Source organism: Tamandua tetradactyla, chromosome 1, assembly GCF_023851605.1.
Source record: "Tamandua tetradactyla isolate mTamTet1 chromosome 1, mTamTet1.pri, whole genome shotgun sequence".
In the NCBI taxonomy this organism is placed as follows: domain Eukaryota; kingdom Metazoa; phylum Chordata; class Mammalia; order Pilosa; family Myrmecophagidae; genus Tamandua; species Tamandua tetradactyla.
The window spans coordinates 55,172,707-55,316,885 of NC_135327.1; the positions used below are offsets into that span (position 1 = coordinate 55,172,707).

Consider the following 144,179-nt stretch of genomic DNA (forward strand, 5'->3'; position numbering starts at 1 on the left):
ACCAAGTCTTGGGCATGGGAAAGCAATCAGACAACTCACCATGGAGTGGCTTGAAATTTAAAAAAAAAAAAAAAAAAAAAAAAAAAAAGGGCGGTTCCTTTCTAACTAATGCACCAACACAAACCAGAATGATTTTATTTATACTTCTTCTTACTTCCATTCCAAGCCACAGAGAACAGATGTTTCTTTTAATAGAGTTGAGTTTTTGACAAGGCACTTGTAGTTTCTCTCAGTTTGGAAATATTGTTCTCACTGAATATTCAGCTTCCTGTTTGTCTACGATGGTAAGTGTTTAAACCAGAAGAGGAAGGAAGGAAGCGAGTTTCTAAAAAATGCTACAGTACTTCCCTCATATTGTCCCAGACAGAGACCCAGCTTTATGCCTTGGTAGGTTTGACTATTGTTTACTTGCCATACTTTTTGAAGTTTGGTCTTTAAAGAATCACTTATCTGGTATACATTTTGTAAAAGACACATGTCTGAGACAAACATCCTACTTAGCTTTGACCTGTGCCCTCACATTAACATCTTAATGTGAATCAAAGCGTTAATATTAGGGAGTTAAAAACAGTTCTATGAAAGCAGAGAAGGCTTCCCCAAAGGAAGGAGGCTTGAGCAGGCATTTGAAGGATAAGTAGGAGCTAGCTAAGCAAAGGAGGTATGGGGCAGGATAAGGCAGTGTCCTACATAGACGAAACAGCTTGTGCAAAGGCCCAGTGGCATAAGAAGGGCAAACTCATTAAAGGTGCAGAAAGAAGGCCAGTGTGACGAGAAAACAACTAGCAAGGCAGAGACAAATATAAGATGAGGTGGGCAAGGACCAGACCACAGGACAGGAGTTCATCTTTACATTGAGAGCATTGGGAAGCCATTGACACATTCAATTTAAGGTGAGGGGGAAAAAAGGAGGGGAGGAGACGTGGACAGATTTGCAACTGAAAAGATGATTGTGGGTGCAGGGTGGAGAGTGGGTTAGAGGGGCTGGCTAGGTGGATACAGGGAAGCCGATTAAGCTCCATTAAGGGGTCCCCATGAAAGAAGATCATGATTTAGATTTGAACGGTGGTGGAAATGGAGCAGAGTAGATACACTGAAAAGCTATTTAAGAGGTAAAAACAACAGGACTTGATGATGCACTGGACATGGAAGGCATGAGAGAGAAGGCTCAGGATGAGGGCTGGTTGTCCCAGACCCTGAGATAGTGAGTACCAGCAGATGAACAGCTTGTGGAGAGAATATCCCAAATTCTATTTTGTCACACGGTATTGAGTTTGAGGTCACTTTGGGACATCTAAGTGGAGACAATGAGTAGACAGATTTATAATCTAGACCTCAGAGGAGGGATTTGGGCTGGGGTTTTAAATGAGAGTTTTATGGTATATAAGTGAGGCTATGGACCTGGATGAGTCAGTTGAAGGGAGAAGCGAATGAGAAGAGAAGAGTGAGAAGAGGCCTGGGCCTGAAGCATGAGGATCTTCACTATTTAAAGGGAGGAGGGGAAATCCTACAAGGATGACAGAGAAGCAGTGGTTGGGGTGTACAAGGGAAAACAGGAAAATGGAGAGTGCTGGAAACCGAGGGAAGAAGGTGTGATAGCATTTCTCGAATAAGAACACTGTCAACAGAGGTGAGTGGTGCTGGGGGTCGCATAAGGTGAGGACAGAAACATTCAACTTGCATACATGACACTGAAGATCCTGGTGGTGCCGTTTTGGAAAGTTTTTGTGAAGCGATGGGTGCAGAAACTCAAATGAGTGCCTGTGTGAAGGGAAGGCTTGAAGAAATAATGACAATGTGTATAGACGGTTCCTGAACACTGTAGATTGTAGTGGATGCTGTGGTGCAATAAACAAATACACTCCTAAGGCCCTCATTTCTACCCCTAGCTGCCAAGAGTGTTTGCTGCTTTGAATTTCTCTTCCCTAAGGATGCATCCCTCTGCCAGTAGAAGCCTACATCCAATGACTGGTCTGTGCAGGCAACACAAAAATTGAGACAATACCTTACAATTGGCAACAGCTCTGAAGGCCCATTCCAACTTCAGATCTCCCCTTGGGGCTCTGTTTCAAATGCATCATAACTGAATGTATCCCTCTACATCCTTCATTCACTCTTTACAGGCCAAGAGCACACCCCTAAAATATACTGCACACATATTTCTTATCTCACAATCTGACAGAGATATGAGTCAATAAATGAAAGGAGAAGGCTGGACAGCTAACTGGAGGGTGATGGCAATGAAAAGAATTGTGCTTCCTTCCTTTCCTTTCCTTTCTTTTTGGATGGATGCTTAAGGGAAAGAAGACAGCAGAGAAGCGATAGTTGACATGTGAGGTGGCACAGATGTCTGGAGAGGATGGTATCCAGGCCACGTGTGGGTGTGTGAAGGCTGGGCTTGAATAAGAGGATGGAGAGGACATGTATTCCAGGAGCAGAAAAGGTCAATTAGGAAGGGAACTGCTTTAAGCAGCTTTGATTGCAAGACGATAAAAGAGTTCCCACGTAAAGACCTCTACTTCTTTAGGAAGTAGAAAGAGAAGTTCTTAGCTGGGAGTAACACAAGTGGGTGTGGTAGGGGTGGAGAGTATTGAGGAAAGTGAAGGTTTCCAATAGCCTTTGGGATAAGTAGGTCCGATAGGTAGTTTCTAAAGATAATATCCTGATAAACCGTGCCTCCTGGTATTCACACCCTGGCATAGTGTCTTCCCCTTGAATCTGGGCCAGCTCTGTGACTCATTTTGATCAAAAGAATATGGCAGAAGTGATGTTGCATGATTCTGTGGCTAGGGGACCTAAGAAAACTTGTAGGTTCTTCCTGGATTCTTTGGAATTCTCACTCTGGGAAGCCAGTTGCCATGCAAGATCTCTGATTCTCCTTTGACCACCATGCCGTGAGAAAACCCAAACTAGCTTTAAGGAAAGGTGCTTTGAAAAGAGAGAGATGCCCAGCCAGCCCGAAATTCCAGCTGTCTGTCCTTTAAAGAACACTTTAAAGAGGGATTAATATGTCTTTTCCATGTACTATTTATTAATAGCTTTCAATCCCCTTGTTATTGAGAACGTGGCATCACAAAATTAAATTAGATTTTTATGCATTAAGCACAATGCAGATAAGAATAACTGGACGGTAAGAATTCTTATTAAAGTACAATGAATTTTAAAGTTGTGATCTAGACTTCCAAATTTTAAAACTTCATGCAAAGCTACAGTTGTCAAAACAGTATAGCATTGGCACAAGGACAGACTTGTAGATTGATGGTATTAAATTAAGAACTCAGAAATAGATGTTCACTTCTATGGCCAATTGATCTTTTTTTTTTATTAGTTAAAAAAAATTAACAACAAACAAAAATATTAACATATCATTCCATTCTACACATATAATCAGTAATTCTTAATATCATCACATAGTTGCATATTCATCATTTCTTAGAACATTTGCATCGATTTAGAAAAAGAAATAAAAAGACAACATAAAAAGAAATAAAAAGATAACAGAGAAAAAAGGATTATATATACCATACCCCTTACCCCTCACTTTCATTTATCACTAGCATTTCAAACTAAATTTATTTTAACATTTGTTTCCCCTATTATTTATTTTTATTCCATATGTTCTACTCATCTGTTGATATGGTAGATAAAAGGAGCATCAGACACAAGGTTTTCACAATCACAGAGTCACATTGTGAAAGCTATATCATTGTTCAATCATCATCAAGAAACATGGCTACTGGAACACAGCTCTACATTTTCAGGCAGTTCCCTCCAGCCTCTCCCTTACATCTTGAATAACAAGGTGATATCTACTTAATGTGTAAGAATAACCTCCAGGATAACCTCTCGACTCTGTTTGGAATCTCTTAGCCATTGACACTTAGTCTCATTTCACTCTTCCCCCTTTTGGTCGAGAAGGTTCTCTCAATCCCTTGATGTTAATTCTCAGCTCATTCTAGGGTTTTTCTCAATCCCTTGATGCTGAGTCTCAGCTCATTCCAGGATCTCTGTCCCATGTTGCCAGGAAGGTCCACACCCCTGGGAGTCATGTCCCATGCAGAGAGGGGGAGGGTGGTGAGACTGCTCGTGTTGGCTGGAGAGAGAGGCCACATTTGAGCAACAAAAGAGGCTCTCTTGGGGGTGACTCTTAGGCCTAAATTTTAAGTAGACTTGACCTATCCTTTGTGGGGTTAAGTTTCATATGAATAACCCCCAAGACTGGGAGCTCACCTATAGCTTTGGTTGTCCACACTGCTTGTGAGAATATCAAGAATTCAACTTGGGGAAGTTGAATTTCTCCCCGTTCTCACCATTCCCTGAAGGGGGCTTTGCAAATACTTTTCCACTCTCTTATCAAATCACTCTGGGATTCATCGGGGCATCACTCTGGACAAATTAACAAAATCTCATGTCCTTCCTGAGACTCCAAGTACTTATGGCATTCAGTCAAACTATCTACATAAATTATATTAGGAAATGCACTAGTGAAAATATAAATTTTTAAAAAATAAACATTTTTTGCTTTAGTCTCACACATAAGGTGCCATTTTAAAATATTAATTACCATCTATTTTCAGCACCCTGCAATAATGACATTCCTTTGTTCTTCCTCACGCAAAAACATTTTTAAAATTTGTACATTGTACATTTCACTATTATTATACACTCTAGACATTCCTAGATTATACCATCTCACTCTTTAACATCTATCTTTCTTTCTGATTTCATTTATGTCCCCAGCCCTCCTCCCTCTATCATTCTCACATGCAGCTTCATTCAGTGTTTTAACATAATTATATTACAGTTAGGTAGTATTGTGCTGTCCATTTCTGAGTTTTTATATCCAGTCCTGTTGCACAGTCTGTATCCCTTCAGCTCCAATTACCCAATATCTTACCCTATTTCTATCTCCTGATGGACTCTATTATCAATGAAATATTCCAAGTTTATTCACTAATGTCAGTTCACATCAGTGGGACCATACAGTATTTGTCCTTTAGTTTTTGGCTAGTCTCACTCAGCATAATGTTCTCTAGGTCCATCCATGTTGTCACATACTTCATAAGTTTATTCTGTCTTAAAGCTTCTTAATATTCCATCGTATGTATATACCAGTTTGTTTAGCCATTCGTCTGTTGATGGACATTTTGGCTGTTTCCGTCTCTTTGCAATTGTAAATAATGCTGCTATAAACATTGGTGTGCAAGTGTCCGTTTGTGTCTTTGACCTTATGTCCTCTGAGTAGATACCTAGCAGTGGTATTACTGGGTCATATGGCAATTCTATATTCAGCTTTTTGAGGAACCGCCAAACTGCCTTCCACAGCGGTTGCACCATTTGACATTCCCACCAACAGTGAATAAGTGTGCCTCTTTCTCCACATCCTGTCCAGCACTTGTCATTTGGCCAATTGATCTTTGACAGGGTGCCAAGTGTACTCAATTGGGAAAAAAATGTCTCTTCAAAAATGATGTTGGGAAAACTGAATATCCATACATAAAATAATGAGGGGTGACCCCTATCTCACATCATATACAAAAGTTATCTCAAAATCGATCAAAGATCTAAATATAAGAACCAAAACTATAAAACTCCTGGAAGAAAACACAGGTGAACTTCTTCAAGGCCTTGTATTAGGCAGTGGGTTTTTTGGACTTTACACCAAAAGCATAAGCAACAACAAAAAAATACATAATTGGAACTTCATCAAAATTAAAAACTTTTGTGCATCAGAGGACTTCATGAAAGTAAAAAGACAACCTACAGAATGGGAGGAAATATTTGGAGACTACATATCTGATAAGGGCTTAAAATCCAGAATATATAAAGAAGACCTAAAGCTCAACAATAAAAAGACAAACAGCCGAATTAGAAAATGGCCAAAAGAATTGAATAGACATTTCTCCAATGAGGATATTCAAATGGCTAAAAAGCCATTTGAAAAGATGCCAAACATCATTAGCTTTTAGAAAAATGCAAATCAACTACAATGAGATCCCATTTCACACCCACTAGAATGGCTACTATTTAAAAACAACAGCAACAGAAAATTGCAAGTGCTGGAGAGAATTTGGAAAAATAGGAACACTCGTTCATTATTGATGGAGATATAAAATGGTGCAACCACTATGGAGAACAATTTGGCAGTTCCTCAGAAAGCTAAGTATAGAATTTCCATATGACCTGCAATCCCACTTCTCAGTATATATCCCAAAGAATTGAAAGCAGAGACTCGAGCAGATATTTGCACACCAATGTTCACAGCAGCATTATGCACGATTGCCCAAAGATGGCAGCAACCCAAATGCCCATCAACACACGCATGAATAAACCGAATGTGGTCTATGCATACAATGGAATATTATTCAGCTGTGAAAAGGAATGAAGTTCTAATACACGTGACAACATGGATAAACCTTGAAGACATCATGTTGAGTGAAATAAGCCAATGCAAAAGGAATATTGTCTGACCTCACTGATATGACAAATTAGTATTATCACGTTCACAAAATCAGAGACTAAAATACAATTTTGCCAGGGCCAGAGTAGGGGTAAGGAATGGGGAATTAATTCTTAATTGGTACAGAATTTCTATCTGGAGTGATGGAAGAACTTTGGTTATGTATAGTGGTGATAGCAGCACAACATTACGAATATAATTAACATCTCTGAATTATATATGAATGCAGTTAAAAGGGAAAAGTTAGGTGATATGTAAGTTACGTAAATAACAATTTTTTTTTTAAAAACAACAACCATAGAACTGAACAACACAAACAGTGAACCCTAATGGAAACTATGGAGTTAGTTAATAGTGAAATTACAATAATATTCTCTCACCAATTATAACAAGTGACCACAGGAATACAAAGTGTGACTGATAGGGACAGGCATATGAAAGCTGCGATCTGGTTGTTCATAAATGCTTTCAAACTCTATTTGTTCAATTGATAACAGAAAAAATTTAATACATCACACTGCAATTGTTGAAATTCTAAACTACAATTGTACAGTGTATATTTAAATACAAATCATTATCCTTTTAGCAATTGAAGCTGGAGAAGGGAATACATTTCCCCCAAAGATTAAGTTGTATGGGATCTACACACTGAAAAGAAAGATTTGCATAGGTGAAAATGGACATAGTATAACTTAGGTCAGTCTAACACCTACCTGACCTGGAATATTGTGCAAAATTTATCTCTGTATTTGCATCCAGCTTTTATAAACCCACTTTTTCACCACATCTCTGACAGGCTGTAAATATTTTTTCTGCTTACTAGCTATAGAAATAGCATAAGAGGTTAATTTATCCAAGGTCACCACAAATGACACATGGAAACATGTAAGTGAAATCAAAATCAAGGATGTTGAATATCGTCTTTACATTTAATATTTACCTTCTATGCAAATATTTTCTGTACTTGGGGTTTGTTGTCATGAGTCATTGTATAAAAAGGACTGTGCAATTGCAGGGTGTGGTTTGTTAACTACTTTACATCGGTGCACAATTTAAATCTAGGTTTGCAACAGCAAGTAATCTACAGTAACTAATGTTCTTGTATAAAAGATGCCCCTATGATTTTAGATACACGTGTAATTTTCAAGAACTTGTATTGGCATCACCTTGAAGTAGGGCTAGTGTCCCACGCAGAGCATCTGCTAATATATTATGCAACCCAAGAACATCAGGTGACAAATCATAGACGCCAAAGACTACAAAATGACATATTTCTTGAGCATCACCCCACACTTCACTGTGGCTAGACTGTGGCAAGTCTCACTACTCAAAACGATTAGAGAACCGGCAGCATCACATCCCATATCCCATGGGAGTTGCAGAATCTTAGGACCCACCCAGACCTGCTGAATCAGAAGCTTCACTCTAACGAGGTCCCCAGGGGATTCGTGTGCATATTAAAGTTTGAGAAGTGCTGATCTAGGCTTTATATAATAGGGCATCCCATAATTATATTTGATTTCTGAAAAATATCCAAATGACTCATGACACTTCTCTCTCTCTATATATATATATAATACACACACACACACATATATATACATACACACAAATATATACAAGTTATTGATTTTCTGAACCATCTCTGAGTAGGTTGCATTCATCATATCCCTTATTCCTTAATACTTACGTGTGTATTTCCCAAGAACAAGGATATTTTCCTAGTCACAGTACAGTTATCAAATACAGGACATTTAACATTGATAACTATACTATTATCTAATCTACAGTTCATATTCCAATTTCATCACTCATCTCAATAATATCCTTCAGAGCAATTTTTTTTCTGGCACGTGATCCAAGCAAGGAGCACACATTGTACTTTAATTGTTACTTCTCTTTAGTCTCCTATAACTTCTGACATTTCCTCTGCTTACCCTTGTCTTTCAAAGACGAAGAAAAATGGAGTGACATTTCTGAAATGTATAGGACGGTCATTTTGTACTGTTTCAGTTTGGATTATGTTTTCTTAAGATTGGATTCAGGTTATGCATTCTTGGCTGGGACATGCCACGTGCCACTGCACGCTTCTACCTTTGCTGTCAGCAACAACTGGTGAGTTCAGAAAGCTCATGCAAAAAATGTTATGAGAGGTTCAAGCCTAATTAAGTATAAAATTTTCAGTCCCAGCACTTCTTGGCCTGTAAGCTAAAATATGTTCGCACAAAAAGCTCTGTGCAATAGTGAAAATAGTTTGCACTTCAGGTGTCAATGTGGATTTGGAAGGTTGAAAACCGTGTGGGGCTGTTAAGGCAAAGCTTCTTGGGAAGTGCCTTGGGGAAGAGAGTATGGGGATCCCTCCAGAAGGATGGGTCCTGGTGTAAGCTAATGTTCTTTGGCTTACAAGTGATAAAGAGTAATAGCTCTCCCATTGGTTGATCTCCATGTTAAAGCTAAGAAGCACCATGCTGTGCTGCCATCTCTACCAATGCTGGGAACCTAATTAACGACACTGAATTATATATTTGAATGTGGCTAAAAGGGGAAATTTTATGTTGTATGTATGTTACTAGAAAAACATTTTTTTAAATATTATTATTGGCAAATCTCCACACATGTACAGTCCACACAAGGTGCAATCAGTGGCTCACAATATCATCACATAGTTGTGTATTCATCACCATGATCATTGAAAAAAAATGCCTAACAACAAAAAAGCACAGGACTGCACAACACAAACAATGAACCCTACTGTAAACCACAGACTGTACATAACGATATAGTTCTAATAATTTTCTTTCATCAGTTATAGCAGACATATCACACTAATGCATGGTGTTAATAATAGGGGAATATATGGAAACTCTGTATTTTCTGCAGGATTTTTCTATACACTTACAACTACTCTTTTAAAAAATAATAAAATTAAATTTAAAAAGTGAAGAAGCCCTGACCTGGGTTGGGGGCGTAGCTCAGAAAGCTGGAGAAATAGCTGAAAACCAAGCCTTGGGAATTGCAAGAACCAGGGCAGTTCAGACGACTCAGCTATAGCAGTTGAGGCTCCAGGAGCTCTAGGCGCACACAGCCTTCCTGTTCGATAAAGCTTGCTTTTAGGAGGACTCAGCACCAGCACTCCCCAGCCCTGGGTGAATCGCCTGCACACTGTTCTCCTAAAGGCGTTTGGTTTCCTGTGCCTTCCTTCTGTCCTCTGGCCACTGCCTCCTTTGGGGGACAGATCAGCAGGACTGCGGTTGATGCTTCCAGAAGCAACCCTCAAATAGTGAGAGATGAAAGGTGGTGAGTAAATACCTGAGTTGTCTCTTATGATGTATTTACATTTAGAGTTTAATTTTTCCAATATTAGTATAGCTACTCTTGCTTCCTTTTGGTTACAACTTGCGTGGAACATCTTTTTCCATCCTTTCACATTCAATCTATTTGTATCCTTGTGTCTAAGACAAGTCTCTTATAAGCAGTATATAGGATTATATTTCTTAATCCATTCTCCCAATCTGTATTTTTTAATTGGTAAATTTAGTCCATTAACATTCAAAGTTATTACTGAAAAGGCGTTTCTTGAATCTACCATCTTAGCTTTTTAATTTTATTTGCCAGCTCTATATATTCTTTTCCCTCTTTCCCTTTTTTATCTTTTAAGTTACCCCTCCTGGTACTCTTCAATTGTCCTCCAGACCTCCCTCTCCTGTCTTTTTTTTTTTTCAACTGGCAGAACTCCCTTTAGTATTTCTTGTAGGGTTGGTCTCTTGTTGACAAATTCTTTCAGGATTTGTTTGTCTGTGAAAATTTTAATCTCTCACTCAGTTTTGAAGGACAATTTGGCTGGGTACAGAATTCTTGGCTGGAAGTCTTTCTCTTTCCGGATCTTAAATATATCATACCACTGCCTTCTCGCCTTCATGGTGCCAATTGAATAGTTTGAACTCAGTCTTATATAGGTTCCCTTGTATGTGGTAGATTGTTTTTCTCTTGCTGCTTTCAGGATTTTCTGCTTCTCTGCAACATTTTTTTTTTTAACAGTTTTTTTTTTTTTTTTTTTTTTTTTACATGGGCAGGCACTGGGAATCGAACCCGAGTCCTCAGGCATGGCAGGCAAGCATTCTTACCTGCTGAGCCACCGTGGCCCGCCCTCTCTTCAACATTTGACAGACTGATTAGTATGTGTCTTGGGGAAGGCCTATTTGGATTTATTCTACTTGGAGTTCATTGAGTTTCTTTGACTTGTATATTTATGTCCTTTATAAAGATTGGGAAGTTTTCCCGCATTATATCCTCAACTACTCTTCCTAGCCCTTTACTCCCTCTTCTCCTTCTGGTATGCTAATGATTCTTATACTTGTACACTTTGTTTTGTCCATCATTTCCCTGACATCCAATTCAAATTTTTCCATCTTTTCTGCCATTTGTTGTTTTGAGTGTTCAGAATCAGTTATCCTTCCTCATGCTTGCTTAATCTTTCTTCTGACACTTCACATCTGCTGTTGTGTGTCTCTAGTATGTTTTTTATTTGATCTACAGAATCTTTAATCTCTGTGTTATCTGCTATTCTTCTATTTATTCTTTCAAATTTCTCTTTATGCTCTTCTAGTGTCTTCTTGCTCTCCTTTATGTCATTAGCCATCCCACTTATTTTATTTAGCAGGGTATATGAACATCCTTGATTAGTTGTTCCAATGTCTGTATCTCCTCTGGTGTTTCAATTTGGTCGTTAGGCTGGGCTGTATCTGTCTGCATTGTGATATGCTAAGTGATCTTCTGTTGTTTTCGCTGCATGTAAATCTCTTGATTGATTTACTTTGGGATTTGATATCCTTCAGTAGTCTAAAGTCTTGTGTTTGCAGGATGGATGTACAGTAGGATGCAGGGCACAGGGCAGGGGCACAACAGTGCGGTGATGTGTTGCAGGGTAGGTATAGGCACAGGTTGGGGATGCTACACTGGTGCCTGTGAACGTGGGCTCCCCGCGGTGGGGAGGATGTGCCTGTGCAGGTGCATGGGTCTGTGGGTTGGGGGGAGAGTGGCCCTGTGTGTGCTTGGTCTAGGGCAGGGCCCTTTGTGCGCATGTACAGAGCTATGGCAGCAGGTAGGTGTTATGCCTGCATGGGCTGGGGGCAGATGTGACCTAGCTGTGTAGGTTCGTGCTTTCCCAGAGCTGTGGGGTGTGACTGGGGGTCCTGTGCATGCACGGGTCTAGGAGTGCCATGAACTGATGTACCTGTGCGCAGAGCTGGAGTGGGGGGTGAGGCTGTGCGACACTATGGGCTGGGGGGTTGGGGAGCGGGTGTAGCTTGGGTGTGGAGGTTAGTGCCCACAGCCTTTATGCGCTAACAATGGCCTACAGGGAGCAGTGAGGGGGAAGTAGTGCTCGGGACGGGTGCAGGAGAGGTGGGTTAGGCTGCACTTGGGGTGGGAATTGGGGGTGGGTACGCATGAGGAGATGGCCAGGCAGGGGCCACTTGGAGTGCAGGGAGTGGGGGCGGGTGATGGGTTCGGTGCGTGGGGTGTGGGGTGAGTCTCGGGTGGCGGGGCTGCACTGGTGAGGGTGGTGCGTTCAAGGAACATGGCTTGGCTTCCGTCCTGGTCCCCATCTCCCCGTGCTTGCACTCCTGTGGGCTCTGTGCTTCCGCATTAGGCTCTGGTTCTCTGCTTCTCAGTTCCTCAGCTTTTGCAACCAGAGCCACCCTATGTGGTGCAGAAGACTCTCCTGGGTCATCTACAGTTTGGAATCACCATCTCTGTCGCCCTCCTGTCCCTTCTCTAACTTTTCCTTGGAACAGGGCTGAAGTCAATCTTTCCTATTCTGCCATCCTCCTGGAACTCTCTGCTTCCCTCTGTACACCTGTTCTGCTGGTCACTTCCTCTTCTTACTGACTTCCTCTTTGGACTCATTTTGGACTTGGACTGACCCAAATAGCTAGCTTTTTGGGTCAACCAAACTGATGTTGCCGAGAGAAGCTGATTGCCTTCTTCCTGGTCAGGTATCTGATGCTGAGCCCACTAGAACCCAGCCCTGCTTTGTTTCCCAGCCTGGGTAACTACAAGTAGGGCAATTTGACCCATGTGACTAATACACAAGGAAAGCGGTCACGTTGGTACCCACTGGAAAATGTGACCAGTGGCTTGGGGATCTAAGGGGAGAAGCAGGACCCTTACCTCCTGTCCCCCGTTGGGTTGAAGCTGGAGTTTCTGAATGAGCCCCAACAAAAAGTTTCCCCATTTCTTCATCCATAATAAGGGAGAGCCTAAATGTTAGCATGGAGGATAAGGAAGCTTTCCAACAGTAATATAGAAACCACTGAAATAAGGCTGACAACTACTGCCTTATTTTTGATAAAAATATCTTAATTTCTGTATGTCAGGCATTCCTACAAGATATAGGTCCGCCGAAGAAGAAACACTGTTTGATTAATGAAATACCTATACCAAGTCACAAATATGCCACACAAAACGGGCTATTCATAAAATATTAATCTGAACCCTTTGTGGCAGCAACAGGAAGCACAGAGATTAACAAAAAGAAAAAGAAAAGCCTGCATCAACAACCAAAGATGTTGTGTATGCTGTATTTTGTTTCCCTAATCAGAATGAAATGCTGAAATGGGAAAAATCTTTCTCTGGGGCTTTTCTGGCCATTCTTGGAATTCCTTAACATTGCAGCTTGGAAAATAGACTTTATGATTTACAGAGCCAAGTTATGATTCATTCTGCATAAATAAATAAATAAAACCTGTACTTGAGATGGATCGCTGTCTATATCTTTCAATCTAGAAGAAACAGTCAGGTGGTAAATGTTTAATAACCAGATTTATGTGGGGGGGGAGGCCCTAATTTGTAGTGTTTGCCAGTCTCCAATTTCTGTGGGGGTAGATATTCCCACCATGGATGGTTTCAAGTCACCAACCTGAGGACCTGAACTTGAACTTGGAATTAGGAGGCGATGTTCATAACCAAGTGCAAGCTTTTCCATTCTGAGTGCTGCAGGAGAGACGTGAGACCTGAGTCCAGCAAATTCACAGCTGGGCGCAGAGAGTGTGTGAGTTTTTCCCAAGTTCAATTTGTTGGCAGGTGCTCCCTGAACTCTACTTTCATAGTTGTACCTGACGACGGCAAGGGACGTTAAAAATAACATATTGAAAGTTTTCTCTAGGCCAACTGTTTATTTAAGAAGTTCCTCACAGTTGGCATCCTTTTTTAATCCTTACACTTGATGAAGCAGATACTATCTCAATTTTAAGGCCATAAACCCGAGGGCCTAACAATTGGCGGTTTGTATAGTCAGGCCGCTGAACTGAGCCAGGGGAGTTATTTAACCTCTGCAGCCTTTGTTTCTTTTTCTGTAAAATGGGTTAATGATAGTATGTCAAGATAATTGTGAGGATTCAATAAGATAATGCATATAGAACTTATAGCCCATTTCCTGGCAAGCCATTATTGTTTATTTCAAATGCAATAGATGCTCATTGTAGAACATTAGAAAATACACAATATGCAAAAAAAGAAGAAAATATAAAATTCTTCTAATTGCTAACAATTTTTGTTCAGAGCTTTGGGTTCTGGCTTGATACTACTTATGAAGGGCAGTCCCAGCTTCCGAAATGAAGCATTTGAACAATAATTGAAATGCAGTTCTCCTTTGAGTATAATGGAAGGTTAGGTGGTATATTGATGCATGCAAATCAATTACAAAAAACAAATTAGAGCAGGAGTATTATAGAGCTGGTCATTGTCTCTCTTATGTGCTGTGATGTGGCTAAGACTCCAAGTATTTTATCACTGTGGATAGGATGTCCATGGGACACATGGTGTCTTTAAACATTTCCCTCCTGAGTGCTGAGCCCAGCAAATTCACGGCTGGACAAGGACAGCGTATGAGTTTCTTCCAAGTTCAGTCTGTGGGCAGGTGCTTCCTGAAGCAGTTTATCAGAAATAACTGGGTACCTCTCCTCTGGGTGGGTGCAGCGGGAAAGAGGCTGGGTGCTCAACACGCCCACAGCGTTTTGCATGCCAAATACATGCCATTTTGTGTAGATGGCCGTTCCCTAGCTGATTTGTCTGGGGATGTTGAAAACAAGAAGTGATACTTCTTTTTTGTTTCAAAAAATTTCCCATGCCACTGTTTTCTTTTGTTTCCTTTGTTACTGTAATTCAGTACTGAGAAGATGAGCTTGTGGTTTAGCTTGCTTAAATGTAAAAAATTCATTCTTTCTTGTGATTCAAACATTAGCACATTCACATAGAATATTTGAAAAATTGAGAAGACAAAAAAGCAACAACTTTACTACTTTCATGTGCATTACATCAGTCTTTTAAAAAATTTTATAACACATACCTCTATAAATACACACATATATCAATATATATTTTAAAAAATAAAATGGGATTGTACCATACACTCTGTGATTTTTAAAAAAATTTATCAATGGACTGCTGCCATATTTCCAAGTGCATTCATAAAGAATGATGGCATTCCATCAGTGGCCGCAGAGTACTTCTTGTGTAAATAAATGAGCATCAATTGGGTAAACAGTACCTATGGAAGGGTGTTTATGTGACTCCTAATTTTTAATTTTGTTAAAAATTTTTGGCAATTTCAACCTATGCTCCATGAATAATCTAGCTGTGTCTTTATATTTTTATGTGATTTAATGCTTTATGTGCATTAGCATATCTATAAATATACAGCCTCCTAAGTACAGCTTCTCAGTTGAAAGCTACACACAGTTAAATTTTTCATTGCTATGATCCTATTTTTCTCTAAAAAAGTTGTTCAATGAACACCCTCAGCAGTAGTGTGTCAGAGAGCCCATTTCTTCACATCCTTCCAGAACTAGATGTCACAAATCTTTTTCTTATCATTTAGTAATGTTCTGTGGTTTTCTAATTGTTGAGGAATCTTGAGACTAGAAACTCAGGAAGCAGACAACCACAGAATGGTGGAGTGATTGCTCTGCTGGTTGGCAGGAGAGTCTCTGGACCTGGGGTCAAAGGGGATCATTTTTGAGTCTGGACAAGAAAAACTCACATTTCCCTCAGATCTCAAGAACCAAAGGACAACCCTCAGCATAAGCCCACAGTAGTGTTAGGGTGGCACAGCAAGATGGCAGACCCCATCAGCATGGGACAGAGTGCCCTCTTTCATACTGGAAACAGGATGGGGGGGAGGAAGCTCTAACCGTACTTTATTGCTCAACCCTGTGCCAAATTTAAATAATCATCTGAGATTAATGATTTGCTATTCTGAAATCCCTTCAAGTTCCACTAAAGATTAAATGATCTTTCAACTGCTGAGTCTAATTACAAAAAAAGAGATAGGCTTTGGAAGTCAATCCTTTATTTCCTCAGGCAGTAGAATTTCTCAAATACTTTCCCTGAACGTTGTTCTAGATACAGAGACTTATAGAAATAAGAGTCATGCCTTTAAGAAATTTACAATCTAATGGGGGTTAGGGTGGGGTTTGAAAACCAGAAATCAATCCATTCAATCCAGTTGAACCCAGCTGTCCTTGAAATTTGCCCAAACAAATTTTTGTGATACCCACAAAGGAGGAACTAAGGAGAAGGGATGAGGATGTGTGTAAGAAAATGCTTTCGAGATGAGTTGCACATAATTTGGATTGCTTTTTTTAAAAAAACTTTTTTTATTGTATAATGTAACATATATACGAAGCAAAGAAAGAAAAAAGTTACAGTTTTCAAAGCACTCTTCAACAAGTAGTTACAGGGTGGATTCCAGAGTTTGTCATGGGCTACCATACCATCCTCTCAGATTTTTCTTTCTAGCTGCTCCATAACACTGGAGGATAGAAGGAATAAATATTTCTTTTTATCATAACAATTGATTTTTTTTCTTTTTTGTGAAAAATAACATATATACAAAAAAGCAAATAATTTCTAAGCACAGCACAACAATTAGTTGTAGAACAGATTTCAGAGTTTGGTATGGGTTACAATTACACAATTTTAGGTTTTTACTTCTAGCTACTCTAAGGTACTGGGGACTAAAAGAAATACCAATTTAATGATTCAGCAATCATATTCGTTTGTTAAACCCTACCTTCTCTGCATAACTCCACCATCACCTTTGATCTTTCTATCCCGCTCTTTAGGGGTATTTGAGCTATGGCCATTTTAACTTTTTTATGTTGGAAGGGGCTGTCAATACTATGGGGTAGGTAGATGGAACTAGCTGATGTTCTGGAGAGGCTGGGCCCTCTAGGTTTTACGACTTATCTGGTCTAGGGACCCATCTGGAGGTTGCAAGTTTTTGGAAAGTTACTGTTTCGGTTTGCTAGCTGCTGGAATGTGATATACCAAAAACAGAATGGCTTTTAAAAAGGGGAATTTAATAAGTTGCTAGTTTACAGTTCTAAGGCCAAGAAAATGTCCCAATTAAAACAGTCTATAGAAATATCCAATCTAAGGCATCCAGGGAAAGATACCTTGGTTCAAGAAGGCTGATGACGTTCAGGGTTTCTCTCTCAAGTGGAAGCACACATGGTGAAGTCTTCTAGCTTTCTCTTCTGGCTTCTTGTTTCATGAAGCTGCCTGGGAGACGTTCATCTCCAAAAGTCACTGGCTGGTGGACTCTCTGCTTCATAGTTCTGAGGCATTCTGAAGATTTCTCCAAAATAATTCTTCTTTTATAGGATTCCAGCAAACTAATCAAGACCCACTCAGAATGGGTAGAGACATGTCTCCATCTAATTAAGTTTAACCCACAGTTTTTTGAGCCACATCTTCCTGGAGATAACCTAATCAAGTTTCCAATCTATAGCACTGAATAGGGATGAGAAGAAATGTTCCTCCTCAAAGATTGATCAGGATTAAAACATGGCTTTTCTAGGGTACATAATCCTTTCAAACTGGCACAGTTACCTTAGTGCATGGAACCTTTGTAGAATCTTATATATTGCCGTAGGTGTTCTTTAGGACCAGCGGAATGGTTTTGGTTGGGGTTTGGCAAGTTATAGCTATAGGCCACAAAAGTAGAGAATTATTTGAACCAAGCAAAGGGAGAGTATTCTGAAAATACATATTCATGATATAGTTCACAACATGAACTTGGCATGTGTCAACATACACCAAGAGGACTTAAAAAGACCGGCAAAGAGCAGCAAGCTTTACAGAATCTCTGGCTGAGCCTGGTGTACTGCTGAATCAGCACTAATTTGAAGACAGAGAAATATCTGGGTATTACAAGATTCTTAGGTCTTTGAATTCCTTAAAATTTCCCAGATGAATTTTGATACTTGTACAAAAGGAATTTTGGCTATTTGCCTTATATGATGTTGTTTTGGCCACAGTTTTACAATTTGAATCATGAATTGGCAACTTGGCAATGGTTTTTCTCCGGAATGCAATCTGGGGCCTAAAGAAGTAATCACTGATTATAATGATGAGCTTCATCAGACTGTGACGTCATTTTCTTATAGAAGCATTCTGTCATAAACTCCTTACTGGAGCTTGCCTCCCCAAACGCAGTAAAATGAATGTCTATAAAACCAACTATTCATTGAATTTATTAATGGTCCTTTCCATATAGTTGGCTTGTTGATAAAATAATTTGGGACACAGTTTCCATTTCTGGTGGATTTTCGTTGATTATACTAACTATAATTTAGTTCTCTGACCATGAATCATAGGTATAATGTTTGTATTCCATAAATGAAGATCACTTAGCCTGACTTCAAAGTGCTTAGTAGTTAAATCTGGGGGAGGGGAAAATGGCCTTAGAATTCTGACTGCTGTCACTTTCATAAGTCCTTGGGGTTTTTGTCCTTTACCTTCAGAAAATATTTTAACTATTTAAAAAACAGAATTTTATTATTTTTATATATAGTCTCGTTGATTGTATGGCAATGTTGATGAATCCCAAGTGGTTTGGATGATCAGTACCTTTTAGGTCGGGATTTGCATTTGTAGGAAAACATAGTAAGGCCAGAGCCATAGCACTCACAGATTTTCATGAAAAGAGGAAAAGGTTCCCTTTAACCCACAGGACTAGACAATCAAGAGTTAGTTGGTTGTCCTGGAATACAAACTCAGAGTCCTACCTGGGCTAGGCAAGAAGCATGAAATGGACGACAAGGACAGCTGAGTAATAGGGGGTTGGCGGGGGCTGCGCCATTCTAGGAGTGCATTGAAAATTAGACTCAAAGAAAAAGATAATGGTGTGGCCATAGGTCCACACCGTGGGTCAGATAAGTCACCTTACAAATATCACTGTTGACCATTAGAGCAGTACTTCCTCAGAGCAAAGTGCTGTGGGTGGCTGGTGAACACAACCCCGGAATCGAAAGCAGCTGAACCCCTGCTTTCTAATGGATCCACATGGTATTGCTTTATTAATAGTACACGAAATATTGGCCTCTAAAATTGACATACTCCCTTAGAATTTTCTTCTGAAATTTTCAGTGCTCTCTAGGATACGGAGATCAATATGCTCTGTCCTGCCAGGCCTGATTATAGAGAGGTAAAAGAGAAATATAACGAATAAGAGCAACAAGTTCTCACCTCACATTGGGTAAGTGGTCCAACAAAACTCTCATTTTCATTTTAAAGTAAAATAACTCCTGAGCCAGCAAGTTGGGAGTAGAACGGATTGCAGAATCATCTTCTATAATCTCTCCATCTAAACCATTCCCATAACAAATGCACCGCCATTGCCAGGAACCCTGCCTTCCTGACTCTGATGCCAGTTCACCTCGTTAGGCTGCCAGCTTGGAGTTTTGCAACTGTACTTTTTAGGCTGGATGTACAGCAGACATGAGGCTACAGTTCCTTTTGTTCAGAGTAAGGATCTGGTCTGAAAACAGTTGCTCATTCTGTTGATAATCATCAATATTTTTACTAAAACGATAGCCAATCAAATTGTTGAACAAGTTGAGCAGTAAAGGGAATTCCCTTGGGGAATCCACTTCAATGCAGAAAGCACAAAACTGAGAAGCATTTGACATTTGGAAAGATAAAATAATAATAATAATATTAATGGAACAGGTTGGAAATAAAATGGCTCTGTCCAGTATTTTCTGATACAGGTTTTGCTTTTTTAATCTTAAAAGCTTTTGACTCCTAAAAAGGCCAGAGGATATACAGCTTCTAGAGTTGTAATTATGCTTTACATGGTAATTTTTCTTTAGAGATTGCTTTTTGATATCCTGATTCACCAGATACGAGCCATTTATAAACAGTTGCTTACTACTCAGGAATGTTTCTGTAGAACGCTATACTAACTAAACATAAACACTTGAACTAATACTTATTGCGGTCAGTCATCTACAAATGATTTATTTATAAATGAAAAAGGTTTTGGCCAAAATTTAATGGATTTGTACAAGTTTCTGTTTTAGATAATGAAAATATTCTGATTATTGATAGCGGTGAAGGTTATATAACATTGTCAATGTATTTAATGTCACAGAATTGTAAACTTAAAAATGGTTAAAATGATTTTTATGTTATGTATATTTTAACGTAACAAAAAATAAAAAATTTAAATATCTAAAATAAATTTAATGGGAGATTTTTCCAATCAGTTGTGAAAACATGGTGTTTTCCCCCTTAGTTTTTGTGGGGTAGGAGACTCTTAGTAATTGACAAATCTTTCTAGCTCATTCTTCCATTAAACAAAAATTTTTTGAAGCTTTTTTATTAGATTGATTTGAATCACAGGTAAGGAAATCTAGATTTCCCTAGATTTATATACATATTTACATAGATTTATATACATATTTAATATATGTATAAATGTATATACATATAAATTCCCTAAATTTATATCTAGAGAAATCTAGATTTCCTTGGATTTATATACATATCCCTAGGATACCCTAGATTTATATACATATAATTTTACAATTGGTTTACTTCCTCAATTCTGTTGAGTTAGGCAGGGTAGGTATTACCTGATTTCATCCATTCTAACTTTTAACCTCTCTGAAATTACTGCTAGCCAGGAGGCAGCAGCCCTGATTTAGCTGTCATCCCCAAGGCACATTTCAACATGGTTGTTTTTTTTGGTGCCTCACGAGAGGCTGCAAACCCCGGAAGTTTTCTGGCTGTTATTTCTAGATCTTTGTGGCATCTTCTCCAGCATAAAAAAAAAAAAAAAAAAAGAAAAGATGGCACCAAAACTTGATCAACAGAAAATAGTGTGTTGGAGAAAATCCCAGGGATAATATTTCAGCACTCTTTTTAAACAAAATGCTGCATCACTGATGTCATTGGACCATATTGTTTGAAGAAACCAGGACATGGCAAAGTCATTCAAGGCTGGGCTCTATATGCAAAGAAGTTTTAGGATTAACTAAATAATTTATCTTCCCTTTGATATGTGCAAAAGAGTGATACTTGATAAAATTTAAATCTAAATAAGTCTAAAAGTACACCCTCGACCAATAATACTAAAAATTCTAAATTGTAAGGAAGTATCATGTTTTGAAGGGCAGCTTTTTATTTTTTATTCTTAGTATTGTCTTACAGTCAACTTCTTAAATTTGATGAAATTGGTAGTTCCATACTAGATTTGATGAAATTAGTAGTTCTTTCTTAGATTTGATGAAATCTGTAGCTCCTTCTTAGATCTGATGAAGTCGGTAGTTCCTGGAGGTTCAAAGAAGGCTGGGAGAGGAGCCAGCATTAGCGAGCAGTAGGCACTGAGCTAAGGGCTGGGACCCTTCTCAAAGTTCATGTGAAACACCCTATGGTATTAAATTCCAATTTCACTGATGAAGAAACAGGTCAAGGCAGCATTTTGATGCTATATTGCATTTAAGAGCTTGGAGAACTATACACAAAAAGCTGTGTTCAATTTGAAATTGGCTTAAAGACTCACATCTGAGGCACTGTAGAAACCCAGGTCTCAGGCTCCCCCTCCATATTGAGAGGAAGTTATTGCATACAGCGGCCCATGGACCTGGACAGAAGTTAGAGGTCAAGAGACCTCCTCAAAGAGGAAAACAATGTACAGATGGTATCATAAACCACTTATTTTGTAAAACATTTAAATTCCTCTTCCCTGATATGTTGATAACAAATCTCCAAACCCCTGTGTCATGAGACCCTATTGAAATTCTGTTCTCATACCCTATGGAATGTCCTTGTCCTAAACCCTTAGAAGCTGTCCCTTGCACCCACCCTCATCCCCTTGCAGAACGCTAACTTCCATTTCCTGAACAGCCACCACCAAGGAGAATTTTCTCCTGTTCATAAATCCTAATACAAAATTCATGTCTAACTCCATGCCTGATGTGTTCTTTGGTCTTGGGACTGTGCCAACCCATGCTCTTCAAGAGCAAACTGCTTTGGAAATAAATCATTCCTTTGGTTTCCTCTATACATGGTTAATCTTTTCATGAAAAAATAACCAAATGCTAAGACTAAATTATAACAATTTTGCAGGAGCCATATATTATCACCTACATGAAAAAATACAAGTAGTGCAGACTGTTATATGGAAAATTATCGATGGACCCATGCAAAGAAAAGGCAAGGCACGGGTAGTACCTGTGAGAAGAGAAACCACTCACGCCAATACACAAAACTGATAGGGTTTTGAGTCTGATAAAGTTTCTGACAGTAGAGTAATCATGAAATATCTGGGAATACCCACATTTTCATGTATCGTTCATGAAACAAGTACAGTTGATCAATCTGTTAAAAGAAATAAAATAGATTTTCTATGGCTAAGAGAGTTTAAATGGAGTTAGTGATACAAGACAAAGGCAGCGGATTCAATGCCCTACGTGCTCAAATTACCAGTTCCTAAGATACCAGGGTTTCAGAGAGAAAGTTTATTGCTAGGTGTGAAGCTAATAAGAGCAGATGGCCCAGTGACCTAAAAATCCATCTCCTGGAGTCTAGAGAGTTCAAGGTTGTTACGGACTCTAACAAGAGGAGATGAAGTCATTATAATTTCAATTGTGGGTGTAAGCATCATCTCAATAGCAGGTATAGGCAGAAACAACTTAGAAATGTAAAGGAATGGAAACAGTTAATGTTAGTGTGCTGGTTTGAGACTGTTGTGTACCCCAGAAAAGCCATGTTCTTTGGATCCTAATCCAGGATATTAGGTTGGGGAGACCTATTATTTGGGTGGGATCTTTTTCATTAAGTTGTTTCCATGGAGATGTGACCCACACAATTGTGGGTGGGACCTTTTGATTAGGTAGTTCTATGGAGATGTGTCTTCTGTCCATTCAGTCCACTTACTGGAATTCTTTAAGAGTGAACCATTTCAGAAAAGGCTCGATACAGACAGAGACATTTGGAGATGCGGAAAGAAAATGCCCTCAGGGAAACTGTTTGAAAATCAGAAGCCAAAGGAGTAGGCCACACCAGTCACATGTCTTCCCAGCTGACAGAGGTGTCCTGGATGCCATCGACCTTTCTTGAGTCAAAGTATCTTTCTCTGGATGCCTTAGTTTGGACATTTGTATGGCCTTAGAACTGTAAACTTGTAACTTAATAAAACCCCTTTATAAAAGCCAACCCATTTCAGGTATATTGAATTTTGATAGCATTAGCAAACTAAAACAGGTAGGTTTGAGCTGATTCAAGTTCCTCTGTTAGCATTAGTGGGTTTGCCCTTTCAAGTTACCTTTGAAAAGAAAAAAGAAAGGATAAAGGGAGTACCAGCTTTTACAATCAGAAAGGCACAAGATAAACGCTTTTTTTACAATCATTATTAGAGATCAGGGCACCTGAATTATAGTTCAGAGATTTCAGGTATTTCCCTCTCTCTAATATACCAGAAAGAAAAAAGGAATATTTAAATAATGATTCAGTAGTCATAGTCATTCCTTAAATCTTAACTTCTCAGTTATGTCAGGTCATTCTGGAGGTTACTCTTAGGCAGGTCTCACCCAGATATCACAAACTACCAAAGCATGAAAAGTCTCAAGCAACAATGTTCCTGAAAAGTTTAAAGATATCCAGACATCACAACCCGCAAAATAAAGAACTCAGTTAATTGTCTAACCTGAAGGACAATTAGAGTACCCCAAATATCCACTAACCTCAAACAACTTCTCCAATCTTTTCCTTTAAAAACCCTTGCCTGGAAATGCCAAGATGGTACATGATTTGTGTTGTTACTTGAATCTGTGCTCCGTAAATTGCAATTTTAAGACCCCAAATAAATACCTTTATTGCTTCACAGTTTAATTTTTATTTCTTCGTTGTCAGGTCTTTTTCCAAGTCAGAATATTTCTGGGAGAAGAATCAGTACAAAACAAAGCTAACAATTGTTAAAACTGCCATGAAAAAATGTGCTATTAACTAAAAATTCTTGGAAGAATCAATTCTATGATAAAATATAGATTTCCAAAATTACACTTGGTAAAATGATAGGCACAGAAGGAAATTCACAATGATTCTCTGGCTTGTTTTAAATCTTCTAGAAATTCCTCAGTTTCTGGCCTATTGATGGGACCTTTTGAATATGTATAATTCTTCCGTCATTTCAATAGGATTCCAGGAAGGAATGCAGATTAGGTCCATCAATTTGGACTATGAACATGAGGCAAATAATAGCTTGACTAAGTGGTAATTACAGGAAAATAAAGATTATAAACATTTAAAGGAAGCAAACTATCATGGGAGAAATTTGTCATTCAAGTATGACTAACAACAAAGACATGAAATCAACTCCAAGCTATAAGAAAATGAAAAACAGCAAACTTTAACAGACAACAGCGTTAAGCAGGAAATCTTAATTCTTTAAGAAATTTGCGATTAAAATGAGCACCATTTAAAAAAGAGAGAAATATTGCATTCTTTGCATAGCACTTAAAATTATTTACTAAGTGAATGGATGACATTGTCATCCATTTTTTCTAACAAAAGATTCCTGAAACAAAATCAGGCCTGCTAATTTTCCCTCATTTTCAAACGGGAAAAACTAAAAACTGCAACCCAGAATAGCAACTCCCAGCCTCCGCATAAAGTGAGGAATACCTTAGAATCAATTCCAAGCGCAAACATCAAATGTCACGAACAACCTGACTGCTAAGTCTGGAAGCTCTGTCTAGAGTTCATCCATTCCAGCTAACCTGCAGCTTATTGTGAGTCCTTCAACTTACCCTCAAAAGCTGTATCTTCAAATATTCTGTATCTCACTTGACTTAAACGAAGCCTTTCCGATAACATGAGAGGTTAACCAGAAAAATTCGGACACTGGGAAGGTTAATAATTTAAGTCAGGTAAATGTTGGTTCATTTTTCTGGAGCCATCAAAACAGTGAATAAATTTTGGGGGGTGGCGGTGCAAAGGGCCAACTTTTTAGAAAAGAAAGGACTTCATCTTCTGCAGGAAAAGGTCCTTTCGTTTTAAAGCAGGTCCTTCTAACTTCAATTTGAATATAAATCACCTGGGGATCTCGTTAAAAGCAGATTTGATTCAGCGGGTCTGGGAGGGAACAGATGCCGCATTTCTATCTAGTTTCCAGGGAAAGCTGCCGAGGGGCAGACTGTCCGTTCTTTGAGTAGCAAAGGCAAAACCTCTCGGCCAACCTCGGTCACCTCATTCTCATTTCAACTTTAACGATTTGATCTAAGTGTGGCCGTCGGTTTTGCAACAAAAGGTTCCTGAAAAAAACATCAGGCCTGATAATATCCCTCATTTCCAAACGTGAAAAACTAAAAACTGCAACCCAGAATACCAACTTCCAGCCTCCGCATTAAGTCCCTAAGGCGGCCTTGGGGACCCGGGTGCGTTTGGAGGACCCCAAGCTGGGGCTCCTCGGTGCCGGAGCCGGCTGCGACCGCGGGTTGGCCCAGCCGGAGACCTGGGGGATGCCCGGGATGCCCCGGGGCGCGTCAGCCGCGGACCGGAGCCCTTTCCAGGAACGCGCGGCCCGCCTCCCGCGCGCGGCCGCCGATTGGCCGGGGCGGCGCCGGGCGTGACGTCAGACCCCCCTCCCTGTCCGCCCCGCCCCGCCGGGCGGCCTGGCGGTTTGGTCTGGAGCAGCTGAAACCGGTTTGAGCGGAGTCGCTTCCTGCCGCTGGGCGCCGCGGCGGGCCGCCTGGGGGAGCGCTGGCGAGGCGCGGGCAGCGGGAGTCGGGCACCTCGGCCCGCGGCCCTCGCTGTGGGGCGCGGCGGCGGCGGCGGCGGCGCGGACCCGCGGACCCGGCAGGTGAGGCGGGCGGCCGCGGCGGCCGCTCACGTGGCGGGCGGAGCTGTCAAGGCGGCGCGGGCCGGGCCGCGGCGGGCGGGCGGGCGGCTTCCTGGGCTGGCGCGGGCGCTGCAGCCGGGGACCAGCGGCCTTGACGTTCTCTCCGGTAAATCGTTGGGTTACAGGTATTCGACTTTCATTGTTCACCGCGGCGATTCCGCGGGGCCGCCTGGAGCTTGGCCCCCCTCTGCGGTACGCGAGGTATTTTAGACACCAAAGCGCATAGGAAATTGGATCCGCACGAATATTCTTAGTGTTAGTGGCAAGTTAAGAAACAAAGAAACACCGAAAATGCAGTTCTCGGTCCCTCTCCCCAGCCAGCCCTCACCCTCCACCTCTGTCTAGGTCTGACCCTGAGTAATGCAGTATTTTGACAACTGCTTGTTTCCTGCAATTGCTTCGCCACGCAGTCTGCTGCATGCCGGTGTAAGTCAGTCATTCTGAGAACACTAGGTGCCGTAGCTCCCGGGAAGAGGTTCCGGGAATACAATCTCGATTGTGCCCTCCGTACAGTTCCCAGACAGCTGCCCCTTCTCTCCAAAGCCCCACACGTTTTTCAGAGCGCTTCTCTTATTCCTACTTTGAAGACCCCAGGTGGAAGCTTCAGTTAGCTGCCACCTCAGCCCTCTCCCCAGCCGCGGGGATTCCTTCACCTTTAGCAGCTGTTTCCGTCCTTTGTAGCCACAAACGGGAGACCTGACCCGAACCTAGCGGGATGTTTGGACCGGATGATGATCTATTAAGCTCTTTTCTCTCTCCCTCGCCTTCCCCGTGTCTCCGCGGCTCCTACCCAGCACTCTTCCCCTGCGTGTTTTTTCTCCATCTTGCTGCAGCATTGCCGACAGCTGTGACTTACCTAAGACTAAATAGAAGTTACTGGTCTTTTTTCCCAACTCATCACCTTTTTTTGTACAGATAACAAAATAAAGCCAACAGAGGTAAAATTGCACGGGGCCAAATCGATTCTTGACTTGAGAACTAATGGGAGAACCAGTGTGCTCGACTAAATTTAAATCTGCAAATGTGACCTAGCAGTGTTGAGCCTGGAGACATAATTACTTCCAAGGAAATCTCACTGTAGCAGAAATCAGTAAAATTTTCTATGTACAAAACATAGGTTGATGAGTCAAATATTGGTGTATAACTTAAATAGGAGAAAAACTGATCCCCATGAAAATAATAAAATTAAATGGCAAACATTTGGAAGCAATTTAACTGCATCGTTTAGAAAGTTAATCAAGAAATTAAGTTGGCCAGATGAACTCTGCTCCAGAAGACCTTTGTTAATAAAAATTCATTAATGCCTGCATACATTTGATAAAATATTTGTTCTAAGTATTTTGGGGTTAGAAGGGTGGATGAACAGGACAAACAGAAAATTAACTCGGGAAAACATAGGCATTTCATATATTCCTCTGTTATAGTTATGATGATCAGAGTTGCTGGAGTCTAGGAAAGAGTGAAGAGAATTGGAAACAGCTTTTTTCCTTTGAAAAAAAAAATTGAAGGAAAATGGTGAGAGATGTTTTCTTAGGCCTGAAAAACACCCTTTAACTAAAAATATCTATGACTTCAATTGAACTCCTCATTAAATGTTCCTGTACTTTGGTTTGCTTAAATTTCCACTTTCTTCCCCAAGCTGGTAAACTAGTCACATTATGTGTTAGGAAAGTTTCTTTAACAAAAAGAATAGTATAAAAATTATTTTGCCAGGTAGTGTAAACTTGGAAATACTTTCAAAATGTAAATTAAAGTGTCATATTTTTGCTAATTGCTTGAATCTTTAAAAATAGTGTTAAACTGATACTCAGAAATCTCAGAGAAGAATCACAAAATGGGAGTTATATTAAAATAACAACAGTAAAACCTATCTCAAGAAGTGTCAGGAGGGTTGGTTAAATTAACTATATTGGCAGATCACGTGCATAAACGACTAGCATTTTTCATGCTTTTATGTTTATCTAGAGGGCCATCTCCCTCTGTGTTGGTATGTTTTGCTAGTTTGGAAGAGGAGGAGGTATGGGAGGGAGTGTAGATTTTGTGTTACAAACCAACAGGATTTTGCTTTGTCAGTACTGTTTTGGTGGTAGCTGGGTGCCAAAATTGTATGCTTCCATCCTGCACCAGAATTTTGGCTACTGTCCATGATCGAGTAAACTGCTGGGGAAGCAGCTCCCCAGCCTTTTATTTGGTATGGTATTCATTTGGGGGTCGGGGGTGAAAATCAAACTAGATTTCTTAACTTTTGGCAATTCAATTGTAAGATAACACTTTTTTTAGCTTTTGTTTTTAGAGAGAGGTTTTGGATGTTTTTTGTGCTTGTGTATATATAGGTTTGTATAGTAAGTTTACTGCAGATGTTTACAGCCAGGTTACTGAAGCCACTATTATAAACAGCTTTAAGGGAAAAAGGCTCAATTTTTTAATAACCAGTTGATTTCCTTTTTATTAAAGTTAAATTCAGGTAAGTTTCTCATTTGTCTAGCGGAAATCTAGAGATGATCTTATACCCATTTTTTTGTTTGATACATCACAGTAATTGTTTGATTTTCCTAAAAATTGGTTAGTTATTTAAAATTGACCATTCAATATTTGAGTACTTACTATGTGCTTATGTAGATGAGACTGTCCTTCGTTGAGGACTCTGGCAGTTAACTCTAAGTGAAAATACAAGCTGTATGTGGAGGCAGTGTTTGTTTATTTAGTGGATTTGCTGGATGGTGGTGCTTTTGCTGTTTCTTAAAATTAAATCGATAACTTCAAAACCAAGCTTTCTTACTAGCCTTAAATTTCTTATTATAGATCTTTTAAATTAAATGTAAGATTGCAATGTTCTATGAACCATTTTAAGGAAAAGAATCATATTCTTAGGATTATACTCAAATTCATTACCAGATACCATGTTAAAAGATATTCAGGGCGGGCCGCGGTGGCTCAGCGGGCAAGAGTGCTTGCCTGCCATGCCGGAGGACCCCGGTTCGATTCCCGGCCCCAGCCCATGTAAAAAAAACAAACAAACAAACAAAATATAATAAAATAAGAAAATGTTTAAAGATGTTTCCCTTTAAAAAAAAAAAAAAAAAAAAAAAAAAGATATTCAGAGAACTGCACATTAGTGAGATGCGCACCAAATATCTAGAGCTGTTTTTAAATCTAGGTCATTCATGGAGAGTGTTAGAACTGAATGTATGTACTTTTAATAGATCCTGTTTACTCTTAGACACAGAAAGTAGATTAAGAAATCTTAGAAATTATTTTGATCAAGGACAGGTTTCTCTCCAGTGCAGTCTTGGATTTTTCTAACTAAAGTGTTTGAGTTGCAAAATGGGGAATTCTTTATCCAAGTAACATGAAACAACATTGACTGGTAGTTTTGTTTAATATGTGTATTCAACTTTTACATCTTCTAATTGATGTAAATTTGATAACACATAATTTATAGCTAACACTGGGCTCCAGCTCCATGCCTGGCACTGTGCCAAGTTCATGTCTCTTCACTCTCACAGTAGCCTGCTGTGAGTTAGGTGCTATAGATCAGTTTCTCAACCTCAGCACTGCTGGCTTTTGGGACCTGATAATTATTTGTTGTGGGGTGTTGTCTTGTGTGTTGTAGGATATTTAGCAGCATCCTGTCTCTTACCCACTAGCCACTGGGTGTTGGTTCCCCACCCTACCCCTTCCAGTTGTGACAACCAAAAATGTCTCCAGACCTTAACAAATATCCCCTGGGTGGCAAAATCACCCCCAGTTGAGAACCACTGGTACAGAGCCATCTACATTGACTCACAAGTGTGGCTAACTATGGGTGTTCATTAAATGACCTTTGCAGAGTTCTGCATGTGTTCCGGTGGAGTTTGAGAGAGCAAAGGGAAACTCGAAGAATGAATAGCTATGAAAGTTAAGGATTTTTTATAAAGTAATGTATAAATGTAAATAAACAATTAAAACTGGGTTAAGTGTTTGCATGTGACTAAAGACATGATTGTAGTTCTCTTAGGAACACTGGTGACTTGGGGTGGGAAAGTTTTTTGAGGGATGTTTGAAGAAGTATGTAGAATATGATGTTTCTTGGTTTGGAGTACTCTCACTATTCAAGTTATATAAACACCTTGAGAATTGGCATTGAATTTATTTTATCCATTTTCCTGCCTTTAGGTACTTATTCTGTTTGTTTGTTTTTTCTCTTTTGGGTACTTAAATTAGATGTAAATAAGTTAGTTTGATAAAGAAATGAAAATACAGCTAGAGAAAAAAATGGGGGTAAAGGATCTCAAGGGCTTAGGGGTTTAGATCAAAGTGATTGCAAGCCAGGGATGTGACGAAGAATATTCTCAGTGACATAAAATATATTTTGGGAAAGAGATATAGAAGCTAAAATACAGCTTCCTAGGAGACTTATGATTTTGGATGAGTTGATAACTTTAGCAAGAATCAATAATCAATTAGAATTTAAGATCAATTAGATGAAGTCAGTCAACAAGTTTGGTAATAGATTGTAGAGTTGAAAACTGGAAAAGAGTGAGTCTTCTGGGAGGAGAGATTTTTTACACTATGTTTCAAACTTGTAGCAGAATGTAATTGGTTTTTTCAGTGAGTAGTACTTAGGTTTTTTAGTTATTTCAACTAGTACCTTGTTATTAAAATAGAAATACTCTTGAGTCAATTTTTTTTTTTTTTAATATCTGTAGTTACAAGTTTTTCTCCTTCAGCATAACAGAACTTGGTCAGAAAAGAGGATGCAGAACAGCTAGCTACTTATCAGAAGAAAAAGTATGTGACAAGAGAATCTTGCCAAATAAAAAGTTGGACATATTTTGCAGTTTTTTGGTCCATATATACAGAATAGGTTTGTAATTTCAAGCCCTAAAACTTGTTAGGTACTTTCCAAGTAATTCTGTTCGTTTATATATAAAGATTTTGAAATCAGTCTTGTTCACACTTGAGATTCTGTTTGTTTGCTTTGTTTTCTTTCTTTAAAAAATATTTTTATTGAACATCTTTGTACCCATAGAGTCCATACATGGTGTACAATCAGTGGCTTATAGTATCATTATATAGTTGCATATTCATCACCATGATCATTTTTAGCATATTTGCATCACTCCAAAAAAAGGAATAAAAAGAAAGAATAAAAAATTCATACCTCTTACCCCTCCTTTGTATTGATCACTAGTGTTTCCATCTACCCAATTTATTTTACCCCTTAAACCCCTATTATTTATTTATTTTTTGTCCACATTTTTTTTTACTACTCTGTCCACACCCTGGATAAAAGGAGCATTGGACACAAAGTTTTCACAATCACACAGTAACACTGTAACTGTAAAAGTTATAATTTTATCTTTATACAATCGTCTTCAAGAATCAAGGCTATGGCAACATGGGACAGAGATCCTAGAGTGAGCTGAGACTCAGCATCAAGGAATTGGGAAAAACCCTAGAATGAGCTGAGACTTAGCATCAGGGGATTGAGAAAACCTTCTTAACCAAAAGGGGGAAGAGTGAAATGAGACAGAGTGTCAATGGCTGAGAATTTCCAAACAGAGTCCAGAGATTATCCTGGAGGTTATTTTTATGCATTAAGTAGATATCATCTTGTTATTCAAGATGTAATGGAGAGGCTGGAGGGAACTGCCTGAAAAGGTAGAGCTGTGTTCCAGTAGCCATGTTTCTTGAGGATGATAGAATAATGATATAGCTTTCACAATGTGACTGTGTGATTGTGAAAACCTTGTGTCTGATGCTCCTTTTATCTACCTTGTCAACAAATGAGTAGAACATATGGGATAAAAATAAATAATAGGGGGAACAAATGCTAAAATAAATTTAGTTTGAAATGCTAGTGATCAATGAAAGCGAGGGTAAGGGGCATGGTAGGTATAATCTTTTTTTTCTTTTTTGTGTTCATTTTACTTCATTTTCTATTGTCTTTATTTCTTTATCTGAATTAATGCAAATGTTCTAAGAAATGATTAATATGCAACTAAGATAATATTGTGAATTACTGATTATATATGTTGATGTTCTTTTGGTTTAATTTTTTAATTAATAAATAAATTTAAAAAAATCAAGGCTACTGGAATATGTAGCTCAACAGTTTCAGGTACTTCCAGCTACTCTAATACATCATAATTAAAAAGAGATATCTGTATAATGCATAAAAATAGCCTCCAGGGTAGGCTCTTGACTCTATTTGAAATCTCTCTGGCACTAAGACTTTATTTTGTCTCATTTCTCTCTTTCCCCCTTATGGTCAAGAAGGCATTCTCAATCCCTTGATGCTAGGTCCTAGCTTATCCTGGGAGTCCTGTCCCACATTGCCAAGGAGATTTACACCTGGGAGTCATGTCCCATGTAGTGGGGAGGGCAGTGAGTACACCTGCCGAGTTGGCTTTGAGGCCACATCTGAGCAACAAAAGAGGTTCTCTGGGGATGACTCTTAGGCATAATTTTAAATAGGCTTAGCCTATCCTTTGCAGGAGTAAGTTTCACAGGGGCTAACCCCAAGATCAAGGTGAGCCTTGGGTATTTTTTTTTTTTTTTGCATGGGCAGGCACCGGGAAGCAAACCCGGGTCTCTGGCATGGCAGGCAAGAACTCTGCCTGTTGAGCCACTATGGCCTGTCCTTTTTTAAATTTTTTAAAAATATTTTAATTGATAAATATTCACACACATGCATTCCATATGTGGTATACAATCAGTGTCTCACAATATTATCACATAGTTTTGTATTCATCACTGTGATCACTTTTTAGAACATTTGTATCACTCCAAATAGCTCTAGATACTTTGTTGGTAGGTACTACTATCAAAGTATCTTGAGCTACTATTTCCATATGCTATAAATGACAGTTTTTCTTTTTCTTCCTAGCACAACGTCTAAAATATATCCGTCAGAATGACACCTTCTCAGATTACCTTCGAAATAAGAGGAACTCTTTTACCAGGTATTGTCGTTATACTTTTAATTTAAATTAGCATTTCTTTCTTATCTAGAATATGTCAAGTATGGAGTTTTTATTAGAGAGGGCCTAATTTTTTAATTTTTAGAAGAAAATATCTATAGGCTTCCCTGATATCAGAAATGTCCCCCAAGCATAGTAAACTTGGGAAAAAAACCCTCCCCAAATATTAAGTATCTTAGTTTTGTATGTTTTAAAAGCTGTAATTTGATTTAATTTTTGACAGGACAAAAATGCTTGGGCTATAATTTTAAGTAGCATGAATGTAAGAGAAATTTTGCTAGTATAAGAAGTAGGTGAAATATTTGGCTAAGATAACACCACCCTACTTGTTGAATATACTCTGGCTATAGTATCCTTTTTTTCAGTTCCTCTGCTGCTGCATTTCTTCTTTCTTTCTTCCTCCCTTAAGGCCTTATCAAATTCTGTTTCCTCTGCCTGTATCTGTGCCTCTTCCTTAATTTTCCCTATTTCAATCTCCTACTTTCCACTAGGTTCCTGTGAAATTTAGGGACCAGGTACTACTTTGTAGCACCTTTTGCAGTTTTTATAGAATATGTGGGTAATTTTGTTTTTGGATACATTGTCAGCTCTGTGAGGACAGGACCGTGTCTTATTCATGCTGAATTCTCACACTTAGCCCAATGCCAGGCCCCAGAGCAGGGGCTCAGTAAATTTGTCTTCAGAGAATGAGTGAGTGACTGACCCTTATTCAGGGTCTTTGTTCTAACACCTATCACAGCAGTTGGCAGTGTATGTGTGTGTGTGCATATTCTTAGCCAAGATGATCTGGTTAGAGCTCAACTTGTGAACTGGTTTGTGTAGGTTAACAATTGCTAATCAGCTGGTAGATTAGCTCTCTTAGGTCAAGTGCTTACTTCCAATCCAGTGTACCGCCTATTCTTGGGAGAGAAGACCACGCCACTATATTGTACCCTGTTAGGGAGTTGTGAGTGGGCAATTTAAGTTAGAAGGAGCTGACCTTGTCAGGCAAATGAACTGAGAGCAGAACTGGCAACAGAAAGATCAGCTTGACAAGAGGAGACACTCATTCTCAGAGACTAGAGGAAAGAGATAATGGTGAATGTTACTATAGAGTAATCTATTTGTGGGAAGGAGGAGGTGGTGGGACATGGACAAGATGTGGGGAAAGACTCCCCCTTTACCTCCCTATCACCTTGCTTTCCTCACCATTGCAGGGGGCAGACTCTTTCCTGAAAATGGAGATAATAAAAAGGTTCCTTTTCCCCCCTCACAGAAACCACATTCCAAGGGACTCAGCAGAAAAATAAAATAACATGGCAGAAGGAATTGGTAAAATCCAGGATCACCTATAGGTTTCACTTTACCATGTTCCCTCCAGAGCCGGGGGTAGTCTGCTGTTTGTGTGGGGACGAAAAATAACTCCTTGAACAATTGGGAAGGAAGTATAACGGGCCCAAATGAGTGATTTTATGGTAGTCTGTGCTTTGGGAGCTCGGAGCTGAAGATTGTCACATAGGAACATACATGCTCTTGGAAACAAATATTTATGTCTTATATTTAGCTCCATTGTTTACCTTTTTTTTAAATCGGGAAACATAGTCATATTTAAATTAATTGCAAGAAAAAAAGGTTATTTTAATGGAATGATGAGTATTTTGACAGGAAATTTCTATACTTGCCTACCCTGTTTCACACACATATATTTTGATCCTGGAAAAATCCTAAATGACTATCATACGTGGAATCTGAAGTAAAATTTAGACAGTTCAAACTTATGAAATGCTTATGCAGGTGGCTAAAGCTGAGTACAGTTCTAGTTTTACTAAAGCATAGCCTACAGCTTGAAAGTCAAGCTGCTCAAAATGTGGAGGAGTTGAGTTCATTTTAAACTTTTACATTTGGCCTCAATTATATTTTTCTTTTTAAATTTTTATTGTATTAATTCATAAGGTTTCATTTTTAAGTCAAAGACTTCTGTTAATTTTTATCCAAGAAGTTGTAGACTTCTGTCAAATATATGCAAATTTAATTTAGCTTATGTTGGTTTTTAAGATCTTCTGATAAGTGTTCAGATGAAATGGTGGTCATTATTTTAAAAAGAAAAACTAAACTTTTCACTGTATAGATAATTTTGAGTTTTTTTTTTATTACATTGCTGCTGTCTCATTGATAATTTCTCTTGATCTTAACATTGTTAGTGGCTACTGTTTTGAGTTCCTGGAAAATTTTGGTTAATATTTCTTTAGAATATTTACAAGTATTGTGTTTGTCCCTTTCAAGTTGGAAGCCACCTTGAAGGGAGAGACAGGTTTGATCCCCTTGTATCCTTAGTATTCAAGAGGTATGCTTAATTTCTCAATAAATAGTTAAATAAATGAAGAGAAGTTTATTCTTTTCTCTGGCTTTGCTTCTGCAGAGGTGGGTCAGGTAAAGACACAGGTGCTTCTGTGGGGCTGGGCACACTCAGCCTATCTCCAGTGAGGCTAGTCCCTCTCTGGAAAAGGAGACTGCGTCTGGTTGATGACGGCTTTTTTCTTGGTTCCTAAAACTGAAATTTAAAACTTTACTGCTCATGTTGCTGTAACTGGTTGTTCTGTCTCTTTAGGAGAAGTTTTTGCAATATGTGGAAATTGTGATGCTTTGGGAAACTGGAATCCTCAAAATGCTGTGGCTCTTCTTCCAGAGAATGAGACAGGTGAAAGGTAAGTATGGACATGCCAGGCCACAGAATAATTGTAATGTTCCATTTATGAACTTAGAGGCTTCTAGTTTAAGGGGAGAGCTAGTTTTTTTTTTATTAAAAAAAATGAACTAACACAACATTTAGAAATCATTCCATTCTACATATGCAATCAGTGATTCTTAATATCATCACATAGATGTATGATCATCATTTCTTAGTACATTTTCATCGATTTAGAAAAAGAAATAGCAAGACAACAGAAAAAGAAATAAAATGATAATATAGAGAAAAAAATAAAAATACAAAATACAAAAAATATATCAAAAAACAAAAACAAACAAACAAACTATAGCTCAGATGCAGCTTCATTCAGTGTTTTAACATGATTACATTACAATTAGGTAGTATTGTGCTGTCCATTTTTGAGTTTTTGTATTCAGTCCTGTTGCACAGTCTGTATCCCTTCAGCTCCAATTACCCATTATCTTACCCTATTTGTAACTCCTAATGGGGAGAGCTAGTTTTATGAAGCTGGTTATGAAAAGCAAGGTTTCAACTCTTGGTTCATCTGGTATTTAACACCATATTTCTAAATAACAGGTTTGTATTACTATTTCATATTTTTTTTAAAAATTAGGCATTTTTTTTGGCTTCTTAGTACATTTAAAAAAAATTATTAGAGGTGGTTTTATGGAATAATCATGCAAAATACAGCATTCCCATATGTAAACCATCCTGTTCTTAACACCTTGCATTGGTGTGGTACATTTGTTACAATTGGTGAAAGCATGTTTTTATAATTGTACTATTAACTATATTCCATGGACTCCTTAGTGCATGTTCTTGATGAAAGATCTAATTAACCTTTTACTTAGCCTATAGAATTGTTTTCTTGAGAAGTATATGGTTTTAATTAAAAGCAGAGAGCAGAACACATACTTAGAATCTTTTAGTGAAATGAAATATATCACTACTAAATTTAGCCTGGCGTGTATCAATGTATTAACTGGAGAAGGGGGTCCTGGGTGTCAGTGTCAGTTCTGCAATTAACTGTGATCTTGGTCAGATCTAATGACTCGAGATCTCAGTGACCTCATCTGTACAGCAAAGGAGTTGAGTTAGAATTTGTGAATGTCAACGAAGATGGTACTTATCCTACCTAGGGGTTTGTAGAAATGGTATGAGTTGTCCAAGTGTATGTGTGGAAGGTAGAGAAGAGGAAATCCTAAGTAGCCTACAAATATATCCAGCTGCCCCTGTGGAGAAGCACTAGATTGGGTGATTATTAAGGCTTTTTAAAATCACATTCTGTTTTCCTATAAAATAGTGCTACTCAGAACGTGGCTTTGGCCCAGTGCTAGTCGAAGAACTATTTTTTATCATTCCATGACAAGAGAAATGCAGAACTTGAGAAATGGCATTTACACGTTTATAGTATTTCAACATTGTTGGGACATCCATGAATACAGTGGACTTACCTCATTGAGCTGGGTATGTAGACCAGAAATATTGGGCACAAGACAGATTGGGTAAGACAAAAACTGGTTCTTCCCAGCAGAAAATTTGAGGTGCACTAGGCAGAACCAAGGAAAGTAAAACAGTTCCACAGTATAAGCTATGGAAAGGAAAACAGATACCTCAAACACCATTTTTTTGATTTGTCATCAGTGAAACATTTTCTCAGCCAATTTTCAGCTGTTTTTATAAAAGTAAAGTTCTTCTTTACTGCTTGGGTTGGGGGATGCTTCTTAAAAAATACAGACACCTAAACCCTATCCCTGGTGATTGAGCAAGTGATAGGAAAAGAGCCCCAGCATTTTTTTTTTTTTTTTTTTGCATGGGCAGGCACTGGGAACCCAGCATATTTTTAAAAGCTTCCCACTAATTCTCTTGTGCACACTTACGAATAGTTTTGCATACTCTGGTTGACTTGTTTTGTGAGTGACATAGTACTGAAAATTTGCCATCTTTTTGTGGCAGAGATGGCAAATAAATTTCAACTCTGAGTTGCTAGAGTCTGCCTGGAGCCCTCAGTTGAGAAGGTTTCTGAGGTTTATCAGGTAAGAGTAGTAGGGGCACACATGCCAAGTGTTTACTAGCCTTGCTTTAAATCAGCAGTTCTCAACCAACCGTGAATATCTGAGTTCCCTGTTAAGTTTTATTGAACACCCCCCATCTACGTGAGACATGACTTCCAGGGGTGTGGATCTTCCTGGCAGCATGGGACAGAAATCCCAGAATGAGCTGAGATTCAGCATCAAGGGATTGAGAAAAACTCTGGAATGAGCTGAGACCCAGCATCAAGGGATTGAGAAAAACTCTAGAATGAGCTGAGACCCAGCATCAAGGGATTGAGAAAACCTTCTCCACCAAAAGGGGGAAGAGTGAAAGGAGACAAAGTGTCAATGGCTGAGAGATTCCAAACAGAGTTGAGAGGTTATCCTGGAGGTTATTCTTATGCATTAAGTAGATATCACCCTGTTATCCAAGATGTAATGGAGAGGCTGGAGGGAACTGCCTGAAAATGTAGAGCTGTGTTCCAGTAGCCATGTTTCTTGATGATCATTGTAGAATGATACAGCTTCCACAATGTGACTGTGTGATTGTGAAAACCTTGTGTCTGATGCTCCTTTTATCTACCTTGTCAACAGATGAGAGGAACATATGGAATAAAAATAAATAATAGGGGGAACAAATGTTAAAATAGATTTAGTTTGAAATGCTAGTGATCAATGAAAGGGATCAGTAAGGGATATGGCCTGTAAAATTTTTTTTTTCTGTTTGTTATATTTTTCTGTTGTCTTTTTATTTCTTTTTCTGAATTGATGCTAATGTTCTGGGAAATGATCATGATGATGAGTCTGCAACTATGTGATGATATTGTGAATTGCTGAGTGTATGTGTTGGGGATGTTTGTTTCTTGTAATTTTTTTTAATTAATAAAAAATTTAAAAAAACAAAAGTTTTATTGAGCATGGCCAGATTCCACCCCAAATGTATGGAATCTTAATCGCCTAGGATGAGCCTGGACATATGTATTTTATTACTAGATTCATTTGATTTTTTTAAGCTAGGACCATGGGTGGTAGTTGGTGGTGGATATTTTTATTAGCGAATAGAGGGCGGTTAACCACCAAAGGGTGTCATCACGATGAAACCAGCTTGGGAGCAGCGCTAGCCATCTGAAATCATGGAAGAATGGGTTTTCAGTTGGTCTGTATTCGCTGAACTACTCAGGCTGAATTCATGTTTGGGTAATGAGGTATGACGGTGGCTATCAAACTATAGTGTTCATTAGAATCACCTGGAGGCTTGTTAAAACACAGATTTCTGGGCCTAATAACAGATTCTGATTTAGTAAGTCTGGGGTGGAGCCCAAGAATTTGCATTTTTAACAAGCTGCCAGGTAATGTTGATAGTCCTGCGGCCACAGTTTGGATACCATTGGCCTCTGATTTTTAAGCTGATTTAAAAATCTGTCATGCTCATGAATTGTAGTCAGTCCTTTCAGTTTGACACAGCTGGTTAGCCAAAGCTTTAGTTACTGTTTAGAATAGCATAGTTCAGAGAAAGACATTGAGCAAGTAAAATATAGATGCTGATTGCCTGAAGGCTAGGCAGGACTGGTCAGAGGCTAGAACAAGGAACAGTTAGGAACATGAATGTAACCTGCTAATGTTCACCTTTTACTTGTGACACAAAGGCCTTTGGCTACAGTGTCTTTTAGCTGCCATGTAACATCCCTCACTACAACTAACTGGGAATTCAGAGAAGATTCTGACTTTGGCTTTCGCATAGTGCTACCTGGTTTTTCTGCCTGGAATTTCTGGTTCTTTGTGTGGGTGGTCCTTTTCATCATTTAGGTCTCAGCTTAGGTTCTTCTTCAGTGACACCTCACTTCTAAAACTTCTCATATCAAAAATAAAAAGGTCAAAGAATGGGACAATCATGTGGTAAGAAGGTTCGTGTTTGCATGTTGTTATGTTTAAAAAAATTTTTTTTAATTAAAAAGAAAAGGTCAAATAAGCCCTTACTATGATTTGAAATTCTGTCTTATTTGTTTTTGCTTATCTGTCTACCTAGACAAGTTAGAAACTCCTGGAAGATGGGGCACTTTCTGTCATACTCAGCACAGCGCCCCAGCGCTGGGTGTAGAGTAGGCCTGTGGTAAAATTTTGTGGAAGAGAGAATAAATGGTATCAGTCACAGACTTTACAAGGGTTTTATGAGTTTTGATGTCTTTATGCATTTTGGTGTGTTGTTGATGCTGCTACTTTTGATTTTTTATTTTCCCTCATAGCATGTCATGGAAAGCAGCAGTTATACTCAGCAGAGGAGTATCAGTTCAGTATCGCTACTTCAAAGGGTGCTTTTTAGAGCCAAAGGTATGTGTTCTTTATCTAGTTTCCAGTTTCTCCAGCAAATTTATTTCTTTCAAAAGTAGTTAACTTAATAATGAAGACATTCAGGGTAAAATGAATTTGTTTTGATCAAATAAGGAAGATAGAACTCTAGATTAATAGCATTTTAGTACCAAAAAGCAAGAAGTAGCCACTTCAGAGGCAGACTGTGTCTGCAATGGAATTTTTAAAAGACTGATAGTAAGTATGTGCTGCAGTATCTCTATCATGAAATTGGTTTTAATGATAAGTGTTCTCTATAAGTGTGCATTTTCTTTTGTAACTTTAGTAAACGAGTTAGTAACCAGTTGCAAAGGTTTTTCTTTCTGTTTTTTAAAATTCTTATGCAGTGGACATACATTTAAAGCAGTTTGTAGCCAGCTCTGAGTAAATTGTTAGTAAATTATTTCACAATAGCCGTCTTATAGTGGCTGCACTGTTTTAACTCATCAAAATCGATTCTGCTTAGATTTTTGCAAAGATGGTGTTGATAAGCAAGGATCTTTTCTGAAAACGTTTGGACTGTTAAATCTGCTTGCTCACAATGATTTATTATTTGGGGATTACTTTCTTATTTAGACACGAATAAAAGGTTGATTCCTCTTTTTTTAAAGCTACTTTGCTGAAAGGATTCTTTACCTTCAGATTTTTACCTTTGAGCATACTCTGGCTGCATGTGGATGGGGCTTAGAAAGCAATGAAGGAAAGCAAAATGTGGGTTATAACTTTTAAAAAAAAGTTTCCTGGAGCAGGCCTAGGAGGTAACATTGAACACTTTTGTTGTGAAAAATGCAAGCAGCCACTATTACTTCATTCTTTTGGCCACCATAATAAAAAAATAAAGAAAACTGACAAACCCACTTCAGCTGTCTTTTGCACCTATTACGTTCCTTAATCTAAGAATATATTGTAAATACTCAGTAATTGAACTTTAAATTACATTATTGTTGATTATCACGTTGGCTTATCTTGACAGTAGTCTTACTTTCACGATTTGGGAAAAGGCCATCTATCGTGTATTTGGCATAGGGCTTATATACAGAGGCAAAGTTCTTCAGTATAAGTTGAACAAGTGAGTACAGATGTGTAGGTTATAGTGCTCATGACATTGAAAGTTTTAGGATACTTGTTTTGTGAAATTTAGCTTTGTAACATGAAATCACCTAAATTTTACTTGCAAAGGGGCATTTGGACAAGAGAAGTCATAGCATGTCCTTTGTCCATAGTTTTCTAAAGTAAGACTATTGTCAACATAGGTCAAATTAAGCCAACCTATAGTATTTTTTCTTCTTCATTGACATGTAACCAAAAGCAGCAAATCAGTTCAAAATGCCTTTTTAAAGAAATTGGCAATAAGTCTGCTTACAGTAAAAAAACCCACTTGTCTCCCCCTTGTAATACTTGCAAAAGTTTACAGTATATTTTGGTGAGTGTGTTTCTTTAAGTAGGTGCTCTGTATCGTGTACACATGTACCGTGTGATGCAGGGGCTGCCATGGTAAGTATGTTTTTCATGGAATAGAGTAAATAGCTACATAAAATCCCATGCATATGGCAAGAGGTTTTTTCCCCATGTGCCATGTAAAGTGATATTTCTTTTCTTTTAAAAGTTGGTGGCGCTTTTTAAATGCAACATAATTTTGAATAGAAATATTATAAAACTTTGTCTCAATTTTGCATTGTCAAATGGTACCGGTAACATGCAGGGAATCCTTAGATCATGAAACAGTGCAGATTTGGGGAAGAAATATTTTATGAATATAAAGAATAGCAGGAATGCAAAATAATTATGAAAGTGTTAAAAAACTGAAATGTAAGATAAGATTCATTTTATTGGGTCAAAAGTTTTAGTCTACTCAGTTGCAGGTGCAAAGAATCTAAGTTAAAAATTTTGTGATCTTGAACAAATCACTTGATTTCAGCTTCCTTGTCTATAAAATGAGGGGTTTGAACTACAGGTTTCTTAGAATCCTTTTCATTGTTAAAATTTTATTATACATAAAATTTTATCATTCATATTTTCTCTCCCATACTTCGCTTTTTCTGGCATATTCCTTTTGGTTTAAAAGCTAAAAGTCCTGCCTAAAATCCTTTCTCTCACTTTTTCACATCTGCATGTTCTCTTACACTTTGTAAAATTAAAATAAAGCATAAATGTGTTGTAATTAAAAATAATTTTACAGGTAACAAAGCAAAATATTGTCTTAGAAAATATAAATATAGCAAACAAAGGTAGTGGGTATTCGTGGAATCAAAATGCTGAAGTGAGTCTGCAGAGATATTTCATTAATTTCACATCTTCACCAAAGATACTTTTTAATACATAATTTGAACATTTCTGATCCACGTCCAACCCCTTTAGTTGTGCCTGAATTTAGGGATGTTTTGTCATAGTGAAAGTTAGCTAGTTTTGAATTATGTTGTGTTTGAAAATTTTTCTGCATTTCAGTGGAGATGGTTCTTTATTTTTCAGTAACACATCTATGCTTTGTTTCTAACTTTTTTAGATGCTAATGTTCGCTCATAATTAAACACATACAAACTCTTTACTCTGTTCTTAATCTGCTCTGACTTTTTAAAGAACCTTCATAGAGTGGTCATCTGTGATAGGCAAATAGCAGTTCATTCTCTGGATAGCCCAATTTATCATTTTATATGTTGGATTTTTAATGTAGAAGATTCTTCTGGATGTTAAATACTCTTAGCTGTTAAACTGAGATTTGAACCTTCCTGGAGATGTGTGCCAGCCTAACTTTCTTTGCTTAACTTGTTCCTAGGTAACCATTTTTCTTATTGATCTTATTAAAAAGAGACCTGGCTGGCCTCTGTATGACATCAGAGATGTAAATTTCTCAGATCACCTTTAAAATGTACGTTTTTTCAAAATTGTGAAAAAATTCAAAAAAGAAAACAAAGAGTAAAAGTTTAAAAGTTCTCATTTACGTTTTTCATGATATCTACTTTCTTACATGACTAGCTGATCTTTCTGCTTGATGGTTTGTTAAAAAAACACAAACAAACTTCCAGTCTACATATTGGATATTTTTTTCTTTTCATGCTTGATATAGTTGAGCGATAGTAATAATTGGTAAGAAGCTGTCATTAAGATTTGATTTTTAAAATATTTTTGTTAATATGCATGTTTGAAACATTTTAGCAGTTATATGATTTAATATATGCTAAATTGTGAAATAACTCTACCAATACTGTTAATGGAATATTGTCTTGAACTGATAATGTTACTTTTTCCCCCTAAAGATCCTTTTTCCACTTGACTCCAAATTTCTTTAAACAGCTATTTTGCAGATCTTGAAGAATGAATTCTTACAGCATATTAGAAAGGATTGCATATTTTGGAGTTATCTGTTGAGATTTAAATTTCCCCTAATTCTCAGATCTTAATTATTTTTCAAAGAATTACAGTAAAGTTCAATTTTAAGATTATCTTCTATAATTCAATAAAATAGTCCTAACACATTTTAGAAATTCAGTGCATTTTAAAACTCGCTTATTTTTTAAAATTTTAAAATGCTTTGTGGTAACCAACATGAATTTGTAGTGTGAATGCTAATAGACACTTTTGTAAGTTATCTGTCAAATTGGACCTTTTGAACTACACAAATACTCCTTTTTTAGGAGTGTAATTGCTTTATTCTGGAGTAGTGGGTTGGTGAGATAGGATGCCTTTTTTTCACTAAAATACATGACAGTAGGGTTGTTAAAATGGCTGCTAAAATATGCTTCCCATAAAAAATTTGTCCATGAGTCTATTCTTATTCAGTTAAGTATAGGTATTACAAATGAACACTTTGAAAAGTTCCCCGAACACCTGAATCAAATCAAAACAAAACTGTTTTCTACCTATTTTTTATCCATGTGGCGTTTAATATTATATTCAATCCACTTTTGATTCGTAACTTTAATTAGAAATAGGTCTAAATTACCTTTGTAAGGAACAGGTTTTGTGGCTGGGGAGGTAATGGGGGAATAGGGGATAGAGATTAGATTAATTCTTTCCTGCCTACTTAACATTGCTAAGGAAGATTGTTCCCATATTAAATGAATAAATTTGCATCTTTTGAGGATACAAAAACTTTGCATTTAAAAAACTATTCCCAAAGATGTAATGGGAAAATAGTTCTAATAAAAAAACACCTAACATGTACAATGAAGTGTAATGGAAATGAAATTCACCGTATTTTAAGACAGTTTTGTATTTAGATTAAAAAAAAAAACTATCCACTTTACCAGTGCTCAGAGAAAATGAGCATCTCCTTTTCATAACTCAGCCCTAATGATTTGAATGAGTATCTAATGCTGTTTTAGTTTTGAAACTTTAGAAGTTTGTGAATTTTTAAAAGATTTTAACCTATAGTCATTTTAAGTGGTAGAATTATCTTATGTTTATTTAATAATGTTCCTAGTTGTTTACATATTTATTTGTTGTCATTTGGTACATTTTATTATCATATCTCAATATTAAAATCCTGTAAAATGTTATAGTGGGTATTTAATGTTATGTAAAGATATACAGTATATAGAGTGAAGTTTATGTTTTTAAGTTTTTAAAACTATAAATAATATATGTAATATACATAATATATGCCTGGAAAAGAGCTTAAAAATTTTATATGAAAAATGTTGATAGTGGTTACCCTTAAATGGTGTGATAATGAATGATTTTTGTTCTTTTTGCTTCTTGATATTTTACTAAATTTCTACAGAGCACATGTAGAGAAGAAAAATTAAAATACCTTCTGAGGTTACAGTTTGAAAGTTTGCATTTAAAAATTGCTTTTATTTTGGTATGTAATTTTCTTTGTTTTTTTTTAATAATTAAAGGAAAATTAGGGAGCATTTAATATTTCAGTCCTTTTTAGGTATACTCAGTGAATCTTTGGTGGTAGTTCATTCTTAGTTCTAAATTACAGTATATGTTACCAATAACACAAAAAACTGTTTTCTTTTTGATAAGGGAACTTGATAACAGAAGGCAGTGTTAGGAATTTTCAAGCTATGTGAAATTTATAAACCCTAAGGCTTGAGGGTAAACTTGGATATTAGTTCCCCTTTTATCACACTCATCTTCAAATGTACCCATACTTTTTGCCCTTTCTTTTAGGGTTTTCTGTGTTCTTCAGAAACATTGGCTACTACGATATGAGAAATCTGATCTTCTTTCTGTTTTACATGTATTCTTAAATAAGTATAATAACGCAGTCCAATATGCCCCTTAGTTCCTTGAGTAACTTGTGATAATTGTTCTTGAAGTACCTGTTCCTGCTATTCCTGAGTTGTTTAGACTTTTAAAAGCATTTGGAGAGCTATTGATATAGAGGAGGAGACTATCTAGTGATACTTGATTGATTGCTAACGTATCAAACATAAAGGATATTTGGTATTAACTTTACGACAAAATAATATTAAAAATTAAAATTTCTGTAGCAAATAGAGTAATACAGTAGGCAGATTTAAGAATGGGTTGAAAGTAGTTTTGTGTGCCAGGCAGGTCATTTCATTTTTCTTTGCTTACTGCCTCAACCTCATTTTCTTCCAGCACTTATCATGTTTTGTGATATGGTACATTTCCCGACTTTTGGCATATAATATTGATAATCAACAAGATGAATCTCTTGGTTTCATATTTAGTTTAAGACTTAGGCCACAAACATCTAATGAAGTCATGGGTAGAAAATAAGATATAAGAAATTATTGCAGACATTTAACTTTTAAATTGCAGACTATCGGTGGTCCATGTCAAGTCATAGTTCACAAGTGGGAGACTCATCTACAACCACGATCAATAACCCCTTTAGGTATGGGCATTAACTGCATCTGTTTGAGGCATATGCGTAAAGTTACTAATATGCTGCACAATGGCTTAGTGGGATTTGATTCGTTTTTATTCTGAAGTTTAAAGTCAATGCATTATCCGTTCTACAGATTTCACTGTAGCATTTCATGGATCTTCCAGAACTAAATAGTTCTTACATGTTTTTCTTTATAAATCTTATTAGAAATGCTTGCCTAATTATTTTTATTTTTGTTGAGTTGATTTATTCTGAAACACCTATTTCCTTTTGGAGTGGTTACACAGTTATAGAATAACATTCTTGAGACTGAGCATACATCACTTCTAGTACTTGCTCAGGTTTAGAGAATGTTTGAAGAAAAAATTAATCCAAAATTAAATTTTTAACTTTGAATAGTGAGAGTAGTAGAAGTATATTCTGTTTTTTTCTTATAACTGGTAAAAACTTGAATAAACTTGTATGAATGAACTCAAATTTCTGGTTGTAGCAGACAATATATATCCTAATTTACTTAAATTCTTTCCTGTCTGTTAGAATTGAGATATTCAAATAATTGTGTTGTTTTTTTTTTTAAAAAAAGGTCAGTTTTTTGTTCCTGAAAATGGCATTTTTCTTCATACACACACACACATACATATATACATTTATATATATATATATATATATATTTTTTTTTTTTTTTTTTTTGCATGGGCAGGAACTGGGAATTAACCCGGGTCTCCAGCATGGCAGGCAAGAACTCTGCCTGCTGTGCCACCATTGCCCACCCCATCATGTATTTTTGAATTTCTTTTTCCATAATGAAATTAGAATTTGAAGTTCATTTCATATACATTCAATTATCTACTTGTATTCATCTGTAAATTGATTCAGTGCTGTGAGATGTATCTTTAAGTTTCTAGGTAGAGTTAGAATGTAAAGATAATAATACATGGCTTGCTAGTTATTAGCTTAGATTTGAAAGCAGTGTGATTTCCTGTTTAACCTTGTAGCAGGGACACATCTTCTTTAAGCAAATATCTCATTCCATCCTCCTTATTGGATTTTCTTTTTACGTATTTTGATATATTTTTGCTGTATTTAGAATTTGTGTGATAGTATATTTTAGAATTATAATAGTCCCATACTGAGGCTGGAAATTATTAGGTATTAAAAACATTTAAATGATAATTTGCATTTTGAGGCATCTTGCTATTAAATATATTTGTTTATTGTGAGATGTAGGATAATTTTGCTTCTGGTTTTTTTAAAAGGAATTATTTTACACTTTTGGAATATAAAGTTTGTAAATTTAAGAGCTGTGTGAAATCTGCTGGAGAATCTTTATTGGAAACTGCCACAGTTATTTTCATAAATATTTCAGAGTTATTTAAAGTTCTAAAAGAAAATTTTCCTCAAAGTAGGCAGGAGAGATAATTTAGGGGGCAGGGCTTTACAGCTTTTCTCATTTGCTTGAATTTTCTGTTAGGAGAAGGGATGTGCTAGCACTTATTCTGCTTTTTGGTAGTTCCTCACAGCTCTGTATATACAGGTAAGTTTCCATTGTTTGTAAAGCTTTTAGCTTATTATAGAGAACAGTTGAGATTTGGGAAAAATTCTGTTTTAGCGAGTTCACACTGTTCACACAATACAATTATACAAAGAATAAGCATTTTAATTGTGCCAAGAGCTTTGGTTTGAAAACACGACAGGGAGTTACCATTGTCAAGCCTCTTGTTAGCCTCACATGCTGGTGGGGTAGAAGTTCGTCCCGTGCTTCCAGAGCACCTCTTTGGGGAATTTTCTTTCTCTTCCTTATAAAATTGTGCATACCCATCAAACTACGTAAGAATTATTTCTGTTTGATAGCCTCTTTAATTGGGAATTCTTTATTGAAGGCTACAATAAATATGCTTATTCACTTTGGGCTGCTTTAAAAATTTAGATTTAATATTTATAAAAAATCCTTTAAGTGGGTAATTTCTTAGTTCATTCTGCAGACATCATGAATTTTAATTAGGGTTCCTATTTTCCTTCATTTCTAGAAAGTGAAATTATTATTGACGATGGACCATTTGGAATCCACAGTAAGTGATACTGAGTTTTGAACATGTTTACTGATATGATTGAGGTGTTACCTTATATTTCATTAGTGATTTATGACACAGGGAAGTACAACAGAGGATGATTTTGAAACTTGACTAGATCCAAGAAGCAGATATATTCTGTAAAATAATAAGTAGTTTCTGTAAAATAATAAGTAATTTCTGATATGATTCTTGTGCTTTAAATTTTTATCCTGTTGATTATCATTTGTGATTAGGTATATGAGCTAATAAAATTAATTCAAAATTATACTTAACTGTTAAGAAATCTTTGCTGTTTAACACTACTGTTTGTAAATATTGATGGTTCTGAACATATTTAAAGTGTAAAATGTTACTTCTAAGATAAGTGTGCATTTTGAGTTTGTGTATGTATTTATAATAAAATCCAAACTAAACAGAATGTTCTATTAATTCTGTTTGAGTCTTTAAAAATTAATTTATAGTAGAGCAGAAAATGCTTTTACTTCTGAATATGTTGAAAATATTATGCATTAGTATACTTTTCTGCTTCAGTAGATACTTTACCCTGAAAATTCAAGTTTTCTTCAATGACTGGAATTCTCACAGTGTGTCATGGTTATCGTGCTAAACCGCATTCTCATTTTAGGTACAGTATTGTAGGAGTTAAAAGGTGTAAAGGGGTGGGCGGAATGTGTGCTTACACTGACTGACCCTTAGATAAATTGCTGATAACCAGTTTGATTTCCTGTTGAATACTGGAAAGAGCATGAACTGAATGTTTTGGTTGTGGTTTCACTGTGTACATGTGTTTATACACATTAGAAATGTATATGCTGTGTTATTATTTAGATAAGACTTTAATTTCTTCTGATTTTGTATGGAACTTATTATATTACATCAGAATACTGGTCTAAAATACTTCAATAACTTCAGTGTTTAGTATTTTATCCCCTTTATTATTTACAAAGATGTTATTTAAGCTACATGTTTCAGAAAATTTTCTGAAAGGAGTAGGTTTTTAAGGAGAAGTAGCTTTATTTCTCCTTTCTTTGCCTGTAATACAGGCATATGTACTGCTATTATATGTTAAATTATTATTTATGGTTATAAATGCATGGCGTTTCTTTCCTTTTTTTTTTTTTTTTTGCTGTCCTAAAACAGGCTCAATTGGCTTTACTGCTGGAAAGCTAATTTTAAAACTTTGTCCATTTCTGTAAACAGTATTTAAAATTAAGAGATGATAATGGTTTATCTTTATTTTAAAATTGATTAATTTTAAATGTTCATTCTTGAGAAAAATTTCTGGATTTTATGCCCTGTTGTTGTAAAAGCTCAGGTCCAAAACAGTTGACAACTTCTCTTGTATTTATAAATTTTTATTATCTATGTTAGTAGAGTTCACATTTCCAACTTCACAATGCCAATATAATGTTAGCGTTATCGTGTAATTTATTTATGGCAAAATACATAGATGTGAAGATACAGAATTGGCTCAGTTTTGTTCTTACCTTCCCACATCTGAACCCCCTCAGTACTAGTGGCCTAAGTAGTTTTGTTTGAATACCTCATGTGAAACTTTGGAAGTGTAGTCATCCGCAGTGGAACAATTGCCAGACTAAAAGCCATCTTGGCACATGTGTTCTTTCTGAAATAGATTTATATATTCAATGATGGTTGCAATAATATTTTAATTTACATAAGTTGTTAAAGCATAGTTAATTGTTCATATTTATTTAATGTTTTCTTTCCCACTTCATATATCAGTTATTTTTCAATGACATATTTAAGACTGTGTGTATATCTGCTTTGGTGAGACATATTGTGATATGATAGAACCTCATTTAAAAAATGTAAATGTGAACTAGAATAGTCAGTGCATATTGTACTTAACTAGATTGCTTAATATATAATATTATTTTCTTCGTATTTATTCTGTCAGATGGTGTTGAAACTCTGGATTCTGGGTGGCTGACGTGTCAGACTGAAATAAGATTACGTTTGCATTATTCTGAAAAACCTCCTGTCTCGATAACCAAGAAAAAATTTAAAAAATCTAGATTTAGGTATGACCATATGCATTTGTTACCTGAGTCATTTATTTTGACTAATTCTGAGGTATTCAAACCCATTTAGTTTGAGCCTTTGAGTTTATAAACTAAGAAAATAACACACTTAAATATAATGTCACATTTTCTAATAACTAGAGATTTGTGATAGTAAACTGCATTCCTCCTTAAGATTACTAGTTATATGTTAGTCTTTAAATTTGGAACCAGAAAAAATTGTTTTTCTATATATAAAACAAATTAAAAAATTATTTTTATATAAATAAGTGATTTATGTTCTTTTGTAGTTTCTACCATTTAAAGTTTCTTAATTTGTTTTAAAATTTGTAGTAATAGAAATAATTTTGTGCTATATGAAGGGAGAATGGTATAAATAGAGAAAAATGGTAGTTAGAAATATCCTTCAGCATTCTCAATTTTATTGTGGCTTGAAAACAAGAAACCTCTCCACGAAGAAAGGTAGCAGGTATATCAGCTTTTTTAAAGCCTATAGTAATTTAAGAAATGATGTCAAATTCTATGTAAATAAAGTAAGTGACTTTATTTTTCTGTAATGTCATTGTATATACTGCCGAGTGAGCTGGCTTCTTTAAGAACCAGGCAGCAGCCCTATTGTGACGTTTAGGACTGAGAGTTCTAAGTACTGATATGTAATGCAGTCTTTTCTGACTAAAAGGGCTGGGTTGAAAGAGTTGGGACCACTTTCAGTAAATGAATAATACAGTACTTACTATCTTCATAATAAACTGCCTAATAATATTGTAGATATTAATCATATTGTGAAATACCCATAAATATTTCACCTTAGTTGCTTAAATATCAAATAAAGCCCATCATAAGGAATAGGGTGGGTGGCAAGTGCCCCAGACCTTTCTATTGGTTGTTCTGACAGTCAGTAGAGGGTTTTATGTCTTGCTGTCAGGTAAATGTACCCTGTTCCTTTGAATTTTAACTTTTCTAAGCCACTGTTTTGCTTTTGAAAAGTAGAGGTAAATGGAACACGTGGTTCATCTATAAGATCCTTTTGACCTCAAAGTTTCTCTAACTGGTTACTTATACATAGTTGAATATTTTACTTATATGTTAAAAGAAGCAAATATATTGTATTATAGCTATTAATTACATTATTTGAATAAGACCTAGGGATAAGGATTGATTGGGCTTATCTGGATATTTTTCCTTGCCTGGAGTTAAGAAGTTAATAATTTATAGTTGAGGATTTGATTGGAATGTAAATGCATACATGAGTCCTTTGCAGTTCTTGTTTATATAAAATCACTTTAAGTGTGTATATTATTGTGTTGCTTAGGCTTAAAGTGAATTGGAATTTTTTTATAATCATACTTAGTTGGGCTCTACAAATTGAAATAATTATGTATTGCTAGAAACTGGTGTTTGTTTTGACTGTCTATTGCCAAATCCATATTAGTGATAAACTAAGCCTTTATTGGGTAGGAATAAATTTATTTACAAAGACATCAGGACTTTAAAAACTTAGCAACAGCTTATGCATTTTAAATGAAACACCGAACATGCTGTTCCATCTCATTGCCACCAAGTTTTAAACACGTTTCCTTTTTCACGTGACTTCACCAGTAAGTGAAAAGCAGTGTCTTTTTATAACAGACTATATGTTTATATAGATATTTGAATAAAACCTCTAACACAAATAAAATTAAATTCTTTCAAAGACCCCTTCTTTTTTCTTAATTTTTAAATTTTTTAAAAAAGTATAGTAGCAAACACAAACATCTTAACTTCCGTTCTACATGTATAATCAATAATTCACAATATCATCACATAGTTGCGTATTCATCATCATGATCATTTCTTAGAACATTTACATCAGTTCACAAAAAGAAATAAAAAGACAACAGAAAAAAATTCGTACATACCATACCCCTTACCCTTCATTTGCATTGATCACTAGCATTTCAGTCTAAATTTATTTTGATATTTGTGCCCCCATTATCTGTTTTTATTCCATATGTTTTACTTGTCTGTTGATAAGGTAGATAAAAGGAGCATTAGACACAAGGTTTTCACAATCACACGTCACACTGTGAAAGCTATATCATTATACAATCATCTTCAAGAAGCATGGTTACTGGAACACAGCTCTACATTTTCAGGCAGTTCCCTCCAGCCTCTCCATTACATCTTGACTAACAAGGTGATATCTATTCAGTGCGTAACAATAACCTCCAGGATAACCTCTTGACTCTGGGATCTCTCAACCATTGACACTTTATTTTGTCTCTTTTCACTCTTCCCTCTTTTGGTTGAGAGGGTTTTCTCAATCCCTTTATGCTGAGTTTCAGCTCATTCTAGAATTTCTGAGAGACCCCTTCTTTGAAAGTAGATTTTTAAAATTGCTGTTGACGTAATAGCCATTTTTACTTTCCATGTGTATCTTCATTTACAGACCCTTGGAGGTCCCGTTTCATAATCCTGGTAAAGTATGTCTCTCTTTCAAACTCGCCAGCAGAATCACTTATCCAGAATCTTTCCTAAGAATTTGGTTTCTGAGAGAGAAAATTATTTTTGTTTTGGGTCATTGAAATGTTACTTTATAGTTTATACTATGTTTACAGAACAATATTACTAATTGAATATATATAAATGCACCCTCAGGTAGACATCTGAATTATGTGGCTCTTGGGCTTCAGCGTAGGTTGGCAGTGGAGGGTCCTGCAGAAAACAGGGTCCATGAACACAAATCCATTATTTGTATTATGTATTGGATCCCATTTAAATCTAAAGTGAAAAATTTTAGTTAGGTCAACTTTACTCTCTATAATAACATTGTTCCGTACATTAATATTATTAAAATTGTTTAACCTATACATGTCACCTGGTACAAGAAACATTCCAAAATTGAATTGACTTTTTGACATTAAAAGTGCCTACATAAGAACGGAATGATCATATGTTAAGAATGTTTGTGTTTCTTTGTCATATTTTTTTAAAAAGAATAAAAGTGCCCACATAAGTAATTGCTTCTCATGGGCAAGAGACTGATCTTTGCAGCTCTATATTTTTGATAGCTGGTCTTGTGTTTTCATTGCTTTGAGGCCTGTAATATCCTATTTTATCATAACATACTACTCACAAAGTATCGACTTTCACTGTGGTAAGGTAGAGAAAGGGAAAAATATTTTAATTTACAACCATTAACTCTAACAGTCTTTTAATGCACACTAACGTAATATAGTTCAGTTTTGTGCTTGTTTTTTATATATACGTTTGTGTAACTGCTGAAAAGTTAGTCTTACTATTATTTGAAGATTAAGAAATAGTAATAATCAGTTATAAATGGGATAATACTAAATACTTCTTTAGATTAAAAAAAATAAGAAGAACCCAAGAATTATTAACAAAGACAGTTTTAATAGGCATTGTGGACATTTATCCCTTTTTAATACTTTGCAGACATATATGTAGATAAAAAAATCAATATTTTATAAGACATAGCCAGTCCTTAACCTGAGGACTTTGTATATTTGTATATTATTTTTGTTATTTGAAGATTTAGCATATTTGGGTAGTAGTTCGGTATGCAGTATTTAGGTAACATTTGTATGACTTTTACTTCAGTGCCATTTATTGACCTTCATTATTTTTTCCTATCATGTAGGGTAAAGCTGACACTAGAGGGTCTGGAGGAAGATGACGATGATAGGGTATCTCCCACTGTTCTTCACAAAATGTCAAATAGTCTGGAGATAGCCTTAATAAGCGACAATGAGTTCAAGTGCCGGCATTCCCAGCCTGATTGTGGGTATGGCTTACAGCCTGATCGCTGGACGGAGTATAGCATCCAGACAATGGAGCCGGATAACCTGGAACTAATCTTTGATTTTTTTGAGGTGAGTAGCTATTTCAGTGAGGGGGTTGAAAGAGAGTGTAGGCATGAACTTACTTTTACATATATTTAATTTTAATTTTATTCTTCAAATTTGTGTCAAGTCATGACCTACAAGAAATTTTAGAAGTTTGCTCCTCTATGCATTTTAGCAGGTTTATAAAACTTGGAGTGGACAGACTTGGTATTGGTACAAATATAATTAAGAGGACTTCAGCACAGTTGGTGCTTTAAATCACGACCAGAGATCTTGAAATCAGTATCTATTAACAATCCAGATGTAAATAAATTTTATCCAAAGCATCCTCCAGAGTTAAATAGAGGTAAGAGAAGGTTGTGTAACTCTAGGTGAGACCTCTTCATAATGGAAGCCTGTGATTTATTGAGGTGCTTTATTATGTGGATTTATTGTAACAGTGGGCTCACTTTTGCAACTTTACTTGATTTTTCAAATATGTAGTTAAAAATGTTTATTGTTAAAATTGTGCCAGGTTGTTTAGAATCTGTGCTGCCAACTTTCCAGTTACTTGTGATACCTTCACTAGAGATTGTTTAGCTCATAGTCTGGTTCAGATGCTCACAAATAACACCTTGCACATCCCCTCTTGTCTTCATTACATTTTGCCTTGCACAGCAGTTACATGCTGTGCTGGTTTCCTCTAGCTCTCCTGCCCCTTCAACCCCATCCTTATAGATTAGAGTTTAAATCTTTGAGGGTGGGAAATACACCTTCCCTGGAAGTAGCTTCTAACCACACAGCCTCTTGAAAACTAGCAGAATTCAGGGCAGATTTGCCTATTGACTGAAACTTGTTACTCAAAATTATTGTTGAATTGTTTAATTTGGAGATGTCTTTGTGAATGGTTTTTGGAGGATTTGCTCTAAGATTATTATTTTTAAAATCTTCTCTTAGTGGTTAAATCTGTGAGATTTTATTATGAAAATAAGATTTGGTTGAACTTTTCCTTATTGCCTAAGGAACTACCTTTATATGGTTTAATTGGAGAAGTTTTAGGGTTACGGAAAAATCATTTAGAAAATGCACAGTTCCCATATACCCCATCTCATGCACACAGTTTCCCCTATTATTAGTACTTTGTGTTAGTGTGGTAACTTTTTTATAATTTATGAAACAATATTGCTGTAATTATATTATAAACTATATTCCAGAGTTTACATTAATGTTCACTGGGTTGTACAGTCCTGTTTTTTTATTTTTATTTTAGACATGTATACACCTTACAATTTCTCCTTTTAAACACATTCAAATGTATAATTCAGTAGCGTTAATTACATTTACAGTGTTGTATCACCACCATCTGTTAGCAAAATTTTTCTGTCATTCTGAACAGAAACTGTGTACCAATTAAGCCTTGACTCCTTATTCTCTACCCTCACTGTGACCCCTGGTAACCTGTATACTAGGTTCTGCCTCTATGAATTTGCTTGCTCAGATTATTTCTTACCCATGAGGTCATAACAGTATTTGTCTTTTGTGTCTGGTTTATTTCACTGAATGCGATGTCTTCAGGGTTCATTCATGTTATCTCATGTATCAGAACTTCGTTGCTTTTTTTCTGTTCCTTACTGCCTTTTTTTTTGTTTTTTTAACTTTTTTCATTATATAGTATAACATATATACAAAGCAAAGAAATAAAAAAGCAATAGTATTCAAAGCACTCTTCAACAAGTAGTTACAGGACAGATCCCAGAGTTTGTCACGAGCTACCATATAATCCTCTCAGGTTTTTCCTTCTAGCTGCTCCAGAATATAGAAGGCTGGAAGGAATAAATCTTTTTTTTATCATCACAGTCGACTTTTCTTTCTTTCTTTTTTGTGAAAAATAATTTGTGCAAAAACAATAAATTTCAAAGCACAGGACCACAATTAGTTGTAGAACATATTTCAGAGTTTGACATGGGTTACGGTTCCACAATTTTAAGTTTTTACTTGTAGCTGCTCCAATATACTGGAGATTAAAAGATATATCAATTTAATGATTAAGCAATCACATTCATTTGTTAAATCCTGTCTTCTCTGTATAACTGAACCATCACCTTTGATCTTTCTATCCCTCTCTTTAGGGGTATTTGGGCTGTGGCCATTCTAACTTTTTCATGTTGGAAGGGTCTGTCACTAATATGGAGTAGGGAGATGGAACTATCTGATGTTCTGGAGAGGCTGGGCCCTCTAGGTTTCAGGGCTTATCTGGTCCAGGGACCCATCTGGAGGTTGTGGGTTTCTTGAAGGTTACACTAGTGCATGGAACCCTTGTAGAATCTTATATATTGCCCTAGGTGTTCTTTAGGATTGGTTGGAATGGTGTTGGTTGGGGGTTGGCAGGTTATGATAGGAAGCGATGTCTAACTAAAGCTTCCGTAAGAGCAACCTCCAGAGCAGCCTCTTGACTCTATTTGAACTTTCTCTGCCACTAATACTTTATTAGTTACACTTCTTTTCCCCATTTTGGTCAGGATGGAATTGTTGATCCCATGATGCTAGGGCCAGACTCATCCCTGAGAGTCATCTCCCACGTCACCGGGGAGACTTTTACCCCGGATGTCATGTCCCACATAGAGGGGAGGGTAATGATTTCACTTGCAGAGTTGGGCTTAGAGAGAGTGACATCACATCTGAGTGACAAGAGAGGTCCTCCAGAAGTAACTCTTAGGCATGCCTATAGGTAGGCTAAACTTCTCCACAACCTACATCTTGTAATCTTTTGTTGTACGCTGTATATTTTAAATGTGTTAATGCTGGGATTTAGTTTCTGAGATGTCACTTCCTTGATTTTGTCCCCTAATGGCATGATAGAGATTTCCTTGCATTCCAGGAGCTAACGAAAACAAACCAATGTAAAAAAATATCCATCACAGTCTTTGTAAATTGACTCTTCCTTGTCTGATGCTCTCCTTCAGAGTTTAGCACTCCTACCGAGATCAGCCCGAGGTGTTTGTGAAGTGGAGGGTTCTCTGTCTTTTTAAAGCCGGTTTCTTGCCCTGGCTTGAGCTAGTTGCCTTAGGAATTCCCCTGTTTTTAAGAATATAAATGTCCCCTCTACTCTCTATGAAATAAACTCCTCCCCCCCTTAGGTGCTCTGTTTTTGTGTTACAAAACAGATAATCACTTGCTCCAGCCTGCTTTGACTTAATTGTTTCTTATACTGTGTTGACCACAAGCTGCTTATGCTTGCAGGGCAAGTTCTGAGACAGTGAGCCAGAAAGGAATTTCTTAGTTCATTCTTTCAGGCAACACACAGATACCCTGGTTAGTATATAGGAGTTATTCTTGCTTCCTGAATAACACGGCAAAGGACTCACAATGGGAGTGTAGGCTGCACCAGAGGGGGTGGGTGAGCTTCTTCAATTTTTAGAGTGTTTTCTAGATTCAGCACTTACTCAGTTACTACAACCCATGAACTGTTTTCCAGAGTTTACAGGAAGATGGCTCTGCCAGTTTTTGTTAGTTGCTCAAAGATTCTGTGGAGAATCTTTTTAAAGCGTTTTCCTCCAGTTATAGGAACTCTTTTACTGTGTTTCAGAGTAGATAAAGATGGGCCTGCCAGTTTTTGCTAGTCGTTCAAACATTCTGTGGAGAAATGGAATCCTGGAACGTCTTAGTCAGTTTCTTAACCACTTTCTTGGTCACCCGCTACCAAGAATTATTTTTTAAAACTGTCTTGAACCACCTCACTTTTCCCTTTCATTTATTTGCATTTTTGGAAATACCGTTTTATTCATAGGCTGAGCTGAAAAAATATCTAATATAGTCTTAAAGTAGGTATTCATTTTCCTAGAGAGTTATTGTCTCTGTATGCCATCTGTGTTGATGTGCTTCTAAAAATTCACTAAAAATATATCTTAGCCTTTGAATATAAAGGAACTTTGAAACTTTTTTCAGTCAGTGCCATAAATTTACCTCATCCGTTTTAGAGGTTTAGAAGTGCAAATCAGCTGTTATGGTTAATAAGAAAAAAAAATTAAATCTTAACACCACTTATATTTTTAAAGAAAATGGATTTTATTTATTGTATAGAAGCCATCTAAGTGACCTGGATATAAAGTGGGTTGCATTATTTTTTTTTCATTGACCCTGCTTAAATATATATAGATTCTGAGTTGACTTCAAGGGAGTTTTTTTTTTTAATACATAGTCACATACCATATAAACATCCAGAGTACACAACCATTGGTTCATAGTATCATATAGTTGTGCATTCATTATCACAATCAATTGTTGAACATTTTTATTACTTCAAAAAAATAAAAATAAGAAGAACAGTAAAGGTAAAAGTGAAAGAAAACACTCTAAATTACCCATACCCCCTATCTTCCCCAATTATTTCTTTCTTTTTTATCTTAATTTTCTTACTCATTTGTCCATACACTGGATAAAGGGAGTGTCAGTCACAATGTTTTCACAATCTCGCAGTCATACCATAAAAGCTATATAGTTATACAGTCATCTTTAAGAATCAAAGATACTGGATTACAGTTGAATAGTTTCATACATTTCCCTCCCAGCTACTCCAATACACCAAAAACTGAAAAGGGATTTCTATTTAATGTATAAGAATAACCTCCGGAATGACCTCTTGACTGTATTTGGAATATCTCAGCCACTGAAACTTTGTTTCATTTTCTTCCCCTCTTTTGGTCAAGAAGGCTTTCTCAATCCCATAATGTTAGGGCCAGGCTCATCCCCGAGAACATGTACCCCATTGCCAGGGAGATTTATACCCCTGGGAGTCATGTCCCACTTAGAGGGGAGGGCAGTGAGTTTACCTTGGAGTTGGCTTAGAGAGGCCAAATCTGAGCAACAAAAGAGGTTCTCTGAGGGCGATTCTTAGGCATAATTATAAGTAGTCCTAGCTTCTCCTTTGTAGAAATAAGTTTCATATGGGCAAGCCCCAAGATTATGAGCTTTGCCTCTCAAGTTGATAGTCCCCAGTGCTTGCGAGAGTGTCAGGTCTTCGCTAGGTGGGGAAGTTTAATATTTCCACATTTTTCCCCAGACCCGCAAGTGGACTTTGCAAATACTTTATTTTCTGCCTAGAGTACTCTGAGATGTGTCAGGACATCACACTAACCTGTACAAACCAACAAGATCTTACTGCCTGTTAAAGGTTCCATGTAATTATTGTGTTCAAATAAACTGACCATACAAGTTATATTAGATAGTGTGCTATAGAAAATATAGATTTTGCATCAAATAAACATCTGTTTCTGTGGTCTCACCCAGAAGTCGAAGTTTTAAAATACAGTCAGTATCATCCTTTACCCTTTAGTCTGATTTAATGTAGTCCTACTCAGATCAGTTTCATTCATATCTCTACTTGAAGTCTGATCTCTTTTTCAGCTTTTTAAACAATTGGTATGCGGGATAATGCTGACCTTTCATAGCTGCAGAACTCTTGCTCTAAGTCTCAAGTGTCACACAGATACCCGAAGTTCCAGGAAATGACCAAGTTAAGCAGAAAGACCACAGCATCTCAGAATTTAGAAATAACAGTTATAACTCAAGAGTAGATGAAACTGCTTTAAGAGCTTACAATATGGGAACTTTTACAATAAGCGTTCCCTTGATAGCTAGCCTATGCTCTCGAATTCAGTTCTCAGAGTTTGCACATTGTAGTTAGTCCATATTAGAGAGGCATTATAATATGTCTTTTCATTCCTGGCTTATTTCACTCAACATACTGTCCTCAAGGTTCGTTCACCTAGTTGCATCCCTCCCAATCAAAGGAAATTTTGGTCATTGTCTGGATGTGAACCTACAGAATAGGTTCTGCCAAAGTTCTGTGGGCTCTTAAGATGAAAAAATGGAGGTCACTCCATATAGCAAAATAGTAACTGTTTTTTAGGGGTCTTACAGATCGGGAAGCTGGTCTTAGACAGCCACAGGATGTTCAGAGCAGTGCTTTCACACCACCCAGAGGGTTTCAGGGGGTTGTATGGAACAAGAAAAGGGAAGACACAGTGCCATGTTGGGACTTGCAAGAATCCCATAAACACATGGGATACTGATATGTAGCAGGAGTAGTTTAGTACAGATAGCTCTTGTTCTTAGAAATATGCATGTGTGCTTTTAAGATGCACCTATTGGGGAGGGGAGATATTTGTCTTATTTAGAATTTGCTGGCCTCACAGTCCAACTCTCAAAAAACTCACTCTTACATTCTATACGCTGCTCTTCTGTGAATATCCCTGAATGAGGGACACATCTAGAGGCAGAATCCATAACAACAGTTTAAGACACATATACTAATATATGTCTGCTAATGTCAAGAGGAAAATTAATAAATCAGATCTCCAAACTGTTAGGCTAAAAGGCAACATTGTTAAAGGCGTTTCATTTCTGGTAAAAATCAGAAACTGTCTATACACTCAGCAGTCAGTCTGGTTATGAGTTGTGGCCACTTCAGTTGTGCATTTCAGGAATTCATTTCCTTCAGTTGTAAAGAATAGAAACATTAGCCTAAGAACAAAATACAAGATGTTTAGTAAAAACTAACATGGGAAGGTCGTGACCATTTGGTAATATGCCAGTTGCAGTTCCATCTCCTGATAAGGTAGTTCCAGCATTGGTTTATTTCCTGGGGAGTGTACCAAACCTTAGTCCCCAAGGGTTCTTTGGCATCATGTAGGACGTTATATATAGGAGCTGGTGTATCAGACTATAGTAGGGAGTGTGGCTTCTACAAAGAATGCTGTCTGCAAATTAGAGCAGTGGGGACCTTCTACGTATGAAATAGGAGTCTTGCTGATTCTTTTCCGTCTTGCTGATTCTTTTCCCTCTCCCTGAGGAACAAGAAAACCTGTTCAGTTGGGTGGCATTTTCTATGTGAGTCCCACCAACTTTGTGGGTACCTTTGGGCAAGGGCTTGGCAGTCTCAGTATAAGTCCAGGTTCTGTTATAATTGGAGGAAAACCTCGTTCTGATGTTATTTCAGTTCTGATGTTATTTCTGTTTTTACTGCTGATGGAGTGGACATTAGGGTCCAGAAACGTGTTGAAGTTTGCAGTACTTATCAGCCTCATTGCTTCCTGTAAACGAGGTGCCCATCCATGCAGTAAATAGTTAGGAAATAACTACTGAAGTTGTTCTTTCAAAATGCCATTTTTTCTTTCAGGCCAGTGGCCTGGTGGTTGTATAGCAGATGAAAATGCCAGGCAGTTTTTCTTTCTTGCACCTAGTCCTAGACTTGGTGACCTAAAATGGGTGCCTTGGTCACTGTCAGTGTGTTGTGGGTACGCATACATACAAGACATTTTCTTTGTATTGTTGAAATTTGATTTGCTTGTTAACAGTCAAAAGGCTACAGAACACCTGAAGCAGTATTTACACAGGTTAGTGAATACTTTTAGCCATCTGATGGAAGAAGGATCCTATGTAGACTGTTTTCCAGTTTTGCCCAGTCTGCATTCCCCAGGGTAGGGGTACCTCCATTGAGCACCTGTTGGATAGAACTCACAGCCTTAAGCATATTGCTAAGTTTCAAAGGGAGACATAACATTTTACATAATTCCTATACAGTCTTAGGACCTAATGTCCTGATTTACAGTGTAGCCTATCTGCTTGGATATGGTTTTCTTCAACCCATCTAATTTTTAGCTAAGATGCTGGCTTCCAAATTTCCCAGATGTGTACATGAAGTATGGCCTGAAACATGCCAGATCCATATTTTGGCTTGGAGGCTTTGTGCCCTACCTAACCCAGATATCTTCCACAGGGCTTCGCCTTATATGTCCTTATCAACTGTTAGCTGCCAGAATGCGATATACCAGAAACAGAATGGCTTTTTAAAAAGGAAATTTGTTAAGTTGCAAGTTTACAGTTCTAAGACCATGAAAATGTCCCAGTTAAAGCAATTCTATAAAAATGTCCAAATTAAGGCACCAGCCAGAGGTTTCCTTCCCTCAAGAAAGGCCGATGAAGTTCAGGGTTTCTCTCAACTAGAAAGGCACATGGCAATGTCTGCTACCTTTCTGTCCAGGCTTCTTGTTTCATGAAGCTCCCCCAGGGGCATTTTCCTTTTTCATCTCCAAAGGTCTCTGGCTGCATAGGCTCTTGTGGCTCTCACCAAAATGTTTTCCAGTAAAGTAATCAAGACCCAGCTGGAATGGGTAACGTCACATCTCCACCTAATCAAAGGTTAATACCCACAACTGGTTGAGCCATATCTCCATGGAGATAATCTCATTAAGTTTCTAACCTACAGTGCTGAGTGGGGATTAAAAGAAATGGCTGCTTCCACAAGATGGATCAATATTAAAATATAGTTTTTCTAGGGTACATAATCCTTTCAAATCAGCACACCGATTATGGTCCGTTTCTCTTGTTACCACTGTCCCATCCAGAGAGTCAGACTATGAACCACTGCATAGCTGTTTATGCATCTGGAGATCAGCATAGACTCGCAGACTAACCATCCCAGTGCTCATAGCTCAGCCCATTGACTGCTCCAGCATTCTCCTTCATTCATCCATATGGTGTCCATAGTTATTTGAACTGGTGTTTTGCACGGTCAGGGTGGTTGTCCTCTACAGGAACCATCAGTATACTAGGCATCTTCTGATGGGGCTCCTATATCTTCTGTTATTGATGCTACTTTCTCTATCACTGGCATGGATGGTATAGTGGAGTTTAGATTCTCTACAGATGTAACTGGCCCCCAATAATTTATGTAATTCCTCATATAGTGAGCTAATATGGAAAGAACTCTGTTGCTGTAAATGAGCATGCCACTTTTGTAGTGTGCTAACGTGTGCAAGCACTTCTAGGTTGAATAGAAGTGTTTGACTCATCATCCCCTTATTGCCAAAGATGTTTGCACAGTTATTGACAAAATCATTGTTATAGGTTGAGTTTGTATAAGCACCAAATGTATTGCTAACAATTGTTTTTCAGTAGAACTGTATCATTGGTCTCTTCCTTTCCATAGCTGGGGCAGAACCCAAGTGGTATTTGCTTCCCATTTTGTTTTTGCCACAGGCCCCATGTGAACCCTTCTTGGGTAGCTGGCAACATCCAATTCACAAATTTGCCCTGCTACTAAAGTACCTAGAGACTGGATCTGTTTTACGGCTATTTTTGCTTATTGGAATGCTTGCTTGGCCTCAGTGTCCCAATACCAGCGATCCCTCTTTTTTATCAGTCTCTGTAATGGTCAAAGTATTTGAGCTAGGTAGGGTATACAGGATCTCCAGTGATTTAATAAGCCTAGAAAGGCATGCAGTTCCTTTAACAGTTCAGGGAGTTGGACATATTTGGACTTTATCTGTGACTGCTGTTGGAATAGCCCTTATCTTACCCAACCCAAACCACTCCTAGGCTCTTGGATCCTTGGCTCACTATAAGGTACTATGAGGGCAGGGCTGCTGTTTTGGAGATGTAATGCTATCTTAAGTAAGCATAATATTGTCAATACAGTGAAACATACTTGGTGGTTTTTCCCATCTTGCTAGATCATCTGCCATAATTTCCTAACAGATTAGTAGGGCTATGTAGGCACCCTTGTGGCAAAACTTGGAAAGTTCATTGCTCCCTTCCTTATGTACGTGTGCATTGATCTTGGCCATCTTCAGCTAGTGGGATATTGAAAAAGGCAGTAGCCCAGTCAAGTACATAATGGAACTGTCCTAACTGGGCCAATATTAAATATTTACAGCATGAATTAGGGGAAAAATCTTATTTAATTCTTGGTAATTAAGTGTCAACCACCATCAGGCTTTTTCACCACCCATCCAGGGCTATTAAATGGGCTCTGTGCTAGTCATATTGATTCCCACTCTGGCCAGTTCTTGTAATGTTTCACTGATTTCAGTATGTCCACCCAGGAGGCAATATTGTATGATATGGATGACCCTCCTGGGTGGAGGCAAGTGCACTGGGGACCAACAAGCACCACCCCATATAATTTATTTCACCATGTAGATGCAAATACGAAATTCACCATTGGTGGTGGTTAAGGTCTGAGTCTTGTAATACACCCACCCCTAATATATATTCAGGAATGGAGAAGTGCGTACAGTGTACCTTTGGGGCCGAGGCACCCCATTTGCAATATTAGGGTAATTTGTACTACTTGTATGGCTTTTCCCCCATACCCATCTATCACCTTTACAGGCCCACTAGATCTCTGCAGTGCCCCATAGAGGAGTGTGCACTCTGCCCCAGTATCAATAATGACTACAGTATGCAAATGGTTTTTGAAGACCAGTGAATAATGAGCTCTACACGAGGCCTCTGGTAGCCTGCTGTTACCCATGTTTGCAGGTAACTGTGGCTGTACCCCTAGTCTTTAGGAGTTAGGGATAACCACCAGCTTCTACCAGATTTACTTTTCTTGGGAGTGCTATGGGAGTAATATCAGTAGCACAGGTTTAAATGTAGGCAAAGGCTGGTATCTCTTTTCCTTAGGCAACTTTTGTCACAGTCCTACCTAGCACAGCATTAGGTTATCTAGTTTTTCTGTTGGGGTGCCTGTGGCACTTAAATTAGCCCATAATTATCCATCTTGTGGAAGCAGCCATTTCTTTTAATCCCCCACTCAGCACTGTAGGTTAGAAACTTAATGAGATGTACAGGCCCCCTTTGTCCCTTCCCTTGCAAGGTCTCTTTTGTTTCTTCCCTTACCCCTTTCAACCGTATTGTTTCCATCTTGCCAAGGCTGCTATTGCCTGTGCAAGCTGGTGAACAGTTGAGCCCACTAATGGGCTGAGAATAGCTACTAATGTCCTATACCAGCCTAGAGGTACAGTTTGGAGGATTTTATTCTTGATTCTGGCAGAACCTCATTATCGTTAGATCATGAAAGTGTTTAGCGTATGCTACATGCTTCATTCCTAGTTCTCTGACTGTATTTTGTAATTCTTCCATAGATGACCATCTGTCTACTGTGGATGGTATATCCTTCTCATTAGGCCAGACCAGTTTTGCAGCTAAAGCACATCATGCTAATAAATTTTGAGTGCCATCAGATCTTTGCCATGCCTGGTAGAGACATTAATGAAGAGAGGGATGTGCGGTTATGCTTGCCGTTTTTGTGTTTTCCAATCTTGAAAGCATAATAGTGTCTCTGCCTACATCCCATAATCTTAGTAACCAAGCAGCTGCGTTCTCTCAGCCCTTTTATTTAAACATTTCTGCTAATTCTGATTCTGCGAGGGTATGCCTCTCATTACTGTTCGCTTCTGAGCAGGGGTCTCTTTCCGAAGGTCACTGGAATCCCTGGTTGCTTTCATTTTTATAGTTATTAACATCCTTACCTATTTAAGCTCATCTTCAATTTCCTCCTCCGATTCTCCCTGTCCTGCACCCTCTAAGGGATCCCACACCTTTGGACCCTAGCCTTCCCTCTTGATAAACCACTTGGACCTGCCTCCGTGACATTTTTTGTCTGCATTTTCACCACTTTATATGCTGTTACTTCTAATTGACCCTCTTGGTTTTAGCATTGTTGGAACATGCTAACCTAACGTCCTTTTCTAGAGTTAAAACCTCTTCTAATCTCCTTATTTCCACTTCTGCTTTTAATTGGACTTCAATAGCATATCAGCTGCCCATAACAATGGCCACATGGTGGCAGCAGTCTTCTTTTCCTTGCAGTTTCCATTTGCCCCCGAGGTTCTCCTGCAGGACAATACTCCAGCTGGCATTTTCAGGGTGTCTCCATATGCGCAGGGTCAAATTGTTAAAAAAATAGGCTAACTTCTGGCCATCTGGGGATTGCCCCTGCTGACCACAACATTGTGTAGGTGGGTTCCCATTTCTCTGGGCTTGTTTTGTTTCCCATCCCCTGACTGACTTGCCAATTGTCTGGGTGTGAACCTACAAAATAGTTTCTGCCAAAGTTCCATGGGCTTTTAAAACTGAGGAATGAAGGCGGCCATCCATATAGCAAAACGGTAACAGTTTTTAGGGGACTTGTAGACCCCGAAGCTAGTCCCGGGCAGCCATAGGACAGTCAGAGCAGCGCTTCACGCCCAGATGGTTATGGGGTTATATGAGGTCAGACAAGGAAGGCACACAGCAAGTTGGAATTTGCAAGATCATAAACGTGTCTCTTTGAAGTTATTGTTATGTAGGGGAAGTAGTATAGTACAGTCAGCTATCATGCCTAGGAATGTGCATGAGTCTTTAAGATGCACCTACAGTGAGGGGGTAGGGGCTTGCCTTATCTAGGAATTCATGACTTCTCTGTTTTATGGCCTCACAATCTTTTTTTTTTTTATTGTATAAGATAACATATATACAAAGCAAAGAAAGAAAAAAGCAAAGTTTTCAAAGCACTCTTCAACAAGTCGTTACAGGACAGATCCCAGAGTTTGTCATGGGCTGTCATACCATCATCGCAGATTTTTCCTTCTAGCTGCCCCAGAATATAGGAGGCTAGAAGGAAAAAATATATGTTTTTTATCATCACAATCGACTTTTTCTCTTTTTTGTGAAAAATAATACATATACAAAAAAGCAATAAATTTCAAAGCACATCGCAACAATTAATTGTAGAACAGATTTCAGAGTTTGGTATGCGTTACAGTTCCACAATTTTAGGTTTTTACTTCTAGCTGCTCTAAGATACTAGAGACTAAAAGAAATATACAGTTTATCGATTCAGTAGTCATACTCTTTTGTTAATCCCTACCTTCTCTGTATAACTCCACCATCACCTTTGATCTTGCTATCCCACTCTTTAGGTGTATTTGGGCTATAGCCATTCTAACTTTTTCATGTTGGAAATAGCTGTCAATAATATGGGATAGGGAGATGGAACTAGCTGATATGCTGGAGAGGCTGGGCTCTTTAGGTTTTAGGACTTAACCTGGTCCAGGGACCCATTTGGAGGTGGTACGTTTTTGGAAAGATGTATGTGTATGGAACCTTTGTAGAATCTTATATGTTGCCCTAGGTGTTCTTTAGGATTGGCCGGAATGGTTTTGGTTGGGGTTTGGCAAGTTATGATAGGTAGCAAGGTCTAACTGAAGCTTGTCTAAGAATGACCTCCAGAGTATCCTCTCTACTCTATTTGAACTCTCTCAGCCACTGATACGATACTTTATTAGTTATACTTTTTTTCCCCACTTTTGATCAAGATGGGATTGTTAATCCCTCCATGCCCAGGGCCAGATTTATCCCTGGGAGTCATCTCCTACACGCCAGGGATACTTTCACCCCTGGATGTCATGTCCCAGGAGGGGAGGGCAATGATTTCACTTACAGAGTTGGGCTTAAGGAGAGTGAAGGCCTCATAATCATTTAAATTGGAAATAAAGTATAAGAATTCAGTTCATTCTTAACCTCATTTTTTCCAGGAAGACCTCAGTGAACCCGTAGTTCAGGGTGATGCTCTCCCTGGACATGTGGGAACAGCATGTCTTTTATCATCCACCATTGCTGAGAGTGGGAAGAGTGCTGGAATTCTTACTCTTCCTATCATGAGCAGAAATTCCAGAAAAACAATAGGCAAAGTGAGAGGTAAGTTTGGAGAAACCCTTTACAAATAAGCTAAAGTTAAATGGGGTTTTAATGTTTCAAACTTTTTTTGAGATGGGTAAGGATTAAATCAAACAATTGCTTCAAGTTGACTAATTCAAATACAATTTTGAAGAGCATGTCTATTAAATTTTCTTGAAGCTTACTTTGAACCAGTTGTGACTTGCTGATTGTTTTATATTTGATAGGGATTGCTAAAGTGGGTTTAAGAGGTATTTAAATATAATTGAGCTCATGATGGATTTTTTTGTCTTTTGTTCTTTTTCTTTTTTCTATGAAAGTTGACTATATAATTATTAAGCCATTGCCGGGATACAGTTGTGACATGAAATCTTCATTTTCCAAGTATTGGAAGCCAAGAATTCCATTGGATGTTGGACATCGAGGTGCAGGAAACTCTACAACAACTGCCCAGTAGGTTGAATATTTGAGTAGGATTAGTATATGGTAGCTCATGTATTTGATATTGATTTGTCCCATATTAAAGTTAAGGATTCTACAAGTATATGCCCTGGGAATTAAATGTAATTTGATCATTGTGGTTACCAATTCAAATTAGAATTAAATATAATTTGTTCATTGCACTTACCAATTCAAATTAGAGAATAACTCTCACTTAAGACTCTAGTGACTCTTTTTAATATTTTACTGAATTGATGAAGACAGAAACAATAAAACTGGAAATTCAGGGGACAAAGCTTGTTGCAGAAAGTCTTGTCCTCGTAGCCTGAGTTCATTATGTTGTGGTCCTGATTTTTAGCATGTCATCCTCTCTAGGTCTCAGTTTCCTCATCCATAAAATTGAACAGTTTGGACAAGATTATCCCTAATGTTCCTTTCAGTTCTGGGCATTCATGATTCTAAATGAGTATAAATAAACTCAGCATATATTTAGTTCAACCTACACCTTAACAGAAAGATCCCTTGTTTCTTCTCATCAGAAGCAGATTTCATCATGGTCAACTTGTCCTCTCTTTCCATCTTTGTCAATTATTTAATTACCAGTGCTGTTGCTCATTGCCACAGATTTTCTGCTTGAAATTTTATTTCCTCTCCATCCCACTTCCCCATCAAATCCCCTTCACAGTGGTCTATAGAGATCATTAAGGTCTTTTTTCATTTTTAAAAACAGTTTTGGATGGGCCACGATGCCTCATCAGGCAGAGTTCTCACCTGCCTTGCTGAAAACCCGGGTTCAATTCCTGGTGCCTGCCCATGCAAAACAAAAAACAACAACACAAGTTTTATTCACACACCATGCAGTAACCCAACATGTACAATCAGTGGCTTTCAGTATAATCACCAAGTTGTGCTTTCATCACCACAATCAATTTTAGAACATTTTCATTGTAAAGAAAGAAAATTCCCATACCTCTTATACCCCCATTACTGACACTTAGCATTGTCTGGTATCTTTGTTGCAATTGATGGAAGAATATTACATTAATGTTAACTGTAGTCTGTAGTTTGTATTAGGTATATTTTTCCCATATATCACCCTATTAGTAACACCTTGTAATAGTGATATACATTTATTCTAGTTCACGGAAGAACATTCTCCCCACCCCACCCCACCCCCCGCCAGGCACGGGCCCCTGTCTCAGGGTGAACGCATTCCAGGGCACCCTGCCCTTCACAAAGAAAAGAGAACCCTCCCCAGAGAACATTCTTATATTTGTACTATTAACCACCTTCATTGACCACACCAGGGTTTACTATGTTGTACAGCCCCATATTTTATCCCATAGCTTTCCTTTTAGTGACATACATGACCCTAAACTTCCCCTTTCACCCACAATCACACAAATGATTCAGCACTGTTAATTGCTACTCATAATAATGTGCTACCATCAACTCTGTTCATTTCCAAACATTTACAATGAATCTTATTAAAAATTCTGTACAAATTAAGCATTGGCTCCCCATTCTCTATCCTCATTCTGACTTCTGGTAACCTGTATTCTAGATAATAACTCCTTGAGTTTGTTCGTTATATTTAGTTCATATTAGTGATATCATACAATATTTGACCTTTTGTGTGTGGCTTATTTCACTCAACAAAGTATCCTCAGGGTTCATCCATGTTATCACATGTATCAGGACTCTAGCTCTTCTTCCTGGTGCATAATAGTCTATAATAGCCCACCATATGTATATATCATATTTTATTTATTCATCAGTTGATGGACACGGGTTATTTCCATCTTTTGGCAATCATGAATAATGCCGCTGTGGATATTGGTGTACAAATGTCTGTTCATATCCCTGCTTTCAGGTTCTTCTGAGTTATATACCTATTAGTGGAATTGCCAGATTATATGGCAGTTCTATACTTAGCTTCCTAAGGAACTGCCAGACTATTCTTCCACAGAGGCTGCACCATTTTACGTTCCCACCAGCAATGAATGTGTTTTCATTTTTCCACATCCTCTTGAATACTTGTACTTTTCTGTTTATTTATAGTTGTCATTCTAGTAGGTGTGAAATGATATCACTAGGTTTTTTATTGCATTTCCCTAATAGCTAGTGATATTGAGCATTTTTTCAAATGTTTTGTAACCATTTGTACTTCTTCTTTGGAAAAATGTCCAGTCAAGTCTTTTGCCCATTTTTTAACTGGGTTGTTTGTCTTTTTATTGTTGAGTTGTAGGATTTCTTTATATATTCTACATATTAAACTTTATTGGATATGTGGTTTCCAAATATTTTCTCCCATTAAACAGGCTGCCTTTTCACCTTCTTGACAAAGTCCTTTGAAGCAAAAATGACTTCAGTTTTGAGGAGGTCCCACTTATCTATGTTTTCTTTCATTGCTTGTGCTTTGGGTGTCAGGTCTAAGAAACCACCACCTACCACAAGAACTTCAAGATGCTTCCGTACATGTACTTCTAGAATTTCTTTTGTGTGTGTGTGTGCATGGTCTGGGAAATGAATACTTCTAGGATTTTTATGGTCCTGGTTCTCATATTTAAGTTTTTGATCCATTTTGAGTTAACTTCTTTTTTTGGTGAGTGGGGGGTTACATGGTCCGGGAATCAAACCTGGGTCTCCTGCATGAAAGGCAAGTATTCTACCACAAACCACCAACCCATGCACCCAGAGTTAACTTTTGTATAAAGTGTGAGAAAGAGGTTTCATTGTTTTGAATAAGGAGATCCAGTTCTCCCAGCAGCATTTGCTGAAGAGTCTGTTCTTTCTCAGTTGAGTGGACTTGACTTCCTTGTCAGAATCAATTGACCATAAATATGATGGTCTATTTCTGAACTTGCAATTTGATTCTGTTGATCAGTATGTCTATCTTTATATCAGTACCATGTTATTTTGACCACAGTAGCTTTGTAATATGCTTCAAAGTCAGGAAGTATGAGCCCTCCAACTTTGTTCTGCTTTTTTAAGATTTTTTTGGCTTTTCAGGGCCAAAATTTGATAATAAATTTGATAATTGGCTTCTCTGTTTCTTCAGAATAGGCTGTCAGAATTTTGATTAGGATTGTGTTAATTCTGTAAATCAATTTGGGTAGAATTGACATCTTAATATTTAGTCTCCCAACCCATGAACGTGGGTGCCCTTCCATTTATTTAGGTTCTTCTTTAGTACTTTAGCAATGTTTTATAGTTTTCTGAATACATGTTCTTTACATCTTTGGTTAAATGTATTCTTAGATATTTGCTTCTTTTAGATGCTGTTGTAAATGGAATTTCTTTTTTTCTTTTCCTCCTCAGATTTCCCATCACTAGTGTATGGAAACACTACTGGTTTTTATGTGTGGATCTTGTATCCCACTACTTTTCAGTTGGTAGGTTATTAGTTGCTTTGTTGTAGATTTTGGGGGTTTTCTAAAGATAGGATCATGTCTACTGCAAATAGTGAAAGTGTTACTTTTGCCTTTCCAATTTGAATGCCTTTTCTTTTTCTTGCCTACTTGCTCTGACTATAACTTCCAGTACAGCGTGGAGTAACAATGATAACAGTGGGCAGCCTTGTCTTGTTTCAGGTCTTAGAGGAAACGTTTTCTGTTGTACACCATTGAGTATTTGGGGTTCTCATACATACTCTTTATCAAGTTGAGGAGGTTTTCTTCTGTTCCTTTTCAAGTGTTTTCATCAAGAAAGGATGCCAAATTTTACCAAATTTTTCTGCATCAATTGAGATAATCATGTGACTTTTCTCCTTCAATTTGTTGATGTGGTGTATTACGTTACTTGATTTTCGTCTGTTGAACTACCTTGCATACCTGGAATAAAACCCACTTTATTGGGCGGGCCACGGTGGCTCAGCAGGCAAGAATGCTTGCCTGCCGTGCCAGAGGACCCGGGTTTGATTCCCGGTGCCTGCCCACATAAAAGAAAAACCCACTTTATCATGCTGTATAATTTTTTTAATGTGCTGTTGGATTCAGTTTGCAAATATTTCGTTAAGGATTTTTGCATGCATATTCAGTAGAGAAATTGGTCTGTAATGATCTTTTCTTGTAGTGTCTTTGTATGGCTTTGGCATTAGGGTGATGTTGGCTTCATCAAATGAGTTAGGAAGTATTCCCTCCTCTTCAGTTTTTCAGAAGAATTTGAGCAAGATTGGTATTAATTCTTCTTGGCATGATTGGTAGAATTCACCATAGTCCTGGGCTTCACTTTTTGGGAGGTTTTTGATGACGTCATTCTCTTGCGATTGGTTTGTTGAGGTCTTCTGTTTCTCCTCATGTCAGTATAGGTTGTTCATGTATTTCTAGGAAATTGTACATTTTCATGTAAGTTCTCTAATTTTATGGCATAGGGTTGTTCATAGTATCTTTTAATTATCTTGTATATTTCTGTGAGGTCAGTAGTAATGTTGTTACCAGACAAGACTGTGGATTCTTTTGCCTGATGCACTCAATAACCATGAGATACCTGAGTTTCAAAGAGAGAAAATTTGTTACTATGCACATAGTGAGAGAGCAAATGGCCTAGCAGCCCCAAATCTGTGTCTCCCCAACTACAGTAATTCAGATAGTTTTATTAGAGAAAAGGTGGGCGGGGTTTAGGATAATGAGCACTGTGGACCCAGATGATGTGATTACAGATGACCTAATTATTTAGCATGAGCAGATTGAGTGCATGCTTAGTCACCGAATGTATGAAAGAAAATGGTAGAATAGGATATAGGTGACTTGTAAGTTAAAGTCTAAGCTACTGCACATGTCGGGTGGGCCCACTTAGGTTATATCCAGTTTCAGTCATCAAGATAATTTGGGACTTGGGGTGGTCTGGGCAGACCCAAGACCCTTCATTAACAGCCATTAGGAGCTGTCTTTAGTGATTACAAGACTGTAAAATTGAAAAACTGGATAACTAGGTACAGATGAAGTTTAGACACAGGGGCAGGAGATAAGGGCTATACAACATTATCAGAAATCAAGGCAACTGGATTACAATTCAGAGATCTCAGGTATTTCCCTGTTCACTCCAATATGCCAAAAAGCAAAAAGGAATACTTATATAACTAACTATTCAATAATCAGAGTCATCCCTTGGAACCTGATTTCTCGGTTATAATGTCCCCCCTCTTGTTTCTGATTTTGTATATTTGCATCTTCTCTCTTTTCCTTTGTCAGTCTTGCTAAGGGTTTGTCAATTTTATTGATCTTAAAGAACGAGTTTTTTATTTTCTTTATTCTCTACTGTTTTTTTTTCCCAACTCAGTTTCATTTTTTTCTGTGCTAGTCTTTGTTATTTCTTTCTGCTTGCTTTGGAATTAGTTTGCTGTTCTTTGTCTAGTTCTTCTAGGTGTGCCATTAGATCTTTGATTTTAGCTCTTTCTTCCACCAGAGTTTTTCAGTATTAACTCTTCTGGAGGCTTTGTTGCAAGGAGCAAGTTTCTGTGTCTCTACTTCTTCCTGACAGTTAAAACAATTGTGTTTCTTATTTGGCCCATGCACTACAACTCACTTGCTCTAAGATAAAAACATCAGATTATTTGTGCAGAAGTAGGTGCCCCCTGTTGTTGTGTAAGGGGGTGCCTGTACTCAGCCTGAAATGTTCTGTAGCTGTCAGAGCTTGCATTGGTGTGATGAATGTCAGCTCCAGTCAAGTGATGGCCACAGTGTTATTTTTGGGTTTGCAAAATTAGCCTCTCAGGCTGGAGGGAACTGCTTGAAAATGTAGAGCTGTGCTCCAGTAGCCATGTTTCTTGAAGATGATTATATAATGATATAGTTTTCACAGTGTAACTGTGTGATTGTGAAAACCTTGTGTCTGATGCTCCTTTTATCTATCTTATCAACAGATGAGTAAAACATATGGAATAAAAATAAATAATAGGGGAAACGAATGTTAAAATAAATTTAGTTTGAAATGCTAGTGATCAATGAAGGGGGGGTAAGGGGTATGGTATGTATAAATTTTTTTTCTGTTTTCGTTTTATTTCTTTTTCTGAATAGATACAGATGTTCCAAGAAATGATCATATGATGAATATGCAACTATGTGACGATATTGTGAATTACTGATTATATATGTAGAACAGAATGATCAAAATAGAAATGTTTGCGTTTGCTTGGTGTTTTTTGGCATTTAAAAAATGAAATTAAAAAATTAAAAAAAAAATTAACCTCTCAGTAGGGAACAAGTACTATTACTATTGTTGAAAATATAGTTGGCTTCTTCATTACATCTGTTTTTTTAATCTTTTCTATAGTATGTGGTATGTATTCTTTATTTCAGGCTTGCTAAAGTTCAAGAAAATACTATTGCTTCTTTAAGAAATGCTGCTAGCCATGTAAGTGAACCTCTGTTTCTCTAAACAACTTTGCCATAAAAGAATGTAGGTCTGGGGAGTCCCTACCTGTTTGAATTAATAGGTTAAAAAGGTAATATTTATGCTGCTTCTGAACATATTTCTAAGTGAAGGTGAAACATTTCTTGGCACGTGTATTTAGAAATGTAGAATGAACATAGTAGAATTAATCATAAGCATCTTGTCTTTGATATAACTTATTTTTGAGTGATTGAGGCGAGAAAAAAGCTCCCTACAGGAATTGGTTTTCATTAACTGAATAATGTGCCTATTCAGATACTCACTTTGAAAGCAATGCTTATGAAAGGGTTTGATTGTAGCTTTATGTAACACTTAAAGGGTATCAGTGTCCACCCTGTATGCCAATTTGATTATGTTAAATTTCTTAACTACTTTCTTTTATCCAGTGAGGAAGGGTTAGAGTCTGTGCTTTGGCTTTGAAGTTTTTTCTACTCAGTTGCAACTTGGCATTGTTATTCATGAACCTGGGTTTTTTTTCCCCCCCAACTGTTTCTTCATGCCTAACTGGAACAATTATTGTTGTTTATAGGGAAGAAATTACTTTTTTAGAAAAATCTTGAAGTATAACATTAAGTAAATTTTAAGAAAGTTTTATGTTTTTTTTTATGTACAGGTGTATAATTTTAAGGTGAACAATAAACTTATCTCCTTGTAGTTTTATATGTGGTCAGATAATATTTTTCAAATATTTACTTCCTTTATTTCCTTCAGGGTGCAGCATTTGTAGAATTTGATGTGCATCTTTCAAAAGATTTTGTGCCTGTGGTATATCATGATCTTACCTGTTGTTTGACTATGAAAAAGGTATGTTGAAATTGCTTCATTTTAAACTTGTTAGGTAAAAGGGTTAAAAATAGGACATTTGATATATTTTTAATTATTTGATAAGTAGAGTTGGTCATTTCCCAAGTAAGTATTTTATTTGGTAAATTACTGCTAATCCTTTCTCTCTCCTAGTCCTACAACATCAGGAAAGTGAGGGAGAAATGGAAGTATTCATGTCCTAGAGTTGAGTGTTCGTTTTGCTGAATTTGAATTTCCTTCTTTATTTTATATAACAAAGGAAAATTCTAGGTGTTTATCAGTCAGCCACTGTCACTGTGTTGAGGCAGGAGGGGAAGATACCATTGTATTAGTGTGTTTTCTGTACTCCCCATCCATTTCTGCTTAAATCCTTTTCTCATTTTATAGGCCAGTGTGACTTGGTTTTAGGTTTTGTTTTTTTTTTTTAAGGGTAGACAGCTTTTTATTATTTAAATGTGAAGTTTTTTTTTTTTCCCAAGTCAAAGAATATCTTTTCACACAGGAAAATTTAGGAATTAAAAAATTGAAGATATGGCTATCTGGCCTTTTAATAAAAGAACTCAGATATCACAATATGGAACACAACATCAACTTTTCTTGCAGGATCAGGGTGTGAAAATTAAATTAATAGCATTCTTTTTTTCTTTTCTTTTTAATTTTAAGCAGTTTTATTGAGATATATCCATGTATATCTAAAGTATACATTGGTTCACAAAATCATCACATAGTTGTGCTTTCACTACCACAAGAAATTTTAGAACATTTCACTACTCAAAAAACCCCAACATATCTGAAGTCCCTTTTCCCTGCTATCATTGACCCTTAACATTGATGTGGTATGTTATTGTTGATGAAAGAATACTAAAATATTACTGATAATTATAGTCCATAGTTTGCAATAAGTGCAATTTTTCCTATATACCACTCTGTTAACCCCTTGTAGTAGTGATGCATATTTGTCCTAGTTTGTGAAAGATCATTTTAAGGGAACAGAAAACTTGAATAAAAAGATAAATGAACTAGACTTAATGGACATTTACAGAACAGTGCACCCTATAACAGCAGGATACACATTCTTCTCAATTGCCCTGGATCATTCTCCAGGATAGACAACATGTTTGGGTCACAAAACAAGTCTCAGGAAATTTTAAAAGATTGAAATTATACAAAGCACTGTCTCTGATCTTATGAAGCAAGGAGTGAAGCGAGAAGGAATGAAGCGAGAAATCAATAACAGGCAGAGCACAGGAAATTGCACAGTTATATGGAGGTTAAATAACGTATCCGTAAACAATAAATGAAATCAAGAACAACAACAACAACAAAAGACCGGTATGATTTGGCTAAAGTAGAAAGAGCCACAGCGAAAAATAAAATTGGAAAGGTGGTTTGGAGTCAGGTGGTAGAGAACCCTTCAATAAAGCTGGTGAGGGGTTTAGATTTAGGAACTAGGGAGATATGGAAAACTTTTGAGAAAAGGAGGGAAATATTCAGTTTGCTAACATGTCTTAACTCTACTAGACACTACATGTGGTAGAAGTGTATAAAAGAATGTGGCAAGGCACTAGGTTCTGCCTCCTAGTGGATTTTAATCTGGGTCATATGAGGTTAGGTTACTATGAAGTAATGAAAAAGACCATTCTGTTTCTGTGAGATGATATTAAGGAAAGAAAGAAAGGAGATGCATCCGTTCAAATGACAAAAATAGAATAACTGAACAGAAACAAAGCAGGTTGTTTTTGTTGTGGGGAAATATTGTGAAATATGAAATGAGAAGGAATAAAATCATAAAGGATCTGATTAGCCAAGAAGAAGATTAATGACTCTAGGTGTAACTTATTTCTAAAGATCTATGAGAGATTAATTGAAGAGGATTACTGATTCCCAGTTTTCACCAGATTCTGACTTGCTCTGAGCTTGAAACTGGATGAGTTACTTGATGATTGAAGTAATGAGTTGTATATATGTTTAGGTTGAGTTTTAATTAAGCTGGTACTTCTCTTCTAAAAGCAATTCATGTTCATCATAAAAAAATGCAGTTGAGAAGCAGTGAAATAAAAAATGTCTTCCTTTACCTTTCTCCTTACTCGTCATATATTTTTTAGCACAATCTTTTTTTTGTATGTTTTTTAAGAGAGGTTGTGGGTTAATTGAAAAATCATGCATAAAATACAGGATTCCCCTGTACCACCCTATTTTTAACACTTTACATTGGTGTGATACATTTGTTGCAGTTAATGAAAGCACATTTTTATAACTGTACTATTAATGGTAGTCTATGGTTTAATTTCGGGTTCACTGTTTGGTTGTACACTTCCATAGATGTTTTTTTTTCCATTATTCTAATACCATCTATACAACCTAACGTTTCCCCTTTTAATCATAGAGATATATTTTGGTGCTGTTAAATTCCATTCACAATGTTATGCTACCATCATCACTATCCATTACCAAAATATTTTCATTGTTCCCAAAAGGAACTCGGTGTATCCTGCCAGAAAAACTTCATGCATACACAGACTTATATGTTATGTGAATGACTGTATATGTACGTTAATGTACATACATACATATACATTCATTCATATTATACATATATTTACATTTATGTAGTGGATTTTAGTGTATTTTTTGGATTGAGATTTATCAGTGTTACGTTAACTCACTTCCTTGAAATACAGGTTCTCAAATAGTGTGGCATTTATTACAGCATTAAAACCTAGTAGAACAGATTTGTGTGTGTGGGAAAAAAATTCATGATCTGAATTCTGGTTAAGTATTATTGCCTATAACCATTTTATATTTTAATTTATCAAACAATTTTTTCATGACAGTTGCTTTCTGTGCTATTTTAACCAAACTTATGTTTTAAAAGGCTTAGAAAAGTTTGGGAACTTTTTGACAGAAATTATTCCTTACATGGTACATGCATGTTGATTTCCTCATCATGTTCCATGAGTATTTGTCAAATAAAATGTATACACCCAACATGCAGTATGGGAAACAACTGACTTTTCTGGCTGTGTTCTTGGATGTATCTGAAATGCCATCGTGTCCTCCCAGCTCTGCTTTTCTTCTAGGCCCTCCCACCTATATTAAAAACAAAAGCAAGCATAGAAAAACTGGGTAGTGATGTTAGGTAAGAAGAGCTCCCCTGCATAGGTTCGCTCTGGCCACCTATCAGTTATTCCCGTCGTTTAGTAAATTGAGATGTTCAAGCCTGTCTAGAATAAGCATTTCAATAACACTTTGGGTTCTGTTTTTCTCTTTATTTTTCTTTACAGAAATTTGATGCTGATCCAGTAGAATTATTTGAAATTCCAGTAAAAGAATTAACATTTGACCAACTCCAGTTGTTAAAGGTAGTAATAATAGCATGAGATGTGAATTACCGTTTAGCTTTAGGACTACTTAAACTTTCCTGCCTAGGGTAATGTTCTCTGTATACATGGGAATGACTATATTTTCAACATCTGTAGAGTATATGCTTTGATTTTCTGTTCCATTGGGGAGAGTGGGTTTGTGCCAAAGCATCTGCTCCCTCTAAACTGTTTCTCTAGACTTCACTGTTTTTTTTTTGCATTCATGAGGAGATAAGGCCGTAAGTTTTTACATGCCATGGGGGCTAGCCCTTTTGTCATCATCTTAGGTTGGCCTCTAGTCAGCATTATGCAATAGCTCTTAAGATCTTTGTATATTTTTTTGTACCCTGTAATTTTACATGGTCAATTAAGTGTAAACAGATTCCTAACTTATGAATTTTTAACTTCTTCCCTACTTAGGAATTTGACCAATCTTTGTGTATGAATGCCTGTACATAAAATATGCACGGTATTTAGTGCTTGTTTTTATTAAGCTGATAGTTCTACATTTTGTAGTCTTCTCTAACTCTTCAAGCTTTTCTAGTTACAGTTCGCATATCTTCATAAATTTAGGCTTTTCTTTTTCTGATTGTATTTTTTGGGTATGTTTTCTAGCTTGCTCATGTGACCGCATTAAAATCTAAGGATCGGAAAGGTATGTGTCAGAATCGAAACACTGTTTTCATCTTCTAGTTAGCATTAATTTGGTATTTCCTTCTCCATTTTAACATTCCCTTGACCCTTTTAATAGATACAGTTTTGGGATATCTAAATGTAATTTTGTAGAATTGAAGACTTTACATATATTTATTTTCAAATAACTATATTTCATCATCAAACTGGTAAAATTTGTGGACTTTTAGTTCCTTACTCATGCAAAAATAGTTAGATACACCAAGTTCAGGTAAACAGATTCCCCTAATATATGCATGAAAGCACTCAGAATATTGTTACATGTTTAGTAACCATTCATAATTTTTTATTTTTATGACTTTAACTGATGAACAAAGTTCTTTATAATTTCATGCCTGTCAACTGTTCCATACATCCTTAATCATTATAAAGTAGAGAATTACATCAAGTATAAAATGTGGCTCCAGAGCCAGACTGCCTGGAGTTTGAATACATGTCTACAATTTACCAGCTGTGGCCTTGGACAGATTACTTTACTTAACCACTTAGTACCTCATTTTCCTCAACAATCACCCTGCCTACCGCATCCCTTTGTAATTTTGCTTTACTTTCTTCTCCTATAGAACTTAGTAGCCCATACCATTCATTTGACCCTTATTGTATCCTGGTTTTGCTCTTCCTTAACCTATTTTTCTTTATGTCATGATAACAAATGTATGGTAGTTGCTTATAGATTCTCTTAATTTCTAATTTCTGAGCTAATTTTGGAATCAAATAAGAATTATAGTCACTACTTTTGACTACTTTATTAGGAAATAATTGCTCTTGGGCCCACAAACTATGGCGTTTATATCAAATATTACAAACTACTTTTCATTAATGATGCATCATGGAGTTTTGAATGGCCAAAAATAACTATAACAGCCTTAAAATACAAAGGATTTCATAATTCATCTTTTTTTGTGCTAAGAATTTAAGAATTATTTCCTGAGTTTTTACAATTTAAAATTTCAGAATCTGTGATTGAGGAAGAAAACTCCTTCTCTGAAAATCAGCCATTTCCTTCTCTTAAGATGGTAAGCTCCTTGGGGAAAATTAGGGTAAAGCTATCTCATTAATTCTATTATGTCTGAAAAATGGGCACTAAAATGACTGTGTCAATGACAGCTTTAATATAAATTTATCATCATTGGTGCTTTTTAGAGAAGAGACCTGTGCTAATGTTTTAAAAGAGTAGCTTAGCAGCTCAAATAAGTAAAAGTTCCTATCTCAACAGGTTCATTTGGCAAAAGTAGCATATTTATGTGTTTTTTTGTATGAGCAGATGGGAGAGTGCACAGAAAGGGGGCTGGGAAGAGATGTGATGGTGAGAGGAGTTTTTTTTCAATATTCAAAACTGTTCTTAGCTTTTGGATGGAACTGAGATTCAAAAAGCCAGCCAAAAAATTTAAAAAATCAGTACACTGGTTATTCAGAACAGAGACATAGGTTTCAAGAGTTCACTCTGAAAAAGTATAAATAGAAATAGCATGCAAATGTAGATTCTAGACATAATTCATGCATAAATCCCTTTAACAGCACCAAGAATGTTTACATAGATACCAGACGTTCTCCTAGGCAGTAGGGGTCTGCTCTTGCCCCTACTAGCTCCATTTCCTAGTTTCTAGTCTTCTCTGTGTCTTTTCCTAATAGTGTCAAGTACAGTAGATTTCTTAGACAAAAATAGGTAATTTCAGTTTGTCATGAAATGACAGTCTCATGATATGGAGATGTTTTAGGAATGTTTAATTTGGGTTTTATTTAGTGTATATAAATGGTTCCTAAAGTGTGTATGTGTATATATGTATGCTTATGTGTGTACACACACACACAGTTTAGAATGGAAAGAGGTGACAGTGAGTGTAGAACAAAGACATTTTGTTAAAATATTCAGCTATGGTAGTACCTGAGAAGTAGTAGTTCATAAAATGATCTGAATCATTCAAGAAGATCTGAAGTGCTTAAAGGTAAAGAATTGATTATTCATTCTGCAAGAAGGATGCTACAAGAAAGTCCCTAGAATAGAACACTGTAAGTGCGCATTTAAAGTAGGAGTTGTATAATTTTTCAGATACTTATGAAACCCAGCTATGTAAGATTGCTCTTTGCTGTTCAAAATTCTGAAATAATTTGGTTCTTAGAAATATGATTTCCAGACTTTTGATTTCATAGAAAAGAACAATATCTGTAAAAGTTTTAGCAACTTTTACTTAGCCATATAAGTTGCTGGCACACAGACACTCTCATTCACTCACTCAATTATCAGTACCATCATTTAATCATGGAAATTTTAACACCAAAAAAAGGTAGGCCAATCTCAATAAAATGATAATCTTTCTGCAAATTCTGTATTTAGCAATCTTATCACTAATGTATACTATTTTCCTTATTATTTTGTATTAGTCTAGTGAAAATGTGACAGCTACTTTAAATAAGGGAACAGACGTAAGAGAAAAAAGTCAGAAGCACCCCCCCACAAAGCTGACTACAACCTATTTCACTTAACTTTTCATCCTGGTGGTTAGTGTAGACCCAGGGCTAGATCCCAGTTACCAGGCTCCCAGGCTATATTATTATTATATTATTCGGTTAGTATGCTTTTATTTGCTGTTTTAAATACCATGCATATTATACATGTTAAATGAGTTTTTTAAACTTTTGAAATAAATTGAAGTAAAAAGATCATCTGTGCCAAATTTATTTTGCTGTTAGCATGTTTATGTATTTGCCTTACTTTCATGTTTGTTTTAAAACTAAACAAGTCAGCTCTTTGTAGCTTAATAACCAAGCTTCCTATTTTCAATCAGATTTTGTAGTTATGACCGCCAAAATATTCTGATAGCAAAGTTTCTAGATAATTTTATTTAGATAACTTCATCACTTATTACTTTTTATAGATAGAGCCTTATTTATTTATTTATTTAACATTTGGGGATAACATTTTCTGGGGATAGCTGCAAGGTAAAAATCGTGGTTTTTCATGTAACTTTATCTTAGTAAAGTCCACTGACATCTGAATGCAATTCAGAAAGCATGAGAAATATCTTGTTGAATTCATTAGGTTGCCTATTTTATTATACTTCACTTTGGATGTTCAGTATTAGTGTTTTAAATGATTTTATATTAACAGATTCACCTCTTCAGTGGTGGTGATCAGTTATCACAGATGTTGGCTGAGGCTACTATTTTCACTGTTTAATTCTTCTTGACTTTCTTATTTAATAAGGTAATCAAAAGCCAAGTGGTCATTTTGATTGAGAAAGGATAGTGGTTTATGCTTTAGACACAAGCATTTTATCCTTACTAATGATATGTTATGCCTTTTTGTAATAATTCTGTTTTCCTTTTTTTCTCCCTTGTTCATCATTCATTTCACTAAAAAAAAAACAACAACAAAAATCCACCGCCACCAAACAAACCTCTAGGTTTTAGAATCTTTGCCAGAAGATGTAGGGTTTAACATAGAAATTAAATGGATATGCCAACAAAGGGTGAGTAATTTTGCCTGTCATGCATTCTTTCATACTTCCCTGTTTTTTGTTTTAATTCTTGCATTTCTGTCACTTTTCTGTTTCAATGAAATTTTATTGTGGCTTCTTCCAGCAGACACAGTGCTTGTTAGACCTTTTTAATAAAACATATATACTTATTCTAATATGTAGATACTTTCTTAAAACTGATGATGAGTGCATAATTGTAGAAATTTCAGTTTGCAAGTGTTTCATGTGCTCATTAATGTCGTAGATGGTTTCTGTGCATACTTATCAATTGGACAGTCAGCACTCTCTTGTTTAGTTTTTGTATCCTCTGTCCAACTTTATGCAATTTTCTGTTGAGTGCCAGTAGCTACTAATGATTACCCAGGAAAAGAAAAGTCACTTTCAGATTGAAATTTTCTTTGTTAAACAAGTATTTATTATAACACTGCTATAAGCCAGGCTCTTTCTTGGGTGCTGGAGATAGAGAACAACAGAGTACTTAGGTAACCTGAATGTGTCAGGCGTTGGTAAATGAATGGGAGGTAAGATAAGAGAGTTGGTTTGGGTAGGAGGGTCAGGATAGAAGTTGTTAATTCAGTTATCATGACTGGGCAGTTGGAACAATATGTTGGAATTTTTTTTATCAGAATAATCTATAACTGCCCTCAAGTCATGCTTCCTAAAGAGCTGTTTGTGATAAGCTGTCCTATGGTGTAGGTACTCAACCAAGGTTTTGCTAGTAAGTTTTAGTTTTCTAAGTTTCTAGTGTTATTTTAAGGACCAATATTTTAAAATATTTATTATTTGGGTTCCAGCCAGACTCGAGTTGTATTTATTGAATTATTTTAATTATTGAGAGTATTTTATATGCATAAAACTCAAAGAATCAGATTTTTAAACTGGTCATTCTAGTGCTTTACTTTGATAGGGTTTTGCTAATATGAATGAGCAAAAATCAAGTGGAGTCCTTTTGTACTATAATTTATGAAATTTGTATTAAAATATTTTAAAGTTTCAGTGGATTCTGCCTTTCTAGAGTTTCAACTTATATTTTATTACGCTTCTTAAGATAAAAATACATCAGTGCTCTAGTCACTCAGTCTAGACCTGACTTATGTTCCCTGCTCCATCACTAAATAGTTATGTGGTATTGGACAACTCATAGTCTTTTCAGGTTTTGGTTTCCGCATCTGTAAAATAAAAGGGTTGAACTAGGTTCTTTTTCCAGCACTGATTCTAGGGTGTATACTTGCTTTCATTTTGTCTTTATTTCTTCCATATAGGATGGCATATGGGATGGTAACTTGTCAACATATTTTGACATGAACCTGTTTTTGGATATAATTTTAAAAACTGTTTTAGAAAATTCTGGAAAGAGGAGGATAGTTTTCTCTTCATTTGATGCAGATATTTGCACAATGTGAGTAATATGTAATTTTTTCTTCAATATTCTTAGAAAGCAGCCAGGACTTAGGGCACAAAGATGGTTGGATGTGGGAGTGTTGCCTGGGCTTCACCACCTTGATTTGTCCTGTGTCAGATTATATATATATATTCTCATGTCCCTTCTAACTACATGCGGGGGTGCCCTCCACTCCTGTGAACTCCATACCCACTGGGTCCTAACAACATCCTTGCCTTGTGTTTTGTTTTACAGGCACATAATGTCCTCCTTACCAGACTGGAAGCCCTCAAAGTCTTTCTTGTCCATTTCTGAGAATTTCTTAGCTCTTGTATAGAATTTTTTTTTTAATTTTGTTTTAAGGAAATATGTTAATGCTGGTAATATTTGAGCAATGGAAATACACTTTTTCATTGTTGATTGGTTTTTCTTTATATTTTTCATTATTTTCTAAAATTTCAAATAATGTATTACAGCTAGCCCACAGTGAAAGTTATTTTTAAAATTGTTACTTTTTAGGGTTCGGCAAAAGCAGAACAAATATCCCATATTATTCTTGACTCAAGGGAAATCTGATATTTACCCTGAACTTATGGACCTTAGATCTCGGACAACCCCCATTGCAATGAGCTTTGCACAATTTGAAAATCTCCTGGTAAGTTATGTTTGAATTGTTCTTTTAGAGTAGTAGTGAGTAGGATTTTCATATTATTTTACACCTACTTAAGCAACAAGTAGTTCTACTTAAAGTGAAGATATTAAATCTGAAAATCAAAAGCAGTTAAATGAGCAGAAGTAAAACATTTCTTTCAGACATAGCATAGGTTTTGTTTTCTGAATGGATTTTATGAATCACCTAAAATGATTAGACTATAAACTGTTTTTGAATGTTCGATTCCATTGGTAAATTTTTTTACCCCACATTTCCAATATCTCCATGTTTATAAATTACATGCATATATTAGATGTATATATATATATATGAAATTTACATTAAGAAGCATTTTTTAAAGAGTGACAAATTCTTAATGTTTTTTTTTCCTGCCCACTTTTCCATGACAAACACTGATCTAGAGTATGACTGTTGAGCTTCTGCAGTTCATTTGTCTCTTTTTCATGAAAAACTGATTTTTCTTCTTTTAGGGAATAAATGTACATACTGAAGACCTGCTCAGAAACCCAGCCTATATTCAAGAGGCAAAAGCTAAGGGACTAGTCATATTCTGCTGGGGTGATGACACCAATGATCCTGAAAACAGAAGGAGACTGAAGGAATTTGGAGTTAATGGTCTAATTTATGATAGGTATTTGTTTTTCATGAAAAATTTCCATGAAATACTAGAAAAAAACTAGTTTTCACCTTATAAAATTATAAATAAAATTAAACTTAGTTAAACTAAAGTTCTGTAGTTCAGCCTGAAGTTTATCTTGACATTTGTTTATAAGTGGCTTTCTTCCCCCCATACTTTGGAGTATGCCGGAATCACTTCGGCAGTATTTGAAGCTGTTAAATATTCAGATGATTGGGTTCTAACCCAGAGGTGCTGCCATCTTTGGGTGGGGGTAGCTACTATCCCCACTGCTCTATTGATACTTCTCTCTTGGTGAGTCCATCCAGTTCTGTGGAGTTTAATACATTTTTATATGACAGTTCACAGATTTATTTTGAATTAAACTATTTGATTATTTATAATCTCCAACCCAGACTTTTCCTCTGACCACCAGACTTTTATATCCAGCTACTGACAAATATTCTTCCTATAGTTTTCCTGATTTCGGTATAAATGACACCTCCCATATTTCCAGTTTCTCAGGAAACTCAGACCAAACCTTTGGCATCTTCAGTGACTCTGTTCTTTAAATCACACCCCAAATTTAGTAGGACAGAAAATCTTATTTACCTGCGAAATATATCCTGCCTGCATCTGTCCATCATGTTTACTCTTGTCACCCACAGCTGAGCCACCTCACCTCTCACGTGGATGGATCCTCGGAGTGGCCTCACTAGTGACACTGCCACCACCGTGCCTCCGTCTTGTCTGTTCTCAGCACAGCAGCAACCAGAGGGACCTTTTAAAAACCTAAGTCAGATCATGTTACTGTTTAAAACTCAAACTCTCCCAGGTTTCTCTGTCACAGCGTGACAACCCGAGTCCTTAGAGAAACCTGCAAGGCCCTGTATGGCCTGACCCCTTCCCCTTGAAGCCTCCCCCAACCACCCCCCGACCTACCCCCGATGTATTCCTACCCTGCCCCCTTGAAGTTTCTCTTTTATGGAGAGAAAGACTTCAGTGATCTGAAATGTCCTGCCAGGGAGTCCTGCCCTGATTACCCTATTCACATAACCTGTACTCGTAGTGCACTTCCTCACAGCATTTGTCACCATCTGACATGCTGCCTAGGAATATTATATTTTATTTATTTGGTTTTCTCACTGATACCCTCTCTGTTCATTGAATTTTTTTTCATGAGCTTCTCAGGTGATTTGCAATACAAGTTTGAGATACACTAATCCAGGGGGATAAAAAGGGTTGCCTAGAATAAAGGAATTTTGGATTTACGCTGAGATGTTTACTATGCTGAGGGATTAGAGGACTTGCTAAAATATAAAATACTTGAGCACCATCATATATAAAGTGTACTGATCTGAATGGTCATATATTTATTAACTAAAATTCTTTTTTTTTTTTTTTTTACTTTTTACATGGGCAGGCACCGGGAATCGAACCCAGGCGAGCATTCTTGCCTGCTGAGCCACCGTGGCCTGCCCTAAACTAAAATTCTTAGCAGGTCTGCTTTGAAAGATACTTTCCTTGGATTTAGTTCATATAACTGTTTATCCTATGATATTTCGTTTTTGTAATAAAACAGTTTTTTTTCCAATATTTTGTCTGATTTAGTGTGGTTTTAGAATTACAGCCCAGATGTCTTTCTTCCCTCTCTTCCCTTCTTCCCTTCCTCTCTCCCTTTTTTATCTGTTTGGTTAATCTTTTATTAAACTGCATGATTTATAGCTCTTTTATTAGATATTTCAGAATAAATGAAATTTTAACTTAATGATTTGAAGGAAATGCTGGCTTAAGGAAGGAATGATGGCAAATATTTTCAGTCAAGAATATATTGAGATTGCATATGTAGAATGGAATGATTTCTAAATGTGTTAATTTTTTTTTTAATTAAAAAGAATATATTGAGACTATACCATGTGATTATCTGGGCTTTGGTTGGGTGGGCAGAATTTCAGACAGATCTTCATCTCAAGAAATTTACTTGGTTGGAGCCCAATGTTAACATGGAATGAAAAAAGGGAGAAGTTATATATCATGGGTGCTAAAGCGAGTTCTTCCTGGCCTGGGGTCAAGAAGAACACAGAGGAAGCATTACACGGGGCTGTTAGGGATGGCTGAGTTTGCTTACCTCTTAGGCAGAGGTGAGAGCATGGGCCAGGGCAGGCAAAAGGGGGCACTGAGGCAGCCGGCACTGGGCTCTGCTTAGGGGCAGAGGGACGGTGATAGTGTCAGGGAGTTGTTTTCGCTTCTTTATCTTTTCTCTTTTAATTAAAGAACTATGTGTCTATAGCTTAAAATTCAAATAGTTCTACAAGGCTTACTATAAAAAAACAGTCTCCTGTACCTCTCTCTTCCATTGCTTCTGTCTGAGCCCTTACCCCCTATTTTTAAAGTTGTTTCTTCAGGTATTTCAGTTAGTGATTTGGAGCCTTTGCAACATTTTGGATTGGAGAAAGGTGTGGTGTGGATGGGCATATTAAATTTTCAGAAACTATTTTCCACTATGAGGGCATTAAGACACAGTAGATTTTACACTTAATCAGGTTTTGTGATAAATTAGCTCTTTTATAAATCATTACTGTTTGTTTGTTTTTTATTAGAGAAGTTGTAATTTTACAGAAAAATTATGCATAAAATATAGAGTTCATATATACCACCCTATTAACACCTTAAACCGTTAGGTTTTATTTGCTAACATTCTGTTTGTAGTTTTGGCATTTATGATAATAAGTAAGATCAGCTTTTAATTTACCTTTCTTGGGTGGTTTTTCCTCTAATTTTGGTTTTAGGGATAAGAGAGCTCATAGAATATTGGACTACGTTCCCTCTTTATATTAAAAAAATTACTTATATCTGTTCAATGGGTTTAAAAAAATAGAGAACAGTAACAATATGACAGCATACCACATGTAAAGAAGTCCCCTTTTTGTCCTCCCTAATCCATTCTCTTCTTTCCTCCCTGAGACATATCTGCTTATTAAATTCTTCTTTTTTTCTTTAAAATTTGTCAATCCCTAAACAGTATACCATTTATTTTTGTATGTTTTAAAATTTTACTTGTCATTATATTCCTCAGATCAGCCATACTGTTGGCATACAGCCATAATTTATTCATTTTCATGGCTATATAATATCCCATTATATATCTGTACCACAATTCTGTGATCATTTGGGTTGTTGCCAGGGTTTTAGTATTATAGACAGTGCTGCTGTGTTTCCTGGAACATATGTCCAAGACAAGTCAGTTGCAAAAATAATATAAAACCTGTACAGACAATTCTAAAATACCCTGACCCAGATATCGAGATGTACCAATTTTTAATGTTTTGCCACATTTACTGTATCATTTTCTGTCCCTCCATGTATCTGTTTTCTAAACAATGTTTCGATATTCTTATGGGCCTTTCTCCTCTATTATTATATCCTGTCCAAGATCGTGTATTATATTTTTTATTGTCTCTTTATTTTCTCTCTTTTTTAAATTGTGGAAACATAAATACAACATTAAATTTCCCATCTCACTCCCTCCAAACATACAATTCAGTATCACATTCACATTCTTATGCTACCCTCACGACCATCCATTAGCAGAACTTTCCCGATATTTCAAACACACCCTGTCCCCAAATGCGTTAACTTTCCCTTCTCCACCCCTGCCTCCCAGCCCTCGGTAACCTGTTCTCTACTTTCTGTCTCTCTGAATGTGCATATTCAAGTTTCTTTTTTTTTTTTCAAGTTACTTTATATAGGTAGACTCATATTATACTTGCCCCTTTGTGTCTCTGTGTGTGTGTGTGTGTTTGTTTTTTAACATGGGCAGGCACTGGGAATTGAACCCGGGTCCTCTGGCATGGCAGGCGAGCACGCTGCCTGTTGAGCCACTGTGGCCCGCCCTCTCTGTGTGTTTTTAATGCTAATTGTTTTAACCTGATTAGTAGGTTCTGGCTCAGCACAGTTAAGGCATCTGCCTGTGGGTCAGACATTGGACATACGGGAGGGATACTGTCATGTGGAGTAGGCTGGTCTGTATTCCTGGTTCTAAGTTCATTGTAGCTTTTCTCCATTCTCAGGCATAAACCAAAGTGTAATTATCCTTCCAGGAAGAGCATTCATGGCATCAACACTTGGTAAAGAGAAGCTACACATAAGTAGGACTTCAGTTCAGATTCACGAGGGTACCCTGCCCTTAGGATACAGAGTTAGTAGAATGGCAGGGTCTTCTTGGAGTGAAAGGCCCCTCAACACACCTTCCTTTTCACTCAGACCACTCCTTTGGACAGATGAGTTAGTTAACTTCTTTGGGCACATCTGTTGTCCTGACAGATGACAGCTCTCTGCCCCATTTCCCATATTAGAGTTCCTCTTTTCTAAATCTCATCTTTCTCTCTTTTGGTTTATCACTTTTATGGTAGTAACATCCTCCAGTATTTGTTTAAGAAATAAGGGTTATATAAAGTAAATGTTTTTGATGTCTGTCATCTGAAAATGTCTTGGCTAGGCATAGAATTCTATATTGGAAATAATTTTTTAGAATTTTGAAGGTATTTCTCCATTGCCATCACAATTCTAGTGATGATACTATTGAGAATCTGAAGCCATTGATTCGTGTTCCCTTAATGTGTCATTTCTTTTATTTCATCCCTGGAAGCCTGGAGTCTTCTCTTTGGGACCAGTGTTCTAAAATTCCATAGAGATGGGTCTGTGGATCTGGTTGTATCTCTTGCACTGGACATTTTAATCTGTCAGTATATGTCCTTGAACTTGGGGAAATTTTCTTGATTTCTCTGAAGTATTAAGGGCTTTTCTGTTGCATTTTTGGAGGTTTTTTCCTTGCCTTCCTCACTATCTTCCATGTTTTCTTCCATTGTTTGAAATCTTTGGCTGCCTCCTATGATGAGGAGTTGTGCTCTGGGTGGGCTGTTTGGTATCCCTCTGATGTTAGATAGAGAATTGTATTTTTTTGGCTGATCGGATATCTTAGAACAATTCCTATTTCTAGCTGTAGGATCCAGATGTGGCTGGACCCAGTGAGGGAAGACAGCTGAGGAGTGAGGAGTATCTCTATTCAGCATTTGCAGGCATATACTGTGTAATACTCCTGGTAGTGGTAACAGAAGTATTTTTGTAAAATGCCAAGCCCTCACCTGGTCCTGTTGCCCTCTGCTCTAGGAGACATCCTGCTTAATTCCGATTCAGAAATAAACCTCCAGCCTTCTGTCAGGTTGGGCAGGAGCACGCCCAGCAAGAGGAACAGAGGAAGGGAAATGCTTACTGTTGTTCAAAGTAGCACCTAATCCTCATTTTAGCCCCTCTCTCCTTCATTCCCATTTCAAGAGGAATTTGGTACTGCTTTTACTAAGGCTTTTGGGAATTTTGATAGGTTCCCAGTTTTTCAACTACTGGCTTGAAATTTGAACTTTTCAGTTCTGCTAACTGAAAAACTTTTCTGTTTTCTTCTGTTTTTCTCATACTCATGGGTTTATTTTATTTATTTTGGGATATAAGGAGTGACGTTAGATGCTCTTCATTCTCTTACAGATGTCTAACAGTAGATTTTTAATATTATGAAATATTTAGTAAAGTCAGTAAAATTTAAAAAATCTTGTTTAAGAAATTCTTCCCTACTGTGTTGTCCTAGATTCGCTGATAGTGCCTTCCGTAAGTTGTCTGGCTTTCACATGTAAGTAGGAAGCCCATCCTCCTCTGCTCACGCAGTGCCATCCCGCCCTCAGTCATGGGCATCTTCTCTGCTCTGGACTCTGGGGGCACCTGCCTGTTCCACCAGTGAGCAAGTCCTTTTCCATCTTGATCTTTAGTGACTTAGAAGTCATATGGGGTGTGAGTTCCAGCCCTGTTTATTAGCTGTAGGCCTTAGGGGCAAGCTTCTTAACCTCTCCTTCCCCGTCTGTAAAATAAGGCATCGCCGACTTGGACTTGATGAAAGGATACTTTAAAAAGCACTGCTAAGCTACAGTCTTCATTTTCTGACTCAATTACTTCATCATCAGTTCTTTTGCATCAGGAATACAAAAGGAAGTGGTATTTATTCTGTGTTATTGGAAAGACCGGGGAGGAGAGAAATACTTTTGTATAGAACCAATGCTTGCATCTTTTAAAAAAATATATTCTTCTCTAGCTGTCCCAAGCATTCTATAAATGAATTGTCTGGAAAAGTCAAGCAGGTCTGAAGTAAACCATGAAATTACACTATTTTATTTTTTGTGTTTGTTTCATCATAGGATATATGATTGGATGCCTGAACAACCAAATATATTCCAAGTGGAGCAGTTGGAGCGCCTGAAGAAAGAATTGCCAGAGCTTAAGAGCTGTTTGTGTCCCACTGTTAGCCGCTTTGGCCCCTCATCTTTGTGTGGGGAGCCCGAGATCCACGTGGATGCCAACGGCATTGATAACGTGGAGAATGCTTAGTTTTCATTGCGCCAGGCCATTTCAGGGCCGCTGTTCACTTCTCACCACTGAGCATTGTTTATCTATGCCTTTTGGTTTCTCAGTCCACTGAAGCAATAATGAAGTATTTTATTACATCTTGCTAGAATTTCAAGTATGTTATTTAAATCACTTGGCCAGGTATAATTACCAGTCAGTCTCTTTACAATGAAAAGATTTATTGCTTGGTAAACATTTTAAATTAAATATGTAAACCTATAATGTTAAACAGATGTACATTAAAAGCATACCATGTTGAAATTAAAATATATAAATTTCTCATATTTATACTTGTTGCATCTTTTCATTTGATCAGGTCTGAAATTTTTAACATTTGAGGAAAATGACTATGCATAATTATACCTGACCATGGAAAAAATAAGTACCTCAAATGCATGCACTTGCACTGGTGATTCCAACTGCACAAATCTTTGTGCTATCTGTGTATATTTGTATTTTTACATGGATTGACATGCACATGTACCATTTTCCTTCAGTATGAACCTTGAGGCTGCTGCCATTTTACCACTTAACCAAACCAGTGCCCATGGAAAGAGCCTGGAGGTGAATCTTGACAACTTGTTTCATAAGTCTTTAAAAATTGTTTTGCATAAATATTAAAATTTGAAAATGCTGCAGGGTATTTAATGTATAAAATATCAGTAAGAGGATGTATGTATTGCATACTTAAGTAGAGTAGATCACACCACGTAAGTTCTACTCAGTGCATGCTTTAGGTTTTAAGCATGAGATTGTACATGTTTACTTTAAGTCCTTGCATCTGTGGTGCTAGGTGAGTGTGAGAAGGTGTCAAGGACTGAAAATATTTTGTTGCCTAAAAAAAAAGCCTGTTTATAGGCATTTTAAATTTGCTTATTTTAAGCGTCTCTCACTACCTACTACACACTGTTGCTTTGAGAGTTTGTATTGTTTGTGCGTGTTGTATAGTAGTTAGTCTCCATGCAGAAAAATAAATGTCCTGAATTTTCATAGTGGTATTCCTTATTGATTAATGTATATCATGCATGTAATTTATTCAGAAATGTTAGAAGCTACTGCTAAATGTATGTGCATGTTTTTAGAATTATATTGCTAAGGTTTCTTTCATTAGAAGCAAATTGTTTTGACTTAATTGTAACTTAAGAATGAATGTTAAATAAAAGGACACAGATTTATTTTCTTCATTATAAAATGAAGTTCCAAGAAGTTGTTACTTTTATAGAATCAGTTTTATATTATTATGAAAAATTGAGTGTCTACCCTAAAGGAATAGCTTGTTTGCATTTACCTTTTACTGCATGGTCTTCAGTAGCCAGTTTATACATGTATCACCATGTTGTGGTGGTTAACTGAAAGCCTAAGCCTTGAAATTACAGGCTGTATCTATTTTTTTTTAAAGCTAAGAAATGCAATTTTCGCCAGATCTTGTGTGAAGATAGACTTTGAAATCCAGTGGTATTTTAACACTGATATTTAATGAAAAATGGTGTTTTGCAAGATTCTACTTGCTTTTCCCCAGATTGAAAGAGATTTCCAACATTGTGTGAATTAGGCACTAACAGAATAATTTTCCTCATCTGCAGAACTTTGTCCAATACAGTTGCCGTTAGCTCATGGTGATCTGATTTGCCCTATGTGTGCTTCAAGTCCTGTTCTTTTGTCCTCTCTGTGCCTTTCCGGTCCCAGCTTCATTGTGAAGAACCGAGGTTAGAGGGAAGGCAGGTGGATAAAGGAAAAAAGGGGAAAGGAGAGAGAGGATGGGGAAAGGAGGTGATGGGGGTATGTCTTCTCATGGGCATGTTCTGTTTTCTGAGAAATGCTTATAATAACTGCTGACAATTCAGACAGAATCTGCTCTCTTTCCTATGTCTTCCTAACCTTAAAAGCCAGTGTTACTAGATGATTAAAACATAATAAGCAGTGGCAATCTATTTTTATAGACAAGTCCAGGCTCCACGTGACTAGCCATTGCCCTAACTCCTCCAGCCACACAGCACCTGATGACAGACCCTGGACACGCCATGCTCCTGCACTGCTCCCTGCCTGCATCCAGGCCGTCCCCTGCCCAGAAACCTCCCCCCCACACACTCGGCCTGCCGGACTCCCTCCTCCAGCTAGTGGTCTCTCCTCCGAGCCTGTCCAAGTCTCCTTCAGATTGGATAAATCAGTCCTTTTTACTCCATAGCATTATGTTCATACCCGGATCAGGCTGTGCATCATAGTACTCTAGAAAAGATGCTGTTGATGTTTGTCTCACCTACCAGGCTGTTGGCTCCTCAAGGGCAGGGACCTTGTCTTAATCTTTTTTATTTCCACAGTACCTGGGACATAGAGAATAAGTGTTGGAATGATTGGGATAATACAATTTGTATAAAATGTCCTTTTGATTTAGGAGATTTAGTTATGTTTACCAAGAATGTAAACTTTGAGTCAATTTACATTTTGACAATTGCGGCAGTTTGTTGATGTCAATTTTGAAATGTAGATGTGTAATGTTTAATTATTTTATACTTTCTGGAAATTGAGTGAAATGTTTGATAAAATGCCCCCATTGTTCTCTGATACTTTGCGTTTCTGGAATTGTGTATTGTAACCCGACCAGCTGTAAATGTGAGTGAGGAACACAGCCCACTCCTGTGTTGTTAGTGCCTGAGGGGCTGCTGCAGCTGGCTTTCTGCCACCCTGCACCTCAGCCCCATCGCGTATGACACTCGTCTTGTCCCTTCCAAATCCCGTGCTTCTGCCTACCTCACTACTGCTTTACTCTGCTGAGACACCTTCCTCTGCCTGCCTTCATGTCCAGCTCAGGTACTACCTCCTTCATCAAGTTTTCCCCAGCTTTTGATCAGAATCACAACGTTTTAAGCGGGAAACAAATGCAGACACCCTCTGCATTTTGCATCTGGGATAATAAATCCAGAGAGGTTAAATGACTTACCAAGTTGGGTCTAGAATCTGGGTTTTGTGACTTCTAACCCAGTGTGCTTAAACTATGCTGCCTTCAAAATTCTTGTGGCATTTGTTGGCATATGCTTTCTTATAGTCCAGTTTTTTATGTGCCTGCTGTATTGCCCTATCAAGATTGTAAGCCCCTTAAGGGCAGGGACTTCTTTGCATTTCTAGCACTACTATAGTGCTATATACTTAGTTATGAATTAGATAAATAAATGGTGGTGGCAACGATCCTACTTTTCTAACTCAGATTGTTTCATGAGATATATATACACACACACACACACACACAATTTTGTATGCCATGCCTGGCCATATTGTCTGGAGTGTGTGCATGTCCTGCGTGAGCATGTGTCTGTGTACATACTTGCACGTGGAGATCTCACTCATCTTGGTGCTTTGGGATCACAGATTTGATGGGTTACCCTAGCCAGTTTTCTACTTCTTGTTGAATGAGAATTACAGAGCAGTGGTTATTCCATTGATTCCAGTGGAAGATGTGGTACAGATTCCCCAAGGATGGTTGCCCCTTTCTTTAGCAATATGCCAAATCCTGCAGCTGGTGGGCGGGTGGTGAAGAAGGTGCTGCCTTGGAGTGTGGCCCAGTGGGGGAGGCGGCCTCATGAATCCTGAGGACAGCCACTGCCCCTTCATCTGGGCTCATTGTCATCACAGCTGGTTGAATTTTGCCAGCCCCATTAGTAGTGGTTTGGCACACTGGAATAAATAATGGAGTACTAAGATGCAACTGGTTTACTCTGCATTTTAGGTTTGGGCCATGTGATGTGTATATGTGTGTGTGTGTGTGTGTCTGTAGAAAACACTTAGGAATATTGCATTATTTTCGTGTTTAGAAACTATTTAGTGATTAGAAATTCATTCAAGTATTACCCTTTAGTGGGCTTATGTACTTTAAGAAATAAATTTGAAATGTTTACTAATGCTAGAGAGCATATGACTAAGACCATATGAGTACGTGCTGTGGGAGTTAAGGAGAGATCATGGAACAAAGACTTCCAAGCTTTGAAGCCTGAATAGGGCTCAGGTCAGGGTAGTTGTGAAGCCAGTTTGGGGCACAACCTGATGTATTTGTGCTGTACCCAGCGGGAATGAGGGAGCCATCCTGACAAGAGAAGATTGGAAAAGCGAAGTGAACCCAAATATAAATGCAGCTAGAAGCTTTGCATACTTGTAGGAGATAAAGGGTTATTAAGGATTTTTTGAAGAAGGGAAATGACAGGAACGCCATGTATTTAGAAATAATGAAGGGGAAAGTGGTAATAGGACAGAAGTAGTACTAGTAAAAGAAGTAGTACTAGAATTAATCTGTCTATCCTCTACTAAATACATACAAACATACCACTACTTGTTTCCGTAGATGGAAAACAGGTGTGGGAGGCAAGGGTGAACTGCTGAAACTTTCTTTTAAAGCCAAACTAATTTTGCAAGAAAAAAATCATAAAGGTTTTCCCTCCCTCCACCACCAAACCTGCTCCCAATCTCACCCCCATAAGTGTCACCTAGGAGTTTTCCTTGACTTTTCTCTTAACTCAAGCCATGTGATTACTATACCTTTATATTATATCTGATAGGGCAGCCAACCAATTGCTTTTTTTCCAAAAATACTTTTTCATCCACATTTTTTTTGTTTAATAAATTTCCTTTCAAGTACCAAAAAAAAAAGTTTTTAAAAAGTATTTTTATTGAGATATCTTCACACATCATACAGTCCATCCAAAGAATGCAATCAATGGTACATATTTGTGTATTTATCACTATAATCATTTTTAGAAAATTTGCATTAATCCAGAAAAAGAAACACCCTATACCCCTTACCCCTTCCTCTCATTGACCACTAGTATTACAATCCACCCATTTTTTAAAGCCCCAACCCTCTCCCCCATTTTTATGTCATTTTTTTTTACTCATACCCTGGATAAAGGGAGTGTCAGCCACTAGGTTTCATAGTCATATTCTTAAGATTTTAATTGGTGTTTGATTGATTAATGTGTGAGAAGGATCTACATGTTAAAAATAAGTTTTTCTCCGGAACCCCATATGTATCTATGTCGGAATTTTATGTAACTATAATAAATTATCATGACTATAACTATTAATAAAGTTAATTTTTACTGCCAGTCTTAAGTGAAAATGGCTTTTGTTCTTAACTGAGTATGTGGAGGTGAGGAACACAGTGACTAGTACAGGCTGGCACTGCCTTGATTCATGTTAAGATGTCAGCAGTTTTTACTTACTGTTTTTGAACAGCTTTATTCACTCAGTCCAAAGTGTACAATCAGTGGCTCTTGGTATAATTACAGAGTTATAGATTCACTACCACAATTTAAGAACATTCTTATTGCTCTAAAAAAGAAAAATTCCCATGTCCTTTAGACTCCCCGCATTTTTTATGCTTATCTTTGCTATAGTACCTTCGATACAACTGATGAAAGAATATTACAATGTTACTATTAACTACAATCCTTAGTTTACTGGGGCACTGCACCCCACCCTTGAGTCACCAGGTGATTCGACTCTTTCTAGTGCAAGGAGATTTTAATGTTCTACTTAATCTCCTCTCTTTTTCTGTAGTTAGTTCATTTTTCCTGTTTATCTGGAACAAATGTTTTGTTGTTTTGGTATGAACTCATTGATTATTGTACAGTGTTAAAGCTCCCACAATTGTAGTTGAGGATGTGGAGAAATAGGACTCTTGTGCATTGCTGGCGGGAAGGTAATATGGTGCAGCTACTGTTGAAAAAGTTTGGCAGTACCCCAGCAAGTTAAACATAGAATTACCATAGGATCTAGCAATTCCACTCCTAGCTATACATCCAAAAGAACTGAAGACAGAGACTCAGAGACATGTACAGCAATGTTCATGGCAGCATTGTACACAATAGCCAAAAAATGGAAGCAACTCAAGTGTCCATTGGTAGATGAATGGATGAAATGTGGCATATCCATACAATGGAACACCATTCATAAAAAGGAAGTTCTGATGCATGCTACAACATGGATGAACCTTCAAAACATTATGCTAAGTGAAATAAGCCAGACACAGAAGGGCAAATATTACATGAGTCACTCATATGAAATGTCTATACAAAGCAAATCCATACAGAGTAGAGGTTCTCAGGGGCTGGGGAGGAGTTATTGCTTAATGGGTATCCATTTTCTGTTTGGGATGAAGAAAAATTTTAGTAGTGGGCAGTGGTGATGGTAGCACAGCCCTGTAAATGCAATTAATGCCTCTGAAGTGTACATTTAAAAATGGTTAAAATGGCAAATGTTATTTTACGTATTTGTTAACCAAAATAAAATTCAGCAGCAACAAAATCCCCAACATCCCAGAGCAGAGTAGGCTCCTCCTATCAGAGGGAAAGCAGAGTTAAGTACATGGTGAATGCACTGGAGCTGGAGGTTTGTTGTCCTCCACCTGCCCAGCAGGTGCAGTCACCGTCTCCTTCCTCCACAGTAGAGTTTTCTCTCTACTGTTAGGTGCATTCTTTGGGGCCCAGTGCTTAAACACAGTGCTTCCCCTTCCTCCAGCCAAGGATTAGGTACATGAACAAAGCCAGACCAACTGGACTCCCAGATCATTGCATCTTAATTGGAATAACCAGAAGATAGAAAAAGTGCTTAGACTGTTTCCATTCCAGGAGCAGTGTGAGTGGTTCCCGTGTGAAGCACATAGGCTCTTCCTGATTCTGGCCTGGCTCTGGGAATACTCTTTCGCTTCAATTCCATGAGACTTCCTCATATCCTTCTAATAAAATATTTTCTTCTAAGTATTAGTTAGAGGCAGATGCTATTGCTCATACCAAAGAAAACTTGACTAACAAAATATGTACACTTGTATCTATACATCTACAAGTAAGTGCTCAAATATACTTACAAGTTCAGCAGTTTGCATTTTCTTCATACATGTCAGATATTTCATGTACTGAGCATTTAATAAGCATGAGATAAATCAAGTAAGTTCTAATCTGACTTGTATGGAGATAAGTTAGCAACTTGCAATTCTTATCTCAGTTACCGAGCCAGTGTCTTAGTACATTAGGAGACAAGCCTGTGCTTTCCTACCTTATGAAAAGGGTGCTGAGGGTGGCTCTATCCATCCTCAGGAATGCTCTCCTTCCCTTGTTGCCTTCCAGGCTAGTCTCCCACCACCTTCAACCTGAGCCCTCCTCTCCCATCACACAATTCTGCTCATTGCCTTAGAAGGTACTTGTGCTCTCTATTCTTGGTGTCCTTGTTTGACATTTTTCTATTATTCCGCCCCCCTCCTTCCTACAAGACCAACTCAATGACCTTGAAGCCTTCTATGAAAACCCCAGCCTACAAGGCGGTGTCCTTCCTTTCCTCTGAATTCCCAGATAGTGATGACTGTTCCCTTGGCAGCTGTTGCCTTTGTTACTTATTTGCCTTTGCATCCAGGATATAGAGAACAAGGAGCCATTGCTCTGATGGAATGAATAACTCATCTCCCAGCTTTTCTCCTCCTTGGCTCTACCGATTCCCTTGGGCAGAAAGAGCCCAGAGGATTTGTTCCTTGAGAGTAGGGGCCAGGCCTTAAATCTGTCTGAAAACACCAGCATAATGCGGGTTTTAAGAAATCAAAAATAAAAAGTTGGCCTCAGCAGTTTGGACCCTGTACTAATGTAGCAAAACCGAGCATCACCTTGGAGGTTTCTTATACAAGACTCTAGCAGATAACAATTTGTGGGAAAACAAATACAACATTTTTATTCTTGTTCCAAAGCAATAGATTTCCACCATAAAAACAAAGGAAAGTTGTGCTTAATGAAAAAAATGTAAATGCTACTCAGAAGCCAGCTACCCAAATATTACCATTATCATTTGACACACTGTATTTCTAGTGTTTCTTGTGCATAGTATATTTTATTTTTTAATAAAATGATGGCTCATACTAGTTTTAGTTTTCTTTCTGTACTTTAAAAATAATTAAAAATTGCACTTCTGCTCCTGGAAAGATGGAGTAGACATACTTTCTAGTTCTCCTGCAAGTACAATTAAAACCCTAGATATTACACATAAAACAAGCTTAAGGTTGAAAGGCGGAAAGAAGAAAACAGACTGAGTAGGGACCACAGGACTCAGAGAGTGATGCTGCCTTATATATCCCAGTCCGGGTCCTGGAGAAGCCCACAACCCAGAGACACCAAGGCACACAGACAAAAATGAGCTCCCCCAGCCAAAGGACCAGGAATGCGGCAGCCCGGCGAGCGAGACAGAAAACGTTGAGACAGCGATGCTAACCACACAACACCTGAGAGCCTGCGCCCATCCCCACGCCAACCGTGGAGGGCTGAGGGGGAGACACCCCCCTCCTCGCCCCCCAAGGCGCCTGCCCTTGCTGGGGTGGGGTCAGAGGAGGAGATCCGGGACTTGTCCCGTGTCCCCCCCGCCCCGGTCCACCATGCGGCAGCCACAAGGTACTTCCCGCTTCCCCTTCTGGCGGGGTCAGAGGAGGTGTAATGGAGCCTCAGCCCCGAGCCCCGCCCCCTAGACATGACGACCCCCCCCCCCTTATGCCCCACCTTGGAGAACCTGCACCCCGACCCCTAACACAACGAGGCGATACCCCTTCACGCGCCAAAGCAGTGGCAAAGGGGGCCTGGGGAACACAGAACCAAAGCCTTACAACACATCACCCAAAGTGCCCGAGTGCTGCTAGAAAACCAAACTGCAAGTGAATGAAAGGAAAATCCACCGAGGGCTAGCGTTAAAAAGATTATGAAACTTTCCCTTGACAAGTCACTCATTATTGCTCCCACTAAGGCCAAGCTAAGGACACTCCTCAACGTGGAGCGATTGAACACAAAAGCAGTCGTACTGGAAACAAAATGTTCTTGAGGGAGGAGAGACGAGCCCCGGACCCGCCGCAGCCTCGCGGCAGAGAACGCCCGGGCCCCGCGCCCGCGCCAGCCTGGGCAGCCCGCCACGGGGAGTCCGTCTCGGTCTGCAGCAGCTGTGCTCTTTTAATCCGTACTTTTCCCACAGGTGAAATTAGGACTAATAATCGCTCCTCCACACGACTGCAGGAAAGCTTAACGCGAGAATACCCGTGCACAGCATGGCCTATTTGCCCAGCACTGGGCTAAATTCTCAACAAGTGGATGGCAGCAATTATGAAACGTGGGAACAATATCTGACCCAGCCAGCCTCAAGTCTTGAACTCAAAGCAGCACATCTGTACCAAATAAATCCTTGTATTGAGTAGCACTGATTTCTGGTTTCAAGTGGAAGAAATTTACTCTTCACAGAAGGGTGGAAAATTCTGAGCTGAATGATCTTGTCAGCCTTTGAATCTATACATCAACTTCAAGACATGCTGCATGTGCTTGACACACTTTATCATGAAGACAGGCTTCACCATAAACCTTCACCACATCTTTAGGACGGCAGGGGTGTGACTGGAAGACAGTTCATTTACAACATTCCCTCATTCCGAAGGAGTTAAATGCTGTGCGCACATACTGCCACCTCCGGGAATGTTTTGGGGACCGTGCTGATGTACTCTGCAGCCATTAGCTGACTCGGTGAGTTCTAACCATTTCGGGCAGGACTGCATGTCCCATTTCACAGGCACCCACAGCTCCCACAGGAGAATATGTTCCACATCAGGGGTCACTTCCCCCCATGAAGCTGCTCACAGGCTCTCTAAGCATAGGAGATCAGATGACAAGGCACATCCCTGCCAAAAAGCGAAAACACCTGCCCCTTGTCAGAGGGGGCACAAAACTCTGGCCTCAGGCCCAGGAGGCTGCCCCACTGAGGCTGTGTTTTCCAAGTGCTTCAAACCCAAGCAGACCTCGGCAACGTGAGGCCTTAGTTGAGCCTTACCCAACTCTGTACCTAACTGTTTAGTTCTGCTAGTGTGCCATTGTGTCTATCTCCCATTTCCTCAACATACACTCCAAATCTGACCATTTTAGTAACATACATACAACCCTTTCACACCATGCAGATATATAAATCAACAGTGTTCATTACATTCACAATGTGTGCTACCATCACCATCATCCATCACCAAAACGTTTCCATCCCCCCAACAGAAATTCTATACCAATTAAGCTTTAACTCCCCATTTGCTACCTTATAGTTTCTGACCGTATGAATTTGCTTGTTCTGATTATTTCAAATTAGCGAGATTATACAGTATTTGTCCTTGAGTCTCACTTATGTCATTCAACATGATATCTTCAAGATTTATCCATGTTGACACATGTATCCGAACTTCATTCCTTTTCACAGCTGCATGATATTCCACATTTTGTTTATCCATTTATCTGTTGATGGACACTTGGGCTACTTCCATCTTTTGGCAACTGTGAATAATGCTGCTATGACCATCACTGTACAAATGTCTGTGCAAGTCCCTACTTTCAATTCGTTTGCATATAAAACTAGAAATGGGATTGCAGGATCATATGGTAATTCTATCCTTAACTCTCTGAGGAACCACCAAACTGTTTTCCTCCATTTTACATTCCTACCAACATTGAATGAGGGTTCCCTTCTGTGCTGGTCTGAATCTGTGGTGGACCCCAGAAAAGCCATCCCCTTTAATCCTCATTCAATATTGCTGGGTGGGAGCATTTTGATTGTGCCCATGAAGATGGGACCCACCCAATTATGGGTGGTAACTTTTGATTAGATGATTTCCATGGAGGTGTCCCTCAACCCACTGAAGGTGGAGTTGCTTACTGGAATCCTTTGAAAAAGAAAACATTTTGGAGAGAGTCCCTTTTGGTAGAGCCACGAGAAAGCCAGCAGATGCTGTCATGTTCACCAAGTGCCCTTCCAGCTGAGGGAGAAACGTTGAACGTCATCGGCCTTCTTGAATCAAGGTATCTTTCCCCAGATGCCTCAAATTGGACATTTCTATAGACTTGTCTTAATTGGGACATTTTCTCCGCCTTAGAACTGTAAACTAGCAACTTATTAAATTCCCCTTTTTAAAAGCCATTCTGTTTCTGGCATATTGCATTCTGGCAGCTAGCAAACTAGAACACCGTATCTCCACATTCTCTGTCCAACACTTGTTAGTTTTGTGTTTTTATCCCTGTTGTTTTGATAATGGGAACAACATTGTAGTAAGTGTGAAATGGTATCTCCTTGTGGTTTGATCTGCATTTCCCTAATGATGTTGAAATTTTTTTTATGTGCTTTTTAGCCATTTGGATAAATTCTTTGGATAAATTTCTATTATTTTACCCATTTTAAAGTTGGGTTGTCTTTTTATTGTTGAATTGTAGGATTTCTTTATATATTCTGGATATTAAGCCCTTATCAGAAATGTGGTTTCCAAATGTTTTCTCCTATTCTGCAAGTTGTCTTCTTTTTATTGTCATGATGCAAGCCTTTGACACACAAAAGTTTTAAATTGTGTTGAGATGCCATTTATTTATTTTTCCTCTTGTCTTGTGCTTTTAGTGTAAAGTCTAAGAAACTATTGCTAACACAAGGTCCTAGAGATGATTTCTTACATTTTCTTCTAGGAGTTTTATAGTTTTGCTGTAGTGGTTTGGCGCTATGCACCCCAGAAAAACAGGGTCTTAAATCTAATCCATTGCTGTGGGTGTGATCCATTGTAAACAGGATCTTTTGATAAGGTTACTTCAGTAGGGTATAAACCACCTCAATCATCATGGGTTTTAATCCTATTACTGGAGACTTTTATAAGGGGAATGAAGTTGAAACAGACATGAAGCCACAGGAAGAAAGAGGCTGGACATTGATGGAGCTGGAAGAGAAGGGAGAGACCAAGCTACCATGTGCCTTTTTATGTGACAGAGGAGCCAAGGATCACGGGCAGCCAACCCCAGAATGCTGACCTTCAGGAAGAAAGTATCACCTTGATGACTCCTTAATTTGGACTCTTATTCAGCCTTAAACCGTGAGCGAATAAATTCTCATGTTTTAAACCAAACCATTACATTGGTATTTGCTTGAGCAGCCTAGGAAACTAAAACAGACACACAGAGGAGAAAGCCACAGGAAGAAGTTGGAAGTCAGTGGAACCCAGCGAGGCCAGGAGAGGTGTTTCCATGTGATAGAAAAGCCAGGGGCCAAGAATCGCTGGCAGCCAGCCCCAGAAAGCCACAGTCTTTTGGGAAGAAAGCATTATCTTACTGACGCCACAATTTTGGACTTCTCCTAGCCTCAAACCATGAGCCAATAAATTCCTGTTGTTTAAGCCAACCCATTGCATGGTATTTGTTTTAGCAACCAGAAAACTAAAATACCTGGTTCTTATAGTTACACTTTTGATCCATTTTTAGTTAATTTTTATATATGGTGTGATAGAGGTCTCCCTTCATTCTTTTTGCATATGGATATCCAGTTTTCCCAGCACCATTTGTGGAAAAGACTATTCTTTCCCTATTGAGTGAACTTCGCACCCTTGTCAAAAATCTGTTTGGTTCAGTCAGTCTCACACAGCTTGGGAAGTACCCGAAATAGTGGCTAGTGTTCCTGCCATAGCCCACCAGGGACAGAGATTATAAAAACACTTACACTGGTGATTAGATCCCATACATATCCAGACACAGGGCCCAAGTCCATAAAACCCAGGGCAGAACACAAGCCACTCAGGAGTGCTGAATACAAAAGGACCTGAAGAAGATATACCGGTTTAAAAGTGTTGTGTACCCCAGAACAGCCATGCTTTCTTTCCTAATCCAGTGTTAGGGAAGACCTATTGTTTAGCAGGGAAACTTTGATTGGATTGATTCCATGGTGATGTGACTCACCCAGTTGCGGATGTGACCTTTTTGATTTGATGGAGATGTGACTCTGCCCATTCAAGGTGGGTCTTGATTAGTTTACGAGAGTCCTTTAAAAAGGAAAATATTTTGGAGGAAGTTCAGACACTTGGAGAACAGTTTCTTCAGAGCTGATGGAGACACAGACATTTGGAGAGGCTTAAAGTGCCAACAGAGAGAGCGGATGCCGAGACACAGATATTTGGAGATGCAGAGTCTAGCAGATGTCACCATGTGCCTTCCCATGAAATGCTAAGCAATCCACATCCCAGAGCCATGTCCCAGAGGACCTAAGTGAAGGCCAAAGCTGCTTACAGAGGAAATCACTGGCATCAGAAGCCAGAAGCAGTGGAACTGGGAACAAGCACAAGCAGACACCAGCCACGTGTCTTCCCATGAAAGACATCAGCCTTCCTTGACTCAAGGTATCTTTCTCATTTTTGACATTTTTATGGCCTTAGAACTATAAACTTGTAACTTAATAAACTCCCTTTTTAAAAGCTGTTCCATTTCTGGTATATTGCATTCGGCAGCATTTAACAAAATAAAGCAGAGGAGCTTTCAAAAAGGAAGATTGTGGGGGAATAGCAGAACCTACTTCTCTCCCCAAAGCAGCAAATAGCCAGGCAGAAACTGTCTGAATCAACTGTTTGGGGATCTGGGGAATAGGGGAGAACAGTACGATGCCCAGCATAGTGTGGAATGAAGAGGCTGAGAAACTATGGTCAGAGACCGTATTTCCCTCTGTGGCTCCTGTTGCCCATACCCCACCCTCAAGGGAAGCAGCAGTGGGTGGCTTGGCCCTTGCCTGATAGGCAGCTGCAGACTGGGACAGCCACCTGAATCCTCCACCCAGGTATAGAGGGGGACACAGCCCAACACTGAACCAGCTATTGACCAGCGAAAGGAGAGCATGGGATCCCCACATATTCAGCCCCACCCATAACACACTCCCATCACATGCCAACTGTTGCCACTGTTTTAACTGATTCAGAGGTAAAATAGGTAGCAAAAAAAAAAAAAACCATCTTCTGGAAAGGCCAGAAAGTGAAGGAATAAAAGGGCTTTTTGGAGTCTTGTCAGACCCTACCCCAGGGCCTATTGGATCTGGTATATACCCCCTGCATGGGTACCTGGCCTCATTTGGGCTGGGAAATACAGATGATCCAATTGTTAAAGAAGAGCCTAATACAAACCCAGTGACAACAAAATAATAGACAAGAAAGGAATCAACCTTCAGAATAAACCCATCAAGAGAATCAGATGGCCAGATATCAGCAAAAGTCACAAGGCATACAAAAACACAGGAGGATATAGCCCAAAGGAACAAATCAGGGAAATGAGGGACTTGACTTCCAGGGGTGTAAATCTCCCTGACAACATGGGATAGGACTCCTGAGATGAGCTGGAACCTGGCATCATGGGATTGAGAAAGCCTTCTTGACCAAAAAAGAGAGGAGAGAAATGAGACAAAATAAAGTTTCAATGGCTGAGAGCTTTCAGAGTTGAGAAGTTATTCTGGAGGTTATTCTTATGCATTATATAGATATTCCTTTTTAATTTATGGTGCATTGGAGTGGCTGGAGGGAAGCACCTAAAACTGTTGTGCTGTGTTCCAGTAGCCTTGATTCTTGAAGATGATTATATAATGAAATAGCTCTTACAAATGTGATTGTGTGATTGTAAAAACCTTGTAACTGATGCTCCTTTTATCCAGGGTATGGACAGATAAGTAAAAATTAAGGATAAAAAATAAATAGATTCAGTGGTAGAATGCTTGCCTTCCATGCGGGAGTCCAGGGTTCGATTCCCGGACCATGCAGCCCCTCAAAATAAATACATACATACATACATAAATAAAGCACATAGGTGGTTCAGTGGTAGAATGCTTGCCTGCCATGCAGAAGACCCGGGTTCAATTCCCAGACCATGAAATAAATAAATAGATAAAGGGTAAAAAATTGTGTAAATTGAAATACTAGTGGTCAATAAGGGATATGGGATATATGAGTTTTTTTTTTATTTCTTTTTCTGCAGTGATGCAAATGTTCTAAAAATGATCACAGGAATGAATACACAACTATGTGATGATATTGTGAGCCACTGACTGTATACTATGCATGGACTGTATGTGCGTGAAAATTTCCCAATAAAAATATATTTTTTAAAGAAGTCAGGGGAGTCAAGGCTACTCTGGAGGCCACTCTTATGCAAGCTTCAATTAGACATTGCTATCTATCATAACTTGCCAAACCCCAACCAAAACCAGTCCAGCCGATCCTAAAGAACACCTGGGGCAATAAGATTCTACAAAGGTTCCATGTACTACTAGGTAACTTTCCAGAAACCTACAACCTCAAGATGGGTCCCTGGACCAGCTAAGTCTTGAAACCTAGAGGGCCCAATCTCTCCAGAACATCAACTAGTTCCATCTCCCTACCCCATATTATTGACAGACCTTTCCAGCATGAAAAAGAATGGCCATAGCAAAACACCCCTAAAAAGTGGGATAGAAAGATCAAAGGTGATGGTGGAGTTATACAGAGAAGGTAGGATTTAACAAGTGAATATTATTTGCTGATAAAAATAAATTGATTTTTTTTAATCTCCAGGATCTTAGAGCAGATAGAAGTAAAAACCTAAAATTGTGGAATTGTAACCCATGCCAAATTCTGAAATCTGCTCTACAACTAATTGTTGTGATGTGCTTTGAAATTTATTGCTCTTTTGTATATGTGTTATTTTTCACAAAAAAGAAAAAAAAATGTGATAAAAAATATTTATTCCTTCTAGCCTCACATATTCTGGAGCAGCTAGAAGGAAAAATCTGAGAGGACTGTATGGTAGCCCATGACTAACTATGGGATCTGTCCTGCAAGGACTAGTTGAAGAGTGCTTTGATAACTATTGTGTTTCCCTTTCTTTGTTTTGTATATATGTTATATTATACAATAAAAATAAAGTTTAAAAAAAAAAGTCAGGACAGTCAGAGAACTTTGAACAACTAATCAATAATGTCCAAGCAAATCTCCTAAACAAATTCAGTAAGAAGGTGTGCCAATTTGAAAGGATTTATGTACCCTAGAAAGGCCATGTTTTAATCCTAATCAATTTTGTGGGAGCAACTGTTTCTTCTAATCCCTATCAGTACTATAGGTTGGAAACTTGATTAGGTTATCTCCATGGAGATGTGACTCAAACAATTGAGGGTATTAAACTTGACTAGATGGGAAAGGGTCTCCACTCATTCTACGGGTAGGAGAGTCCCTTTTGAGAATGACAAGAAAGCCACAGCAGAGCCGAGCAGAGCCACGAGGCCGAGAGAACCACAGACTCCACCAGCCAGTGACCTTTGGCTATTCAAAGAGCAGAAAATGATGAGAGCTGGAGCCCACATCACCCCTGGGGAAGCTTCATGAAACAAGAAGCCAGAAAAGAAAGCTAACAGACTTTGCCATGTGCCCTCCCAGCTGAGAGAGAAACCCTGAACATTATTGGCTTTCTTTCCCTGGACACCTTAGATTGGACATTTATGTAGGCTTGCTTTGATTTGGACAATTTCACAGCATGAGAACTGTAAACTTGCAACTTATTAAATTCCCCTTTTTAAAAGCCATTCCATTTCTGGTATATTGCTTCCAGTAACTAGCAAACTAGAACAGAAGCCTAAAGAGATAAAGGATTTAGTAAGACACTGGTGAACATAAAGAAGAATTTGAAGGAATACATAGAAAAATAACATCATATGGAAATGAAAGACACTATATATGAAACTAAAATGTACTAGAGACATAGCAGATTTGAAGAAGCAGAAAAAACAATCAGTGAGCTAGAAGACACAGCAACTGAATTCAAACAGACAAAAGAACAAGTGGAGAAAAAATGGAAAAATTTGAGCAGGGTCTCATAGAAATGATTGACAACATGAAACACATAAATATATGCATCATGGGTGTCCCAGGAAGAGAAGAGAAGGGGAAAGGGTGAGGAAGAATATTTGAGGAAATAATGGCTGAAAATTTCCCAACTCTTATAAAAAAAAACCCATGTAAATCCAAGAAGCCCAACATACTTCAAATTGAATAAATCAAAATAGACCCACTCCAAGACACATATTAATCAAACTGTCAAAGGCCAAAGAAATAGAGAGAATTCTGAAAGCAGCAAGAGAAAAGTGATTCACCAATACAAGGGAGACCATATAAGACAAAGTGCTGATTTTTCATCAGAAACCATGGAGGTGAGAAGGCAGTGTAAGACTTACTTATGATACTGAAAGATAAAAATTGTCAGCCAAAGATCCTTTATCCAAGAAAGCTGTCCTTCAAATATGAGGGAGAGAGGGTGCAGGTTCAGTGGTAGAATTCTCACCTACTATGTGGGAGACCCGGGTTCAATTCCCAGCCCATGCACTTCCCTCAAAACCCAAGCAAATAAAAATTCAACAAATGGTGCTGCAATAAAGGGCTACTCACATAGAAAAAGAATCAAATGTAAACGGTGCTGTACAGCATACAAAAAAAAAGACAAGGAAGAAAAAAAATGAGGAAATGGGGTGTGCATGGGTGGTTCAGTGGTAGAATGTTCACCTTCCATGCGGGAGACCCAGGTTTGATTCCTGAACCATGAACCCCCCCCAAAAAAAAATGAGGGAGAGGGGGTGCAAAGGTAGTTCAGTGGTAGAATTCTCGTCTGCCATGTGGGAGACCTGGGTTTGATTCCTGGCCCATGCACTCCCCACCCACCCCCAAAAAGCAACAAATGGTGCTGCAATAATGGGATAGTCATGTGGAAAAAGAATGATATATGACTCTCCCCCTGACCATACCAAAAAAAAAGGATGAAGGAGAGTTTAAAATATTCACAGATAAATAGAAGCTGAGAGAATACTCAAGAAAAGACATGCCCTACAAGAAATACTAAAGGGAGTTCTGCTGGTAGAAGAGAAAAGACAGGAGAGAAAGGAGTGAGGGAGAGCATAGAAATGAAGATTAGCAATAAGGGTAACTGTATTAATTACCTTTAAAACAGCCGTTTAAAAGGGAATTTAATAAGTTCTAAGGGCATGAAAATGTTCAAATTAAGCCACCAACAAGAGGTTACCTTCACTCAAGAAAAGCCAACACAGTCTAAAACACCTCTGTTAGCTGGGAAGGCACCTGGCTGGCATCTACTGGTGCCTTGTTCCTGGGCTCCATTGCTTTAAGCCTCTGTTCCTGTTGGGGTCCCATCTAATCAAAAGACCACACCCACAATTGGGTGTGTCACATCTCCATGGAAACAATTCAATCAAAGTTTCCCACCCTAAACAATAGGTCTGGCCCTGAAATATTGGATCAGGATTAAAACAGCTTTTCTGGGGTACACAGCAGTTTCAAACTCAGACAATAATTAAAAGAATAAAAAAAAGAGAAAAAAGTAGATCTGAAAAATAAAAGCCAAAGGATAAAATGGTGGAAGTACATACTGCTTTTACAGTAATAACACTGAGTGATAGTGAATTAAACTCCTCAAAAGACTCAAATTGGCAGAATGGATTTTAAAAAATATGATCCATCAATATGTTGTTTACAAGAGACTCATTTTAGATCCTAAAATACAAATAGGTTGAAAGTGAAAGCCTAGAAAAAGATATCCCACACAAGCAGTAACCAAAAAAAAAGCTGGGGCAACCATACAAATATCAAACAAAATAGACCTTAAATGCAACAATGTTAAAAGAGGCAAAGAAGGAAAAAATTATATAATAAAAGGGGCAAGTGACCAAGAAGAAACAGCAATAGTAAATATTTCTGTACCTAATCAAAGTACCCCAAAGCACACAAGGCAAACACTGGCAAAACTGAAGGAAATAATAGACATTGGTACAATAGTGGGAGATTTTCAAGGCACCACTGTCTTCAATCACTAGGACATCTAAGAAGAGGATCAATAAGGAAATGGAGAACCTAAACAATGTGATAAATGAACTAGACTTAACAGGCACACATAGAACATTGCACCCCAAAACAGTAGGACATACATTCTTCTCAAGTGTTCATGGAACATTCTCCGGGATAGACCACATGCTGGGGCACAAAACAGGTCTTAATAAATTTAAAAATAGTATAATTATACAAAACATTTTCTCTGATAACAATGGAAGCTGGAGATCAATAGCAGCTGGAAAACTGGAAAATTCACAAATATATGGAGATTAAATATTCTCAAACAATCAGTGGGTCAAAGAAGAAATTGCAAGAGAAATCAGTAAATCTCTCTAGATGAATGAAAATGAAAACACAATATATCCAAACTTATGGGGTGCAGCTAAGGCAGTGCTGTGAGGGAAATTTATAGCCCTAAATCCCTACATTAAAAAGGAAGAAGGAGATAAAATCAAAGCCTAACTGTACACATGGAGGAACTAGAGAAAGAACAGAAAATAAATCCTAATGCAAGCAGAAGGCAAAAAATAACAAAGATTAAATCGGAAACAAATGAAATTGAGAATTAAGAAAAATAGAACAAATAAAACTAAAAGTTGGTTCTTTGAGAAGATCAATAAAATTGAAAAACCCTTAGCTAGACTGGCAAAGACAAAAAAGAGAGAATATGTAAATAAAATCAGAAATGAGAGTGGGATCATTAACACAGATCCCAAAGAAATAAAAAAGATTATGAGGATACCAACTGTATACCAACAAACTAGACAACTTAGATTAAATTGGGCAATTTCCTAGAAGCACGTGAACAACCTACACTGACTTTGAGAAGAAATAGAAAACCTCAACAAACCAGTCCAAGAAATTGAATCAGTCACCAAAAACCTCCTAACAAAGAAAAGCCAGGACCAGATGGCATCACAGGTGAATTCTACCAATCATTCCAAGAAGAATTAATGCTATTTACTCAAACTCTTCCAAAGGACTGAAGTAGAGAGAATGCTATCTACTCATTCTATGAAGACAACATCACCCTAATTATCAAATTTATCTGGAAGGGTAAGAGGCCTGAAATGGCCAAATACTTCTTAAAAAAGAAGAATAAAGTAGGAGGACTCATGCCTTCTGACCTTAATGCATATTATAAAGCCATAATGGTCAAAACAGCATGGTACTGGCATAAAGATAGGCATATTGATCAATGGAATCAAACTGAGAGTTCAGAAATAGACCCTCACATCTATAGTCAATTGATTTTTTTTTCGTCAATTGATTTTTGACAAGGCTTCCAGGGCCACTCAACTGGGACAGAGCAGTCTTTTCAGCATATGGTGCTGGGATAACTGAATAGCCATATCCAAAACAATAAAAGAGGACCCCTACCTCACACCCTATACAAAAATTAACTAAAAATGGATCAAAGACCTAAATATAAGATGCAGTACCATAAAATTCCTAGAAGAGAATGTAGGGAAATTTCTTCAAGATCTAGTGATGATAGGTGGTAGTTTCTTAGACCTTACACCCAAAGCACAAGCAATGAAAGAAAAAATAGAAAAACAGGACCTCCTCAAAATTGAATACTTCTGTGCTTCAAAGAGCTTTTTTAAAGGCTGAAAAGGCAGCTTACTCAATGGGAGAAAATATTTGGAAACTACATATCTGATAAGGGTTTGACATTCAGAATATATAAAGAAATCCTACAACTAAAAAATAAAGACAACCCAATTTAAAAATGGGCAGAAGACATGAATAGACATTTTTTTGTAATTTCCTCTTCAGATTGCTCATTACTACTGATTTTTGTGTGTTGATCTTGTACCCCATTACTTCGCTGAGCTCATTAATTAGCTCTAGTAGCTCTGTTGTAGATTTGTCAGGACTTTCTAAATATGGGGTCATGTCATCCACAAATAGTGAGAGTTTCACACTTTCCTTTCCAATTTGGATGCCTTTGCTTTCTTTTTCTTGCCTAGCTGTTCTGGCTACAACTTCCAGTATAATGTTGAATAACAGTGGTGACAGTGGGCATCCTTGTCTTGTTCCAAATTTTAGAGGGGAAGCTCTTAGTCTTTCACCATTGAGTATGATGTTAGCAGTGGGTTTTTCATATATGCTCTTTATAGTGTTGAGGAAGTTTCCTTCTATTCTTAATTTTTAAAGTATTTTTATCAGGAAAGGTTACAGGATTTTCTCAAATGCCTTTTCTGCACTAATTGAGATGATCATGTGTTTTTTTCCCTTTCAGTTTGTTAAGGTGGTATATTATACTAATTGATTTTCTTGTGTTGAACCATCCTTATATACCTGGAATAAATCCCACTTGATCATGGTGTATAATTCTTTCAATGTTCTGTTGGACTCAGTTTGCTAGTATTTACTTGAAGATTTTTGCATCTATTTTCATGAAGAAATAGGTCTGTAATTTCCTTTTTTTTGCGGTGCCTTTATGTGGCGTTGGTAGTACTTCATTCCTTTTAATTGATGGATGATATTCTTTTGTCTGGATATACCACATTTTATTTATCTGTTCAACATTGGATGAGTATTTGAATTGTTTTCACCTTTTGACTATTATGAATAAAGGTGCTATGAAAATTTGTTAAAGCTTTTGTGTATATATTTGTTTTCATTTTTCTTGGGTATATTTCTCCGAGGGGAATCACTGGGTCAAAGGTAAGTCTATATCTACCATTTTGAGGAAGTGTCAAACTGTTTTCCAAAGTGGCTGCACCATGTGTGGGGGTTCCACTTTCTTACTAACCTTGCCATCATTATAGGACAATGGAGTATAGCCGTCTGGGTGGGTGTGAAGTGGTATATCATTGTGCTTTTGATCTGCATTGCCGAATGACTAATGATAGCATCTTTTCAGAGGCTTTCTGGCCACTTATCTATCTTCTTTGAAAAAAGGTCTATTCAAATTATTTGTCCATTTTAAAACCATACTATTTGTCTTTTAATTATTGAGTTGTAAAAGTCCTTTGTCAGATAACTGATCTGTAAATATTTTCTCTCATTCTGTGGGGTTTCTTTCCATTTTCTTGATGCATCTGTGCCAATTTGAAAGTATTATGTACCCCAGAAAAGCCATGTTTTAAATCCTGATTCAATCTTGTGGAGCAGCCATTTCTTTTCATCTTGATTCCATACTGTAGGTTGAAATATTTTTATTAGATTAACTCCACAGAGATGAGACACCCCCAATTGGGGGTATGAACTTTGATTAGATGGAAATGTGACTCTATTCATTCTAGGTAGGTCTTAATTAGTTTACTAGAATCCTTTAAAAGAGGAAACATTTTGGAGAAACCTCAGATATGACAGAAGTGACAGAAATGACAGAGCCAACAGAAACTTCAGAGCAGAGATGACACAGATGCTGATACTTGGGGAACACAGACACGGATGTTTGGAGTTGCTTGGAGCCCAGAAGACATAATCATGAAATGCTAAGCAAGACAGAACCTGGAGAGAGCCAAGGGAAGCCAAGAGATGAAGGCCAGCCCTGGAGAAGCAAAGTGAGGAACCCCCACAGGAACAGAGGCTGAAAATAATGGAGCTCAGGAGCAAGGGACCAGCAGATGCCAGTCACATGACTTCCCAGCTAACAGAGATGTTCCTGATCTTCCTTGAATTAAGGTATCTTTACTTGGATGTCTTAGTTTGGACATTTTTATAGGCTTAGAAGTATAAACTTGTAACTTATTAAATTCCCCTTTTAAAAACCCATTCCAGGGCGGGCCACAGTGGCTCAGCAGGTAAGAGTGCTTGCCTGCCATGCCCGAGACCTGGGTTCGATTCCCAGTGCCTGCCCATGTAAAAAAAAGAAAATAAAAAACAACCCATTCCAGTTCTGATATATCGCATTCCGGCCGCTTGCAATCTAACATAGTGTCCTTTGACATGCAAAAGTTCTTAATTTTGATGAAGTCCAATATAGCTAATGTTTTTCAATTGTGCTTTTGGTGTGGTCTATAAGAAGTCATTGCCAAATCTAAGGTTACAAAGACCTTCTTATGTTTTCTTCTAAAAATTGATAGTTGTTGCTCTTACACTTGTGTCTGATCCATTTTGAGTTAATTTTTGCATCTGGTGTGAGGTAGGGGCTCAAATTGCATTATTTTGCATGTGGATTGCCACTTTTCCCAGCACCATTTGTTGAAAGGCTATTCTTCTCATAGAACCAACTTCTGGTCTTATTGATTTTCTCTATTGTTTTCATGTTTTCAATTTCATTTATTTCTGCTCTGATCTTTGTTATTTCTTTCCTTTTGCTTGCTTTGGGATTAGTTTGCTGTTCTTTCTCCAGTTCTTCCAAGTGAACAGTTAATTCCTGCATTTTTGCCTTTTCTTCTTTTCTGATATAGGTATTTAGGGCAATAAATTTCCCTCTTAGCACTGCCTTTGCTGCATCCCATAAGTTTTGATATGTTGTGTTTTCATTTTCATTTGCCTCGAGGTATTTACTAATTTCTCTTGCAATTTCTTCTTTGACCCACTCGTTGTTTAAGAGTGTGTTGTTGAGCCTCCACGTATTTGTGAATTTTCTGGCATTCTGCCTATTATTGATTTCCAACTTCATTCCTTTATGATCCGAGAAAGTGTTGTGTATGATTTCAATCTTTTTAAATTTGTTAAGACTTGCTTTGTGACCCAGCATATGGTCTATCTTTGAGAATGATCCATGAGCACTTGAGAAAAAGGTGTATCCTGCTGTTGTGGGATTTAATGTCCTATAAATGTCTGTTAAGTCTAGCTCCTTTATAGTAATATTCAGATTCTCTATTTCTTTATTGATCCTCTGTCTAGATGTTCTGTCCATTGATGAGAGTGGGGAATTGAAGTCTCCAACTATTATGGTATTTGTGTCTATTTCCCTTTTCAGTGTTTGCAGTGTATTCCTCACGTATTTTGGGGCATTCTGGTTCGGTGCATAAATATTTATGATTGTTATGTCTTCTTGTTTAATTGTTCCTTTTATTAGTATATAGTGTCCTTCTTTGTCTCTTTTAACTGTTTTACATTTGAAGTCTAACTTGTTGGATATTAGTATAGCCACTCCTGCTATTTTCTGGTTTTTATTTGCATGAAATATCTTTTCCCAACCTTTCACTTTCAACCTATGTTTATCTTTGGGTCTAAGATGTGTTTCCTGTAGACAACATATAGAAGGATCCTGTTTTTTAATCCATTCTGCCATTCCATGTCTTTTGATTGGGGAATTCAGTCCATTAACTTTTAGTGTTATTACTGTTTGGATAATATTTTCCTCTACCATTTTGCCTTTTGTATTATATATATCATATCTGACTTTCCTTCTTTCTACACTCTTCTCCATACCTCTCTCTTCTGTCTTTTCGGTTCTGACTCTAGTGCTCCCTTTAGTATTTCTTGTAGAGCTGGTCTCTTGGTCACAAATTCTCTCAGTGACTTTTTGTCTGAAAATGTTTTAATTTCTCCCTCATTTTTGAAGGACAATTTTGCTGGATATAGGAGTCTTGGTTGGCAGTTTTTCTCTTTTAGTAATATAAATATATCATCCCACTGTCTTCTAGCCTCCATGGTTTCTGCTGAGAAATCTACACATAGTCTTATTGGGTTTCCCTTGTATGTGATGGATTGTTTTTCTCTTACTGCTTTCAAGATCCTCTCTTTCTCTTTGACCTCTGACATTCTAACTAGTAAGTGTCTTGGAGAACGCCTATTTGGGTCTAATCTCTTTGGGGTGCGCTGCACTTCTTGGATCTGTAATTTTAGGTCTTTCATAAGAGTTGGGAAATTTTCAGTGAAAATTTCTTCCATTAGTTTTTCTCCTCCTTTTCCCTTCTCTTCTCCTTCTGGGACACCCACAACACGTGTATTTGTGCGCTTCATATTGTCCTTGAGTTCCCTGATACCCTGTTCAAATTTTTTCATTCTTTTCCCAATAGTTTCTGTTTGTTTTTGGAATTCAGATGTTCCATCCTCCAAATCACTAATTCTATCTTCTGTCTCTTTGAATCTATCATTGTAGGTATCCATTGTTTTTTCTATCTTTTCTACTTTGTCCTTCACTTCCATAAGTTCTGTGATTTGCTTTTTCAGTTTTTCTATTTCTTCTTTATGTTCCGCCCATGTCTTCTTCATGTCCTCCCTCAATTTATCGATTTCGTTTTTGAAGAGGTTTTCCATTTCTGCTCGTATATTCAGCATTAGTTGTCTCAGCTCCTGTATCTCATTTGAACTATTGGTTTGTTCCTTTGACTGGGCCATGTTTTCAATTATTTGAGCGTGATCCGTTATCTTCTGTTGGCGTCTGCGCATTTAGACAGATTTCCCTGGGTATTGGATCCAAAAGTTTGGAAGATTTTTCTGTGAAATCTCTGGGTTCTGTTTTTCTTATCCTGCCCAGTAGGTGGCGCTCGTGGCACACCTTTGTCTGCGGGTCCCACCAGTAAAAGGTGCTGTGGGACCTTTAACTTTGGAAAACTCTCGCCATCCGGGAGGTTCGCTAGCCGAAGCGGCTTGGAAGAGTGCGAGCCGGCCCGGGGTCCGAATGCAGGGAGGGTTGCTGGCCGCCGCAGCCCGGGAAAGCTCCCGTCCGAATTTCCTAGTCGGCCCGGGGCGACAAGCGTGGCGGGAGGGCACCAGCGGCAGCGGCCCACCCGGGAGAGTGCACGTTCCCGGGGAGTCACGGGTTTGGAAGGGGCCTCCCCCACCCGTCACCGTTCTCCGCGGCCTGGGGATTTCCGATCCAATTCTCTCAGTTGGTCTGGGGGGCCGTGCGTGGTGTGGGCGCCAGCCGCCGCGGTTTAAGGGGACCGCCTCTCCAATTCTCCCGGCCGGCCCGGGAAGGGGGAAGGGAGTGACTCCGGCCGCTTGCCGCCCCGTCCGGTGAAGCCCGCGCGCCTCGGTGATCTCACCCGAGCGGCTTCTCTCAGCCAGCCAGCCGTTCCAGGATGGGGTACGCTGTCTTTTTTTTCTCTGTTGTGGCTTTGGGAGCTGTTCTGTATCGTTTCTACTCCCCTAGTAGCTGTCCTGGAGAAGAAACTAAGATCCGCGCGTCTTACTAAGCCGCCATCTTCTCCGGAAGTCCTGAAAGGCTATTCTTTCCTCAGTAAATTGTCTTGGCACCCTTGTTGAACCTCAGTTCACCATAATATAAGGGTTCACTTTTGGGCTCTCAATTCTATTTCCATAGATTTATATGTCTTAATTACTGTAGCCTCATAGGAGCTTTTGAAATTGGGAAATTGGGAAGTGCAAGAGGCCCAAGTTCAGCGGTCACTACCCAGAGCCACGGGACAGGGAGGTCTGCAGCATGCTAGGGCTTCTCCTAGGAAGCCGAGGCCAGGAATCCAACCGCTAAACTGCCTGCTTTCTGTGGAGGAGGAGGAGGAAGTGAGCATGGCTGTGAAGGGCCCACCAGGGCACTCTGAGGCCCTGAGGTCCTGGCAGGGAGTGTGGGGCCAGGAGTCAGGAGCCCTGGGTTTGGGGACCTGCCCAGGTCAGACTATCCCCTTGAGTCTAGTCTCCTCCCTCTGCCTGTTTCCTGCCAGGAGAGGCAGCCTGGGTTGCAGCCACCTGAGGACAGGCCAGCACAGTCCCACGCTTTCCTGCCTCTTACTGTGCTCTTGGAACAGCAGGGCCCAGGCTTTTCCAACTAGGCGGCTTCCACGCCCGCTTTCTGTGCCCTTTCCTGGGGTCAGTGGCACGTCTCTAATGGGGTATATAGGAATGTACATGAAGGGGTCTATATTGGAAGAAAAAGACCAGGAAAAATACTTTTAAGGATTTGACCCTGCAGGACCCGAGGTGGAATAAAAGCTGGAGGGACACCAAGGGTCAGGCCCGGGATGGGGTGGGGGGTGGGGGGTCGAGAGGCGAGTCCTGAGCCCAGCCGCATCTTCAGGGCACCCTCTTCGCTCTGCCCCTGCGTCCATCCAGGTGTTCCGTCTCGGCTCTCTCTGCTGCAGCTGCCCTGTGCGCTGTACACCCGTCTCGGCTTGGCTCACTGGGCGCTCATGGCAGACCGGTGAGGGGAGCAGCGGGAGGGCCTGGGTCACAGGCGGGTGGGGACCCAGGTCGCTGAGTTGGTAGGAAGAGGTGGCTGGGGTGCAGGGCCGGAGGTCTCCGCCCGAGTTCTGGGGGCGCTTACAGTGGCAAAAGGGAGTCCTGCGAGCGGAGGGTGTGGATGGGTCGGGTAAAGGGTGTCCAGAGGAAAAGCTAGAGCCCCAACACCCTCTCAGTACTATCTGGCTCGGCTATCTGGCTCGCGCAATCGCCCTTTTATTCCCACTGGAACTGTGCGGCCAAACCCCTAGAAGCTGAGGCTGACTGCCGGGTTTAGGAGCACCGGGCCCAGCGAGGGTGTGCTCCCAGGAGGAACCTGTAGGGGGAGCAAGAGAAAAACCAGAGGTACCGCAAAGTGTTTTGCCAGCCTGTGGGTTCAGGTGAAGTCTCGCCTTAATCTGGTCTTGGGGTGCTGTGGAGTGTGACTTGTATTGCCGAGTCTGTCCTGCCTTCAGGCAAGGGAACCCAGCTTTTGTCCCTACCCCTCACTCCATGTCCCATCCTTCCTTCCCTAGCTCAGGCTTTGGCATCCCCTTAAGGTGCCTCCATGTTTCCTTGGGTTTCTAGAAGTGAAATGGAATTTCACTGGTTTATTCTGACACTTCCTGTTCTGAGGATTTCTGTAGAGAGATGCTTTGAGGTCTAAGATGGTTATCTTTGAGAACTAGATCATTGCTATATGTTCTCAACTTTAACAAATGAACCATGCCATCACACACACACAATGGTGAATAAATTTCCAGGGACCTTGTAGTCTCTGTGGAGATCATCCATGGGCTCCAAATCAAGGCTTCTAGAGGGCTCTACAGAAGAGAGTTGGAAGTGGCTCAGTCTGATATCCAGACCAGACACAGAAATAAAAAGGAAAATTACAGGCCACTACCTCTTCTGAATGTAGATGCAAAAATCCTTAACAAAATACTAGCAAACTGAATCCAACAACATATAAAAAGGATTAATACACAATGACCAATTAGGATATATCCCAGATGGTTTAACATCTAAAAGTCAATGAATGAAATACAAGATATCAATAGAATAAAAGTAAAAGTAAATCACATGATAACTCAATATACAGAAAAAGCAATGGACAAAATCCAACACACCTTCATAATAAAAGTATTCAACAAACTAAAAATAGAAGGGAACTTCCTCAGCCTGCTAAAGGGCATCAATGAAAATCCCACAGCTGAAATTAAAGCAGGATAAAATAGGACAACTGCAAGTCCCTGGTTTCCTATCCAGTTCTTAAAAGAGTTAATGAATGTGACTCCCAGGGATGAGTCTGGCCCAGGCACTGTAGGATTGATACTGCCTTCCTGACCAAAAGGGGGGAAAGAAGCATAATAAAATAAGGCAACGGTGGCTAGGAGAGATCAAATGGAGTCAAGAGGCTGTTCTGGAGGCTGCTCTTATGCAAGCTTCGTAGACAGTGCTAATTGCCACAGTTTGCTAAACCAAATCAACATACTCTTCAGAACTCTTAAGACTCTTAAGAACACGTAGGGCTCAAAGTGAGACTCTCTATAAAGGTTTCATGCACTAGGTTTACTTTCCTGGAACATATAATTCCAGAGGGTTCCTAGGTCAGATAAATTCTGAAATCCAGAAGGACCAGCCTCCCCAGGCTTATCAATTAATTACATTCCCCTGTCCTTCAGGTACATTCCCCTACCCTTTCCAACATGAAAAAGTCAGAGCAGGCATTCCCCAAAGATTCCTATAGAATGGAAAAAAGGATTAAAGGAGAAGGAAGTATAACAGACAAAATGGGATTTAACAAATGAGTATGGCTGCTGGATCACTATATTAATATCCCTTTTAGCCTCCAGTGCTTTGTAGCAGCGAGAAGGAAAAATCTGAGATAGGAATGGTAGCCCATGACAAACTCTGGGATCTGTTCTATAACTACTTGTTGAAGTGTGCTTTTAAAATTATTGCTTTTTTCTTTCTTTGCTTTGTATATATGTTATATTATACAATTTAAGAAGTTTAAAAAAAGTTAACGAAAAATTGCAAGTCCCTAATTTCTTATCTAGCTCCAAAAAAACTAATGCAAACTGCAGATTTCAGCTGCAAACTTCATGGGACAAAAATTTCCCTGCAGGCCCTGAAACCTCCCCAAACCATTAGAACCTTCCCAAACCATAAAAGCTTGTAAAATCATGGGTCCAAAGCAAAGTCTTAGTTAATAACATAAAGCCTGGATTTGTACGGATTGTTAAACCTCTGCCCAAAGACAAATTTTGGATACATGATGGGCTGGCCACAAGCATCTATAGTTATCTCTGCCTCAAACAATGCTAGTAGCTGGTTAATACAAACCATGTAAGTCCCTAGTGTTCAAAAGTTACTAGAAACCTGCCACTAGCAAAAATATTCCTATAAAGCAAGTTAACCTACTCCCACTAAGTGTGTGCTTCACCCTTGAACACATCCACATTATCCCTTAAATGTGTAGTCTTTCTTTCCTTAACAAACTTCACTACTTATTCTTACTGGCTTTCTCATCTCTAAATTCTTTTAGTCTCCAGACTCCTGAACCTAGAACAGGGCTCAACTGGCACTATTGCTGCCCGGGCACCAGTTACAAAACTCAACTTGATGAAGGACTGAAAACATTCCCATTATAATCAACAACAAGACATATGTCCACTCTTACCACTTCTATTTGACATTGTACTGGAAGTTCTAGCCAAGGGAATTAGTAAGCAGAAGAAATAAAAGTCATCCAGATTGGAAAGGAAGAAGTAAAACTATTTCTTTTTCACAGATGACATGACCTTTTATATAGAAAGTCCTAAGAAATCCACCAAAAAAGTATTGTACACTGTGTGTTTACAGAGGTTGAAGGATTCAAGATCAATGTACAAAAATCAGTTGTATTATACACCTGCAATGAACAATTCAAAAGTGAAAAAACAAATTCCATTTATAACATCAAAGAGAAGAAAATACTTAAGAGTGCATTTAACAAAAGAAGTGCAAAAGATATTCTGAATACTACAAAACATTGAAATTAAAGAAGATCTAAACAAATGGAATGATATCTCATGTTCACAGATGGGAAGACTTAATAGTGTTAGTTAAGATGACAATAGTCCCAAAATGGGTCTACAAATCCAAACAATCCCTATCACATGCCCATCTGGCTTCTTCAGAAAAACTGACAGGATGACCTTAAAAATTCATATGGAAATTCAAGGGACCCAGAATAGCCAAAATAGTCTTTCAAAAGAATAGTTGGAGGGCTCATTTCCCCATTTCAAAACTTACTACAAAGTTACAGTAATGAAGATAGTTTGGTAAAACCTAAGGATAGACATATGCATCAAAAGGATACAACTGAGAATCCAGAAATAAACACTCAGATTTATAGTGAATTGATTTCAAGAAGGGTGCCAAAACAATTTTATGGAGAAAGAATAGTCTCTTCCATGAATGGTTCTGGGACAACTGATATCCACATGCAAAAGAATGATGTTGGGGGGACTTCCTGGAAGATGGCGGCTTAGTAAGACGCGCGGATCTTAGTTTCTTCTCCAGGACACCTACTAGGGGAGTAGAAACGATACAGAAAGCGCCCAAAGCCACAACAGAGATAAAAAAGACAGCGTACCCCATCCTGGAACGGCTGGCTGGCTGAGAGAAGCAGCTCGGGTGAGATCGCCGAGGCGCGCAGGCCTTACCGGGCGGGGTGGCAAGCGGCCGGAGTTACTCCCTTCCCCCTTCCCGGGCCGGCTGGGAGAATTGGAGAGGTGGTCCCCTGAAACCAAGGCGACTGGCGCCCACACCACGCGCAGCCCCCGGACCAACTGAGAGAATTGGATCAGAAACCCCCAGGCCGCGGAGAACGGTGACCCCGTGACTCCCGGGGAACGTGCACTCTCTCGGGCGGGCCGCTGCCGCTGGTGCCCTCCCGCCACGCTTGTTGCCCAGGGCCGACTAGGAAATTCGGACGGGCTCTTTCCCTGGCTGCGGCGACCAGCAACCCTCCCTGCGTTCGGACACCCTCCCTGCGTTCGGACCCCGGGCCGGCTCAAGCCGCTTCGGCTAGCGAACCCCCAGGACGGCGAGAGTTTTCCAAAGTTTAAGGTCCCACAGCACCTTTTACTGGTGGGACCCGCAGACAAAGGTGTGCCACGAGCGCCACCTACTGGGCAGGATAAGAAAAACAGAACCCAGAGATTTCACAGAAAAATATTACAACCTTGCTGGGTCCAACACCAAGAGAAATCTGAATAAATGCCCAGACGCCAGCAGCAGAAGATAACTGTCCACGCTCAAAAGATTGAGAATATGGCTCAGTCAAAGGAACAAACCAATAGCTCAAATGAGACACAAGAGCTGAGACAACTAATGCTGAATATACGAACAGAAATGGAAAACCTCTTCAAAAATGAAATCGATAAATTGAGGGAGGACATGAAGAGGACATGGGCTGAACATAAAGAAGAAATAGAAAAACTGAAAAAACAAATCGCAGAACTTATGGAAGTGAAGGATAAAGTAGCAAACATAGAAAAAATAATGGATAGCTACAATGATAGATTTAAAGAGACAGAAGATAGAATTAGTGATTTGGAGGATGGAACATCTGAAGTCCAAAAAGAAACAGAAACTATAGGGAAAAGAATGGAAAAATTTGAACAGGGTATCAGGGAACTCAAGGACAATATGAACCGCACAAATATACGTGTTGTGGGTGTCCCAGAAGGAGAAGAGAAGGGAAAAGGAGGAGAAAAACTAATGGAAGAAATTATCACTGAAAATTTCCCAACTCTTATGAAAGACCTAAAATTACAGATCCAAGAAGTGCAGCGCACCCCAAAGAGATTAGACCCAAATAGGCGTTCTCCAAGACACTTACTAGTTAGAATGTCAGAGGTCAAAGAGAAAGAGAGGATCTTGAAAGCAGTAAGAGAAAAACAATCCATTACATACAAGGGAAACCCAATAAGACTTTGTGTAGATTTCTCAGCAGAAACCATGGAAGCTAGAAGACAGTGGGATGATATATTTAAAATACTAAAAGAGAAAAACTGCAAACCAAGACTCCTATATCCAGCAAAATTATCCTTCAAAAATGAGGGAGAAATTAAAACATTCTCAGACAAAAAGTTACTGAAAGAATTTGTGACCAAGAGACCAGCTCTGCAAGAAATACTAAAGGGAGCACTAGAGTCAGATACAAAAAGACAGAAGAGAGAGATATGGAAAAGAGTGTAGAAAGAAGGAAAATCAGATATGATATATATAATACAAAAGGCAAAATGTTAGAGGAAAATATTATCCAAACAGTAATAACACTAAATGTCAATGGACTGAATTCCCCAATCAAAAGACATAGATTGGCAGAATGGATTAAAAAACAGGATCCTTCGATATGCTGTCTACAGGAAACACATCTTAGACCCAAAGATAAACATAGGTTGAAAGTGAAAGGTTGGGAAAAGATATTTCATGCAAATAACAACCAGAAAAGAGCAGGAGTGGCTATACTAATATCCAACAAATTAGACTTCAAATGTAAAACAGTTAAAAGAGACAAAGAAGGACACTATATACTAATAAAAGGAACAATTAAACAAGAAGACATAACAATCATAAATATTTACGCACCAAATCAGAATGCCCCAAAATACATGAGGAATATACTGCAAACACTGAAAAGGGAAATAGACTCATATACCATAATAGTTGGAGACTTCAACTCACCACTCTCATCAAGGGACAGAACATCTAGACAGAGGATCAACAAAGAAATAGAGAATCTGAATATTACTATAAATGAACTAGACTTAATAGACATTTATAGGACATTACATCCCACAACAGCAGGATACACCTTTTTCTCAAGTGCTCATGGATCATTCTCAAAGATAGACCATATGCTGGGTCACAAAGCAAGTCTCAACAAATTTAAAAAGATTGAAATCTTACACAACACTTTCTCGGACCATAAAGGAATGATGTTGGAAATCAATAATAGGCAGAGTGCCAGAAAATTCACAAATACGTGGAGGCTCAACAACACACTCCTAAACAACGACTGGGTCAAAGAAGAAATTGCAAGAGAAATTAGCAAATACCTCGAGGCGAATGAAAATGAAAACACAACATATCAAAACTTATGGGACGCAGCAAAGGCAGTGCTAAGAGGGAAATTTATTGCTCTAAATGCCTATATCAGAAAAGAAGAAAAGGCAAAAATTCAGGAATTAACTATCCATTTGGAAGAACTGGAGAAAGAACAGCAAGCTAACCCCAAAGCAAGCAAAAGGAAAGAAATAACAAAGATTAGAGCACAAATAAATGAAATTGAAAACATGAAAACAATAGAGAAAATCAATAAGGCCAGAAGTTGGTTCTATGAGAAAATCAATAAGATTGATGGGCCCTTAGCAAGATTGACAAAAAGAAGAAGAGAGAGGATGCAAATAAATAAGATCAGAAATGGAAGAGGAGACATAACTACTGACCTCACAGAAATAAAGGAGGTAATAACAGGATACTATGAACAACTTTACGCTAATAAATACAACAATTTAGAAGAAATGGACGGGTTCCTGGAAAGACATGAACAACCAACTTTGACTCAAGAAGACATAGATGACCTCAACAAACCAATCACAAGTAAAGAAATTGAATTAGTCATTCAAAAGCTTCCTAAAAAGAAAAGTCCAGGACCAGATGGCTTCACATGTGAATTCTACCAAACGTTCCAGAAAGAATTAGTACCAATTCTCTTCAAACTCTTCAAAAAAATCGAAGTGGAGGGAAAACTACCTAATTCATTCTATGAAGCCAACATCACCCTCATACCAAAACCAGGCAAAGATATTACAAAAAAAGAAAACTACAGACCAATCTCTCTAATGAATACAGATGCAAAAATCCTCAATAAAATTCTAGCAAATCGTATCCAACAACACATTAAAAGAATTATACATCATGACCAAGTAGGATTCATCCCAGGTATGCAAGGATGGTTCAACATAAGAAAATCAATTAATGTAATACACCATATCAACAAATCAAAGCAGAAAAATCACATGATCATCTCAATTGATGCAGAGAAGGCATTCGACAAGATTCAACATCCTTTCCTGTTGAAAACACTTCAAAAGATAGGAATACAAGGGAACTTCCTTAAAATGATAGAGGGAATATATGAAAAACCCACAGCTAATATCATCCTCAATGGGGAAAAATTGAAAACTTTCCCCCTAAGATCAGGAACAAGACAAGGATGTCCACTATCACCACTATTATTCAACATTGTGTTGGAGGTTCTAGCCAGAGCAATTAGACAAGAAAAAGAAATACAAGGCATCAAAATTGGAAAGGAAGAAGTAAAACTATCACTGTTTGCAGACGATATGATACTATACGTCGAAAACCCGGAAAAATCCACAACAAAACTACTAGAGCTAATAAATGAGTACAGCAAAGTAGCAGGTTACAAGATCAACATTCAAAAATCTGTAGCATTTCTATACACTAGTAATGAACAAGCTGAGGGGGAAATCAAGAAACAAATCCCATTTACAATTGCAACTAAAAGAATAAAATACCTAGGAATAAATTTAACTAAAGAGACAAAAAACCTATATAAAGAAAACTACAAAAAACTGCTAAAAGAAATCACAGAAGACCTAAATAGATGGAAGGGCATACCGTGTTCATGGATTGGAAGACTAAATATAGTTAAGATGTCAATCCTACCTAAATTGATTTACAGATTCAATGCAATACCAATCAAAATCCCAACAACTTATTTTTCAGAAATAGAAAAACCAATAAGCAAATTTATCTGGAAGGGCAGGGTGCCCCGAATTGCTAAAAACATCTTGAGGAAAAAAAACGAAGCTGGAGGTCTCACGCTGCCTGACTTTAAGGCATATTATGAAGCCACAGTGGTCAAAACAGCATGGTATTGGCATAAAGATAGATATATCGACCAATGGAATCGAATAGAGTGCTCAGATATAGACCCTCTCATCTATGGACATTTGATCTTTGATAAGGCAGTCAAGCCAACTCACCTGGGACAGAGCAGTCTCTTCAATAAATGGTGCCTAGAGAACTGGATATCCATATGCAAAAGAATGAAAGAAGACCCATCTCTCACACCCTATACAAAAGTTAACTCAAAATGGATCAAAGATCTAAACATTAGGTCTAAGACCATAAAACAGTTAGAGGAAAATGTTGGGAGATACCTTATGGATCTTACAACTGGAGGCGGTTTTATGGACCTTAAACCTAAAGCAAGAGCACTGAAGAAGGAAATAAATAAATGGGAACTCCTCAAAATTAAACACTTTTGTGCATCAAAGAACTTCATCAAGAAAGTAGAAAGACAGCCTTCACAATGGGAGACAATATTTGGAAATGATATATCAGATAAAGGTCTAGTATCCAGAATTTATAAAGAGATTGTTCATCTCAACAACAAAAAGACAGCCAACCCAATTACAAAATGGGAAAAAGACTTGAACAGACACCTCTCAGAAGAGGAAATACGGATGGCCAAGAGGCACATGAAGAGATGCTCAATGTCCCTGGCCATTAGAGAAATGCAAATCAAAACCACAATGAGATATCATCTCACACCCACCAGAATGGCCATTATCAACAAAACAGAAAATGACAAGTGCTGGAGAGGATGCGGAGAAAGAGGCACACTTATCCACTGTTGGTGGGAATGTCAAAGGGTGCAACCACTGTGGAAGGCAGTTTGGCGGTTCCTCAAAAAGCTGAATATAGAATTGCCATACGACCCAGCAATACCATTGCTAGGTATCTACTCAAAGGACTTAAGGGCAAAGACACAAACGGACATTTGCACACCAATGTTTATAGCAGCATTATTTACAATTGCAAAGAGATGGAAACAGCCAAAATCTCCATCAACAGAAGAGTGGCTAAACAAACTGTGGTATATACATACGATGGAATATTATGCAGCTTTAAGACAAGATAAACTTATGAACCATGTAATAACATGGATGGACCTAGAGAATATTATGCTGAGTGAATCCAGCCAAAAACTAAAGGACAAATACTGTATGGTCCCACTGATGTGAACGGACATTCGAGAATAAACTTGAAATATGTCATTGGTAACAGAGTTCAGCAGGAGTTAGAAACAGGGTAAGACAATGGGTAATTGAAGCTGAAGGGATACAGACTGTGCAACAGGACTAGATACAAAAACTCAAAAATGGACAGCACAATAATACCTAATTGTAAAGTAATCATGTTAAAACACTGAATGAAGCTGCATCTGAGCTATAGGTTTTTGTTTTGTTTTGTTTTGTTTTGTTTTGATTTTACTATTATTACTTTTATTTTTTTCTCTATATTAACATTCTATATCTTTTTCGGTTATGTTGCTAGTTCTTCTAAACCAATGCAAATGTACTAAGAAATGATGATCATGCATCTATGTGATGATGTTAAGAATTAATGATTGCATGTGTAGAATGGTATGATCTCTAAATGTTGGGTTAATTTCTTTTTTTCCGTTAATTAAAAAAAAAAAAAAAAGAGAAGGGATAATTGGAGATGAAGGGATACAGACTGTACAACGGGACTGGATATAAAAACTCAGAAATGGACAGCACAATACTACCCAATTCTAATGCAATTATGTTAAAACACTGAATGAAGCTGCATGTGAGGTATAGGTTTTTTGTTTTTGTTTTTTTTGTTTTTTTTTCTTTCTATTATTGTTTTAATTCTTATTCTGTTGTCTTTTTATTTCTTTTTCTAAATCGATGCAAATGTACTAAGAAATGATGAATATGCAACTATGTGATGTTATTAAGAATTACTGATTGTACATGTAGATTGGAATGATTTCTAATTGTTTTGTTAATTCTTTTTTTAATTAATAAAAAAAAATAAAAAATAAAAAATAAAAAAAAAAAAAGAATGATGTTGGATCCCTATTTCACACTATATACAAAAACTAATTTAAAATGAATCAAAAGAGGTGCACACAAATGAAATCAGAAGGAAAGATGGACAATAAAGACTGAGATGTTATAATCTAGGAATGCCTAGAGTGTATAATGATAGTGATTAAACGTACAAATTTAAAAATGTTTTTGCATGAAAAAGAACAAAGGAATGTCAATACTGCAGGGTGTTGAAAATAGATGTAATTAATTTTTAAAAACTTTATGTGTGAGACTAAAGCAAAAAATGTTTATTTGGTACAAAATTTATATTTTGACTAGTGTATTTACTAATATAACTTATGTGGACAGCTTAACTGAGCACCTTAGTACATGGAACCTTGAATAGGGCATGAGATTTTGTAGGTTTGTCCAGAGTGATGCCCCAATAAATCCCAGAGTGATTTTTTTTAATTAATTAAAAAAAAATTAACACAACATTTAGAAATCATTCCATTCTATATATGCAATCAGTAATTCTTAATATCATCACATAGATGTATGATCATCATTTCTTAGTACATTTGCATTGATTTAGAAAAAGAAATATCAAGACAACAGAAAAAGAAATAAAATGATAATATAGAGAAAAAAATACAAATAAAAATACAAAAAATTTATATAAACAAACAAACAAAAAAAAACTATAGCTCAAATGCAGCTTCATTCAGTGTTTTAACATAATTACATTACAATTAGGTAGTATTGTGCTGTCCATTTTTGAGTTTTTGTATCTAGTCCTGTTGCACAGTCTGTATCCCTTCAGCTCCAATTACCCATTATCTTACCCTGTTTCTAACTCCTGCTGGACTCTGTTACCAATGACATATTCCAAGTTTATTCTCTAATGTCGGTTCACATCAGTGGGACCATACAGTATTTGTCCTTTAGTTTTTGGCTAGTCTCACTCAGCATAATGTTCTCTAGGTCCATCCATGTTATTACATGCTTCATAAGTTTATTCTGTCTTAAAGCTGCATAATATTCCATCATATGTATATACCACAGTTTGTTTAGCCACTCGTCTGTTGATGGACATTTTGGCTGTTTCCATCTCTTTGCAATTGTAAATAATGCTGCTATAAACATTGGTGTGCAAATGTCCGTTTGTGTCTTTGCCCTTAAGTCCTTTGAGTAGATACCCAGCAATGGTATTGCTGGGTCATATGGCAATTCTATATTCAGTTTTTTGAGGAACCGCCAAACTGCCTTCCACAGTAGTTGCACCATTTGACATTCCCACCAACAGTGGATAAGTGTGCCTCTTTCTCCGCATCCTCTCCAGTACTTGTCATTTTTTGTTTTGTTGATAATGGCCATTCTGGTGGGTGGGAGATGATATCTCATTGTGGTTTTGATTTGCATTTCTCTAATGGCCAGGGACATTGAGCATCTCTTCATGTGCCTTTTGGCCATTTGTATTTCCTCTTCTGAGAGGTGTCTGTTCAAGTCTTTTTCCCATTTTGTAATTGGGTTGGCTGTCTTTTTGTTGTTGAGTTGAAAAATCTCTTTATAAATTCTGGATACTAGACCTTTATCTGATATGTCGTTTCCAAATATTGTCTCCCATTGTGTAGGCTGTCTTTCTACTTTCTTGATGAAGTTCTTTGATGCGCAAAAGTGTTTAATTTTGAGGAGCTCCCATTTATTTATTTCTTTCTTCAGTGCTCTTGCTTTAGGTTTAAGGTCCATAAAACTGCCTCCAATGGTAAGTTTCATAAGATATCTCCCTACATTTTCCTCTAACTGTTTTATGGTCTTAGACCTAATGTTTAGATCTTTGGTCCATTTTGAGTTAACTTTCATTCTTTTGCATATGGATATCCAGTTCTCTAGGCACCATTTATTGAAGAGACTGTTCTGTCCCAGATGAATTGGCTTGACTGCCTTATCAAAGATCAAATGTCCATAGATGAGAGGGTCTATATCTGAGCACTCTATTCGATTCCATTGGTCGATATATCTATCTTTATGCCAATACCATGCTGTTTTGACCACTGTGGCTTCATAATATGCCTTAAAGTCCGGCAGCATGAGACCTCCAGCTTCATTTTTTTTTCCTCAAGATACTTCCCAGAGTGATTTTAACAGTGAATAAAAGAGTATTTGTGAAGTCCCCTTGGGGGAATGGTGAGAAAGGGGGAAGACTCAACTTCCCCAAGTGGAGAATTCTTGATATTCTTCCAAGCAGTGGGGACAACCAAAGCAATAGGTCAAGCCCCCAATCTTGGGGTTTGTATGTATGAAACTTAACCCCACAAAGGATAGGCTAAACCTACTTAAAATTAGACCTAAGAGTCACTCCCAAGAGAATCTCTTTTGTTGCCCAGATGTGGCCTCTCTCAGCCAACACAACAAGCAAACTCACTGACCTCCCTCTCTCTACATGGGACATGACTTCCATGGGTGTGGACCTTCCTGGTGGGACAGAAATCCTAGAATGAGCTGGGACTCAGCATCAAGGGATTGAGAAAACCTTCTCGATCAAAAGGGGGAAGAGAGAAATGACACAAAATAAAATGTCAATGGCTGACAGATTCCAAACAGAGTCAAGAGGTTATCCTGGAGGTTATTCATACACATTATATAAATATCACCTTTTTAGTTAAGGATTAATGGAGAGGCTGGAGGGAACTGCCTGAAAACGTGGAGCTGTATTCCAGTAGCCAGGTTTCTTGACAATGATTGTATAATGATATAGCTTTCGCAGTGTGACTGTGTGATTGTGCAAACCTTGTGTCTGATGCTCCTTTTATCTACCTTATTGACAGATGAGTAAAACATATGGATTAAAAATAAATAAATAATGGGGGAACAAATGTTAAAATAAATTTAGTAGATTGAAATGTTAGTGATCAATGAAACGGAGGGGTAAGGGGTATGATATGGATGAATTTTTTTCTGTTGTCTTTTTATTTCTTTTTCTGAATTGATGTAAATGTTCTAAGAAATGATCATGATGATGAGTATATGGCTATGTGATGATATTGTGAGTTATTGATTATATAACAAGAACGGAATGATTTGGAAAAAATGTGTTTGTATGTGGTTATGTTTCATAAATAAATTTAAAAATTAAAAAAAAAAGAAACAGGTGCACAGATGGTTCAGTGGTAGAATGCTCACCTGCCATGCAGAAGACCTGGGTTCAATTCTTGGCCCATGCACCACCACCCCAAAAAATCAAAGGCTTAAATGTAAGAGCTAAAACTATAAAATTCTTAGAAGAAAACACAAATGTGAATCTTTGTGACCATGCATTGGGCAATGGCTTCTTAGACATGAAACCCAAAGTGCAAGCAAAGAAAGAAAAGGATAAACTGGATTTCAGAAAAATTAGAAACTTTTATGTTTCAGTGGACATCATCAAGGTAAGGGAAAATATAACCTACAAAGTGGGAAATGATTTGCAAGTCATACGTCTCATAAGAGACTTGCATCCAGAATATATAACAGGTTCTTAAAATTCAACAATAGAAACACAATAACCCAATTTAAAAATGGGTAAAGGATCTGAAAAGTCCTTTGTCCAAAGTAGATAGATATGCAAAAGGCTAGTAAGTACATGAAAATATGCACAATATCATTAGCTCTTAGGGGAATGCAAATGGAAAGCACAATGAGATACCACTTCACACCCATTAGGATGGATGTAATAAAAAGGACAGATAATAACAAGTATTGGCTGAGGATGGGGAGAAAATGGAACTCTCATCACCACTGATGGGAATGTAAAACGGTACAGGCACATTGGAGAACCATCTGGAAGGTCCTCAAAATGGTGACTAAAGACTTACTCTATGACCCAGTAATTGCATACTGTCATGGTTAGGGACACGTGTCAACTTGGCCAAGTTGTGGTACTTGTTTATCTGATCGGGCAAGCACTGGCCCGTCTGTTGCAATGAGGACATTTCATAGGATTAGGTCATGATCACGGCAGCTGCATCCACAGCTGATTCCATTTGTAATCAGTCAAAGGGGAGTGTCTTCTGCAATTTAGTGATGCTACATGTAATCATGGGAAGCCTTTTAAGGAGGACTCAGAGGAGACAGGTCCCATTCCTGCTTTGGCTGGTGAGCCTCTCCTGCGGAGTTCATCCAGGCCATCCATCGGAATCATCGGCTTCGCAGCCTGCCCTGTGGATTTTGGACTCCGTATTCCTGCGGTCACGTGAGACATTTTTATAAATTTTATATTTGCAAGTGTTCCCTGTTGATTCTGTTTCTCTAGAGAACCCTAACTAATACACATACCTAGAAACGAACACATAAGAGAAGTGAAAACATTCCCACAGAAAGATTTCACATAAATTTCCATAGCAGTTTCATTCATTACAGCCAAAAAGTGGAAACCACCCAACTGTCTATCAACTGATAAATAGACAGAGTGTGGTATATGCATACAGTGGAATATTTAGCAACAAAAAGGAATGAAGACTGCATGTTACACCATGGATAAACCTTGAAAACATTATATTAAGTGTAAGATGCTGAACACCAGTGATCACATATTCCATTTACATGAACTGTCTAGATTGGCAAATCTATAAATAGAGAGTAGAATAACTGTGTTTAGGTTTAGAACAGGTGGAGATGGAAAGTGACTACAAATGGGTATAGATAGAATTTTTCTTTATAATTATGAAAACATTCTACAATTAGATTGAGGTGATGCATAATTCTGTGAACATACTAAAAACCATTGACTTGTACATTTCACATGGGGGAGTTGTGTGGCATATGAATTATAAGTCAATGAGGCTGCTACAAAAGGAAGGAAGGAGGAGGAGAAGTGGCTGAGCCTGTGGATGAAGCCACCAGGTACTGACCCTGCCCAGCCTTCCCTCATAGTTAGTTCATTTGTCAGGCCCTCCAGGCTCCTAATGTCTGTCCAGCAGACAGACAGCAGGGATAAGCTAGCTGGTCATTCGCTGGCCCCAGTGCTGGTTAATCAGAATCACTGGCAGTTGTTCCTTTGGGGACAGAATTGGCTCAACTGACAAAGCTTCACTCATATGGTCCAATTTCTCAGCCCCTTAGGATTGATTGGTCAGGACTCAGATTCATCTGTCTTGGTCAATCAACCAGCAGGGCAGTTGGTGGAATGTTCATGGTCAGATGGTCAGTCACCCAGCGAGGCAAGTCAATGTCTGTCCTGGGGAAGGAGAGAAAACTCAGCTGCTTGTGGGTTTGCAGAGGAGCTTCCATGTGAGGCGAGGTCACAGAGAAGTGACACCACACAACGGGGTTGGGGCAGGATGGATGTCCACGCCAGGGTCAGACCCTCTTCCCAGGGCTGGATTGCCAAACCATGGAACCTGAGGGCTGGGAACAGACCACGGATTTGGGAAGAGGATGGAGGAGCAGCTTTGGGCACAGGGGTTAGTGCAGGATCCTGGACTCTGAGCTGTCGGATGCTACCTGTTCCCTGGAGAATGAGCCTGTCACCTGCCTTGGTAGGTGTTGGAGATTGTGCGCTGACCTTGATTCAGGTTTTACCAAATTCCTTATGGGTGTTAGTGGTGAAGGGGCCCTGGGAGCCATTGCCTGGGTGGGGAGGGAACACGGCTCCAGGGTACTGAGCTCAAGTTCAGGTTGCAGCGTCCTCACACTGCCATCCTCCCAAATGCACCCTGGAAAGGCTTTTAGGGCCTGTTAATACACCTGGGAGACAGGTCTCCAAGAGAGCAGATGCAGGGATGGAGAGCAAGGGAGGGAGAGAGAAGGCCTGCATTTCAACATGGGGCTCCCAGACCGCCTCCACCAGAGTGCTGTGGGCAGTATTAAAAAGGAAATACGTGCCAACTACTGAGAGTGGGGCACATGTTGAACACCTAATAAATACAGTTACTATTTGAGCATCACAAGGGAGAGGGTTGTGTCTTGTTTCTTTTTCTCAAGGGAGAGGGTTATGTCTCGTTTCTTTTTCTCTAGCAATCATCCATGCCTCCCTTTGCATGGCCTACACCCTAGCCTCCAACCCCTCTCCTGTGGCCACCTGTCCAAGACTGGTGCCACTGGAACAACTGGCATGTACCCCTGGGGAAAGGGGCCAGGCACCAGCCCCTCCCTCAACACCTGCCAGATCAACTCAGACAAGGATGGAGGCCCAGCTCCACAAATGTTGGATAAGACCCTGGTGACATGAGAAAGCCAGAAGCACCTCCCTGTATCTGGAGCAGAATGCTCAGAGGTGGTAGTGGGGCCTGAAGGTCATAATCTGGTCACAGGGAAGGTAGAGGCTCTCAAAACTCAGCCAGTCCCCACTTCCGGATCAAGATGGCGGCTTAACAATGTGCACATTTTAGTTCATCCTCCAAAACAATGACTAAATAACCAGAAACAGTACAGAACAGTTCCTGGGGCCACGTCAGTGACCAGACACACATAATACCCCAGACTGAACCAGCTGGACCGGCTGCAAGCTCCCACAGAACCGTGAGTTCCCCAAGCCGCAGTGGCTGGCGCCCCGCCCCCACAGGCTGTTTCCCAGAGGGGAAAGGAAAGAGATTTTACCAGCAGCAGGGACTGAGCATAATCAAACGCCAATTGTGGAATTAATTAACAAATTCTGACTACTAAAAATAGGCCCCCAGCTCAGGGGATCCTGTTCAAAGCGGAGACTGCTCATTTTTGCCCCAGCGCCAAGAGGGCAGGGCTGACGGAAAAAGGGGGGAAAAAAAAGAAGGAAAGAGAGGTTTTTGTGGCTGTGTTTCTACAAAGGCTTGACTGCCTTTGGATATAGCGGCAGGACTTCTCAGGCTGCAACTGCCCCAGGCATAGGCAGAAGTGAGCTCTTTTGGGGGCTTGTCTGGAGCCTGTGCCTTCCCCAAGGTAGGGGTGAGGCCCAACTCAGGTCGAATCCCTCCCTCAAGGAATTCAGACACCAGGGCTTGGTAATTTGAAGCCATTAAAACCAGCCTACAACCTCTCCTCTGTCTCCACCACGCCCCCAGCAGGGAGAGTCTTCCAAAGTTAAAGGTACCACATCATCTTATGTTGGTGGGACCTGCAGGCAGACAAGCACCACATACCGGGCAGGATAAGAAAAACAGAGTCCAGAGACTTCACAAGAAAGTCTTTCAACCTGCTGAGTCTCACCCTTAAGGAAAACCGACGCAGGTGACTCTTTCCGCCTGATAGGAGGCCAGTTTGGTCTGGGAAAACCCAGCTGAGGTCTATAATATCTAAATAGACCCTCCTAAGGGTGGGGGTGGGGGTGGGGGAAAGGCACCATACAAGCAGGGAAAGAAACAAGAAAACAAGAACTGAAAAATTCTCCTCTGTTAAACAAAACTTAAGCTAGAGGTCCAGATAAAGCTGAACTGAAGGTCAAAGAACAGATAGACAACAAATTCATCCAGCAAGAAAACCCTAGATAAAAGAAGTGAAAGCAATCTCCAGAATAAACTAATTAAGGTAATTAAATGCCTAGACACCAGCAAAAAATAACAAATCACACGAGGAAAATTGAAGATATGGCCCAGTCAAAGGAATAAACCAACACTTCAAATGATATACAGGAGCTGAAACAATTAATTCAGAATATACGAACAGACATGGAAAACCTCATCAAAACCCAAATCAATGAACTGAGGGAGGATATGAAGAAGGCAAGGAATGAACAAAAAGAAGAAATTGAAAGTCTGAAAAAACAAATCACAGAACTTATGGGAATGAAAGGCACAGTAGAAGAGATGAAAAAAACAATGGAAACCTACAATAGTAGATTTCGAGAGACAGAACATAGGATTAGTGAACTGGAAGATGGAACATCTGAACTCCAACAAGAAAAAGAAAATATAGGGAAACAAATGGAAAAATATGAGCAGGGACTCAGGGAATGGAAAGATAATATGAAGCGCATGAATATACGTGTTGTGTGTGTCCCAGAAGGAGAAGAGAAAGGAAAAGGAGGAGAAAAATTAATGGAGGAAATTATCACTGAAAATTTCCCAACTCTTGTGAAAGACTTAAAATTACAGATCCAAGAAGTGCAGCGTACCCCAAAGAGAATAGCTCCAAATAGACATATTCCAAGACATTTCCTAATCAGAATGTCAGAGATCAAAGAGAAAGAGAGGATCTTGAAAGCAGCAAGAGAAAAGCAATCCATCACATACAAGGGAAGCTCAATAAGACTATGCACAGATCTCTCAGCAGAAACCATGGAGGCAAGAAGACAGTCGGCTGATATATTTAAATTATTAAAAGAGAAAAACTGCCAACCAAGAATTCTATATCCAGCAAAACTGTCCTTCAAAAATGAGGGAGAAATTAAAACATTTTCAGACAAAAAAATCACTGAGAGAATTTGTGACCAAGAGACCAGCTCTGCAAGAAATACTAAAGGGAGCACTAGAGACAGATACGAAGACAGAAGAGGGAGGCGTGGAGAAGAGTGTAGAAAGGAAGAATATGAGTAAAGGTAAAAAGAAGGAAAGTTAGATATGACATATAAAATCCAGAAGGCAAAATAGTAGAAGAAAGTACTACCCATGCAGTAATAACACTGAATGTTAATGGATTAAACTCTGCAATAAAAGACATACTCTGGCAGAATGGATTAAAAAACAGGACCCATCTATATGCTATCTCTACTCAAAGGACATGAAGGCAAGGACACAAATGGACATTTACACACCAATGTTTATAGAAGCATTATTCAGAATTACCAAGAGATGGAAGCAACCAAAATGTCCATCAATAGACGGTTGCCTAAACAAACTGTGACATTTACATAAGATGGAATATTATGCAGCTGTAAGACAGAATAAAGTTATGAAGCATGTAACAACATGAATGGACCTTAAGGACTTTATGCTGAGTGTGATTAGCCAGAAACAAAAAGACAAATACTGTATGGTCCCACTGATATGAACTGACATTTGTGAATAAACTTGGAATATTTTGTTGGTAACAGAGACCATCAGGAGATAGAAATAGGGTAAGATATTGGGTAATTGGAGCTGAAGGGAAACAGATTGTGCAACAGGACTGAATATAAAACTCAGAAATGGACAGCACAATACTACCTAACTGTAATACAATTATGTTAAAACACTGAATGAAACTGCATATGAGAATGATAGAGGGAGGAGGGCTGGGGGCACAAATGAAATCATAAAAAAAATAGATGACAAATATTGAGACAGTATAATCTAGGATTGCCTAGAGTGTATAATGACAGCGACTAAATGTACAAATTTATAAAATGTTTTTGCATGAGGAAGAACAAAGGAATGTCATTAATGCAGGGTGCTGAAAATAGATGGTAATTAATATTTAAAAATTTCAACTTATGTGTTAGACTAAAGCAAAAAATGTTTATTTGGTACAAGATTCATATTTTGACTAGTGCATTTCCTAATATAACTTATGTAGATAGCTTGGTTGAATAACATAAGTACATGGAACCTTGGGTAAGACATGAGATTTTGTTGGTTTGTCCAGCTAGATGCCCCAATGAATCCCAGAGTGATTTGATCAGCGAGCGGAAAAGTATATGCAAAGTCCCCTTTGGGGAATGGTGAGAACGGGGGAAAACTCAACTTCCCCAAGTTGAATTCTTGATATTCTCACAAGCAGTGTGGGCAACCAAAGCTGTAGGCTGAGCCCCCAGTCTTGGGGTTTGTTCATATGAAACTTAACCCTACAAGGGATAGGTCAAGCCTACTTAAAATTAGGCCTAAGGGTCACCCCCAAGAGAACCTCTTTTGTTGCCCAGATGTGGCCTCTCTCTCCAGTCAACACAACAAGCAATCTCACCACCCTCCCCCTGTCTACGTGGGACATGAATCCCAGGGGTGTGGATCTTCCTGGCAACGTGAGACAGAAATCCCAGAATGAACTGAGACTCAGCATCAAGGGATTGAGAAAAACTCTAGAATGAGCTGAGACCCAGCATCAAGGGATTGAGAAAACGGTCTTGACAAAAAGGGGGAAGAGTGAAATGAGACAAAGTGTCAATGGCTGTGAGATTCCAAACAGAGTAGAGAGGTTATCCTGGAGGTTATTCTTACACATTAAGTAGATACCATCTTGTTAACCAAGATGTAATGGAGAGGCTGGAGGGAATTGCCTGAAAATATAGAGTTGTGTTCCAGTAGCCATGTTTCTTGATGATGATTGTATAATGATACAGCTTTCACAATGTGACTGCATGATTGTGAAAACCTGTGTCTGATGCTCCTTTTATCTACCTTGTCAACAGATGAGAAGAACATATGGAATAAAAATAAATAATAGGGGGAACAAATGTTAAAATAAATTTAGTTTGAAATGCTAGTGATCAATGAAAGGGAGGAGTAAGGGGTATGGTATGTAAAATTTTTTTTTCTGTTTTTGTTTTATTTTTCTGTTTTCTTTTTATTTCTTTTTCTGAATTGATGCAAATGTTCTGGGAAATGATCATGATGATGAATATGCAACTATGTGATGATGTTGTGAATTGCTGAGTGTATGTGTTGGGAATGTCTGTGTTTCTTTCTTGTAATTTTTTTTAATTAATAAAAAATTAATAAAAACAAAAACTCAGCCAGTCCTGCAGGTGCCGCAGCACCTTCCCAACTCTCCTCCTCCTTGCCCTCTCCTCTTGTGTCCTTCATTGGACAGCTAAGGCTGGAAGCACACACCTGGTTTTCCTATGGACAGATGGACAAGCCACTCCTGCTCTACAGACCAGTTTTTCCCTATAAAATTTCATCCATTCCAGGCTTTCTTAGGATACACAGCCTCCCACTCAGCCCACCTGAGCTCAGGTCATGCACTTTATTTTATTTATTAATTAATTTATTTTTTACAAGAGATCATTATTTATTTATTTATTTATTTATTATTTTTGCATGGGCAAGCACTGGGAATTGAACCCAGGTCTCCGGCATGGCAGGAGAGAACTCTGCCTTCTGAGCCACCATGGTCCGCCCAGGCCACGCACTTTGACAAGAGGAAAACAGTGATTTGTTTTCTGCCTCTTAGAAGACCAGTCATGGAACCAAATCTGTTAAACTTGTTGATTGTTATCTTATTTCTTTTCTAATCCTCAATATGTTTGAAAAGCCTTGGAATTCTAAGCAAAAAGTTAATTGAAAGGACAGACAAGCTTGATCTTGTTGCTGGGAGCACAGAGGAAAGGATAGGGAACATGTGATCCTCTGGGTCCTTCACTGCCTCCCTTAGTGAATTCTTGGATATTGAAATGCTGTTTGGGTGCTAAGGGAGGCTGAAGAATGTGACCACATCATCAGCTCCGACTGGGCTACTTCACTCTTCGTAGTGGACTGGTACCACGTGCAGCTTCTCCTGTTCATTCATCTGCTCTGAGCGAGGCTGCAATGCCCAGGCACCCACCTAGAGCAGGGCAAGGACCCAGCTTGAAACTTCTGGCTTCCCAGGAAACTTCTGCCTGGCAGCGCTCCCCTCTGTTCAACCCTGGTCTTAGTCCTACCAAAAAAGGCTCTGGATTCGAAGAGAAGCCTGGCATTTCGACACAATCCCTGCCAATGTTGCTGGTACAATTTCCTTAGTTTCCAGAGCCTTCAGCTTTCTTCCAGAAGTGATCACCTGGCAATCATTTTCAAACCCAGGCTGGATTCTCAGCAGAGGTAGAGTCTGCAAGTCATGCAAATAGCTGGGGAAGGGAAAAAGTCAAAAGGAACCAGGATTTATGGCTATTGCTGAGTCAATTGCTGGAATTCAAAGGTAGCTGAGTCACAAGCTGGCTGTGTGATTTGAGGCAAGTTTAATTAACCTCTTTGTGGCTTTGTTCTTTTTAAAAACAGTGATAAGAGAACTTACCCCACAGATGTGTTGGGGTTTTCTGATGAATTTCTAAATGTAAAGTCTCGAAGGCAGGCATTTTTTGGCTCATAAGGGTAACTCACCATTGCAATTTGCTACCAGTACAGACTTTGAGCAAGGTAACATCTCAAAGCCTTGGTGCATCTGGTCTACCTTTGCTTTGAGTGTCAAATGAAGTACAAGTCAAGTGCTCTCTTCAAGAGCCACTAGCTTGGCCTATTTTAATTCACTCCAGATTCTACCACTCAATGGCCATTTTCTATGGCCGGTGGTTCCAAGCCCAGGTGGGACTAACTTGATGTTACTGGTGGCTTTTTTTTTTTAAGCACACAAAAGGATGTAAAAGTATTGCAGTTACCTTAAAGTTGTAACCATGTTTCAACTGTCTGGAGATGGTGGAGTTTCATCTTCAAATCCAAGTTTATTTCTAAGCCCATCTCTCCCATTGCAAAGAGATAAAGCCTTTCAGGTCAGAACTTCATTGGGGCTGCGGGGAGCTTAGCCAATTTCAGTGTTTGGCCCAAAGAATGAAGCTGGGTTGGAGGACCTCTGTCTGGAAGGGTTTCATGACCACATGGTCCTAGAGATGCATCATAGGCCTTGGACTTTGAAATATTTCTTTGGCTGGGTCATGTCCTTTATTTCCTTTAGGCTGTTCCCTTCTGTGGTAGTTAGATTCAGTTGTCAACTTGGCCAGGTGAAGGCACCTAGTTCTGTTGCTGTGGACATGAGCCAATAGTATGTGAACCTCATCTGTTGCTGATTACATCAGCAGTCATCTAGGAGGCGTGCCTGCTGTAATGAAGGATGTTTGACTTAATTGGCTGGTGCTTAAATGAGAGAATTCAACGTAGCAGAGCCCAAGCAGCTCAGTATACCTCATCTCAGCACTCATAGCTCAGCCCAGGCCTTTGGAGATGAAGAAAGAAATCACCCCGGGGAAAGTTGCTGGAACCCAGAGGCCTGGAGAGAAGGCCAGCAGAGATTACCCTGTGCCTTCCCATGTAAGAAAGAACTTCAGTTGAAGGTTAGCTATACCTGTGGGCTGGCTATTTTTCAGGGGATGGGGGATGGAAGAGGATTTTGACTCACTCCATGTCTTTCCAGCCTCTGCAAATCACTGATTGCACACTGTGATCCTCTCCAGCCTGTGCTCCAGCTGCCCCAAGTCATTTGAAAAGTCCTTCTCTGCCGTGAATTCTCAGTTCAGTTCTCTCCCATCCTGTCTCCCATTCTTTCCCACTCTATTCTATCTAAGATAGCAGCAAATGTTTGCAAGGGACCAGAGGAAAGGGAGTCCCATAGGCTTCCCTTAGTGGCCCCCCAATTCCTGGAGTGCAGCCCTGTTCTCCTCCTCCATGCCTCCAGCCTCACGCCCAGCCTGGCCACGGGCTCAGTTCCACCTGTGCCCTTGCCAGCTCAAACACCATTCATGCCCCCATGCCTTTGTTAGAGAGTATAAAACAGCTCTAAAGTTCTCATGTTGACAAAGAGAGGGCCTGAAGTGAGGATTTTAATCAGATCATCATTCTCAAACTCCCCCTGATCACAAATCTTTCTGCCCTTAACCCCTTCCACCCATGTGGTTCTACTGGGGCTCTGTGCATACTGAAAACCAGGCCACCTCTTATCAGTTGGCCTGTGCTGAAAATGGTGTGATAATAAGTAAAGTTCTACGAGCCAGTTCTCATTCCTTTCCTTATTGAATATGTAGGAAATACCAGCTCGGTTTTTGGTCATGCAGCGCATATCCAGGTACCATTCCTCTCTTACAGCTGGTATCATGTTCAAGTTTGCCCATTAATATTAAACTTAGCCAAATATTTTTAAGATGCATATACCTTTTTTTTCACAGTCACATTGTAAAAGCTGTAACATTATACAATGTCTTTCTCCAGCCACATCAATACACCATAAACTAAAAAGGGATATATATATAATGCATAGGAATAACCTCCAGGATAACCTCTTGACTCTTTTTGAACTCCCTTAACCGCTGACACTTTATCTCAATTCTCTCTTCCTCCTTTTGGTCAAGAAGTCTTTCTCAATTGCATGATGCCAGGTCCTGGTTCATCCTGGGAGTTCTGTCCCATGTTGCCAGGGAAATTTAAACATCTGGGAGTTATTACACTGCTTTTTTGTGTGTGTGCATGATCCGGAAATGCATATACCTTTTAAAAAGCATAAAATATGAAGTGGGGGGTTCCTCTATCTTGACTCCTCAACATAAAAGGACTGCAGATTAATGTACAGATTTATGGTGATGGGGCAAACGACTGGTGGCTTTCCATGTGATCGACACACTGGTGACCCCAGAATTTCTACTTCCAGCCCTGACTACTCTCCTGATCCTCAGATTTACCCAGCCAGCTGCCTACTTGGTCATCTATTCGACCTCTCACACTTTCCTGCTTCTCCTGCATCAGGTCACTGCATATCAGTGTGCCTCGGTTTTCTCATCTGAAGATGGGACCCACCAAGCCCCCTACATGATAGAGTTGTTAGGAAAAATAAGAAAATGCTTGTAACATATCTACAAAGGGTTTCAGCACATAGTAAATGCTCGTATCACACAGTGATTTAAAGAAGGGAAAATTAACATAAACAATAAGCTTCGATAAAAGGCTAATGATAGAATGCAAAGAATACTCTATAGCAGAGGGCTGAGGGAGCTTACTGAAGGACAGGCATGCCCAGACCACTGACCAATTTTGCTGCCTCCAGAACCAGCAAGAGAAGACTCTTCTTCCTGCAATGCTCCTCCGGCCTCCTCTACTAGCAAACTTGACATTGGGATCACTGAAAAGGAGAATGGCTTAAAGGAATTCCATGCATTGTATCAGAGTAGGCTCTGAAGAGTGAACGAGAAAAGAGAGGCAATAAATTGATAACTGTGATAACATAATGCTCCATAAAAATTCACTTTCTGATGTAGCTTTTTAAATATTAAGGCAAGAGCAATGGACTATGGTCTTCTTCATATTACTACCACTCTGACCCATAATTCAGAACCTGGTCCAAACCGCCAGGTACCCAGAAACCTGCCTGGTTGAGCATCAACAAGGCTAGAACCCAAGGCCATTACAGCTGATGGCAACAATGCCCTGGGAGAATCAGGACCCCCAAAGATGCAGCTGAGGACCGAAGAGTCTGGAGGAGGCAGAGACATGAAACAGATCACAGGGCAGGGAGTAGTCCAAGAACCCAGAGCTCTTCTGCACATCCCAGGTCATGGTCCCCCAGTCATCTCCTCTACCTGCTCCTGTGGGGCGTCAGGTGGGCGGATGGGACTTTGACCCAATTAGAGGTTCCCCATGATTTGCAGAGAAAATGACATTCAAAATATTTTAGTAATTGTAATAAGTCTTCTTCATTTAGGATTTATAGATGCAATCACCTATTTTTCCAGCTAGTTATAGAAAACATTAGCTTTCATTTAGTTATGTATTCCATGAGTAAATATTTGAGTATCTGTCACATGTAAGGTATCATGCTAGGAGCAATGGATCCAGAAATAGCTGAGGTATAGGCATGGCTGTGCCCTTGATTTTAGGACCAACAAACACATCCCCCCCCCCCCCCCCCCAGACAGAACTGGCTTCTTTCACTTAAAATATACATGTACATGTAAGAGAACAAACAATCATTTACCCATCAACGAACATTGAGGACTTACCTTGTGCAAAACAGTGCTTGCTGGTAGAGGGATAAAGAAAGTTCTTGCCTTTATGGACTCACAGCCCCCCTGAGAGGGCAGGAGAGATGTAATGCATCATCAGAAAAAGAGAATAATTTCTCAGCAGTCACATGTAATTAAAAACTAAAACCTATTTCATCTGAGACTAGAAAAGATTGATGATGTCACAAAGGAAGGAAATATAAAATTTCATCAAAAACATGACCATAACACTAGTTCATCTATTTCTGAAATCATTCAACAAGCATACACTGAGGGTCAGGCATAAACGTCCGACACCGCAAGAAGATCCGTAAAGAGATGAAAACCCTACGCAGGTGCTGTACAGAGGGAAACCTCTTAGGACACCTCTTAGCACTTCTTTACCAACCCCTCCCCACCACCCCAGCTGCCTGGTCCTTTCTAGAACAACCCCATGAGCAAAAAGGAACGCTAACTTTTCCTGTGTGTTCCCTCTGTTGGGCCTATCCTTGGCTCCTGGGGCGTTGGGAACCCCTGGGCCGCTTCCATCCGTGGTCTGCAAGTCAACCCCAGTAGACCCCGTGGGCTACCTCCCACCAGACAGAGCAGTCGGCGGGGGCAGGGCCGCCGCGCTCTGGAGTCCACCCCCGGGGCGAGGCCAGAGAGGGCAGCTCCGCCACAGACCGCACCGGGGGGGTGGGGGGGCGGGGAGAGGGGACGCTAAGGCCGCCTCACTGCAGGGAGACGCGAACTCCTTCGCTGGCTGACTGTCCCAAAGACTCCCTAATGCCTCTGCCGCGCTTTCCTT

General features: G+C 38.5%; 1 protein-coding gene across 5 annotated transcripts; it reads left to right on the plus strand.

Moving 5' to 3' along the window:
- The first annotated feature begins 25,479 nt into the window (after positions 1-25,479).
- GPCPD1 (glycerophosphocholine phosphodiesterase 1) lies at positions 25,480-94,398 on the plus strand. Of its 5 annotated transcripts, none has more exons than XM_077116154.1 (20): positions 25,480-25,607; positions 32,518-32,593; positions 35,199-35,295; positions 39,577-39,661; positions 45,416-45,491; positions 47,513-47,554; positions 49,476-49,599; positions 53,240-53,471; positions 66,785-66,947; positions 67,247-67,379; positions 73,667-73,721; positions 74,472-74,564; positions 77,849-77,926; positions 78,542-78,581; positions 79,574-79,635; positions 82,024-82,089; positions 83,361-83,497; positions 83,999-84,134; positions 84,623-84,783; positions 91,008-94,398. In XM_077116154.1, exons 2-20 carry the CDS (start codon positions 32,545-32,547, stop codon positions 91,195-91,197), a joined length of 2,019 nt encoding a protein of 672 aa, XP_076972269.1. In that variant the 5' UTR covers positions 25,480-25,607; positions 32,518-32,544; the 3' UTR covers positions 91,198-94,398. The 5 variants fall into 5 exon arrangements, with proteins under 5 accessions (XP_076972269.1, XP_076972276.1, XP_076972279.1 ...); XM_077116161.1 differs by lacking the exon at positions 25,480-25,607 and adding an exon at positions 25,752-25,771; XM_077116164.1 differs by lacking the exons at positions 25,480-25,607; positions 32,518-32,593; positions 45,416-45,491 and having other exon boundaries at positions 35,197-35,295.
- Positions 94,399-144,179: the final 49,781 nt, after the last annotated feature.

Bases quoted from the DNA above. Each gene is read 5' to 3' on its own strand.
- GPCPD1 (XM_077116154.1), top strand. From the start codon at position 32,545: ATGACACCTTCTCAGATTACCTTCGAAATAAGAGGAACTCTTTTACCA. The intron at 47,555-49,475 runs GTAAGTGATACT...TTATTCTGTCAG, and splicing joins TGGACCATTTGGAATCCACA to ATGGTGTTGAAACTCTGGAT. The intron at 77,927-78,541 runs GTAGTAATAATA...TATGTTTTCTAG, and splicing joins ACCAACTCCAGTTGTTAAAG to CTTGCTCATGTGACCGCATT.